At 43.1% G+C, this 144,179-nt stretch overlaps 2 protein-coding genes and 2 long non-coding RNA genes across 18 annotated transcripts in view; 2 read left to right on the top strand and 2 right to left on the bottom strand.

The window, feature by feature from the left end:
• The window catches only part of DLC1 (DLC1 Rho GTPase activating protein), a 514,092-nt gene extending 513,472 nt beyond the window's left edge, over window positions 1-620 (top strand). For all 13 annotated transcript variants that reach the window (XM_078445401.2, XM_060653097.3, XM_060653095.3 and 10 more), the window contains one exon: window positions 1-620. This exon is cut by the window's left edge and continues 1,994 nt beyond it. The gene's annotated coding sequence lies outside the window, so the exon portion shown is untranslated.
• Window positions 621-11,229: 10,609 nt separating this feature from the next.
• On the bottom strand, window positions 11,230-12,236 carry LOC132693183 (uncharacterized). Its single transcript, XR_009616635.3, has 2 exons — window positions 11,783-12,236; window positions 11,230-11,497 (listed from the first exon to the last, which is right to left on the bottom strand). It is a non-coding gene; the product is annotated as an uncharacterized LOC132693183 (long non-coding RNA).
• A 4,012-nt stretch (window positions 12,237-16,248) lies between these two features.
• LOC144616101 (uncharacterized) lies at window positions 16,249-31,543 on the top strand. The gene is made up of 4 exons (XR_013555016.2): window positions 16,249-16,583; window positions 18,932-19,024; window positions 24,857-24,922; window positions 28,482-31,543. It is a non-coding gene; the product is annotated as an uncharacterized LOC144616101 (long non-coding RNA).
• An 18,607-nt stretch (window positions 31,544-50,150) lies between these two features.
• On the bottom strand, window positions 50,151-123,100 carry TRMT9B (tRNA methyltransferase 9B (putative)). 3 transcript variants are annotated; one of them, XM_060653107.3, is made up of 5 exons: window positions 122,445-123,100; window positions 81,323-81,522; window positions 69,510-69,718; window positions 63,542-63,715; window positions 50,153-57,212 (listed from the first exon to the last, which is right to left on the bottom strand). In XM_060653107.3, the coding sequence occupies exons 3-5, from the start codon at window positions 69,661-69,663 to the stop codon at window positions 56,182-56,184; spliced, it is 1,359 nt and encodes a 452-aa protein (XP_060509090.3). In that variant the 5' UTR covers window positions 69,664-69,718; window positions 81,323-81,522; window positions 122,445-123,100; the 3' UTR covers window positions 50,153-56,181. The 3 variants fall into 3 exon arrangements, with proteins under 3 accessions (XP_081651759.1, XP_060509090.3, XP_060509093.3); XM_060653110.3 differs by having other exon boundaries at window positions 69,510-69,664; XM_081795633.1 differs by lacking the exons at window positions 69,510-69,718; window positions 81,323-81,522; window positions 122,445-123,100 and having other exon boundaries at window positions 50,151-57,212; window positions 63,606-63,714.
• Between the last annotated feature and the right edge of the window lie 21,079 nt (window positions 123,101-144,179).

The raw sequence follows: 144,179 nt of genomic DNA, 5'->3' as shown, positions 1-144,179 counted from the left end.
GTGCACTATTAAATGTTTAAAGTAAGGGAAAGGTCTGGCCTGCTTTCCTTTGTATCGCATCTCACGCCTACCCTTAGAACCACAGATTGCAAAGCATATCATCCTGGCATCAGCCAAAATGAAAATCAGATTTGCTGAAGGAAAAATGGGACTGCAAATAATTTCAAGGCCAAACTGCAACTGAGCCACTCACTAACAAACAGGAAACCCTAGTGAAGGTTCAGGAAGCATGGAGATGCTGTCCTAACAAAGGTCGTTAGGAAACGATGCTGAGAAAGTTATAAGAATAAGGAACCAGGAAGAGTAAGATGCTCATATAAGCAAAGCCAAGGTCACCGTTTAATTCCACAAAAGGTCTCTTTCCCACTGTTCAGCTTTCCTGTGGAAAGGATTCCTTAACATATTTGACAACAGGAGAATTCAGAGGATGTGAATGTTCCAAGAACTCTGTGTAAGTCACCTAAAGTGATATTGCCACAACTTACTAATTGTGACTCATCACCTAGATTGTAAGCTCTTTGAGGGCAGGGCTCTCCTCCACATCTTTATAACCCCCTACAGCGGCTTTCAGCGTTTTGTACTTGTAGGCACCTAATAAATTTATTATTTGCTAAATGGAACTGGTTGAATTAGCTTCTGTCACTTGAAAAGGAAGAGAATCTAGGATGCCGTCTAAGCCCTCGCTTTGGTTCATCACTGCCCATTTTGAGATTGTACAGAGTGGACATTGTCACACCTAATGGGATCTTAAAGTATAAACTGGTGAAGACGTGCGGAGACCCTATATAGGGGCTGTGGACGCTGATGGTAAATTGAAGAGTTCTTTGCGATGCAATTTTAATCAATCTTGTTTTTTGGAAACTGATATCCCTTTTAGAAGAGGTTTTATTTTGACAAACACTCACTCTGGGCATAGTAAAGGGAAAAAACCAAACCTCGTAATTTTTAAAAAGACACAAAGGCTTTTTTTTTTTTTTTAATGTGTGCCCCTGCCTCCAGACCTGGTTTCCTCAGAACTAAATAAAATAAAGATCAAAACATATTAAGCCTGAAATACCTACTACTTTGTTTGACAGGCTGCAGAAGGTTACCAGGATGGAGGAGACATCCTTACAGACCCCATTACAGATTGAGTCAATTATTCAGCCCCTACTGTTTACCTCACACTGTGCTCAGTCCTGAAGATACAGCGGTGAGCACCTCACCCTGCCCTCCCAGAACTGAAATCTCACAGACACTAACAGAAATGATACACCATGTCCTGACGGAGGACAGGTTCCTGTGTACCCAGGGAGGCAGCTTAAGATCTTAATTGAACAAAACTCAAGATAACTATATGCAAAGCATCTTGCTTACCAATTTGTAGATAGAATAACTTGGAAAATTCTAACAAATAGTTCTTTAAGAGATTTCTTTTTAAGAGCTGATTGAGACAAGTGAGATTTTTTGGAAAGTAAAATCTAAAGAAAAATAAAGGAAAATGATCCAGATCAGTACTTTTTTTTTTTTTTAACATTTGTTCATTTTTGAGAGGCAGAGACAGAGCACAAGCGGGGGAGGGATAGAGAGAGAGGGAAACATAGAATCTGAAGCAGGCTCCAGGCTCAGAGCTGTCAGCACAGAGCCCGACGTGGGGCTCGAACTCACAAACCGTGAGATCATGACCTGAACCGAAGTCGGACACTTAACCGACTGAGCCACCCAGATGCCCCCAAATCAGTACTTTCTAACATCACTAGTTAGGGTGTGTGTATGTGTGTGTGTGTGTGTACAGGCAAGGACAAAGGCTATAATGGTGTGTAGAATTTTGTAGCACCATTCATGGGTCTTTATTCTACTTCTGTGCACTTTACACACTTAATTTAAGCTTCACACATACCCCATGAAGCATAAGTATTATTCTAAAATAAGGATATACCTTAGGTAGTGACAAATTAAGGTCCCCAGAGCCAGAACAAGGAGCCAAGACTCCAGCCCAGGTCCACTACCCGTCCATCTCCCCTTTGTTGACCTTACCTAATTAGGAGATAAATGTCTCATCGTAACAGCCAATCCATATGGCCCCAGCATCAAAATTGAGAAGAACTCTAGGAAAAATGGAGGTTCATAGCAAAATAATCACACTAATCCACATCTCGAATTCAATTGTCCCTATTCCTGAGATGCTTAAGGTGAAATTACATAGGTAAAAATAAATATGAGGCAAAGTTTTGTTTCAAGTTAAGGCTTGAAAGACCTTACAGTTGTGTTGGCAAATTGAATATATGGTTTGAAATGTACAGAGACTCCACTTAGGCCTCCCTGTGAAACAGGAGAGATTCTCCCCCACCTGCCAGCACAGAATAGGCTTGTGCTCTGACTGCAACCTGCCCAACCCCTCTGATCTTGCATTGCTTCAGGGTTACAAAGGGAACATCTCCCTACAGGCTTCTTAACTTGCATCCCAGGACCAGAACCCCGGTCCTGTGACTTTCTGCAATACCTCATTATGCCGGGATTCCCACCACACAAGCATGTCACAAAATACAACTGAGATCTTTGTGAAGGTGCTTTGAAAAGCAAGGGCTATTGAAAGGTAAAGGAGCTTTCATGAAAGCAAAGTGGGATTTGGCCCAAATGCTTTACCTCACCCGCCTGTTGAAGCATACATTAATGATTATAAAGCAGAAATCCTAAACAATGAGATCATGGCATGCATGCCATCTTGGTGTTCCATCAGGGTGAAATTTGCCCAAGGAATTTAAATTCCATTTGCCTAAGGAATGCAAATTACAAAAGACCTCAAAGAGCCTGTGGCAGGGGGGGAACTCAGGAGGGTCTGTGCAGTTGCAATGAAGTTGGGCCCATTCTCCAGGGGATGATCAGTCCTTTGCAGGCAGGGAGTTTGCTAAATCATGTTGGCAGCGGCAGCCCAAAGTAATTACCCTTGCTGTGTATACACAGTTCCCATTAGGGCCGCGGTTTGGCTGTCTGGGCCCAAGGCTGTGTTGACACCTATCGCATAAACACCTCCTTGCAGAGATTTTTCATCTCATTGCACTTAAAAAAAAAAAAATTAGTTCAGGGCTAGAAACATGGCCCCTCATGGGGAATTTTCATCTCTCTCTCTCTCTCTCTCTCCTATCAAGATGCAAAGCATTTTGGAAAGCAAAAGCCTCGCTCTCCTTGTGACTCTGAGAATGGCTCTCATCAACCATGGTGAAAGACTTGATGCTCTAAAAATGGTCTAATTCCCAAGGAAATTGTTTCAAAAAGCTTTGTAGGTTACAGGTACTTTTCAAGTACAAGTGTGTTTGGCTCAAGTCTGAATGGACTTGTTAAGCTACCGCATATTAAGCATTATAATGTGTGAGGTACTGGGATGTGTGTATTGCATACAGTAAATGTCACATGTAAATTTCATAGCAGTCCTTTGAAGGAGGCCTCATTAGACTCATTTTATAAATGAAAAAGCTCAAAGAGGTCGGGAGGCTTAAAGAAATAAAGTAGCTATCTAATATTTGCAAAGGGACTCAAATATTTGGGACTCTAATATTTGCAAAGGGGCTCAAGACATTCTAGAGCAGCCTGTACAATAGAACATTCTGCCGTGATGGAAATATTCCCTCTCTGTGCTACTAAAGTAGGTACTAGCACATGTGGCTGTTGAACACTGGAAATGTGGCTAATGCAACCAAGATGCTGAACGCTTGCTTTCATTTCTTTTTTGTTAGCTTTGGGGCTCCAGGGTGGCTCAGTCAGTTAAGCATCCCATTGTGGCTCGGGTCATGATCTCACGGTCAATGAGCTCGAGCCCCGTGTTGGGCTCAGTGCTGACAGCTCAGAGCCTGGAGCCTGCTTCAAATTCTAGGTCTCCTTCTCCCTCTCTGCCCCTCCCCTACTCATGCTCTGTCTCTCTCAAAAATAAACATTTAAAAGTTTTTTAATTTTTTACTAGTTTAAATTTAAATAGCCACATGTAGCTAGTGGCTACTGTATTGGTGCAAGTTCTATTTCAAAAATCAAAGAATATTTCCAAGGAATCCAATTCCCATCTCTCTTCCACCTATCACAAAATTCTTAAAGGAGAAAGGAAGGAAGGAAGGAAGGAAGGAAGGAAGGGAAGAGGAAGAAAGAAGAGAAATAAAGAGAAAGAGAAAAGAAAGGAAAGAAAGAAAGGAGAGGAGGAGAGGAAAGGGGATGGGGGGGTGGGGAGAAGAGTGGAAGAGAGGAAAGGAAAGAAAGAAGAAAATATGGTAAATTTTTGTTAAAATCTCCCTGGCCACATTTCAGCTCAGGTAACTCCACATTCCACCAGCCATGAGACTATGTCTCCTCTAACCTATGACCAGCTTCTTGTGTTTCTCAAGCTTGAACTGGATGACCTCTTTCCTTTGCTGCTAGAGCCTGTGTACTTTTCCAAACCAGAGATAAAGATGTAGCTGATCCGAAAGAATGTTTAATAATTCCGAATATTCTGTTCTGTTGGCCGCAAGCAAAGGAAGCCTCACAGATGTTGCTGCTCTGGACAGAAACAGTTGTCCTTGCGTGGTCTGAGCCTGTCCCCACCCTTTTCCTCGTCACTGGTGCCCAAGCTTCCTTTCATGTTGGTGACGCCACTTGGCCTCAGCTGTCCGCACCCAGGGTATCCTCCAATGTAGGGACTCCTGATCTAGGTTTGATAACATTGGGACGTCTGAATGCTGAAGTCGGCGGTAGCAATTCCAAGGCAAGAATATATCTTCCACAAGCATTCCTAGCTTGCTGCCTCGAAGGGATATTTCTTTACCTGCTTTATCCTTTTTCAAAGTTGTCAAAGCTCTGTCATATTAAACAGTATAATTTACTAAAGTAACCTATTTCTTTTCTTATTTTCAGTACTAATGCATATTACTTACAACAGCTCATCAAAGCTAGAAAGAAGCCTCTTAGGAAGAAGTGTGAAAGAACTTTCATGATACATGATCTGAGAGTGCTCTCAGCGAAAAGCAGTTTACGAAGGTTTTTAAAGCCAAAGACCATCCAAGGCTGCCCACTCCTCCCGTGGAAGCTTAGTGAAGGTTCCTCGCCCTGCTCAAGCAAGCACTTAGCACGGAAGATAATTAATCAAAGAAATGGGGGATTTAATGTCACGCTCCAGAGATGTTAGTTGTCCTGACTTCTAGGGCTGGCTGATAGGATGTATGTTTTCCAATAACAAAGATAAGCCAAGCTCTATTTTTGAAGTTCACACAGTCTGTAAAGATGATTAAAGCAAAAAGAAATTTGAACCCTCGGGACCATGCACAAGGTTGCAATATCTCAAAGAGATAGAGGATATTTTATCCCAAGACCCAGAAGGCTGAAAATGGAATGTATTCTCGTGTAACTTTGTGGAAAGAAAAGAAGATGCCAAATTTCCAGAAGCAAAGCGACCTGCCTGGGAAGGCAGGATCAAGGTGTAGCTGTTGGCTTGTTGGTTTGTTTTTAACCAACCTAGTGCCACCAACACTCTCATGTCAGACTGATCTCGGCCTCCAGTGCCACCAGTGGTCATCTCCAGTGGGGCCTTCTACCCTGAGTCATCCAACAGGACTATTCATGACTTCAGCAGGTGGTTCAGCCTGACATCAAAGGGGCCAGCGGCCATTTAAACTTCACGATTGCGTTTTCCGTGATTTTTGCCTCTTCATGACCCAGCAGACCTAACAGAATAAGAAGACTCACTCTGTTTATTTGCTTTCATCCACGTTCTAATTTTCTCTGGTCCTAACTCCGTTGAATCCCAAGAAGAGTACAAATGGAGATACATCAAGGAATATAAGGGACAGTGCCTCCAAATAAGACAAAACCCTCATTTAAGCCACAAAAGAAGAAAGAAGCAGTATGAGAAGGAAGTAAACAAAAGAAGGACTAATGCAGGGTGTCCAGTTACTAAAATACACTCACTAAAATCCTGAAGTCAGGGGTCACCCCTCCTGCATATGCGTCTGGTTTTGGAGACGCCCAAAGAGCCAGACTCTTCTGTTGCCTGATGAAATGCCATTTCTTACTTCACTTGTCACCCTAACTTCTTGGCCTCTTCCTTTTCTTGTCCTCTTGACATGTGGATCTGCTCCCCTCTGGCCATATCTCTTCCTTGGCTCTCCTGTGACTTTTCTCTCTCAATCCCTACAAACCAGCCTTACGCCCAGGGCCCTTTCCTGGCCTCTAAAGTTGGCTGTTCCCTCTTTCCTCATTCCTTTCCTTCTTCGTTTCTGTCACCTCTCACACCTGCATGTGCCTCCCCTCCCCACCCCACATCCCTGAAAAAAAAAAAAAACACTTTAAAAACAAAAGAATTTTTAGTTTTCTTAGGATTCCTTTAATTTACAAAGCAGAAAGGTCACTTTGTGTTTCTCTTGCTTCTATTAACATATAGATATTCAGCCTATCTCTGCTAGACAGGCTTCAGGATCTTTATCATTTGCCTGCTTTGGGCAAGGAGAGCTATCTAAAGTTGTTATAGAGGGAATAGAAAAGGAGGTCGTAAGGCATTGGGGACAGAGCTAATAGTCACTCAGTAAGCTGGGCAGGTAAAGGAGACAGCCGCCGTAGGGTGGTGGTCAGAGAAAGTAGATTTGGGGAAATTTTTCCTTTTTTATTTTTTTATAATTTTTTGTTTGTTTTTTTTTATTTTTGAGAGAGACTAGAGACAGGGAGAGTGGGGGAAGGGCAGAGAGGGAGGAGAGAGAGAGAATCCCAAGCTTGGACTTGGAATGTGGGGCTCGAACTCACAAACCGTGAGATCAGGACTTGAGCCGAAACCAAGAGTGGGTCACTTAACCAACTGAGTCCCCCAGGCGCCCCGGGGGGAAAATGTTCTTAAGTTCAGGGGCAGGTACACATGGGTGGAAGTAACTAAGGGGGCATGAATTTACAGGTTTGAAGACAAAGGAAGTGCACCAATGGAGAGGGGAGGGATACACAGGGCTTCAAAGTCCCTCTGCAGGAGGGAAACCATGGGCTCACAGGAGGAAAGGTGGCTTTGAAAGACACGCCTTCCTCTGGGACGGCAAGGAAGGACAGGCCAATGAAGTATCCTGGTGAGTCAGAGCCTAGGGGGCGCCGTGGAGTTAGAGAATGTTGAACTGGACGGGACTTCTGAGGTGGCCGAACCCAAAGTCTAATATCCCTGAAGCAAAAGCAGAGCTAGGGAGGCTGCGACCACCCACAGGTTTTCAGCCACAGCAACAAATGGGCCAGGGCCCACATCCGGGGAAGAGTCACCCCCGAGGAGGTAAGTTTTTTTCTCCCCAGTAAAACAGCAGATGCCCGATTTTCAGTGTCAGCCCTTTCTCTGTGTTTACCTCCAGCGAGGTGCCCTGGTGTGACCCTCACTCACACCTCTGACTCTCCTGGGACCGGGCCCTCTCACTACCGGCCAAGCTGTCGTTTCTACTCTCCCATCGTTACTCCTGAAAGCCGTGAAGAGCCCTGGGGTTGCGTGATTACCGGTTCCTTTCAGTGGCAGGTCTGCGCGACTCTGGTTTTTCCACGTCCGATCCTATTTAATCCTTGCTGTAAACCTTTGAGGTTGGGAGGCACTATTATCCCATTTTGCAGACGAGGAAAACAAAGCGCAGCTGGTTCGGTGGTCCGGGTTCCCCCAGAGAAATCACATAAAGCATTTGGAACAGAACCTGCTTGTGGCACACGGTAAGCCCTCAGGGTCCGTTAGCTGCTGTTCTGTCCATTATCATTCTGGAGCTCTTGTTATGTCGTGGGTACCAGCACAGACTCTGGACAGATTCTCAGAGGTCAAACCACAACTTAGACTGACTGTGTGATCTCGGGGAAAGGGTTACTTAGGCTCAGTTTTCATGTCTGCAAAGTGAAGACAATCATAATAAAGACATTAGAACCGTGCCCAACGTATCAGAGGCACCATGTAAATATTACTTCTGAATGTCTGTTTCCTATTATTTCCCAGTTTAAACACAAGCTGAAATAGACGATACCTATTCGTAAGATTAATATTAAGACTGATGCTTAAATGATTGCTTAATATTAATTAAGATTGATACTGTCCAAGCTTGGGTGGCGAGGCCCCCTGGTGAAGGCCTGACAGCTTCATATCCCTATGATGTCTCTAGATTCCCGCACCAGTGGCCTAGATTTTTACGTGGTTAATCAGTCACAAACATGTGTTGAGAACAGAGGAAAGGCACAGAAGAGTGCCGCCTCTCTTGACTTGGAGGTTCGTGTCATTTTTTTCAAGGAGACAGACAAGTAATTCCAGTAAAATGTGCTCCAGTGGATTCTCCACCCAGAGGCCCGGAGCAGGAGACGACACGTGAGCTGGGTGCTGAAGGATGACAGCGGGGAAGGGGAAGGCATTCTGGGCCGGCAGCCTGGAGGAGTGTGGCTCCTGGATGGAGAACGAGCTTGCATACCATTCTAAGGAATTTGTAGGTCACCCTACTGGCAACAGGACGCTTTGGAAAGCCTTGAAGGAGAGGGGCAATACAACTGGATCTCACTATTTAAAAGAGAAGTCTGCAGGTGCCGTGTAGGGTAGGTTCAGCCGGAAGGCATCGGGAGAACAGCAAAGGAGTCCCTTGCAGTAATACCCACAGGAGACCGTGAGCGACAGGGCCAAGAGGGTGGCTTGGGGGTGAAGCAGGAGGAGCCGTTGAACGCGGTTAATCAGGAGGCAGCATGGGCAGGATTTGGTGACGGTCTTTTTAGAATGAGAGGGCGATTGGCCACGAGGCCCGCACTCCAAAGCCCAGCCCCGCAGCCAGGACCGAAGGTGATGCGTGCGGCCTTCTGAGCTAAGCGGTTCAGGCAGGAGCAGAAACAGATCTGAGAAGCGGATGGGAAAGTCTGGAGACGTAAATTGTGGGTGGATTGCGGATTCTGCAGGTGACCTAAGTGCAGCTGTCCCCGTGGGTGATGGAAATCTGGGAGGAGAGTTCCAGAGAGAAGCCTGGGCTAAGGCTTGCATTTGGAAGAGTATAAAGGAGGCAGCTGAAACCGTGGGTGATGGGAGGTGGCCTGGCTTCAGGAAGAACAGAGCGGCCCCGCCCGTGCCCTGGAGTGCTGACCACGTGCCTACAGGTCACCTCATAAAAGATTCCAGGGCCAGGTAAGGAGATGGGCTCCTTGATAATTATCAGGAACCCACGGATTTGTTTTATTTTTTTTCCTAGCTTGATGTTTTAGGTCCTCGAATACCCTAGCTTATTGAAGACAATGACTTCTGTTCATGAATCCCTTCCATGATGAGCTGGAAGCTTCACGGTGAAGCAGAATGGGAAAAAGAGTGACTTACGTCAACCAAAAAACTTAATGAAATAAGTGAGCACATTTGCAAAAAAAAAAAAAAGTCAGAAATTGCCCTAGACTCTCTGATATTCCAACACAGTCTCTGATTCACAAGGCTAGTGTTTACCAGAATAAAGAACTGGTTACTACTTTAATATCTTTAAAAAACAAAAAACAAGGGGCACCTGGGTGGCTCCATCGGGAAAGCATCTGACTCTTGATTTCGGCTCAAGTCGTGATCTCGGTTCGTGGTATCGAGCCCCACATCCAGCCCCGTGCTGACAGTACAGAGCCTGCTTGGGATTCTCCCTCTCCGTGCCCACCCCCACCCCCACCCCCACCCCCGCCACCTCTCCCCCACTCACGCTGTCTCTCAAAATAAATAAAGTTTAAAAAACAAAATGATGCAAATCACATCTTAGCACAATAAATCTGTACAAATTGGTTAAAACACTTTGCTGATTTATAGGGAATTTCATCCTCCCCAGATGGTGTTCCTTGCTATCCTGTGATAATCAGAAGCTTCAATTGGAGGTAATATGATAACATGTGGTTTTGATAAATTATAATTAGAAAAACTAATTAGTTAGTTTGGCTTCATGCACTTTCATTGCCAGACATCAGGTTTCAAAATGTGAAGTCCCTGACGATTACAAAATAAACAAAACAAAACAGTGCCGGTATGCTGGCTGACGAAGAGGTTGGAAACCCACGGCCAATCTTCCTCCCCTACTCACGTCCAGGTTATTCAGTTGGCCGCTGATCAGCCAAGCCACAGGCGGTCCTCCAGGTGACTCAAAGGTCCTGCCTGCTCACATGTCCAAACACTTCTGCGAAACAGCTGAGTGGAAACTTTTAACCCTGCCTAGCTCACTCTAATCCACTCATCAAGAGACTCTAAGAAGGCCCCCAGGGCTGGGTGAAGTGTCTTTCCTCCGGGCTCTGTTTTGCCACACGATTTTGTCATCGTCTGGATTTGTGCTTTGTTTTGATTTGTTTGGGTTTTGGCCTTGCACTGCCCCTACCAGACAGTCACCTCTTCAGGGGCAAACATTACTTCCTTCTCTGTCCGCAACACCTGACCCAGTACCTGTCATATGCCCAGAGCTCCAAAAAAGTGTGAAACAGATCAGAGACAATCGGCTTTACAGCAAGACTTGCCTTCGAAGACAGAGGATGAAGGATATGTAGTTTCTACCAGGAAAAGCTCAGGTTCAGTTCCAGGCTCAGACAAGTGGAGGGGAAGGAGGGCTCCCTCCTGGTCTGCACGTGCTGGAGGAGGAACTTTTTGCTCCAGACCATGCCTACAGCTTCCAGCAAACATTGCCAAACACCTACTATAAGCAAGGGTCCAGGGGACACAATCAACAGTAGATGTGGCTCTTTGCTGACTCGGAGCCTCCACCTAACTGGGGAGACCGAAATCTAACAATTTATAAGAGAGTATCTGGAGGGCTCTGTGAACAGCCCCTTAATGAGAGATGCAGAGGAAACTGGACTGTGGGTATGTATCTTTCTTGTCCCCGTTACCAGTCTGGACTCTGCAACACAATCAATCTAAATAAGCATCTATCCTCAGAGTGAGGGCTAATGGAGCCTGGAAGAAATCTCAGTTAGGGTAAGGATGGACCAACACATTGACATTGGATGCTGGGTCTTTTTTTGATTTCTTTCCAGAAAATGGCAAGAGTGAGACTCAACGCCAGATGCTCACAAGGTATGTTTCTCCTCCTTTGTATTAAGCTCTCAGTGAGCTAGGGCTTTACCACAGCTGTTTGTAATTGCATTCTATCTCTCGGCTTCAAATGACACTGATGATTTTCCTTGGGATTCTGTTTTACATGCATCCTGGCAGGGGTGATTGTACCTTAGCTAACTTTTCGACTCATTTACCTACTCACCTACCCTTTAAAAAAAAAAACAAAAACAAAGAGCACCTCTCCTTTAAAAAATAAGAAGCAATCAAATCTGAAGATATTTATTTCAGTCAGCACTAACAGCCCACAAATAGAAATCGAAGCTTTAAGAAGCAAAATCTTTGAACTGTCTGGCATCAGTCTGTAATGGACAGGAAACGTATGATATGTAATTGAATCACCACCCTCTGTTTTCAATCCTACGTTTCTCATCCCAGATAAAGGGCCTCTTCTCACACTCCCTTATCCTTGCCTCAAGCCTCACCTCTGGGATTCACTGCTAGGAGCAACGGAGTTCGTTTGGTTGCAGCAATCTGGGAAGAAAAATAAAAAGACATAAGTGAGGTTGAAGGGCTGAGGTTTCATGTTCAGCCTCCGAGCTGAGACTCGTAACTTTTTAACGCTTCCGGAGAGAGCTGCATCCTGGTTCAAAGACGCGATTTCGGAAGGAGACTCTCCACCCCAGTACAAGGAGAGTCTGGATTCCACCAGGCCGGGAGAAGACCTCTGCGCTTGACAAATCCCTTCAAATTAATCCTCGACATGAAAGGGCTTATGGTCTACTCGTCTGATCATATTTTTAGCATTATCTTTAGCACCTGCTTGGTCTCAGGTGTGCGGAGCGGCTTAGAAACCTGTAGAGACTTCTTGCAGAGGGTAGGGGTTGGACAGGGAGAGGGAGGAGTGAATTTCGATGCATGGATGCCCAGTTCAAGGACTCGCTGTGTGATCCCGCTCTAGTGAACTCCCCTCCGTAAAATCTAATGCTCAGGTCGATGGTGAGGTCTTTGGGCAGCTAGGATGAACTCTGACCCCCGTGAGGACTGGCCAGCCCACACTGCGAGGCTTGGGAATGACATCGGTTTGTGTCCAGGCTGAGCTGACTCAAGTGCTGTGGTGTGTGTGCTCCTGGGGTGCAGGTGACTTCTGCTGTCTCCCAGCACACAGCCTGTTACTTCATATTCCACACGGGGATCCACTATGACATCACTGAGCACGGGTAGCTGGGAGTAATAGCACGTGACTGATGGAAAATTTCAATGGGATCAGAATTCTGGGACTCCAGTCCTTAATCTGTCTGAGCCTCTGTTTCCATGTCAAGAAACAGGAAGAAGAAATATGTCACCTAGACTAAGGGTCAGGGTAAGCATAAAGGGACTTCACGTATACTGGTCTCCATGAGGGTCTTAGGAGAAACATGCTTTTTTTTTTTTTTTTTTTTTTTTTTGGCCATGCAGATGTAAGCATTGCTGGAATTTTTTCATGGGGTGGTGGCCTTTGAAAATCTTCCAGGATGAAATCACCTCTAGCCCTCCCTGTAGAATAAAGCTGTGGCTTGTTCAAGGCTAGGGTGGACCCCGAAGTGTTTCCTGAGAAAAGTTCCTGGCTTTGCCTGCTGGCCCTTCACACTCCACAGCCGTCTAAAATTTCTAGTCTATACGGACTGCACTTCAGTTAACAACAAACTATGGTCTCTCTCAGCGCTGACCTGATGCCTTCCAACCCTTAGCCAGAGGCTGGACGAGAATGTCCCCCGTGAAGGGCGATTTCAAAATTACTCAGTGTATCACGCTTCTTGGTACTTTAGGTGTTTTCTTTGGGTACAGCCAGACATGGGAAAAGTAAATACTCAGACATTTAACGTTTAGGTTCCAAAGAAAATACAGAGTTGCATTTTCATGGGGGTAGGAAGCCGTTAAGCATTTGGTTTGGATCTGCTTGGGTTTGTGGAGCTGGGCCCCTGCCCCTCCTGGTCTCACTCTGAGAAACCTCACATCAGGAAACCGGTCTAGTCCTGAGGACTAGCAGAAAGCCCCTGTCCTCGGAGTTTGCTCTCAGAACTGACTTTTATCTCCCCCAACCGGAGTTTTTTGAGCTGGGAACCTCAGAATCGAACTTGAAACTCACGGTAACAATCCCTGGCCCCTAGGGACTGCCTGCTTGTATCGAATCACTTCTCAGACCCCCCCTCACCTACCCACCTGCTCTTCTCACTCCAGCTGACTTGCTTGGGTTGTGAGCTGTCTCAGATCTTTTCTGCGACCAGAACGCCATACAAGCAAACAAAGTGTTTCACATAATCTGTTGCAGAAGCTGATTATCCAAGTACATAAACAGTCAAGTATATTATAAATTGGCCAGGCTTTGTGTCAAGTCCTCTCTCCTCTCCCCACCCTTTACTGCTTCCGTCCGCAACACATTGACCAAGGAAGGGGGTTACTAACTAAACTTGACCCTCAGTACAGACCCATGCAAATGAGAGGTACTGGAAAATGGTTTGTTGAATGAAAACCAGAAGATCTGAGGCAAGAAGAAAGTGAAGCTTTTGCTCTATGGTTTGGAAATTCTTTCCACCTTCAATTACGTGAACTCCCAGTTTCCTGACGTCGTGAATGATTTCATTTTGCTCTTCCTATGAGTGCTCTCTAGTTTGGATACCACTATGGTGTCCCTTTGTTGTCCTGTTTCACTCTCTTTGGGGGAAAGGCTGAGAAAACACTGTAGAGCAGGGGCTGGCAAACTTTTTCATGAAAGGCCATCCAGTAAAATTGTGTATTTTATAGTCCACACGGTTCTCTGCTGCAAGAAGAGTGGATCTTCGTTATAATTGGATTCCATAGTTAGGAATTTGCCCCCTCACTAAGTTTATTTACTTATTTTGAGAGAGAGAGAGAGAGAGCAGGCACTTTAGGGTGGGGCAGAGAGAGAGAGAGAAGGGGAGAGAGAATCCCAAGCAGGCTCTGCACTATCAGCTCAGAGCCCAGTGAGGGGCTTGAACTCACGAACCGTGAGATCATGATCTGAACCGAAATCAAGAGTCGGTTGCTTAACCGGCTGAGCTACCCGGGCGCCCCACTGAAATTTATTTATAATCCCCAAAGCAATACTGGTGGTGCCTTTGTGTTATTCAGGGACATGTGCAGAGCAGTGAAAAACGTGACTCACCAGACACCTACGTTCCCAGCTGTGACAGTGAACAAGGCAACCTTCTGTCTTCTCATTTCGGCTTTCATACTGCACACAAATGTCCTTTCGGTGGTCTATTTAGTGTCATGGTTTTTGTGTGTGTTTTGTGAGTGATTGCCATGTTTAAAATGGCACCCAAGCATAGTGAAGGGCTGTCAATGCTCTATGGGCAAGAAGGCTGTGATGGGCCTTAAAAGGGGAAAACTGTGTAGGCCAGCCAAGTTTTGTCCCAGCACAAGCTGGCCACGTGTGCAATGTCCAGGAATAAATAATACAGGAAAATGAAATTTCTTTTAACATAAATACACACAAAATAAGGTTATATATTCATCTGTTGACAAAAATGTTGTGACCAAGGCTTGCAGACCCCTCACCCTGTATTTCCCTCAGGAGCAATGGTTCAGTGTTTGCTAATTCAGTATTCCTGGTAACTTTATAGAACATGATTATGGTGAATAACGATAAACGATTTTATTCAACACAGAGTTGGTAACGTGAAAGCAGCCATACACGCTATGAGCATGGATAGGTTCTAACAAAAGTTTATTTGTGGCTATGGAAACTTGAATTTCATAAATTTTTATGTCACAAAATATTCCTTAAAAAAAGATTTTCCGCCAACCACTAAAAAATATGGAAACCAGTCTTAACTTGCTGGCCTTTTATGGGCTAGGTTTGGCCCACGGGCCACCTTTTGCCAATTCTTATTGTGTGACTTTGTTTTCAATGAATCCCGCTTTTTCTTTTTTTAATGATTTATTTGTTTTATTGTAGAGAGAGAGAGTGAGAGGGGGAGAGGAGCAGATTGAGAGAGAGAGAGAGAGAAAGGAAGAGAGAGAAAATCCAAAGCAGGCACCACTTTCGGCACGGATCCCAACTCAGGGCTTAATCCCACAACCCTGGGATCAAGGCCTGCACTGAAATCAAGGATCAGATGCTCAACTGACTGAGAAACCAGGCGCCCCAATCCCACTGCTTTGGAGCCGGGTCACTGTAGATTAGAGAGACCCACACTCTCATTCCCCTGGAAGTCCCTGCCATCCGAGGACTCACTCTGATGGGGCCTGAGAACATGCGTGTTCTTTGAAATAGGAGACAGTACTGAAGCTGGAGTTCAGATAGTTGGGTTTGAAAGTCAGTTCTGCGATTTCCCGGCGGTTCCACTTGAGGCAACTTTTCTGAGCTTTCTAAGGCAGAGAGAGTCATCTCCTCACACCGCAGTACAGGTTAAAATGCACAGTCAGTAGAGGATCTGCAGATGGGACTCATATGCACCCTCACTACTCCCACCCCAGACCAGTTATACAGCTGGACTGCTACCCTTGGGGTTCTTTGGACGCTATCCAAGCCTCACCAAGGAAGCAAGCAGCTGCAGAGAAATCTTATTCCTTTCTACCCTCCTCGCCAGTTTCAGGGGTCAGGGAGATCATAAAATGAGCACGAAGATATTTCCCTAAAAAACTATAGGCCCCCATTTCTGTGACCTCCCTACATTCTATTTAAAGCACAAGGGAGGTCCCCCTAGACTGCCCCCTGCCCCTTGTTTAGGCTAATGTCAGTCAGATAATTTTCAGGCATAAGCAAAAACCTGCTGGTGAGAAACCTCTCAAATGTCACTGCTTACAAAAGAGGGAAGAAAACAGAAAACTCTGTTTATTTTCCTGACCTAAAAGATAACATCGCTTTGCCCTTTACCTTTGTTTAAGGTCAGATCTGGAGCATTCTTTGAAAGTGGCTCCAGAAGAAGGAGTTTCATATATGTAAATTCTTTAGCAATTTACCTTTTTAGTAATAATGATTATTACTATAAAAAAAACAACGTTAATTTCCTCATCGGCAAAAATGGAAGTAATGATTTGTATCCCACCCTACCATTTATAGTGACTGGTAAACTATACAGGGACGATGTGACAGTCACTGCATCTAAGTCAGCACTGATTCTAAAGTGGCATTTTAGTGGATTTCATAAGCAATGGGTGGCAAACTTAAGTCACCACTGTTATCCCAAGGAACTCGCGGCGCTTTGCAGACAGGGGCACAGAAAAGCGACATTCAGGACAACACAGCCTCAGACCTGAGTGCTGTAAGGGCCCCGGGATGGCGCCAGCCCCTAGCGTAAGAACGAGGAAGCAGGGCTCGGAGCGCGGCGGTGACCTTGCGCGCCCCGGGTGGAGAAAGGAGACGGAATTCCGCACCTGGCTGCGAGCGCGTCTGCTCCCGGAGCTTCCCCGACCGGGGCGCGTGGAGGGCGTGGGAGGCCGGAGGGGAGGCCCCGCCCCGCCTCGCCTAGGAGACCCCGCCCCCCGGGACGCCCGGCGGCCAAGCGCGCGGGCAGGGGCGCCGGCGGGGCGGCGAGGGGCGCGGCGAGCGCGCAGTCACGTAGCAGCCCGAGGATCCGTTCGCTCTGCGCCACGTAGCGCGCGACTCCCGAAGGTGAGCGCTTTAAGATGTAAGCGTGTTACGGAAAAGGAAGGATCCTCCTCTCCTCCCTTGAATTGCACCGTTCTAGAAACTGACAGAAAACGGGAAGCTGGCACCTTTGAACACGTTAGACTTTTTTGAAAACCAGTGTCACGGCATGAGAGACAGCAGGGGGCTCAGAGAGCACGACTTTCTCTTGGTTGGCACAGAAGGAACCAGATTCGGGCAAACCCGACAGGCTGGGATGCCTCTCTTCACTTTACCTGCCCCCCTCCCTGGGCCTCGCTTCCCACGACCCACCCGCCCCTCTGCGCCCTGGTTCGGTGCCCGTGCCTCGAACAGCCCTGCTGTTCCACTATTTTCATCTGGTGGTTGAAGACTTTAAACAATAGTTTAAAGTCCGAGTCCGAGTCCGGGGAGCTAACCCCGCCTCTGCCTCTGGGTGAGGATGTATGTTTGGTGAGTTGCTTCATCCCCTGGGAAGCAGAGATTGAAACAGGAGCTAATGACAGGTGTGCCACCGGGAAGCGTGACTCGTCAGGAAGGGCCGCACTGCGGGAGTGCCGTCCTTTGCGGGGCCTTGGTAAGGTTTGAGCCCTCGCCGAAGCCCAAGGTCCCTTTCTAGTCCACGTTGCTACTGAAGCTGATCCAGAAAACCTGCACGTTTTTGCAGGTGGCGCTCAGGGCCTTGCCCGCCCTCCTGTGTGGTGAGAGGACGTGATCCCCTCTCCTTGAGCCTGGCGCGTCTCTGAGGCCACGGCTTCCATCGCCAACACGGCTGGTTTTCAGAATTCTGGCCGTGGCATACAGCCTCCGAAGGAAGGACGAATCAGAAGCACAATGTGTTTGAAAAGGGAGTGGGGGGCGCCTGGGTGGCTCAGTCGGTTAAGCGTCCGACTTCAGCTCAGGTCACGATCTCACGGTCTGTGAGTTCGAGCCCCACGTCAGGCTCTGGGCTGACGGCTTGGAGCCTGGAGCCTGCTTCCGATTCTGTGTCTCCCTCTCTCTCTGCCCCTCTGTCTCTCTCTGTCCCAAAAATAAATAAACGTTAAAAAAAATTAAAAAAAAAAAAAGAAAGAAAAGGGAGTGGGAAGGTGGAGGCTAGAACCCACCTCACCATCCTGCCTGCCCTCTGCCATCAACCAGTCTGGCAGGTGGGAAGCCCTTGGGCTCTTCAGGGGACAGTTCAAAAATCACCCTCTTGCAGGTTAAAGTTGCGGATCTTTCAGGGCGTTTTGGTGGCTGAGTCCATTAAGCGTGGGACTCTTGGTTTCAGCTCAGGTCGTGATCTCAGGGTCTGTGAGTTGAAGCCCCTCACTGTCAGTGCAGAGCCTGCTTGGGATTCTCTCCCCGCCCCCCCCCCCCCCTCAAAATAAACTGAATTTTTTTAAAGGCTCTTTAGCGTGCTCTCCCTAAAACCTTTTGCCATCCGGCCTCACCATTGCCCACCTCCACTCCCATCCCAGGGTCCAGACACACCTGGATGTGAAATCCCTTTCACTTGTCCACTTCCCCCGCTCCTGGAGTCTCTACTCAAATGTGGCTCGTCTTTCCTGCCTTCCGGGGCACTTTCCCTGGCACTTTGTGCACACCTCACTGTAGTCCACGGTGACAATTCTAGTACCCGTTTCTCAGGCCTTGCTTGACTTCTTTGCTGCCTTTGAGAGAGAGAGAGAGGCCACCCCCTCTTTTTTGAAACTCTTCCTTTAACTTTTAGAACTCCATGACACTCTTTCCTAGACTTCTGTAGTTTTCATCCTCTGCTCACCCTTTGAGGGTTTGCTCTCAGCCAAGGCTTTCCCATCAGCCTGTTGTTTTGTTTTATTTATTTTAATTTATTTTAATTTAATTTAATTTAATTTATTTTAGAGACAGAGCACAAGCAGGGCAGGGTGGGGCGGGGAGAGAGAGAGAATCTTAAGAAGGCTCCATGTTCAGTGAGGAACCCGGTGTAAGGCTCTATCACATGACCGTGGGATCGTGACCTGAGCCAAAATCAAGAGTCGGATGCTCAACCAGCTGTCGAGACTGCTGTTTTTCTTAAGAGACACATTCTTCCTATGTGACCTCATCCAAATATTCCCCTAATATGTGAACAGTATTGGTTCTGTTGGCAAAAACGAAGGAGTATCTGGCCCAGGAATTCCTCTCTGTTTCCGGCTACTTCCGTTTCCCCACATGTTACCTTCTCTGAGGTCACTCCAAATATCTCCCATATTTAAAAATTTTCAGCTATGCATTCACCCATGCTTAGATATAGTGTGTTAAATTAACTATTGTTGAGAAACAGATCACCCCAAAACTTTTTAGTGGCTTACAAAAACAGTCATCGCTTATTATGTCTCTTGGTTCTGGCTTAGGCTCCCTCATGAGACCTCAGTGAAGGTGTTGGCCGGAGCTATCTCCCCCTGGGTTGAAGGATCCACGTCTCAGGTGCCTTATTCATGTGGTTGGTAAGTTAGCACTGACTCTTGGGGGGAGGCCTCAGTTCCTCTTCATGTGTGTTGTTTGAATATCCTCATAGCCTAGGAACCAGCTTCCTCCAGGACAAGTAATCCAAGAGGGCAAAGTAAAAGCTGCAGTGCTTTCTGTAATCTAGCCTCGGAGTTCAGACAGCGTTATCTCTACCATTCTCTCTTGGTGACTCAGAACAGCCCCAATCCTGTGGGAGAGATTGGCTACACAAGGGTGTGAATACCAAGAGGTAGGGATCGTTGGGGGCCATCTTGGATTGGACTTCCCCATTTAGTTACCCACTTTCTTAAGTGTAACTTAACTCTGACTCCTGTCAAAACTCAGCTCACTGACATATGGCCACTTCCTTTAAGAAGGCTTCCCCGTTGGTGAATTTCCTCTTCTCCCATTAGACCTGAGGCATAGCTCCAGTCCCTTCTGCACTAAGCTGCACTGAAATGTTGATTTACTTGCTTCTCTCTTCCCTAGTCTTTGGGTTTCCTGAGGGATAAGAGAGTATCTAAGATAATTCGAAATCAGTGTCCAGAACAATGGTGCATAGCAGAATCTTAGTATAATTTATATAAAGAATAAAGGAATAGGTAAAGAATAAAGAATAGGTAAAGAATATGTAAAGAATAAAGGAACAGGCAAAGAATAAAGAATAAGAAATAGGTAAATAACATTTCCTTTCTCCAACTAGAAGCATTTTGCATAGCACTTAATTTTTATCACACCTCACTTCAGTTCTTTGCTGATTGGTTTTCATATTTCAGCTTTTGTATTACATTTCCCACCTGCTTCACCCCTGATAAGCTCTGTTCTCCTTTGATCTTATTCTTATTCTTGTCTTAATCTTATTCTTAGGAAATAATTATACATTTGGCAGAGATGTAGCTATAGTGACGTCCATTGCAACTTGCTTATGATGTTTAGCTCTATAGAAAACCGAATGTCCAAAAACAGAGATTTGACTAAGTGATATAAAAACAAAAACAGACCGTGGTGTAGCAACTAAAATAGTAATAAAAAAATGTTTATTGATATGAAAAGACGTTCACTTGGTATTCTTAAATGAAGTAAAACAAAATTATAAACATTTTAATGTGGAATTTTTAATTGCAGTAAAATACCTGTAACATAAAAGGTATCATTTTAGCCAGTTTTTAAGCGTCTAGTTCAGTAGCATTGAATACATTCACCTTGTTGTACCGCCAATGTCCAGAATTCCTCATCTTGCAAAAGTGAAAGTCCATACCAACGCACCCGGGTGGCTCACTCGGTTAAGCATCCGACTCTTGATTTCAATTCAGATCTTGATCTTGCAGATCATGGGATTGAGCCTCGCATCTAGCTCTGCACTGACAGCCAGGAGCCTGCTTGGGATTCTCTCTCTTCCTCTCTCTCTGCCCCTCCCCCACTCTCTCTCTCTCTCTCACCAAATAAATAAATAAATAATAAATAATTTTTAAAAACTCTGTACCAGTAAGCAACATTCCTTCCTCCCCATTTTCTTTCCTTTCCTCAGCGCCTGGCCACAACCATTCTATTTTCTATCTTGATGGATGTGACTGCCCTGGTACTTTTTATAAGTGAAATCACACAGTATTTGTATTTTTGTGCCTGCTTGTTTCACTCAGCACAATACCCTCAAGGTTCGTCCGTGTTACAGCATGTGTCAGAATTCCACTCCTTTTCAAGGCTGAACAATATTTCATCGTATGTATATGTCACGTTTCGTTTATCCACTCCTCTGTCGGTAGAATGGGCTGCTTTTAACCTTTTGGCTGTTGTGAAGAATATTGTGATGACCATAGGAGTACCAGTATCTGTTCAAGGCCCTGCGTTCAGTTCTTTTAGATATATACCCAGAAATAGAATTGCCAGGTAATATAGTAATTCTGTTTGTAATTTTTTGAGAAACTGCAATACTGTTTTCTGTAGAGGCTGCGCCATTTTCCATCCCCACCAACAGTGCACAAGAATTCCAATTTCTACACATCCTGCTGACGCTTATTGTTTTCTATACGTGTGTATCTTTTTTTTTTTTTTCCCATAGTAGCCATTCTGGTGGGTGGGGTGGTATCTCAGGGTGGTTTTGATTTACATTTTCCCTAATGATCAGTGATGTTGAACATAGTAGGAGATCTTTATATACTCTGGATGTTAACCTTCTATACATACATGATTTGCAAATGTTTTCTCCCATTCTGTGGTTGCCATTTCACTCTGTTGGTTGTGTGGAAAACATTTTTTAAAGAGAAATGTCTAGGCAGCCATACGTGCACTCAGGAAAAAACTGAAAAACATTCTAGAAACTTAGGGGTATGGATTATGCAATTAAAAGTGATTTTAATTTTCTTATATTATTAACAATTCTTTGGCATAAACATATTACTTTCACAGAAAATTTTTAAGTAAATAACATCTCAATTCTAATAAAACATAGGTCATAGGTCTGTCCTTTGAAAGTCTAATCAAAAAGGTCTGAAATCAAGAGAACATTCAGATTGTCAGCATCCTCCTAAAGGGGTACTGATTCAAGGAGTGACAGGTTGTTTTACTTTCCTGAGTTTCACTTTCCTCTTGCTTAAAATGCAAGATTTTCCTGGTATTGGAATTCTTTGTTCCGAAGAATTGCTATACACACCATATGCATAACTGATTGTCCTTAGGTAACTTTTCCCAGTACACTTTCTGCTTCAAAAGGCATTTGTTCCTATTTCTATCAGATCAGTCACCCCACAGAATGCCTGGTCCCATGTCTAGGTTGGGATGTTCTCAGAATCCAGGGCTCACCCCTCTTTGCAACAGCCACAAGCACGGTGCTTGGCATAGTTGCTGAGCGACGTTGCCAAAGCCAGAGGCGCATTTCTGTTATCAGCTTCCAGGAGCATTTGACGCAGGAGGATGACTGCCTCTTTCTGTTGCGCTCATCTCCTGTTGGCCCTTCTGTGACACCACACTATCTTGGTTCTCCTCCTTGGTTTCTGGCTACTTTTTTCCAGTCTCCTTTGCAAAGTCCTCTTTATTCTCCAGCTAAACTCTAATGTTTTTTTTTTTAAATTGATTAATTTAGAGAGAGAGAGAGAGAGAGGGCAAGTATAGCAGGGGAGGGGCACAGAGAGAGGGGGACAGAGGATCCGAAGCCAGCTCTGCACTGAGAGGCTGACAGCAGACTGATTTGGGGCTCGAACTCACGAACCGCAAGATCATGGCCTGAGCTACGGTTGGATGCTCAACCGACTGAGCCACCCGGGTGCCCCAGCTAAGCTCTAATAGCAGGGTTCTTCACTGCTCCTCATTTGCTCTCCTTCCACGATGCTCTCCTTCCATCTATGGCCAAAACTTTAATTCCTGCCTATTTACCCACTCTTTCTAACCAGCTCACGCGTCTCTGTAGAGCTCCAACTTGTGTATCCAGCTGCCTTGTGGTGTGTGTATTCTGTTTGTCCTTCCAGACCCACTCTGTACTCTTGGTGACCCTCCTCTCTGCCCTAGCAGTTTGACTTTTGTGAACGACATCAGAAGGCTCTCTGACTTCCAGCTGGGCTTAGCCAATAGAAGTTTCCAGCAGAAGATTGAAAGGTAGGAGGGTGAGGTCAATAAGTCGATTAGCACAGCTCCCTCTTTGTGGTTCACCTCAGACCGGCTGTGTCTCTCCCCTGAAGGCTGCAGACACTTTCAGCAGGTCCTCTCCATCCACCTCTAGTGCCCCAGCCTCCTCTCCCAACCAGTCACCACCCCTTTCCCTTGCTTCTTCAGGCCCAGGCATGGGAACGCCTCCCCTCTGTCACTAGCTTCAGGGCACCGCACCGCCTCTTTGCTTTTCCTAAACTCTGCCCACACCTTTGTAAAGAGCCTTTTGATGAAGCTCTCTTCCCCTGGCCCTGGTTTCCTGCCAGGACCCTGACACACACACGCCTACCCCACATCTCCCCTTGGAATTCTCGCGGTCGTCACAAACAGGACCTGTCCACAACGTAGCTTTTGATTTTCCTCCCCATCTCTCCTCCCCACCGTCTGCCTTCTCTGTGAACGTCAGCACCAGCAGGCCAGGCGCGCGGGGCAGATGCCATGGGGGTGGCACGCGGTCCCCGCAGCTCCTCAGCCGCGCTGTTGTCCATCTTAACTGTCACTACTTCTGTGAAATCAGCTCCCCACGGCCGGCTGCTCCTGACTCTTCAGTTCTCAGCCTGGACGTTATCTTCTGAAAAAAATCTTCCTCGGCACAACCGGTTAAGGGTCTCCCATCCCCTTATTGTCTCTCTCTGTGCCGGTTTGTTTGCTTCTTGGGAAATAATATCACTTCCTAATATCCCTCAGGGAGTGATTATGTATTTCATTTGAGAGCTATAGCTCTTTGATAGACAAGGATGAGCCTGAGATATAAAAGGTAATGACTATGGCTCTTAAGGTCACCCGATTTGAGGCTGGTGTTTTTTGAGCTTGATCTAACACAGCACAATACATTTTTTAAGTTCCAGACCTATGTCCCTGTTAACCTCTTTACAGTTCAGTATCCCCTCAGAGCCTCATGGAATACAAACCACTGGCTTTATGCATCTATTCTACATTGGCAGAAATAAACTACATGACGTCCAGGGTTTCATCAGAGCCCAGTTCTACTGGCTCCAAGTCCAAGGACTTATCCTTGACTGTGCATTTGTTTCAAATAAACTCCACATATAAAAACAACTGTCAAGAGATGTAATCTAGATGCCTAAAATGCCAGATTCATGAGTTAGTGACTTGGCTCAGTCAGTGAGCTGCAAATTCAGAAAACAAAACAAACAAACAAAAATCTAAATGAAAGAACGCATTTCTAAAGCAAATTGCCTTCCTCATGTCAAAATCCTCATACACATGGAGTCAGACAGAAAACAGAAATAGGTCTATGTGTTATGTGAACTAAACTAAAGTATTTGCTTTTTTTCCTCCTGGTGGAACATTGCCTGAACGAAACGCCCATCCTATTTGATATATGGATTCAAAGCTGAGGCACCACGATGGTGTTTAGGGTCTCCAGTGTATTGGTTTTATCTGCTTGAAGCCTTGGGGTTGAATCGAGCAAAAGGAATCATGACCCTGGATGCTGCCTCTGGGCAGGGGTTCAGGAAAATAGAGATGGAGAAAGGATAAAATGAGAGGATAACTGGTCCATTCCATGATTATTATTATTATTATTATTATTGAGAGAGAGCAAGCAAGGGAGGGGCAGAGAGAGAAGGGGAGAGAGAAGGGGAGAGAGAACCCCAAGCAGGCTCCATGCTCAGCACAAAGCCCAACATGGGGCTCAATCCCAGCACCCTGAGATCATGCCCTGAGCCAAAGTCAAGAGTTGGACTTCAACCAACTGAGCCACCCAGGCACTCCTATTCCTTGAACATTACTGAGTGTTATGGACAAGGCACTGCTTTAGGGTTGTGTGTTGACTGTGGTTTGACTCTCATTCCTCCTCATGGACTCTCTTCCAGTGTCCAGTGACACTGGACATTATTTCCTTCCTCGGCTGGTTAAAAGAAAAAAACAACAAAGAGACCAGGAGTCAAGGATGGAACTCGGGCCTATTTTTCTAGAAGCCCCGTAGCCCCCAGTAACTTCAGAAGCATTTCCTTCACCCGTGGGTTCTAAATTCTTAAGCAGCCTATTCACTGTTAGAGGAGGAGCCCTTTTCTTCTGGAGAACTGGTGATTTGGACCCCCTAAGCAGCTTGAGTCCTGCCCCTGGGTGTGGTGAGGCCTGAGAAAAACAGGACACCAAGAAGACAGCTCATGGGATTATAGAACTTTGTTCCGTAGCCCCCACCACCTGCGGTTTGCTTTTCACAGTTCCAGTTACGTGCCATCAACCATGAGCCAGAAGCAGTGACCCTCCTGCTGACATGTCGTCAGAAGGTCAGTAGTAGCCCGACATTAGTTACAGCGCCTACGTCATTCACCGCGCTTCCTCTCATCACATAGGTATTTTATCATCTCACATCATCACAAAAAGAAGGGTGAGTGCTGGACAATAGGCTATTCTGAGACAGACACCAGATTCACATAACTTTCATTACAGTGTATTATTATAATTGTTCTATTTTATCGTCTATTAGTTATCATTGTTAATCCTTATTGCACAGAATTTCTAAATTAAATTTTATCATAGGTATGTATGTATAGTATATGTAGGGTTTGGTTCTATCTGTGGTTTCCAGCACCCACTAGGGGGTCTTAGTATCACCTGAGGATAAGGGGGGAACCACCGTATAGGATTTATTCTATTGCTGCCAATACTGGGGGCAGCCACAATGGTGAGGGAAGGTGTTATCATCTCATTTAAAGCTGTTCAATTTGTGTGAAGGGACCAGAGGTCACACCTTGTCTACATTCTCAAGACTTACATTTGTAACCTTGGCCTAGCAGAATTGGAGGAAGGAAGTCCAACCCCTATATCATTCAGCTGAAGAAGTAGTGGCTCAGGAGCAGGTTTTGTCTGGGACTGCATATCAAAGCAGATCATTTCGTTGAGCACTTACTATGTGCAGATGGTTAATTTTATGAGTCATCTTTGCTAAAATTGTGGGGTCCAGTTTGGCCAAATATCAGTCTGTATTTGCCCAGAAAGGTATCTTTTTAGATATGGTTAACATTTAAATTAGCAGACTCTGAGTAAAGCAGATATGTGCCACAATGTGGGTGGGCCTCATCGATGGGTTGAGTTGAAGGCCTTAAGAGGCAAGAGTGAGGTCCCCCCGACAGGGAGGGAATTATGCTTCCAGCCTGCAGCATCAGGTCTTGTTGGCCTTTCCAGCCTGCCAGCCTGCCCTACAGGTTCTGAACTGGCCACCACCCCCAAATTGCGTGAGCAGATCCCTAAAAATAAGTCCCTTTCTCTAGATACATCTTGGTTCCATTTGTCTGCAGAACCCTGACTAAATACATACGAAATGGGAAAGGTGGGGGAGGGCCAGGTGATGAACACCTGGCTTCCAGGCACCTGGGCTCTGCTTCGGGGGCCACCTGACCAGACAAGAAACCAGAGTGGGTGTTCAGTTCATGGCCATGTAATCCATGACATTTTGGGGGAACAAGCACTTGTCTTCTTCACACATTCAGCTTCTAGAGTGAATATTTTATTTTATTTTATTTTTGAAAAATGTTTTACTTTTGAGAGAGAAAGAGACAGCATGAGTGGGGGAGGGGCAGAGAGAGAGGGACACAGAGAATCCGAAACAGGCTCCAGGCTGTCCGCAAAGAGCCCAATGCGGGGCTCGAACTCACAAACCGCAAGATCACGACCTGAGCCAAAGTACGGGACGCTTAGCCAACTGAGCCACTCAGGTGTCCCTGGAGTAGCAATCTTAAAGCACCGTAAGCCAAAACCAAAATTAAATCCACCAAGATGCCTGTGAAGGCACAGTGTTCCTCTTACGGAGGAAATGGCCTCACCAAACTCGGGCCGTGTATTGCTGAAGCCATCCGTCTGCTCTCAGCGCGGTGGCAGGGCCCTGTGTTTCTCAAGTACACACGCCGTGTTCCTGCCACATGCTCGAACTCTACATTCTGGGAATTAAGCTGAGGACAATTTCCTCTTCCCTGACAGCAACCGCCAGAGCCTGCTTGCTTTCGTACACGGTATAAACGCAAAGTGGGTGTTTGCAGGAAAGCTGTCTGAATTCTTTGCCCTTTGGCTGTGCAGAGCCAAACAAAAATAAGCAAAATGTGAAATCTCAGCTTTTAACGAACGTTATCAATGCTTACTACCTTCCTTGGGGGCCTTAGGTAGGAGGTGACAAAGCGGGATACATTTTCATCTAAAAATAAATGAGCTGACATTCCACAATGGAAATTACATTAGTTACGACTTACTTCGGCTCCCTTTATTTCTGCTCTCCGTGAGCTTAGTTATACCGAAGAGTAGAACTTGGAGGAAGATATTTGAACGGTTAAGATTTGGAGCACAAAGACAGCTTGCACTGTGCCCCGGAGTTTCTTTCTGGTAGCAGTCTTCTCCCATGCCTGGTGCTGCTACCGGGTCAGCCAGTGGTGACGGAGTCTGTGGTTCAACAGGTTCCCAGAGGATAAAAGGAGACGCTCAAAGCAAGGGGTCGATCGGACTTCGTGAGACAGAAGGAACATTTCAACAAGCTAAGAGGTGGCTCAGAGGCTTGCAGAAACCAAAGATCTGGAAGTAAGGGGAGAAGCTGGGTATAAAGCTGAGAATCTGGGATGGGCAGGGATCAAGTGGCCAGTTACAATGCGCCCCGGTCTTCCTGCCTCACCCTGCAGTGTATAAATTTACCGTAAAGCACGAGGCTGTCGGGAAAACCGGACAGCTCTTCCTCCGCTTTCCTGTCTTCTCTAGGATTTCCTGCTAGTTGGGCCGCCACCCACCCCGACAGCTACCACGTACCCCCATCCTAGTGCGGTCAATAGGCACGCAAGGCAAATTACTCATGCGTCACTTAGAGTGCGTGCCGGTGGCCTAGAACTGGGGTGGGCAGCTGTGAAAGCCTACTGGCTCCCTGTGACTGACTCCCCCTTTCCTTATTAAAATGTGTTGTTCCCCCTCCAGGGTTCCCCAGGGCCCCAAGGGAAGGCTCACTGTGATTCGTGTGACTTTAAAATGGGAAAAATGGTCCTATGGTGGAAATGCAGGACCCACTCGGTAAAGTTCATATGGGGGTCTATTTTCAGGAGTTCAAAGGCAGAACAACAATGATGAAGACGTGGTCGTCAGGACATGGCAGCCAGGAAACCTATGTATCTCATTCTTTTTTTTTTTTTAATTTCTTTTTAATGTTTATTGTTTTGAGAGACAGAATGAGACTGGGTGAAGGGCAGAGAGCGAGGGAGACACGTAATCTGAAGCAGGCTCCAGGCTCTGAGCTGTCAGCACAGAGACCAACTGGGGTTCGAACTCACGAACTGCGAGATCATGACCTGAGCTGAAGTTGGACGCTTACTGACTGAGCCATTCAGGTGCCCCTGTATCTCATTCTTAAGACACTGGTGAGAAGACGCTGCAGAGTTGCTAAATGTGGCATATATATTTGGCTTTAAATACCTCAGAGCCAACCCCAAAGGGACCGTGTCATAAGTTATGTGGTTGCGGGAGGGTGGGCGCCATGGAAGTACTGTTGCTCTCAGAATAGAGATTAGAGAAACCCTCGTGGTCCCACTACACGCATGCCCACCCCACCCCCGCCCCCAGCTGCCTCTGAGGAGTAGAGGGAACCACCTTTTCTAACACCCTTACAATCCAAGTGTCAACAGTCTGTAAAGGCAGGGGTTATGGGGGTATGGTGACAGACAATAGTCCCTGCCCTCCAGAATTTTACGCTTTACTAAGAAGGGGGAATCTGCTCTGATTTAATGGGTAGAGGAGATTGAATGGATGGCCTTGGATGGGCACTTTGAGGGGAGAGACATTTGTCACATTGTAAGTCGACTTTACACTGTATTTACACAGTACTCTGCACCGAGACCTGTGACCTGTCCGGTATGTCCCTTCTGAAAACCATGAAGTGGTTGGAAAAAAGGACACACAGAAGAGGTAAATTATACCTGTTTTGGGGTTACAGTAATTCATACTTACAGGAAAAGGTGAAACTCAGGAAACAAAATCGCGGCTCTCCTGTGCAGCATGGGGGAAGGGGCACTGACCCAGAGGAGCGGGCTCATGGGGAAGAGAAGGGAAAGGTGGAGCTCCAGGAGAGAAGAGACGCCTCCCCTGGACTAATGAGAGGAGCTTCAGCAGAAGAAAACACCGGAAACGTGCCCTGGAGAGGCAGAGGACACATTCCTTCAGTAGGAACAGTGGGGACACCTTTCTAGGGGAAAGGGGAGAGGAAAACAGGGCAAGAACTGATTCTTGCCATCTGGTAGAACTGATTCTACAGAACTCTTTCAAGTGAGTGGCATAGAATTTCCTCCATCGCAAGGTGCTTTTTGCAACAGGACCTACAAGCCCTTCTTTTGAGTTTTGTGAGATTTCTTTGTTTTTATTTTCATTCGTTTGGTTTTGCCCCCAGATAGCTGGCTTAGGTGAATACGGATACGAAAATTGTTAGTGTGCTCTAGTCGTGGATTTAGAATACCCTGAATCAGAAGTGACGGCCGTGGGTGCCTGGGTGACTCGGTTAAGCATCCACTCTTGATTTCCGTTCAGGTCATGATCTCATGGTTCATGGGTTCAAGCCCTGCCTCAGGCTCTGTGCTGACAGTACGGAGTCTTTTGGGATTCTTTCTCTCTCCCTCTTTCTCTGTTCCTCCCCACCTTGTGCTTGCTCTCTCTCAAAATAAATAAATAAACAACCACAACAAAAAGAGGTGAGAGCCAGCCTCTGGATGTCGATGTCGGCTGGGTATCACAACCAGGACAACCAAAATTTCATGTTACAGATAAATCCAGTTCCCTCCTTGGCCCCTTCTCCCACCAGCCTCTAGAAGGAACAAGCAGCAACCAGTAACCTCAGCAATCCTGTACCAGTCGCTGCCTTGCTGTTTCCCCCAGAAGGCTGGTGAGGTACCGTCCTCCCCAGAAAGGATAACATGGCACTCCTTTCAAACACAAAGAACCATGCCTTCTTCCCTCTTCCCTGTCCGAGCTTTCCAGGGGAATTCCAGTTTTACCCCAGCGAGTCTACTGGAAACTTCACCCATCCTCATTTCTTCTCATGATTACCGTTATTCACACCAGAGCACACACTTGACACCCCTCATTTTGGAGCCATCTCACTACAAGCTCGCCTTTGGTCACGTCAGTCTATTTTTAATCATTATAGGGCTTATGTCTCATGCATTCATTTATTTACAAGTTTATTGTCTATCTTAGAATATAAGGGCCATGAGAGCAATGACTTACTTGTCCTGTTGACTACTGTATTTTTCATGTTTAGAATAGTGTTTGACATGTAATAGATATGCCAAATCATTTATTATTGTTAAAAATAGAGGGTAGAATCAATTACAAAGCAAGAACTTGGGGAACAAAAATATTCTAGTATTAATATGAAAATAGTTTTTACCTCACAGACTCAGAGATACCCCCAATCTATTAAGTGCTGCAATAGAATTTGGAGTAGCCAGAGGTCACTGGGGTTGGAGAGCTGAGGAGAGAGGAACACTAAGGGGTGTCTCTGAGACCCTTTCAGAGAGTCTGTAAGGTAAAAACTATTTTCATATTAATATTAAGATGTTGGCTTTTTCACTGTGGTGACCCTTCTGATGATGCAAAAGCAGTAGAGGGCAAAATGGCCGCCTTCTTGGCACATGGCACCAACTGTCACCACATACACGCAGGAAAACAGATTCCAGTTTCATTTAAGAATGTCCTGGAAGGTTAGTATCCAAAATCTGTAAAGAACTTACCAGACTCAACACCCGAAAGACGAATAATCCACTTAAGAAATGGGCAGAAGACATGAATAGACACTTTTCCAAAGACATCCAGATGGCTAACAGACATATGAAAAGATGCTCAACGTGCTCATCATCAGGGAAATACAAATCAAAACCATGATGAGACTCCACCTCACACCTGTCAGAATGGCTAAAATTGACAACACAAGAAACAACAAATGTTGGTGAGGATGCGGAGAAAGTGAAGCCCTCTTGCTCTGTTCGTGGGAAGGCAAAGTGGTGCAGCCACTCTGGAGAACAGGATGGAGGTTTTTCAAAAGACTAAAAATAGAACTACCCTACAATCCAGCAATTTCACTGCTAGGTATTCACCCAAAGGATACAAAACTACAGATTCAAAGGGGTACCTGCACCCCAATGTTTACAGCAGCATTATCAATGATAGCCAAACTACAGAAAGAGCCCAAATGTCTCGACTGATGAATGGGTAAAGAAGGTGTGGTATACACACACACACACACACACACACACACACACACACACACACAATGGTATATTACTCAGCCGTCAAAATGAACGAAATCTTGCCGTTTGCAATGACGTGGATGGAGCTAGAATGTATTATGCTAAGCGAAATAAGTCAATCAGAGAAAGACAAATACTGTATGATTTCACACATATGTGGAATTTAAGAAACAAAACAGATGAACATAGGGGAAGGGGAGGGGGGAGAAGAGAGGGGAACAAACCACAGGAGACTCTTAATGATAGAGAAAAAACTGAGTATTGCTGGAGGGAGGTTGGGGGGGATGGGCTAGATGGGTGATGGGCATTAAGGAGGGCACTTGTTGGGATGAGCAGTGGGTGTTATAAAGAACTGATGAATCACTGAATTCTACTCCTGAAACCAATATTGCACTGTAGGTTAACTAACTAAAATTTAAATGAAAAAAGAAAAAAAAAAGAATGTCCTTAAGGGGCTCCTCCTGGCTCATTTGGTGGAGCATGTGACTCTTCATCTCATGGTTGTAGGTCTAGCCCCCTATTGGGTGTAGAGATTACTTGAAAATAAAATCTTTTTTTAAAAAAAGAATGTCCTTGGGGTGCCTGGATGACTCAGTCCGTTGAGTGTCCGACTTCGGTTCAGGTCATGATCTCATAGTCTGTGAGTTCCAGCCCCGCGTCGGGCTCTGTGCTGACAGCTCGAAGCCTGGAGCCTGTTTCGGATTCTGTGTCTCCCTTCCTGCCCCTCCCTCATTCGCGCGCGCGCGCTCTCTCTCTCTGTCAAAAATAAATAAACATTAAAAAAAGTTTTAAAAGAACGTCCTTGATAAATCAGTAAAAATTGTTAATTTTGTTAAATCTTGACCTCTGAGTACATGTGCATTTAATATTCTCTGTGATAAAATGGAAAATACACATAAGGCATTTCTGCTGAATAATGAAGGGTGTTGGTTTTCTTGAGGAAAAATGCTTGGCAATTGAATAGTGAGCCAAACTAGCCTTTCATTCCCCATGGAACATCATTATTCTTTGACACTCTAAAGAATGGAAGACAAACTATAGTTATTTAGACTTGGATATCTGACAGGTATTTTCTCAAAATGAACAAAGTGAGCTTGTCCCCTCCAGTAAAACAACTGACAATGTCAGTTGCCAATGATAAAATTTTAACTTTCAAGAAAGAATTACAGAAAGCCCATGTCCATCACAGTGAGCTTGACAGCTTCCTTATAGAAATTATTCTGATGAGATTGGTGGCAGTATATTAATAATGTGATTTTTTTGCATGTGTAATAAACTATGTTGAAATTGGGAAGATCTACGTAACTCAGTGAGTCAGTATTTTCCAAATGTTACAAAAGCATGCGTGCGTAAAAGAACCACTGAAAGTGCAAAATAGATGAATGGACTTCATGGAAGAGCATTTAAAAAGTTCATTGAAAACGTTCCAGATTCCACATTAAAATTAACTTAAAGAAGTTAGCCCTTAGTGAGTTTGGGTGTACTACCAAAGAATGTGCGCACCTATCTTTAAAAACTGTTAAAATACTCCTCCCTCATACAGAGGCTGAGGTTTCTTCATAGGCTTCTACCAAAACAAGACATTACAAGAGACAATGTAGAAGCAGAGTAGATAGGAGAATCCAGCTGTTTTCTCTTAAGCCAGACATTAAGGAGATTTGTAAAATGTAAATGACATCACTCTCATTAAATATTTTCTGTTTTGGAAAATAGTTATTTGTCGTAATTTACATTAATATGTAATACCTCATTATTGTCACTCTTAAATATTTTTAAAATTTCTCGGTGTTACTTTATAACATGGTAAATACTGATAGCCCACCTTTTATTTTTTTTATTTTTAAAAAATTTTTTTTTAATGTTTATTTATTTTTGAGACAGAGAGAGACAGAGCATGAACGGGGGAGGGTCACAGAGAGAAGGAGACACAGAATCTGAAACAGGCTCCAGGCTCTGAGCTGTCAGCACAGAGCCCGACGCGGGGCTCCAACCCGACGCGGGGCTCCAACCCACGAACCGTGAGATCATGACCTGAGCCGAAGTCGGACGCTAAGGACTGAGCCACCCAGGCGCCCCCACCTTTTATTTTTTTTAAGAAAAATTCAGAATCCTCAATTTGTAAAGGGGTCAGTAGGCTTTGAGACCAAAATATTCAGAGAGCCACTGGCCTGGTTAAAACTTGAGAGAATTCAGCAGTGGCTCCAAAGAAAATGAGACGTTTTTCTTCTCTGCTGAAGGCCAGGTTCACAGTGTAAGTGACGAAGGGAATTTGAAAATTAAACTGAAGGAAAGAGGCTGATATTTACGGAGGCTCCTCTGTGCCATAGGACATCTTCTCTCATGCCCTCCTCAGAACTGTCCTGTGAGGTAACACTGATTCGGTCCCGTGTTGACAGAAGGAGGCTCAGAAGGGTTGGTTAGGGTACAGCTACTATAAGTGGGGGGCGGAGCCACAGACCTGCCAGCACTTCCCATCACACCAATATATCCGACAATCACCGGAGATGTTTAGGTCCAAAATACCTTCGGCTAAAATATCAGCACAACGGAGGTAAAACATGGCTTTGATGCACCTGAATTATCCCAGTGACCGTCTTGGTGTGCCACCTCCCCGGGGTTGGCGAAGACAATGGCATCACAGAATAGTCACCAGATTTCCTGCAAAACGCTGTAAACCAGATGGGCCTCTCTTGAAACTTCTTGGAGTCGTTCTTCTTCCCAAGGAAAAAGGTTGGGAGTATGTTTTTTGTTGTTTTGGGGGATTTTTTTTTTTTTTTTTTTTTTTTTTGCCTTCGGTTTTTGTTCTGGCATTCTTTTGTGAGCCTGGAACTGATTACTAAATAGGGTCAAACAGCTTGAGTTGGGGCTTCCTGTGTGAATGTGAACAGTGCTGATTTCCAGCTTTTCGTTTGATATGTTATCTGTGTTGGCCGCGGCCGCCGCTGAAGTTTCAGATGGCTTCCTTCAATTTCCTGTATTGTGAGGACGGTGGATGTGTGCACATGTGCATGCAGGGAGGTGGCGGGAGGGCGCTTCTGCGTGGATTTCCTTGGATTTTGTGCAAGGTTTTCAGTGAGCCGTTAAGAGGGCCACGCTAGTTTTAGTGGCAAGAGTACTGGTTCGCACAAACGCAGGTCTGGTGCCTGTCTGCCATTCATGATCTGTGTGGTTTCCAGCAAGTTCTTTATTTCTCAGGCCCAGTCCTGCTTCCTTACAAGGCTCCTTCCAGCCTTGAAATTTTGTTAACTCTGAGCTCCACTCCAAGCCACACTGCCTGACTCTCCACACTTTGTTGGTGTGGAAGCATTTGTTTTTCTTCTTTCTGAGAGACGTTCCACGTGTTGTCATCTTTCATTTCCCCGTCTTATCCCTGCATTATAGCCTCTTATATTTAAGTTCTTCTAGAAATGGCCCTCCATCACCAGCTCTCATTATTCAGCTCCCATGGTCTCTGAAATAGTATTACAATGGTTGGCCTTTTCTTAGAAGATCCAGAATGTGTTTTCTTCCTGTTTCTGTTACTGGGGATGTCCACGCTCTAGCGTGGAGATTGCATTCTGTCAGGATCTTCCCTCGGCCTGAAATACAGGCCAGAGATGCTGGGCTGGCAGCCGCTTCTCCAGCTCTGCTCTATTTTTATCAAATCCAATTAGATTTAAGTATGCGGGATAATGGCACATTTAATTCATCTGCTTTCATGTCTGGGTATGAACATTTAAAATGGAACCAGGACGTTAAACTCCTCTCTTCCACCAGCTTCCGCCTCCCGCGCACGCCGTGGCTTCCCCGGAGTGGGTGTAGCGCCATCTAGTGGTGCGATGGGCTAAGGCTTTGCTGCCCGGTGCCTGCAATGCTTGAAGAAAACCTGTTGAGTGAAAGGCACGCAAGCAGGGATTGAAACAAAATACTGGGAACGCTTGCAGCAGATCACTTAGGACGCCGAAAGTTCAGATTTGCTATTCACCATGCAAATGTACATCAAGTTACAAGAATCCCTGGAACAGTGCAAAGCGGGGATTTGGGGGTGTGTTCACTTCAGATAGGAGTCCTGTTCGGTTTTTAACTTCTTAGGGAGGTTTTTGTGCTCTTCGTGTGGGATCCAAATATTGAGTGTTGGTAATTTATGCTCCTGTGAAAAACATGGGCGAATTGCTTCATTTTTTCTCGGCCTCCGTTTCTCTTTTTGTCATCCGTAAAAGAGAATTTCTAAGAACCTTTACAATCCTTTAAAAAATGTCAACCAGCTACAAATACTACGGTTCCGTGACTTACTCTAGTGACTGCACATGCTTAAGATCCATGACTTTTTCCATCTTCCAAGCGTGTGATGTTAACAGGAAGTGTGGAAATAATACCAATAGCTGGCATTTAGTGAGTACTGCTACATCTCTGGCATTGTTTTCAGCACTTGACACACATTCGCTTTTTTATTTGACCATTCCAAAATTCTGGCTGGCAAAATTCTGCAAGATAAATATGATTCTGCTTGCTTTACCGATAAGGCATCTAAGGCTACCACACCCTGCTCTCCATGTTCACAGACTAGTGAAGAAGATGAAAGAGAAGTGAAAAATATGGTACTCTCATTGTAATCCCTCACACCAGTACTCGTGGCATAGAGCACAGTGCAATTTGCTGTGTTCCGACAGTCCCAAATGTACTCAGGCCATGTAAGAGGAGCTATTTCTCTGTCTTTCACATACTCATGAAGCTGCTGTCATAAGACGATTGTTAGAGAAGTAGTTACGATGTATATTCCAAGGATTCAGGAGAAACTCACATTTGTTAAGCTCTAATATGGTGCCCAGACCTCTTCCCTGTGGGGCAAGCAGTGAGGAGAGGTGGAGAATCCGGTCCTCTAAGGATGGCAGGTGGCAGAGGCCCATCAGGACCGATGCAGGGATGCCACCGCGGCGGGGGCGGGGGCAGACATGATGCAATAATAGCATTCTGTTGCTTTCATTGATGCACTTGAGTATTCCCTTTGAAAGCTCAAGAGCCTTTCCCAACGTGTATTGCATAGGGTGCTAATACACTTGATGTGGAAAACAGAGCTTCCGGGTCAAATACGACGGCAACCACTGGCCTAAATAAAGTTGAATGGGTTTTAGGCTCTCGAGGAGGACTTCTTGAAGCGTTTTTGTATGTCCGTGTGTACTTTTTATGTAATTTATACGTTAAATGTATTTTAATATGTACAATCAAATAACCTCCAATGGCTAGGGATTTAAGGCAGATAATAATTCTTGTCTCTATACCAGGAACCCTGTTGCCTAACTGCTGTTAATTTCTGTGTGTGTAAATTTCTGTGTGTGCTACGTGGTAATAGCATCATTTTGCAACCTGGGCTGCAGTCCCACAGAGCAACCGGAAGCCCAGCAGCTGCTGCCCCCTGGAGGTGGGGTTGCGCTGCCCACCTTGCAAGCTCCTCCCAGCATCCTGCCCTTAGGTGTTTCCTCTCAATGGTTTTGATTGATGATCAACTCCACCCTGGTCTGCTATCCCGATGGACTTTACTATGTTATAGAAATAGTCATGAAATATTAGGACATAAATTGTATGTTTAAGAAGTCTGTTAGGGGCCCCTGGGTGGCTCATTTGGTTGAGCATCAAACTCTTGATTTCAGCTCAGGTCATGATCCCAGGGTCATGGGATCCAGCCCCACATTGGGTTCTGCACTGGGCACGGAGCCCGCTTAAGATTTCTTCTCTTTCCCTCTACCTCTTTCCCCTGTTCACACGCTCTCTCTCCCTCAAAAAATATTAATTAATTAATTAAAAATAAAAGTCTGTCAAGGGGGTGCCTGGCTGGCTCGGTCGGTTGGAGCATGCAACTCTTTATCTCAGGGTTGTGGGTTCAAGCCCCACATTGGGTGTGCAGATTGCTAGAAGAAGAAGAAGAAGAAGAAGAAGAAGAAGAAGAAGAAGAAGAAGAAGAAGAGGAGGAAGAGGAAGAAAGAAGAAGAAGAAGAAGAAGAAGAAGAAGAAGAAGAAGAAGAAGAAGAAGAAGAAAGAAGAAGAAGACGACGACGTCGTCTGGGGACGCCTGGGTAGCTCAGTTGGTTAAGTATCTGACTCTTGATTTCAGCTCAGGTCATGATCTCACGGTTTGTGAGTTTGAGCCCCATGTCGGGCTCTGCACTGGCAGGGTGAAGCTTGCTTGGGAATTCTCTCTCCCTCTATCTCTGCCCCTCCCCCACTAGTGCACACACACTCTCTCTCCCAAAATAAATAAATAAACTTTAAAAAATTAAAAAAAAAAGAAGTCTGTTAGGAATAACTAGGGTGCTGAACACTTTTTTGGAAATCCTATATCCTGACTCATGAAATCTTACCATTTTAATAATATCTTTTCTGTGTGCTGGGCACTTTACATATGCTAATTTGACTAACCTTTCTAGCAGCCCTATAACAGAAGGTATATGCAACATGTATGATTTATAGAAGAGGAATTGAACTGAAGATTGGTTAAGCACCTTTTGTCCCCAGACCACAACTTCCAGAATCTCTTAGCACCTCCTTGCTGTCTCCTTGCATTGGTCTCTGACACCCTGCAGGACCTCTGCTTCTGGGAACTTCAGCTGATCATGACACAGCATTGTTGAGCATTTACTGGCCCACGACTTCCCTCTTTCCACCAGCTCTCCCCTCCTGCCCCCTGCTCACTGCTCTGAGCGTGACGCATGAACAAGCTTCTGTGTCAGACTTTGTAAGATGTTTCTGTATCAAGATAACAAGTGGAAGAAACAAAAAGCAGACTTTTATGTACACTCTGACTTCAATGTGGGAAAAGTGCATAGAAAAGAAGTCTCGAAGGAAAGATGGTGATTAAGTTAGAGCTGCAGGGTAATGGAGGACCTTTTCCTTTTGTGTTAGTTTTCTGAAATATGGTTATATGCATTATTAAATGAGAGAATGACCCTTTTCATACATTTATAAGCATCTCCTCAAAAACTGAAAGACATCTATCAGCGCAGATGGTTACCATAGAATATCATGAAATGTGAAATAATCTTTACAGTAGTTACTATTTATGAATTGATTAATAATTGCTATTTACCTTACAAATACAAGGTTGAATTCCCATAAAAACTTATCAACGAATGGGGCACTTGAGTGGCTCAGTCGGTTGAGCATCTGACTCTTGATTTTGGTTCAGATCATGATCCCAGGGGCATGGGAGTCAGCCCCAGGTTAGGCTCTGTGCTGAGTGTGGAGCCTGTTTAAGATTCTCTCACTCTCTCTCTCTCTCTCTCTCTCTCTCTCTTTCTCCCTCTCCCTCTGCCCCTCTCACCTGTTCACGCATGCATTCTCTCTCTCTAAAAACAAAAAAACAAAAAAACTCATCAAAGAAGCTATCATTGTGGTTTTTTAAAGTTTATTTCTTTATTTGGGGTGGGTAGGGGCAGAGAGAGAGGGAGAGAGACTCCCAAGCAGGCCCCACACTCAGCGCAGAGCCCGACATGGGGCTCAAACTCATGAACTGTGAGATCGTGACCTGAGCCAAAATCAAGAGGAGGATGCTTAACTGACTCAGCCACCCAGGTGCCCCTAGTATTGTGCTTTTTATGAGGTTGAGGAAACTGAGGTATAAAGAAATCCAGTGATTTTTCCAAGCCCACATTGCTGAAAGTAGAATTTACAATTGCCAGGCTCACAAAACTTCAGAGTGCCCTCTCAGATAGACATATGCCTGCAATGTCCGGACTTCTGTGGGCTGTTTTCACACACAAACTCTCTTGGTCATTTTGTCAATATATCATCATCATTCATCTGGTTGAAATGGTTGTTACCTAAGATTCCTATTTTCACGGTACCCAGAAATTTTGCTACTGTGTAAAGATCGTATGAAGAGTGGCAAAAACAGACCAGGGTCTTCAGCTTCTGACACTGAGCCTAAGTCCAGCCTCTGACATTACTTCATTAGCAGGTGGGTTGGCCTGTCTCCAAGATGGCCCCCAGTGAGACCTGCCTCCTGGATTCATGCTCTTGTGTAGTCCCCTCCCATGTCCATTCAGAGTTGTCCTGTGAGACCAAATGAACACAGCAGAGGCGATGGGCTGTCACTTCTGAGACTGGGTCATAAAAAACATCATGGCTTCCATCTTTCTCGCTCACTCGTGGATCACTTACTGTGGGAGAAGCTAAGTTCTGTGACAATAGGGCATTCAAACAGTCAATGGAGAGGTCTACATGGTGAGAAGCTGAGGCCTCCAGCCAACAACTACGTCACTCAGTGATCTTAGGAGCAGTTCCTCCAGCCTCCTCGAGCCTCCAGATGACTCAGACCCAGCTGATACCTTGACTGAAACCTCATGAAAGAAACTGACTCAGAACCACCCAGCAAAACGATTTCTGAATTGCTGACCCACCAAAACTGAGATGATAAATTTTCATTGCTTTAAACCAATAAGTTTTGGAATAACTTTCTACATAGTGATGAATAACTAATAGATATTTTCAGGTGTTGGGAGAGATGAGAGTGTTTTGCATATGGGAGAAATATGATGGTTCAAATTATGTCCACAAATATTCAATATTCCTTCAAAAAGGTGGAGCCTCATTCCCGTGTACTTGAGTGTGGGCTGGACTTAGTGACTCACTTCTAATAAATAGACTAAGGCAGAAGTGACAGTGTGTGACTTTAAAGGCCAGATCTTTTTTTTTTTTTTTAATTAAAAATTTTTTTAATGTTTATTTCTTTTTGACAGAGAGAGAGAGACAGAGCTTGAGCGGGGGAGGGGCAGAGAGAGAGGGAAACACAGAATCTGAAGCAGCCTCCAGGCTCTGAGCTGTCAGCACAGAGCCCCACGCGGGGCTCGAACTCACGGACCGCGAGGTTGTGACCTGAGCTGAAGTCGGACGCTCAACCGACTGAGCCACCCAGGTGCCCCATAAAGGCCAGATCTTAAAAGTCACTGTGCTCTTCCTCTTGGATGGCCTACTCTGGAGAAAGTCGTGAGCAGTTTTATAGAGAGGCCCACATGACACCGAGACCTGCCGACAACAATTTGCGTGAACCTTAAAGGAAGTGGCCCCTCCAGCCCCAGTCAGACCTTCAGATGACAGCATCCCCAGCCAGCATCCTGACTGCAACCTCTTGAGAGACCCAGAACCACTCAACTAAGTCACTGTCAGAAACTAATGCTCAGAAACTGAGTAAGAAAATAAATGTTGCCTTAAGTTACCAAGTTTGTGGGTAATTTGTTCACAATAGATAATCAATATATCACTGATAAAAAAAATTACCTGATAATATTTTCATATTTAGATTAGAAAGTTTTGGATAAATCTAACCAAATTTTCTTCATTCTCAGGTCATAGAAACTTGAAATGCTCTGCAATTATTCTTGCTCCTGTCCTTCCAATATATACTCAAAAATTCCTTTTGTCCCTATTATCTAATTTTTACAGATTTTCTATGTCTTTGGTAGCTCTCACAGAATTAGAGACAGAAAGAGAGACCCGATAATCATTGGAGAGATGGAAGCAATATTACACAAAGTTAGCCCAGCTGGTATGCATATATACTATATTTCATTACATACATATGCAGTTGAGGTCAAGTACAAGTAATCAATCTCTAAGCATGTACAGAAGATACAAAATAGTCTTTAACTTTAGGTTCACGTTAAATATTGCATCCTTGAAATTCACCCTGGCTGTCTGGATTTGAAAGTGCCTCCTGTAACATATTCAATTCCATTGTGCTCAGCTTCTCCAGGGAGAAGGGCATGGGGGAGGGCCGAGTAGGAGCCCAGGAAGCCTGGGCAGGGGACTGTTTCTTTTCCTGATGGTGGAAGACCTCCCCTCTCTGCCCTGTTCTCTCTTCCAACCCCTGGCCCTTCCTTCCCTTCTCTCTTTTTCCCACCCTTCTTGCCTCTGACTCAGATATTCAGCCCATTAGTTCTATTCCTTGATGCTTTGTGTGCGAGTCTATGGTGTGTGTGTGTGTGTGTGTGTGTGTGTGTGTGTGTGTGTGCACGTGCACGCACGTGCCCAGGAAGGAGGCAGGCATGGTAGTGGCAAGGGTGATATCTGCTGCCCAAATAAATAATTGCAATCTTCTGTGATGAGTGTGTTGCCTGTCGACTATCTAAAAGGCCACCAGAAAAACTTGCTGATTCAACAAAGCCAAGTTGGTTAGATCTCCTGCAAGGAGACATCACCCTGATTGCCTTAGTCATGTCTCAAAAAAGGAAATGAGAGAAAGGTGTTCCTATGGCTCCAGGGCGTGGGCTGGGTGACTTTAAGGTGAGTCTTGCAAGGTGGAATCGATTGGGATTGGGCAGAGTCCTGCCTTCATAGCTTTCTCTGGATGGGTGGGCACAGAGAAGTAAGGGGTTTGAGGCCACTCTTCCTGCACAAGCCGTGAGTTTTGTAAGTAAACTGTTCAGTTGGTTCACAGCCTTTTCTTCTGGGAACTTGTATTTTGCGAAGCAAGCAGCGAGGTGGTTTTTGTTTGATCCTAATACTGTGTAATGCAGGTGCAAGGAATTATTGGTTTCAGCTCTTGGGTGCTACAAAAGTGGTAGCGTGAGGGAGGGAGGGATTCCTTCCTTCCGTGAGAGGGCTGGGCGCAAAGAGGGCGAGGTTGGGAAAGTCTCGGTGGAAGAGGCGCTCCCTGAGCTAAGGATCTAGGGATCCAAGCGTGAGTGTGGATTCCCCAGGGGTGCAAGGAAAGAATCTAGAGTGTTTCGCAAACTTTAACGTTTGTACAAGTCAGCTGGGATCTTGCTGAAACGTGCATTCTGCTTCTGTGGCTCTGGGTTCCCAGGTGAGGCTGACGCTGTCCATCTGCGGACACACTTTGAGGAGTTCGGTCCTAGACCCACAGAAGGACGTACAGAACCCTGAGGGCATGAAATGCTGAGGTGCCTTCAGGGAACACCAGCGCTGGGGCATTGGCGTGGGTGTGGGGAGAGTGTGGTGAGGGCTGAGGTGGGAGAGAGCACCCCACAGGGGGCTTTGTGTGCTGGAAAAGGAGTCGGGGGCTTTATAAGCCAGGCTTCCCAACCCCCCTGCACACTAGCCGGGCCCGTGTTAGTGGTTCTGGGTGGGTCTTGTTCACTAGCGTGTTCATTGTTCACTAGTGTGTTCAAAAAGCTGCACAGATGTTTCTCACCTGCAACCAGTCTGGGAAACACTTGTGTAAGCAAAGGAGCACCCTGGGAAGGTCTTTTTTTTTTTGTTTTTGAAAGAGAGAGAGAGAGACAGAGCTTGAGCAGGGGAGGGGCAGAGAGAGGGGGAGACACAGAATCTGAATCAGGCTCCAGGCTCAGAGCTGTCAGCACAGAGCCCGACGCAGGGCTCGAACCCACGAACTTTGAGATCATGACCTGAGCCTGAGTCAGAGGCTTAACCAACTGAGCCACCCGGGTGCCCCGGGAAGGTCCTTGCATCTAAGGACCGGTTTGCATCTAAGGTGACTGATAGCTGTGTGGAGCTGCAGCCGGTGAAACAGCCCAGGAGACCTGAGTTCAACCACAGGGGGGCTTTGGGGATCCCCACGGACTGTTGAGTCCACGTGGACTGAGAGGCTGTGCCTGGGGAAGCGAGATTGCCTGGTTTGGTGAGGTGAGGGGCCAGTTCTGGAAATTTGCCACTGTGGGCTTGACATGTCTCCCAGGAAGTTGGTCTACAGCCCAGTCCCAGTCTCCAGGCTTGTAGGAACACACAGGACGCAGAGGAACTACGGTGGGCACGGCGTGGGGGCGGGGGTGAGGGGAGCATGATGAAAATCGGTGGAGACAGTTTCCAGGTTTACCTAAGCCTGGCCCTGACCTGGCCCTGACCATCTGGCAGTTAGTTCCTCGTTGGATGTGTTAGCAGAAAAATGCCTTTGTACAAATTAGAAATTTGGAACTTGACCTGTTGGTGGTATAAGTGCCTGCTTCCTATCTGTTTCTTTCAACCTTAAGTTTTTTTCCTAACCAATAGAGGACTATGTGTTTCATTTTACAGTTAGAAAGAGAAAGGACAAATGTAATTTCATTACTTGACAGTCTTGTGGTCCTGTTTGTCCCTCAAAACAATTTCTGTGTCACACATTTGGTCAACGTATTACATTTTGCCCTGTGTAAGTGGCCTTCTTTGATAGCTGTTTCCTTTCCTGACACTTTGAAACTCAGACTCCGTTTATGTCTTATTTGATTTTCCAGGACTGTTATCGTTAACCTGATTTTACAGCTGAAGAAACTGTACAGATGAGAAAATGGATGCTCAGGAGGGGTCAAGCAACTTGATCAAGTCAGTCAGCCTTTTTTTTTTTTAATGTTTATTTTTGAGAGAGAGAGAGATGGAGCGTGAGTGGGGGAGGGGCAGAGAGAGAGAGAGAGAGACGGAATCTGAAGCAGGCTCCAGGCTCCGAGCTGTCAGCACTGAGCCCGACACAGGCCTCGAACGCACAAACCATGAGATCGTGACCTGAGCCGAAGTCAGATGCTTGACTGACTGAGCCACCCAGGCCAGTCAGTCTTAACAGCAGCAAGAGAGCCCCCAGGAGAGGGGAGTAACACCAAAGAAAGGAAGCCATTTGCTTCCATTATCTCTTCCTGGTCCAGGCTCACCATGCTGTCTATAGGGGTTCACTTGGTCCCTAAGGACTTTCTCTCCAGGCAGAACGCCATGGGGAACCACACTCACCTTTGGAGAAAGAGGTCCCTTCAAAACCTAAAATCCAAGGTGGTCAGTTCTTGGTTTTTCAACTCCAAAAACTCCTGTCTAGGTAAAAGGCCAAGTTTTTTTTCTCATCCCCACGCTAGACTCCCCAGTCTGGGAGGAAAGGCATAGGTCATTAAAGGCTGCAGAGATCCCCCTGGGCCTCATGCCCCCCCCCCCGCCCAGTCACCTCAAGGCTGACCACATTGTCCCTGTGCGGGAGACACTGGATACTGCGAATCCAAGAACCAACAGTAACCCATCACGTATTTATTGAGTGTTTGCCTTATGCCCAGCACTGTTCTTGGTGTGAGAGACAGAGCAGTGGAGAAAAATGACAGACAAAATGCCTGTTCTCTTGGAGCTCTACATCCTGGGGATAAGGGGAGCCGATAACCTATACAAGTAAAATGTCATATTTAAAGATGATAAGGGCCATGGAGAAAAATGAAACATGCAAGGGGAACAGAGTATGTGGGGGGTGGGGGTTTGTGGGTGAGGAATGCGGTGTGCAATTTCCGATAGGTTCATCAAAGGAGACCACTTTGATAACATGACATCTGAGCCAAGGCTGGGAGAAAGTGAGGGAACATTGTTTATACTTCAGGGAAGAGCACTTGCAGTAGAAGGAACAGTAAGTGCACAGTATCTGAGGTACCTGAATCCTGAAATGTTGGACGAGCAGGAGAGAAGTAGTAAATCTAGAGCTGAGGGAACAAGGGAAGCTAAGTAAGGGAGAAGATGAGAAGGTAATGGGGCCAGTGCTGTAGGTCCTGGAGGGCCATTATCAATTTTATTTTTTAATTTTATTTATTTTGAGAGAGAGAGAGAGAGGGAGGGAGAAAATGAGTGGGGGAGGGGCAGAGAGAGAGGGAGAGAGAGAATCCCAAACAGTCTCCGAACTGTCAGTGTGGAGCCTGATGTGGGGCTCAAGCTCACAAACCTTGAGGTCATGATGGGCCAAAATCAAGAGCCAGACGCTTAACCGACTGAGCCACCCAGGTGCCCCCAATTTTCTTCTATGGCTCTCAGAACAAAGCCACCATGCTGTCCACCATTCTGAGACTACTTGACCACCATTTGGCTCTTCCCATGTGGACAGCCACATTTAATGGCCCAGGCCAGGCATATGCCATGGTGGATGTGGAGTTTGGGGGGGGCGCTGGGTGGGGAGGTAGACACCTCGCTGCGTCGTGGGGCATAGGCTGTGAGAAAAGCCCTGGAGCCCTCCCACTGAGTGAGTCCCACCCATTCAGTCCTGTTTTCTTCTCCTGAGGTTGGTCATCTTTGCCAAATTCCACATGTAACAGTTTTGAGTTGTCTGAACCCTGCGCATCTGAACAGTTGATAGTCTGAAGTATTCCAGGGTAGCTTCAGCAGCTGAAGAGCCATCATGAGTTCAGTCCTTTAATTCTTCTAAACATATTTAGTATTCCCCGAAGAATTCTGCTTTCTCTTTTCCAACACAAATAAATATTATCTACTTTCAGGCAAGTACAATTCTCTTCTGTTGTCCCTAAACTGCTTCTAAGTCTGGGATAGTATGTGTTGGAAGATGTAACAGTTTGCTTTGACAGCCTTTTGTTTCCGCACAGGTCGATTTGTTGGGGTCCACTCTCCGGTTCACAGCGTGTTAGTTAGCAGGTGTTTGTTTGAAACACCCGCTAGTGTCCACTGGGCGGCCTCAGCGGGTTCTGCTGACGGCACAGTTCGGCAGCCGGCTTCCTTCTCCAGAAGAGGACGCCCGAGAACCACACTCTGCGGAGGCCTCCGAAGCCGTCCTCCGCCGGCCTGGCGGGGTCTGTTTAACCAGGAGGAAACCTAGGAGCCATTTTTTCCTTACTTTCAAGCAGCTGTCTAATCAGATTCTAGTTCATTCTGCCTTAGGTCTGCATATCTTCTTCTCATTTCTAAACCTGCTGTCCCAGCTCCTCGCTGTGTCTCCGCTCCCTGCTACAGCTATCAGGCCCCCCTCCCCACCCACACCTCCGCCGGTTTCCAGAGTAATCTTTCCGGAGCGCCTGCTCACAAATCTGGAAAGGCTCTGTAGCATTATAGGTTAAAGTTTAAAACCCTTTTTAAGGGCATTCAGGCCCTTAAAGGGTCTGCAACCTGCTTCTCCAGGCTTCTCTGCCCTTTACCTCCTCTCACAAAAGCCACCTTCCCATGTAGGGAGTATACCAAGGGGGTTTGCACTGACAATCCGAGCTGAGAGCCTTTGGCCCCCAGCTCTGTGACTGACAGGAGCCAGACCTCTTTAGGCCCTCGTTTGGACATCTGTAAAGGGGCTTGGTAATTCCTTCCCCTCACGCTGTTGTTAGGCACTGTAGGCTTCTGCCCTGAGAGGGGCAGACCACATCCTGGCCCTTGTGATATGTGTACTCTGGTAGACAAAGGAAATGCTAAGGAAATAAGTAGGTATGATGACTTAAAAAGAAAGACTACACAAGGCTCTGAGACCATAACTTCTATCTGGTCTGGGTTAGGGCAGGGGCACCAAAGGCCCACTTGAGCAATATACATTTCAGCTGAGGTGGAACCATGATTAAATCGGACCAAATGGAGAGTGGAAGAATATTCCAGAAAGAGAGAACTGTGCACATTGGTCCTGCTTATTTTTAATTTCACAGGACCAGGAACTGTATCTTATTCTCATAAGATCTCTAACAGTATCTAGAATTCCCCTTGCCCAGAGAAATTGTTCAGAAGTTGTTTAACACAAACTACAGAGAAATGAAGAGATTTTGAATCACTATCTTTATTTTTTTAATTAATTAATTAATTAAGAGAGAATCTTAAGCAGACTCCAGGCCCAGAGTGGAGCCTGACACAGGGCTTGATCTGAGCTAAAATCAAGAGTCAAACACTTAACTGGCTGAGTCACCCAGGTGGCCCTAAATCACCATTTTTTAAATGATGGAAAAACAAGAGCTTTCTGTTCCCACGTTTTTAGTACCTTTCTTGGGTGAACAAAGTAGTGAAAAAAGACAAGTTATCCATATATCACCCGGTTTTGAGGACTGAGGCCTCCCAAGATGGCTTGGGTGAGTTTCTTTGGGATGGCTGTGTATCACCATCCCCCCCCCCCCCACCCCACAGGAGCCAGAGCTCTGCAGGTGTGGGAATGTGCAAGTCACTTCAGCTCCCCACCCCTCCCCCCGTAATAAAACAGAGGAGTGTGGGATTCGATTAGGACGCCCTAACAATCAGCTTCACACGGAGTCTTCTTATTTCGTCGAAATTTGGGGATCCAACTGCATTTCTTTTGATGAGAATCTTTCAGTTGCCTCTGATGCTGATGACCACCTGCAGCTCACCACCCTCCCTGCGCCCAGGATGGGCACACCGGTCTCACATAACTACGTAGCAGGCCTACGGAAGAGGCCTGGGCATAGGAATCTTTGCCAAGGTTCCCAAACGTGGGGCTAGTGCTCTGGGTTGTGGTACACAGGGGGCCATCCCCTATCATGTCGGGGTAGTGTCGGGGGCCCAGCTCACTGCCCCATCTGGCTCCCTGGGAGTGGGGCCGCTCCAGCCTCCTCTCAATACAGCATCCCCATTGATAAACCCTTGGGGGCTCCGCCCTCTCAAAGGCATGGATGGGCTTGACTTCACGGTCTTGTTCTCCTCCGGCGAGAGCGAACTCTGAACACAGAAGGGATTTCTCTCTGAACCTCAAAATGTCACGCCCTTCATTGTACACTTAACCAAATCCGCTGGCCCCTTTCTTTTCAAGGGAAAGAAAAAGGTAGTAACTGATGGCTAAATATTGGTCACGGGTGATTTCATTTTAGCCCTTGATCAGTTAACACTGAGGACCAAGCACACATCATCGATTTCACCTGTACTCAGACACAGCCATCCCCTTATCCGAGGTTTGGCTTTCCGCAGCTTCATTACCACGGTCAACCTCGGGCCGGAGCGGGCGCTCCTGCTTCCTACCCTCGTGCTGTGTCACAAAACTTACGTCAGGAACCTCACTTCATCTCACCGTGTTGGCAGCTTTTCATCTCCTGTCGCCACGGGAAGGGTGAGTGCTGGATTTTGATAAATTTTGGGAAGACCACTTTCACATAACTTTGATAAAAGTATATCGCTGGAGTTCTATTTACTATTAGCTATTGTTAATCTTTTACTGTGTTTAATGTATGAATTAAACTTTATCCTAGGTGCATATGTGTAGGAGAAAGCATAGTATACGGAGGGTTCGGTACTATCCGTGGTTTCAGGCATCCACTGAGCGTCTCAGAAAATATTCCTTGCAGATAAGGGGGGAACGTAGTTACAATCTCTCGAGTAAATGAACACCTATTCTTCACACCTGGGAGTCTTAGAGGACGATGAGAGCAGGGACTTAGACCCACAGGATCTAAAAGGAGAGCTTCTCTTGGTGGAAGACAAAGTGAAGTTGAGACATGGCCCTCCACAGCCAGCTGATCCCAGGAACTGAATTCCGTCAGCCAGAGCCAGACCCAGATCCTTCCTCCCCAGAAGGCAGGCCGGGGGTCAGTGGTGGGTGGGAGAGCTCCTTTATACCCGTTTGCAGCAGGCCCTTTAAAATGGCAAATGCGAGGGGCGCCTGGGTGGCTCAGTGGGTTGGGCGTCTGACTTCGGCTCAGGTCATGTTCTTGTAGTTTGTGGTTCGTGGTTTGAGCTCCGCGTCGGGCTCTGTGCTGACAGCTCGGAGCCTGGGTCCTGCTTCTGATTCTGTGTCTCCCTCTCTCCCCTTCCCCCGCTCAGTCTCACTCGCTCTCTCTCAAAAAACATTAAAAAAAAATGTTTTTAATGGCAAATGCAGGGGGCTCCTGAGTGACTCAGTTGGTTAGGCATCCAGCTCTTGATTTCAGCTCAGGTCAAGAAATCGTGGTCGTGAGATTGAGCCCAACGTTGGGCTCTGTGCTGAGTGTGGATCCTGCTTGGCATTCTCTTGCTCCTTCTGCCCTCCCCCACTCGTTCTCCCTTCCTCCCTCTTTCTTTCTCTCTCTCCCTCTGTCCTTCCCCCACTCGTTCTCTCTCACTCTTTCTCTCTCTGTCTCAAAAAATAATGCAAATGCAAGTTTGTTCCTAGAGGTTGGGGCTGGGGCTGACATGGAGAACAAAGATACCAGCCAGAAAAGTGACTGGAGTTGGAAAGGTCTTGGTCAACTCCCCGGGACCCCACCCCCCCTTTTTTTTAATTGGAAAAACATAAGGGAAAAAGTTGTGGGTGATTCAAGACCATTTGGGGGCACCTGGGTGGCTCAGTTGGTTAAGCATCCAACTTCGGCTCAGGTCATGATCTCACGGTTCATGGGTTCAAGTTCCATGTCGAGCTGTATGCTGACAGCTCAGGGACTGGCACCTGCTTTGGATTCTTTGTCTCCCTCTTTCTCTGCCCCTCCCCTGCTTGTGCTCTGTCTCTCTCAAAAATAAACATTAAGAAAATAAAAGGTTTTTAATTGCTAAAGGTAAATATGGTATGTAATGCTGTAAAATCCCCTATGTGGAAAGGGCTATAGGATGGTGAGCAAGAAAATCAACACAGAGCAGGGAGTTCAGGCAGTGCTTCTGAAAGATCTATGGGGATGCAGAGGACCACAAGGAATGCAAACAGTGTGGCGTGGTGGGGGACATGCAGGTCTGGGTCCTGGCTTGGGCAAATCCCTCCTTGGAGTCGGTGGCAACTAAGGTCCCTGGTGGTTCAAACATCTGGCAATTTTCCACTGGCTGAGGCTGCTCAGGGGTGCGGCTTCATAGGGACTGTTCTCCGTGCCCTGTCCCTGGGGACTGAGTAGGGAGTGATGTGTACAGTAAAAGCCAGGTAGTAAACTTTATTTCCTTCAGATCTAACCATGGAAAAAACTAAAATCTGACAAATCTGTTAAGGAGATAGCTCTTCATCTGAATTTATGCTTAAATATTTTTTGAAAATGGAAGATGAGAACAAAGATGGACAAAGTGATGGTTTGTAAGGACAATAACTAGCAATTTTTTTGAGGGGCAGGGGGAAGAGCAAGAGAGGGAGACACAGAATCTGGAGCAGGCTCCAGGCTCTGAGCTGTCAGCACAGAGCCCGACACAGGGCTCGAACTCATGAACCTGTGAGATCATGACCTGAGCTGAAGTCGGACGCTTAACCGACTGAGCCACCCAGGCACCCCATTAGCAATGTTTTAAAACGGAGATATTTCTGCCAAAGAGTACAAGACACATGCCCGAGGTTTCACGGATTCTTGCCAAAAGTTTGGCACAGAGTGTATTTTGTTCTCAGGACTTTATAGGTTTGCCTCTGAGCAGCCACCATGAGGGCCAAACTGATGCTCAGGGAAATGTAGCTTCTTCCATCCTGTCCCAGAGAATGGGAGGAATGGGAGGTGGTCAGGCTTGCGCCCCCGCCCAGCCAGGGCACCATATGCTGCTAGAACGCACCCCCGCCAAGCTGCGTTAGGGCCACAGCAGTGGCGGGCACAGAGCCCTGTTACTTCACAACTGACTCCGAGAAGGAGCTGACAGCCTGCAGGTGGCGTGGGGCAGTGAAGGTGCCGGCCTTCCGAGAAGGTAAAAAATCAAGTTATTTCGATATTGATACCATGTTTCCACACACGCTTTGGGATAGTCTAACACATTTTTATTCATCTTAAAAGATGGTTTTTTAGTCAATGATATTCTTTTACTGACCCTTTCAAGACCATCTCTTATTAAATGGTTCATGTCGCTTCCTTTGGACAATAATAGAATTCAAATAGGAATCTGCCCGATTCTTTTGAAGTATAAGGAGAGGTGGCTAGCTGAGTTGACGGGGGACAAGGCCTGTCCAGTCACACTCAGAGTGGAGATAAAAGGCAAAATTTTGGTCATCTAGTAACAGTTTTTAAAAGTACCCTTACACATAATTTAAACTGCCTAATATATGTCATAGGCATACAAATTACACCGTTTTAAATAATGATTTCAAAAAAAATTCTAAACATCATTGGTTAATGCAAATAAAAGATCTTCAGATTATTACAACAGTCAAGATATTTTACATCAGTTTGTGCTTGTAAAACTATTGCTAGCTGCTTCTGGGAAAACCTAAATTTTAACTGTAGGAAAAAAAGTTTTTGCACTTTTGATACAAATAGACATGCCAACATCAGAAGAAGCACAGCCATATTTAACAATTATTTTTCAATTTCCCTGAAACCAAAAAAGTCCATTAATGAAATGCATTTCTATGGTAATTGATAATTTAATGTTTCAACAAGTACGAGGACTACTTTTTCTTGGTCACTATTGACAACTAACACTAAATATGTATACACATACATTTACAGAACACATACTTAGAAGAACATCTAAAGAAAATGGGTCAGTTTTCACATGTGTAGTTTTCTCAGACCTCCACTAGAGTGACGCTAGTGAGCCTTCAGAATGGAGTGAGTCCTTCCCTAATGGAGTCCCTCTACCTATGTTACTAGAAAATCTGATGGAAGTGGTATGGTTAGCTCATTACAGAAATGCTGGTCATTCAACCAAATTCCTTGCAGGGTGAGTGTAAATATAAATGTCACTTCTTCAGTGACCCTGGAGACAGGTTAACCGTGGTAACCCACCGTCTTTTCTATGTGGGGGTAGTCTCCAGAGAAAAGCAGTTTCGCGTGGAGAAAATAGATTGTTTCATACGGATTAACTACGAATTAATTGGGTTGAGGTAAGCTTTATTTTTCCCAGCTGCAGTGGAAGAAGAGACAAAATATGTATTTATTTGCCAAATGAGGGATCCAGTTTGACAATCGGTTCTCACAAGTGACCCATCAGATTGGGCATATGGATGGCATGTTAGCCCTAATCCCACCCAGATAGGCCATCAAGGTGCCTAGTCACCTGAGGAAGACTTGCATCCAGAGGGGGACAGAATATGAAAGGATTGACGTTCCTACTAATGCATCCCATATTGGGGGACCCAATTTTTGGGGAATCAAAAATAGGACAAATCAGTATTTTCTCTTCGATCAGCTCTCTTAGGTTTCTGTGTGTGTGTGTGTGTGTGTGTGTGTGTGTGTGTGTGTGTGTGTTTCCATGCCATGCCTGAGTGCTTTCTATCTGCATTGTAATTTCCATTCTTGGTTGGTGAGAGGTCTTTTCAAATGTCCCTGCTCCAGTTCTGTGGACAATTGATAGGGAGTGTGTACAGTGAAAAACCGGTAATCATAGTTTTGAGTCAAGGCTGGGAAAAGAGGAGGGGAACATTCTGGTTTGGGGTCTGCGGAAGCCGCTGTAACGCCTTTCTGCTCCCATGGTTTTTCCATCTGCTGGATGGGTGTGTGATAACACTTACCTCATATGCCCTTTGAATCGGTGGAGTGAGGCCCATGCCACGCATTTTTCTTTGGAGAAGGATTACAATGATGGCATGTGAAATCCAAGTTTATATCTAGGGGATGTGTTAATTACTTGTCGTCATATAATTTCTAATAAAGAGGTTGTTTAAAGCAGCAGATTGCAGAACAGAAAAAAGTGGGTGCGACCGCAGGAGATCAGGCTGAAAAATAGTTGGCAGTTTACAAAGAGCCTGGATACTATCCGAAGGAGTCTGCATTTTTTTTCTGTCGGACACATTATTTTCTTAAATATGCTTCTCAGAATGCTTGTGTTGGAGGATATTCATGTGCCAAGGGCAAGCTCCGTTAGGTCCACGATTACTTTAGGGTAGGCCTTACATATGCTGATACGCGTGGTGATTCTTTAAGAGGGGGTTTCATATATTAGTTCAACTAAACAGTACAACGTGGTCGTAGGTATACAACAGACACAAAACTGTTCCAGCCTGGCACTTTCAGGTCACTTAATTTTAATGCCCTGCGTATACTCAACACACCTACCTGACCTGCACTGCCTTATATCCCGTGTATCTGGCACAGAGCAGGGTGCAGTCAACAAATAAAAGGAGCCTCCCTGAATAGCCTCCCTTTTCTGACCTATAAATGGAAAAACAGTAATGCAGTGATTGAAGGGTGGGAAGAGTTGAAGAGACGTGATCACAGAGCATTTTGTGACCAAAGACTTTTTTTTTTAATTAAAATCAAATTGAAACAGACTCACAAATGAAAAAAATAAGTGTAAAGGTGGGGGAACTATGTAAGGGATTGCTGTCGAATTATTGTGTAACTGTGAAATCATTGCTTAACTCTGCTGAAGTTCATTTGTAAAGAGGTTAATCACATTTACCTTGAAAGGCTCTTACAATCTGCCTTGACCATGACTGGGCATATATGGTGTTGTGCTTGCGAGCTCAGGCTGGGAGCCAGCCTACCTGCTTTTGAATCTCAACCCTGCCGCTTACTAGATGTATGATACTAACTACGCATGTGATACTAGGCAATTAATTTCTTTATGCTTCAGTTTTCCTTATCTGCAAGATGGAAACCATAAGTATATTTATCTCAGAGGGCTGTGGTGAGGATTACAAATAAAATAATTGTTAGATTTTAGGAAAAGTTAGCTGCTCTTATAGTTGTCATTTCATATTTTCTACACGATAGCAGAGAAAAGCTCAGGCCTGCCCTGATTTGTATTTCCTAGGATGCGTCTGCTTGGCCAGTAGTTAGACCTCCATGCCTCCATCCCTTCCAAACTAAGTGCTCACAGCTCCCGACCAAGTTCAACAACTCAATTAGTCCCTCTGTCCTCCTCCAAACCCATTTATTTTTATTTTGAAAAAAAAAAATCAGTGCTTATTTTTTTGTGTGGCCATTAATAGGCAATGACATTAATGTTCCTGGATGATTTGCATGTGAATTGTTTTCTCTCTGGATTACCTCCAAGTTTTGCCCATTCAATTGATGGTCAGTTAAAATACAGAGGAATTCTTGACTGACATCTAGAATTTGGAAGAAACAGAAGGGAAAACTAGACATAAGAATCATACACCATCCTGCACAGAACAGTGTGATAAGTAAGGAAGACCAGACCAATAAGATAATCTGAGATAGTCGTCGCATGGTTTGGTAGTTACATGACACTCTAGTGACAATTTAAAAAATAATTTACATAGGTCACACGCATGATTCCCACTATAATGATATTTTGATTGCATTCTTTCCCTCATGTTAATGCAGTTTACCCCAAATCATTTGCCTGTTTGCATGTAATCCTTAAATAGGTCAGCGAGGCATCAGTAAGCCAGCAGAGGTGTTGAAGGAAGAACCTTCCGGTAATCTCCCAGACATTTCCGGTTACTTCAGATAGTGGGACTCTGTAGGGCCGTCAGTGAACAGGAAAGAAACTGATACAGTATTAATAATGGCATCCAAGTTTTCATATTACTTCAGGTAGAGCAGCAAAATTTATAATTAAGCAAGTTAAGGCAGACTGAACACTCATAAGTAAACTGTGTATGCTTACACTTGCTTATGACTTGTATTTCCTTTGGAGGACAATCCTTAATGAAGAGCAAGATTTTTAAATGATTATGATATTTACATTAGCTTGGCTCTTCAACAACATATATGTATATATCTCCAAATGCAGAAGTTAGAGTTAAGAGTGCTTTTCACATGAATATACCAAAGAGAGGTTATCAGCCACAGAGTTCAGTATTTGCATACAAGATAATGTCTGGATGCATAGAATTCTTGTGCTCAGCAGATGAAGAACGAAAGATTGCTATTATTAAGTGGCTTCTTATTTACAGTCCTGTCAAAATTATGTGAAACTCTTTCTCAAGAACCATTCTAGAGAATCCTCTTACGTAAAGAAGGGTGTATGCGTAGGTGGTCGCTCACACAGGTTAGCGCAAAGCTTTTTTGGTGCACTCTGATAAACCGGGTTCTGTATAAGTGGCACACTACCACCAGAAAGAGAGGACTTCAAGCAGATTTCTAGCAGAAGCCTGGGATTAAAGATGCATGTGACAACAAGCTTCAGGGAGAGGAAAAATCCACTCATAATAAAAAGGCCATCAAGCCTTCGTTGTAAGAACTTCTCCAACTCTGAGAAGATTTTCTTTCTACCAAGAAAACCGCTTATACTCATGTTTAATGTCCTAATTTAATGGAAGACACGAAATTAATTTATATCCCACTTCTAGGTCTATTTTCATTGCCCCTCCAATGCAGACTGTGCACTGAACAATACAAATCCCACGTGTCATTTCTACCAGACAACCTCACCAACCCAAAAGGTGATGATGTGGTCTTATTTTAGAGCCAAAAGAGAGTTCTATACATCAGTCATTTTCAGATAAACATTAAAAATAATCCCTTACGCTTCTTTGAAAGTGGCATCGTATTTCAAGATGGAGCACAATCACTGCAGGAAGAAGAACCCAAGACAGATGAAATGTTATACAAAACAAGAATTGGATTTTTGTCCAGGATTACAGAGGTCCATAAATTAAAAAGGCTTCTGTCAAATGTTGACTCCTGATTATATCTGTCTCCTGATCCCCCATGGACTTAAACAGACCCAAGGTTAAATCTGAACAGGCGTAGTGACCATACAACATCTAATCTGTTTGTCTACAGAGTGTCAGAAACGCAGCCTTTCATTCGTAGGACTTAATTCTGCCTAAATCCCTAATATGGCTAATAAAATGTGGCTTGCAGTAAGATAAATGCCCAGATTTTTAAAAATCCAACAACAGATCCTCTGTCAAGGACAAAAACTTGCCCCTTAACCATCTATTTATATTGAGAGCCAAAATAAAACCGCTTCAACCAGATTCTCATTTCCTAAGTATTCCTTCAGTTCATAAGAAAAGCATCATTCTAGATGAAAGCTCCTTAGTCAATCTTGGTCTTATCCTAAGTAGACATTCCTGCTTCGAATAAGGTCAGAAAGATACCACTGGGGTACTTGCAACAACTTCTGATACCTACACATAGCACTCCCTACCTGCTGACGGTGCCTTTAAAAACCTTCTGAGCAACACTGAAAGCCTTGTCATTTACTTATTTGGAAGCAAGTTTGCTTACCATTTAGAAAAGTCCTCGTAACAACTTGTCTCTCTCTACCATCTCTGGCTTTTCTGAAGTATGAGGAAGGCCTTGGCAACAAAATAATTTATCACCTCATTCAATTTACATGCATGCCACGGAAAAGGTTTACCTGTTATCTTGCAGACAGGTCTAAAGTATAACCAGAGAAGCAGAAATTACCCCCCTTCATTATAAAAATGCTGTTCTAAAAAGGTATACTTAAAAAGAGAATCTTGTACAGAATTGTCAAATCACTATGTTGTACACCTGAAACTAGTATGTCGTAAGTTGACTCGACTTCAATAGTAATTAAAAAAAAAAAAAAAAAAAGACAACAACCAGAATTGTCTGTTAGAATCTGCGTGTAATACTGAAAAATGATACACGTGTATCTTTATCATAACTTCGCCTTTCAGGGAAAAGAAAATCCTCACCATATTGAAGTTCATTTTATACTGCTGCTTCTTTTATATTAATAATTTATGAATACCCTTTGTCAAATGCTTTACATGCCAGGCTCTGTGTTCATCCAAATATTTAAAAGATGATCAAGTCATCATCTCTACAAAGCAAAGTAAAAATGCATTAAAAATAATAAAGTTGGATGCAAATTCAGGTAACCATACCAAACCCTGTGAAAAGACCATGGTCCATCTTTTGGAGGAACTGTCCAACATGATCTGGTCAATCGCAGTTGTCCTTTTTCTCGGCAATGATACACCAGTTGCCATGATCGTTCCCGGAGCTCAGAACATGCAGCTCTGACACGTTCTCCTTCAGCAGGCCGTAGAGCTCGCCCTCTCGAAACACATGGTAATAGCGCATCAAGGCTCTGGAATCCAAAATGTCGGGCTGTTGTTCTTCGACAGACATTGTGGCATCTGGGTTGGAATCTGTGGAGTCGACTGCAGAAATCCTTCTCAGTATTTTACTAGAAGGGTCGCCTTCTTCTACATCACCTGCATTCACACGATTCGCATTGGTGTTGGTGCTTTCCAGAAAATTCCCATCTCCATTTCTCCTAACGTCTCTTTGCTGGCCTCCACGCAGATGTTTCTTTGTGGCTGGTGCTCTCAGCCACTCCAACTGTTTTTGCGAAGTCTCCACAAACACATCTTCATCTGAAGTTTGCTCTCTTGTTGACAATGGCTCTTGGCGATCTAAGTCTAAACTGGAGTGTCTGGAAGGCTGGATCGATATAGTGCTATTGGCCCAAGCCTCTGTAGTTTTCAGGGGCCTCACTCTCTCAACTTGCTTCCTCAGAGTTGATTCATCCAAAGACCTAGAGAAAAACCAGGAACGAAAAGACTTTCCGAATGTGTTATAGAATCCATTTTCTTCCTCTCCTTCCTCAGAGACATTTGCACAACAGGCTCTGGCCATCATTGGTTCATAGTCCATGCTGTGGGACCGTTTGGAATGACCTTGCTCTTTAAAACAAACAGAGCAGCTACAGACAGAACAAGGAGGATGGTAGGGATGGCTTCTTTCCGGATGTCCACACTGCTGTTTTCTCCCAGGCTGGCTGGAGTCTGAGAAGAGCTGGGAGCATAAGGCCCTGTTCCACGGGACAAGCACATCTTGCTTCTCAAAGTGCCGGTTCTTTTGTTCCATGGCCCAAACATAAATCATCAGCTGGCCTCCAGGAACTAAGACCCTGGCCATTTCTTTTATTGCTCTGATTCTTCTCTGTTTTGTAGAAAAATGATGGATGACTGAAAAAGAAGAAACGAGACTTCAGTGTGTATACACATACAGAAACTCTCAAATTTATACGCTACTTTTTACATATAATGCAATTTCATACAATGCAATTTCAACACACAATAAAACCTCTTTATTTCCTACAGGGCAGGGCACATGGTGGGTATAGCAAAGCCTTGTTTAAGGGGAGATAGAATTCTTATCTTTGGCTCCTATACTTACTACACAATCTTAGGTAATTATGTAACGTATATGGATTTCAAGTTTGTTCATCTATAATAAGACACTTAAATAATGTGGGGGCGCCTCTGTGGCTCAGTTGGTTAAGCATCCAACTTCAGCTCAGGTCATGATCTCATGGTTCGCGGGTTCAAGCCCGGCGTCCGACTCTGTGCTGACAGCTCAGAGCCCAGACAGAGCCTACTTCAGATTCTGTGTCTCCCTCTCTCTCTCTCTGCCCCTCCCCTGCTTGTGCTCTGCTCTTTGTCTCTCTCTCTCAAAAATAAATAAACATTAAAAAAATTTGTCTAAATACATAGATAAATTGTAAGTTCCAAATCCTTCCAGTTCCTGAATCCTATGAATTTGTTAAGTAGAAGGATGACCAATGTGAATTAAGGAAATTTTCATGGGAGCACTGTTAGGTAAGTGTTCCCAGTGGAAGACTATGAGATAATTCTTTAACAAATAATTGGTACTTCTTATGCACCAAAAGATTAACACCACTAATCAATGTTAATAAAATTAATACAGCAAATAGAAGTGGAGAAAAATGCTAAAGATTGTCTTCTTACTTAGATAATGCAAAGATAAGCCAGCCTAGCAAAAGTCCAAATGATTGCTTATTATTTTTTTAAATATTAATATAAAGTGGCTGTGGATGTGTTTTTAAAAATCAACATATAGAGGTCATTGTTTTTCTTCCAATCCCTGCAAAGTTAAAGTGGAATTCAAGTAAGACTGTCTTTATCCAATCTAATGATTAAAATATTAGGCGTGTTTTCATCAAACAGTGTGTGGAAAGTGCCAGTCTATGAGTTCTGAGAGGAGTCCAATCCCAGTACTATGTCAAGAGAAAAAATCAGATTGTTTTTCCACATGGAGGGGTAAGGCCTACCCCGTGTCTCAGGAAGGAAGTTAGTCCCAAGGGAGGTCTGGACACTACGCTCAGGTATGAGTAGTAAGACGAGAGATAGAGGATAGGAGGGTTCCTGAAACCCTCACCATGGTCCAGCGGGCAGCGGTGGCGTTAGGCAAATACATCTCTAGTTTACCTGCCACAGAGAGATGGTAAATATCTGAAATGAGATTCTTATATAGAGAAAGCTGTCAAAGGAAGATCAGTCAACAGGCACACGCGGTCTTGTTACCAATCAGGTTTTCGTCCCCACAGTCTCACACAGCACACATGCCCTGGCGTCCATTGTCCTGCCATGCAGAGGCGTGAGAAGCCAGACGTACGATGACGCGAAAATGGGTTGGACGAACAGGACGCCAGCATATTTTATCCTAGATCTGACAGCAACTCACCTTGTGATCTTTGACCAATCACTTGACTTCGCTAGGCCTCAGACTGTTCCTCACTCCAATTCCCAAAGAGCCGCCACTTTTTTTTACTGTTTGTTTATTATTGACAGAGAGAGAGAGAGAACACGAGTAGGGCAGGGGCAGAGAGAGAGCCACAGAATCCAAAGCAGGCTGTAGGTTCTGAGTTGTCAGCACAGAGCCCAACGCAGGGCTTGAACTCAGGAACCGTGAAATCATGACTTGAGTCCAAGTTGGACGCCTGTCTGACTGAGCCACCCAGACGCCCCACCAGAGAGCCCTTTTTAATGGTTAATTTGAAAGCTTACATTTCTAGAGGCAGAGTCTTGGTCACTGAGCTAAAAGGAGGCACAGAGGTGAGGACAGAGGTAGGATGATCCTAATGTTCATATCTATGACTATTCATGGCCGTGAATATCTCCCATGACTTGCACCTAATCCACTCCAGAATGTCTATGGGTGTATTTTCTACATATGGTCATCCCTTGTTATCTGCAAATTCCATATTTGCAAATTTTGCTACTTGACAAAATGTATTTGTAGCCCCCAAAACAGCACTCTCAGTGTTTTCCTGGTCATTTCTTGACATGCGTGTGGTGGCACAGAGCTCCCAATGTGCGTGTTTCCATCTAAGGCTGAACAAGGTGACCTCTACTTGCCTGTTTTGGCTTTCTCCCTGTCAACAAGTGTCCTTTGGTGGCCTGTTTAGTGCCATGGTCTTTGCATTTAGTGCTTTTTGTTGGTGATTTCGCTGTTTAAAATGATCCCTGAGCATAGTGCTTAAATGCTGTGTGGGGTTCCTGAGTGTGAGAAGGCTAGGGTACGTCTTGTTAGATGAGCTTCGTTCGGGCTGTTGCCAGGAGTTCAAAATTGAATAAATTGTCTTTAAACGGAAATACATGTAAAATAAGGTTGTGTACAAATCAGTTGACAAAAAATGCAGCGACGAGAGGCTCACAGGAACTTAGTCCTTTATTTCCCCTGGGAGCAATGGCTCCGTATTCGCTAATTAACTGTTTGAGGAGACTTCATAGAATATAATTACTGTGAATAATGACAGTTGACTGCGTTCCTTTTGGGGGCCAAAAAAGAAAAAAAAATTAAAATAGGACCACTTTAATATAGTAATCTCTTTTTAGCAGATTCCTATGTCTTCAACATTTTAGAATTCTGGGCTTCAAAAGAAGTCTTTTTTTAAAGGAATAAAGTTTTTATACATAATAGTTCCTTAAACATCTGTTATGTTATGATTAACTTTAATAGCATAATATCACCCAGGAAATACCTGAATCTTTTATATTGTTTTATATTTATATTTAACATGTAATACTAAGTAACTTTTAGGCCAATTTTTTTTTGAAAAACTTTACAAATGAAGATTTCTTCATTATATAAAAAATGTATTATATATGCATCTATATATTCTATGTAAAAAGATTATAAATGTAACTGAAATGGGATGTGAAGATGCATTTTTATGAATTATAAATGTCAGGAAACTATATTGAGTTTTTTTTATTTTAATTTTTTTTAAATTTACATCCAAATTAGCATATAGTGCAACAGTGATTTCAGGAGCAGATTCCTTAGTGCCCCTACCCATTGAGCCCATCCCCCCTCCCACAACCCCTCCAGTAACCCTCAGTTTGTTCTCTGTATTTAAGAGTCTCTTATGTTTTGTCCCCCTCCCTGTTTTTATATTATTTTTGCTTCCCTTCCCTTATGTTCATCTGTTTTGTCTCTTAAAGTCCTCATATGATTGAAGTCACATGACATTTGTCTTTCTCTGACAAATTTCACTTAGCATAATCCCTCCAGTTCCATCCACGTAGTTGCAAATGGCAAGATTTCATTCTTTTTGATTGCTGAGTAATACTCCATTGTGTGTGTGTGTGTGTGTGTGTGTGTGTGTATACACAGACACACACACACACACATATACACACACACATACACCACATCTTCTTTATCCATTCATCCATTGACGGACATTTGGGCTCTTTCCATACTTTGGTTATTGTTGATAGTGCTGGTATAAACATGGGGGTGCATGTGTCCCTTTGAAACAGTACACCTTTATCCCTTGGATAAATACCTAGTAGTGCAATTGCGGGGTGGTAGGGTGGTTCTATTTTTAGTTTTTTGAGGAACCTCCCTACTGTTTTCCAGAATGGCTGCACCAGCTTGCATTCCCAGAGACTATATTAAGTTTTTAAAGGCTAAAAAAAAGAATCCCCTTTTGTTTAAAAAGCATAATCACAACTTAAAGGCAAAAATAGTATTCAATAGGGGCACCTGGGTGGCTCAGTCGGTTAAGTGTCTGACTCTTGATCTCGGCTCAGGTCATGATCTCACAGTTCGTGAGTTCAGGCTTTGTGCTGTGTGCTGACAGCACAGAGACTGTTTAGGATTCTGTCTCTCCCTCTCTGTGCCCCTTCCCTGCTTGCTCTCTCTCTTCCTCTCTCTCTCTCTCTCTCAAAATAAATAAATAAATAAATAAACAAACAAACAAACAAACTTAAAAAAATACTGGTCAATTTATGTATACTATAGCCACATGTTCCTGCTAAGACCCCAGAAAAATAGGTAGGTTGAATTCAAGTACTGGATTCTAGAATTCGATGGGAAGTTACAGAAGATCATCTTTAAAGTCTTGTTAATTCTTGATATTTTATGATATGCTGTCATTTAACTTTTCCAATGTGCAGGTCTCCTTTAACTGAAAGCGTAAAGCAGAGTTTTGCAACCTCAACACTACTGACATTGTGGGCTAGATAATTCTTTGTTGCAGGGGGCCAGCCACTAGATGACAGGAGGTTGTACACACATCCAGTTGAGCCAGCCAAAAATGTCTCCAGACATTGACAAGTGTCCCCCAAGGGTGAAAGGGGCACCATAACCCCATGCCGAGAATGACTGGCATAAAATAAGTAGTCGATTGGCACTGTTGTAATATATTGCTAAATTTTCATAGAATTGTCAAGCTATTCTCAAACTAAGTGGAAAGAGTGTTTCTTTCTCCAAGCTGTCAGAAAAACATGTGGAATGTATAATTAGATACGGTGCTGACCTCTCAAATTATTATTAGGAGTCATGGAAAAAGCATGTCTCTTTATATGTATATTTCTTCATGCTGAGATTAGCAAAAGTGCCAGCATAAAAATTCTAAATAGGGAAGTAAATATGTACGGACATAAGACAGACTATCAAAATTGTTCATAATATAGTTCTAAATGTGAAACCTCACTGAAAACGACCACGTCACATTAATACAGTTACAGTTCCGAAAAATACATGGTGTGTTTCCACCTAAGGAAGCATTTTTCTTCAGAAGACGGCAACCAGGTATGTTGCATTTCTTCCGCGGACAAAGCAGGAGACTTAAGCTGGAAGCAGAGAAGCACCTAACCACGTACACATGGAGCATTTGCCAGAAGTCGGACATCCGGGCGCTATCCCCGTGCCCGCCACAGTGGCTCATGGCACAGCCTTGAAACTCATGTAAACGAACATTTAGCCTCTGAAACTAATGTAAAGGAACACAACGAAGAACACACTTCTCTGACCTCTCCCCGATTTCTCATTCTTTAGGTGGAATGTCCAACCCAAAAGCTTTCTTTCCACTAAAGATTCAAAACACTTTAATGAGTTTCTTGGTGTAACAAGACTCCCTCCTCATAATGTTTATGCCCAAAATGGACTTGACCGTTTCAACTGCAACTAAGTAGGGCTGGCCTACCGCAGGTTTCCACGGCAACCACCTCCTGCCAGTCCTGACTAGTTTCAAGGCTGTGGCCTCCAGTCCTGCATCCCCTCACTGTGCAAAGATATAGTCCCCATCTGTTGTTGAATAGATTAAGTCCTCATTTCCTTCAGGAGAGAGCAGTCTCCTCGTGAATTTTTATCTCCCAGTTTTTATCTAGTCAGCTTTATATAGGATCACCTTGCTTTGTGTGTTATCTATAGTCAAATAGATTAATTTTAAGTGTATTGGAGCAAATCCTTTGCTTTGCAAAAGATTTTCCTCTTTGCAAAAGAACTTGGTGCAAGGTTCCCTAGCACGTTTCAATGGGACTAAAAGTCTAAGTTTCAGGATTACATGTATTGAGTAAAATGAGCCATATCTGTGTATATTTCAGGCACAGGTCTTTGTTGTTTCTTTTCATTTGTGGACTGTGTGTTTTTATGGGGCACACTTGTTGGGAAAATATCAGGAACATATTCCCTGGAGTATGAACAATCTCTGGCAGTAAGAGAGCCAAGTGATGTAAAACTAATGTAGTCCGGGACCGGGTGGGGCCATCTTCCCCGGTGCCCTCATGCACCAGTGAGTAGCAGATTGGATGACACATCCTGCCAGGTGACATTCAGTGCATGAGTTTTACAGTGTTCTGCTAATAAAGGACACAGTCATGACCTGAAGTAGGTAATAAGACTTCTAAAGTTCTACTTCGCATTGGGAGAGCCTGGCTCCATTTCAGTATAACAGTATGAGATATTTCGATGACTAAAATTCCTCTAATACTTTCTCACTCATAAGTAAAAGAAATTGGAATGAGTCATCAGAACACAGTACCAGTTTGAAGGTTTAACTAGTGAAAACAATCCTATGTAGCACCTTATGTACATTTGGGATTAGTCAAATGATCCAGTTGAAATATTTTTAAAAATTAGATGAAATGAATCACACTGACGTTTCTACAAAGAATGAATGTTGAGTTGTGAGAATGGCCTCCACCATTCATGTAATGTTATTGTCCTGGTGAAGAGGGAATGTGTGACCAGGCTGCCTTACCTCCTATGGAGATGATGGCATCGAAGCCCTGGTCCCTAAAGGGGAGATGAAGGTTGTCACATACCATGACTTCACATCCTCTACTCCGGGCAATCTCTACCAATGGCCCGCAGTAGTCACAGCCCAGGGTATACACCTGGCTGTTCACTTTAAGATACTTTCCAGTCCCACAACCTGTAAGAAAAAAACCTGTGTTACATACTGTCCTCCCGGAAAGTGGAACATGGTCAGTTTGTCTTCCGACAAGGAATAGAAACAACTTTGTATTAACTAACCGAGACAGACTACAACATGGTTTGAAGATTCACAAAAGCCAAAGAAAGATCTTCAGAGGGCACTTACATATGTTCATCCATAACAGAAGATGGAAAAGGATAGGGAAAAAGAAATAACATTTATTGAACATTTAATGAGGTAACGTCCATAGGGATTGGCCCACTAGCACAACCAAAAACTGTTAGCTGGCTCATGACAGTGGCTGAGTTTCCTAGTACCCTAGGAATGGTGCCCAGGCCTTTACAAAACTACCTTCACATACATATTTCATTATGCAGAAGTCCATACATGATGGCATTTATTCTCATGTTATCTCTCCAGACATTCTTAACATTTACTGGCTGCATAAAACAAACTACTGCCAACCGTTTTCATTGGATATAAACAAAACAATCTATACCATAACACACGTTTTTCAAAAATTTGGAATTTGAATTTGAATGAAAAGGTTATTTCGAGAAATTTTTATCCAATCTATTGTCAGTTCTTGGTTTTAAATGATCTCTGTTGACTCAGCATACAAGCTTTAGAGCTATTTTTTTCTTCTTAAACAGACCACTTATGACATTCATTTGGCAGAGACCCAAGTAATTCAATATTTACACAACCCAAAGATCTAGATCAATCAGATCTGATACTACAATGAAGAGGGAAGTAACAGGAGTGAGTAACCATCTTGAAACAAGACCTTCTGGGGTCTGATACCTAGTATTAGATTGTAACACGGACATAGCAGTGAATTCCTTTTTCAGAAATATTTAAAGATATCATGGGAGCTGATATCCCTGAAAAAATATCTACCACTCTTCAAGCATGATTAGTTTGCTGCTTCCAAAATGGCAGGCCATTCAAAATTATGTGAGACACCAAAAGTATAATTAAAGTTCATCGATGATGCCATCTGAGACGGTGGCAAGTACGTGAATAAAAACAAGACTTCCAATGTCTCATTTTAATGTGATTGGGGTCTTAGAAATATTTTAGATGTCATAGCCACTGTTCCTAAGAATACTTATGAGGAAAAGTAACCAATATTTGAGGGGAGTTATGAGGAAAATAGGATTCACAAAGTACTTTAAAATTGCAATCCTGAATATTTCAAAGATGATGGTCCTGGTTGAAGGAAAATAATCTGGCAAATGTGTTTGCTTTTTTATTTTTAATTGGCTCAGAGGATACATTTAGAAAAATGAAAGAGAAAATTACCTTCGACTGATAAGAACAGGTTCATGACAAACTGGTGGTTATCAGATGGGATGGGTGAAACAGGTGAAGGGGATTAAGAGTAACACTTATCGTCAGGAACGCTGAGTAACGTATAGAACTGTTGAATCGCTGTGTTGTTTTTGTTTTGGGGGTTATTTTGAGGTTATTTTTATTGAATCACGACATTGTACACATGAAACTAATATAACATTGTACACTAATTCAGGAATTAAAAAGTAAAAACAGAAAGAACAGGTTCATGGACCATTAGAACTAGAGGGAGGTGTTCAGAGGGCGTCTGGCAATACTGAGGCAACCCAGTCCTTGTCAAATCTCAGCATCACCATCTAGGGCCCATGGCACCCTCAATTTATCCCATTTTCATTTCTGATGGCATTCATTTTGAAGCATAGTGGTGGATCTCGCAGACATGATGCAATTATTTATTTTCCAACTGCCTACACTGAGATGATAGAGAGGGGAAGATTTTATCCTAATGAGGAAATCAGAACTCCTGCCAAGCCTAGTGACCCCATTATCTTAAATGTGCAAGAAGTATATCAAACATTTTTGATACGGCAGCAAGCTCCAGTACACAAGTCATGCTGCTTTACAGAATCTCATTAAATGATAACCTTTCACAGTATTGAAGAGAGCTAACAAAGTGCGTGCTTATATTCGTCTCTATTTTCTATTCTGTACCACACTCAAAGAAGAAAACATAATTGCCTCAATTCAACGAAATGTTTTGGTGCATGGTGGGCGAGTGTTTGCTAGAAATAACTAATTTGAATGTTTCCTCTCGAGTTTGCAGGAACAACTACATTTTTTTAAATTAAGAGTTTTTGCTAAGACCTTTATCTGAAACAGAATTCTCTTTTCCCATAGGAAAGACAAGAGTAAAGCCTACTTATTTCCCGTTTTATATACATTTCTTGAAAGCAGAGATGAAGGGATACGTTTTATTCTGTAGGCATGGTGCTTGCCATGGAGCAAGAGTTCTAAATTTTTATTGACTCCGTGAAGGAATGGTAAATAGGGAATGACTTAGTAAATTAAATCTTACTACAGAGACTGGGAATAAATACATAGAGTTAAGAGGCAAAGGGAATCTTAATTATTGAAAAGGAAATTTTTGTTATGTACACAAAAATACCATTTTTAATACTATTAGGACAGATGGTTGTCTCTGATGTCAGGTAAAAAGGTAACCTTGCTGAAAAAGAATCTGGCTCTGGTCTTCTTCCTGTTTTCCAAACTAATCTAAACAAAGATCTCAAACCCCAGAACACCCTCCATGAACCATCTAATGTCCTTAAGCGACTAGCCCATTTGAGGTAGCCATATTGTCATGATTGAAGAGATCATAGTATTTCCTGAGAGTACTTTGGATTTCTGCTGTCTTTGAATCTTCGAAGTTCTTTTCACTTAGGCTGTAATTTCTGCTCACTTGATTCCTGTTACTGGCCCAGACGACTTAGTTTCCATCAGGAACTCTTGGTGATGGAATGATGGGGAATGGGGTGATGTGGTGAATAAAATCTAAGTCGACTAAAAGTTGCACCACTTAAATAGTGAAAACAGCCTAGAAAATTGTAGGCAACTGGAACCTGATTATGGCCAGATGTTGATTATTTATGCAAAGTTTTACTAGTAATTAACTATGGATTGCTAATCTAGTAACCAGTCAAGTTAACCAATATAACAAACCATTGATTTTAGCCAAGTGGAAAACCTGGGAAAGAAAAAAAAAATGTCTTTTTGGAGATAGTCGTGTTAGCTTACTTTCTTCTCTTCTACTCTCCTTGGGCTTTTGTCTTTCTTTTTCACTTACTTCTTAACTTCACTCTTATTTTAAAACCTATCCCCTTGTGTAATCAAAACAGTACCATTGATTTATTGAATAGTAAAAATGTAAAAGCACAAAATTTGAAAGATACAAATGGGTAAACAAATATTTACTGGATATTATTATGAATTTTCACAGGGGCACCCAAGGAATATTATTTGTACCATAATTTGTAGTAGCAAAATATGGCAAACACCATATATCTGTCAGTACGGTGCTATTTATCAGAGAATGGTGTGCAGCTTTAATACTGGGCAGCTCTGTAACTACAAACATGGAATGATCTCCACCAGATATTAAAGGAAACACAAGTTAGGTGTCTAACAGTTTGTAGAACATACCACCATTTGCATAATCAAAGAAGGAAACCCACCCATATATACACCTGTATGCACAAATATGCTTATACTTAAGTGAACTCTCTCGAGATTATACAAGAAGCCAACTGCTTCTGGCATGGGTTACTTGGTGCCACAGGACTGGGACGGGATGCTCTTTTCACTGTACGCCCCTTTGTACCTTTGTTACGGAGCCATGTAAGTGGATTACCTATCAAAAAAATTTTCAGCAATTGGGATTCCTCCTTTTTTTCATCGTTTGTTCATATTTCCTCACTATTTCTTTTGAATTGTTCACCATATTCTTTTGTACTGACTTTGAAGAATGCTCTGTAGGTGAAGCAAATGATCCAGTATTTTTATTAGATAAGTTACAGATATTTTTACTCAGTTGTCTGTTTTTTTTTTAACTTATATATTTGTCTAGATATTTGCCTTGTAGAACTTTTAAATTTTTATATGGTCAAAGATATCGATGTAGTCCATTTTTATTACTCACAGGTTCTGTATTTGCATGTTCACGTGCTGGATAAAATTTATTTGTTACCCCCAAATCAATACTCAAGCACCTACACGGTGGTTACCAATAAGCCGGCGTATAGAACAAAAATTTTGGAAAAATTTGAGTTGTCTAAGGGGCCCATTACCCATGTCTTATTTTGGTTCTCACCCTACCAACAAGGGTCCTTTATGTGGTCTATTTAGTGGCACTTTTTTTTTTTTTTTTTTTTGCATTTTTGTGCTTTGCGCAATGATTTCATTGTTTAAAATGGCCTCTGAGCATAGGGCTCAAGTGGTGTGTAGGGTTCCTAAGCCCAAGAAGGCTATCACGAGCCTTATGGACAAGATATACATGTTAAGTAAACTTTGTTCAGGCTTGAGTTATAGTGTGTTGGCCTTGAGTTCAATGTTAATGAATCTATACTATATAGTAAATAATGTGTCTTCAAATAGATATACACATGAAACAAGGTTAGGTATTGATCAGTTGACAAAAATGTGACCAGAGGCTCACAGGAACCCTAATCCTACATTTCTTTTAGGGACCATAATTCAGTATGCACGAATTCAGTGTTCATGGCAGTTTTATAAACTTGACATAGGGACTGTGAATAATAACAACTGTATTTTCTTTTATGATTTCTGACTTGGTGTTACAGAGGGGCTTTGTCCTAGGTGGATATTAAAAAAAAAAAATCTAATTGTCAGTCATCTAGTCCTTTAATGATTTCATTTTCTTATACCCAAATCTTTGGAATTTTTGGTGTAAGATATGAGAATGTAGCGTGTGATGATACTGTTATCCCAAAGTCACTTATTAAATGGTTCCTTTTGTCCTATTTTAATATTCTGGCATTTTGCTAACATTGTGGTTGGTAAGAGTTCCAAACTCGAGGTATCTTCTGAAACCACATTTAATTAAAAAAAAAAATGACATGCTAGATTTTTTAGAGACTCTCCATTTCTACGTGATATGCACCCCTTCCCCAAATTCCACACTGCTTATACCATCCTTAACATGCTAAAAGTCCTGGGCACTGGGACTAATACTAATATCTCTTGCTAATATTTAGAATAAATATTTACAGTAAATGGCAAATCAGATGGAATTTACAACTACAGAAATTTATGACTTCTGGGCACAGTCTGCATGCAGTTGCTGGAAACAGTTTTAGATGGACATGCCTCAAATAGAAACCCTACCGTGTCTTAAACTTAGTCTTAGATCTACTGGGTTGTGGTTTACCACTGATTCAGAAAGACACTGAGCCAAAGTCTTCCAGGCAAATCAGTGATTATGAAGGTATGACCTAATTAAAGATATGCTCCAATAATGAAAGACCTACAGAATAGTTAAGGGAAAGGATCTATGAGATTAATAAGAGGTTATAGGACTTCTTTTGTAGTCCCACAATTCTGGCTCTTCTGTAGAAGGCATGAGAGCCGCTCAAGGTGAGCCACCAAAACGTTATTTACAAATGTGAGTCGCTCTACATTTCAAACGGTCAGTTTCACCCGCAGTCATTTGTCATGATTTATTCATTCAATGTCAGGTCGATTTCGAGGGAGGATGTATGCAGAGGTTCTTGAAAAGGTCACCATTGTATAAATGTAGCTTTCAGGAAGTTTCCTAACTTTCTGACTTGATGAATTTCTGCTATAAAGTGAATACTCTAGGTCCTGGCAGGCCAAGGACACAATTTTCGACTTCTGGGTAGAACAAAAATGTAAAATGAATCTGAAAAGGAAAGGCACAATAGAATATATTTCAGACTATGTGGCACAACCCCGGGGTTACCTATGTCAGCGATGAGGCTGCCCGGCTTCTGCTCCTGGAGGAACTGGCGGACGCGAGGCCAGGCTTTGCTCTGCAGGTCATTGAAGTAAGGTGCGGTGCCCTCATACACATCATGTACGTGCTGCTTTTCCAGCTGGGCAGCTTCATGATCCATCCTGGGAATGGGGCCGCCCCCAAGAAATGCCGGTCAGAGTACACAGCAGAAGGAGCTGAAGGAGGATGCAGATTTTCTAAGATTAGGAACCTACAACTGCCAAGGTCATACTGTCCTTATACTTTTTTTTTTAACTGAAAATAACAAAATCTGCACTGTTACCCCACCATAATTGTCCAAAGACTAGCAAATGCATAGTTTTTACCTGCATATCTTCAGAAAATAATGGTTTGGAAATGAGCCAGTCAGTGTGAGTTCCTGTACAAGATCAATTCTTAATTCTGGAAGCATATACAAAAGGTTCACCAAATGGTTCACCCTGGATAAAATCATTCTATTTAATGCTACAGAAGTTTTAAAATTTTATAACAGGTAGCTCATCACTCCAATCCAATCACAAAGCCCTATTGATTCGACCTTTTTAACGTCTTTGGATGCTAACCATTTCTCAATCTCCCTACTGATCCAGCTTTAGAAAAGGTGCTCGCCTCTTGTCTGAATTACTTTCATAGCCGTAAACAGATTTTGGGGGGACAGATTTTGGTTGCCCCTCAATCCCTTTCCTTCACTTATGGAAGGAACTATCCACAACTGTTTTCCTAAAACAGAAATCTAATAATGTTGTATTCCACCTTAGATTTCTTCAAAGGCATTTTATAGCTTGTCCAGTCAAGTTCAGGTGTCTTAGTAGGGCATACAAGGCTCTTTCTGATCTGGCCTCAACTTATCTCTTGAAGCTATTTCTCTAGCATCAGATGAGGCTGTATTGCTCAGTGCCCCATGGTTTCTCAGACGCGACACACTCTCTCTCATCCAGGGGCCTGAACGGATGCTTATGCTTTGCCTGGCTAACTCCCATTCATTCTTGACACGAGCATCACCTCTTGCAGAAAGCCTTCTCTGACCTCTCATGCAGGATCAGGAAATCAGAAAGGAGTGAGAAAATGAAAGAGCAGTCTTAGAGGCCCCTGCTGGGTTAGGTTTAATCTTTGAATTATTCTCTTGTGGCATGTGAGTGAAGAGTATCCCAGGGAAGTGGCCAGGGGCTCAGCTTGTAGCTTTTTACCAATCAATATGAAAGTATTTTCAATCATTTAAGAACCCATTTGGCCCCACTGGTGCGTATCAGCTAGTTTGCTCCTGCCCCCTTTACTCCCGTGCATCCCGTGCACGCTGCCACCGACACAGAGGGCTATAATCATTGATTGGATACTTGCCTCTAGCACTGGCTGGAAGATGCTAGAGTTCAAGGGCTCGCCTTATTTAATGCCGAATCTGCCAGAGTTTGCACACGGCAGATGCTCAATAACGAACAAACACAAGCAGAACTGACTAATCCTGAGTCCAGAGGGTGGCACTGGGTTTGGTAGAAAAGGGAGTGACCCTGGGGAGTGTGGGAAGAGATACACTCACAAACTTGAAGATGAAAGAGTGACAAGAGAGGGGTACAGTCTCTAGACAGCAGACAGCCTGTGTGTCCCGCTCCCCACCCTCCCTCCCCCTCACCAGTCCCACCCTGGAAAGTAGAAAGCGCTTGAGCAAGATGGTATCTGATTAGTTATTGCAAAGTACCTCCCTTCTTACCCTCTTTGGATTTAAGAAATCTCTTGTGGAGAGGGGTGCCTGGGCGGCTCAGTCGGTTAAGCATCCGACTCTTGATTTCAGCTCAGGTCATTGATCTCACAGTTCGTGAGTTTGAGCCCTGCATAGGGCTCTGCACCGAGATAGCAGAGACTGCTTGGGATTCTCTCTCTGCCCCTCCCTACTTGTCTCTCTCTCTTTCTCAAAATAAACATTAAAAAAAAAGAAAGAAAGAAATATCTTGTGGAGAGATACTTTGAGACAACATAAATATCCTGTTTCTCATACTCTCATCCACTAGTTGTAGCATCCTATCCATTGGTGATGCTTGCCCCAAACAGTTATTACTATAATTATCACCAAATGATGATATTTCAATTCCATCATCCATTCTATGGCAAGGAAGAGCTTTTCAGGATTGACTCCTAAGAAAGCAAATGAGCAGTAGACTATCCTTAATTACTACGGGCTGCCCACAGCCCCTGCAGAAAATCTGGCAAACTCCTAACAGAGTACAAATCTCATTTGTGAGGTCTGACAAAACTTCCACCCAAACTGAAACAGCTTATATTGCACCCTCAACTGGAATTTACAAAGTAAACATATGGCCGGCTATAACTGCCTACACACCAGAAAAACCCAAACACTGAGCGCTTTTCTTTTTAATCAACATCTCAGTAGACTTACGTCTGCTTAAATTTTTTTTTCCCCTCAAGGAATCAGATCCGGCAATACAATTTGGGGGAACCCTAAAACAAATAAATTTTACTTTCTTTTACTTGCACATGGTAATTGGCAATCAACATAAACATAATTATCTTCAATCTGGCTCTACCTGCAAGATCAGAATTTGTAGTATCTGAACAGTACCCCTTGGAGACCTTTCACTAAGTCCTCTTCCAAACTGCCTGGCCTCTACCGTAAACAAGGAGCTCTTTTAAAGTGTGTGAACAATGTAAGTCCACTTTGTTTTTATTGTATTTTACAGTTAAGAGTATATACTGCAGAATGATTAGCTGTGAAACTGATTTGTGGAGCTGGGACTATCCAAGGTGACATTTTTAACACTGGATTTAAATTTCCTGCAATATTTTCCATATGAATTTTATGCATATAAGCAAATTCCTTGTGGATTAGATCATGTGATTAAACTAGTGAGGTTGGTACTATAAAATACGAGTGGGGTTCAGGGTGAAGCTAGGGAGATAGGGTTAGGTTTAGCCAGGCTTTTTAACCTGTGGGCTGTCAAATTCTAGGCCCTTGTAGCTAGCTGATGCCTTGTTGGTGAGTCATGAGAGAAGGGAAAATAATTTGAAAGGTAAGGAGAAGTCAGATGTAGTAATGCACTGAAAATTCAAAGCACTAATTTGGATTTTATTTTAAGTGCAATGGAAAGTAGAAAATAGTTTTAAGTTGGTAGATGGGTTGGGGGAGGTAGGTAACATGTTTGGATTTACAATTTTTAAAATTTTTTTTAATTTTTAATTTTTTTTTTTCTAGAGAGTGCACACATGTAAGGGAGGGGCAGAGGGAGGGAGGGAGGGAGGGAGAGAAAGAAAGAAAGAATCTTAAGCAGGCTCCATGCCCAGTACAGAGACTGACTCTGGGCTTCCTCCAATGACGGTGAGATCATGACCTTAGCCAAAATCAAGAGTCCAAGGCTTAACCAACTGAGCCACCCCGGCACCCCTGGTTTTATAATTTTAAAAGATCCCTCTAGGCATATCTTTTAGAGTAGCTATTATTTTATTTGTCACAACCTCCTTTCTTCTGATAATTGGTATCTTGTCCTCCCTGGATGAGCAGGGGACCCAGGCCTGGCCAATCACAGTATCTCTATCCCGGGACACAATCATTGGTTCAAGGCGATGCAAGGTGAGCCAATCAGAGTCCTTCCTTGAGATAGCTCCGTGTGGAGCTAAAGAACAAGTGGCCCCACCTCTGGCATCACAGAGCTGTAAAGATGTGAAGGTCGGGCTGCCAGTGGCTAACTTTCCCCACATAGCAAAGATCTGTCTTTAGGTAGAAGAGAATGAAGTGAGGCAAAGTGAATAGACGAGAGACCAATGCGGTGGGAAAAAGAATCATGGCAAGCATAAAATCCTGGTTCTGTTCCTGGAAACTTTGGTTCCTGCAGTCCTGGGGGCTACTCCTCCTACCCAACTCAAGGTCCGTCTGTTCCCCTTTGTGCTTACTCTTGTTGAGTTTCTGACCTGGCCAGCACAAGAGTCCTCTCTCGTTCAGCATTACTTCTACCAAGAGCTTTCTTTTTCTGTTCTACTTCTAGTTTGTAGTCCTTAGAAAATGGAAGAGAGGAGAGAAAGTGATAGGAAACTAACAAAAGAGGTCAGTGCCTTGATGTATTTCCCATGGAGAGAGGTACAAAGAGAAGGACATCAGCAATTCTTCTAGCCACCGGGTCATCATTAAGAAGTCACAAATGTTTAGATGTCCTGTTCTGGGCATGTGATCAGGATAGCACTTCCCCACTCAACTTCCTTCAGGCAAACCCATGTGTCTTGTTTTGACCATTAAATATCAGAAAAGATGTGGATTACACCTGGGGAGAAGCTTTATGAGCTGGCCTATAGCTCCAGTACCCTTTGCGTGTCTCTGCAAAATCATGGAAATAGCATGATGTAGGACACCCCCCCCCCCGCCCCCACCCCGAGCAATTTCTCTTGATGGACAGACAGGATGTATGTTTTAAGCCAAAAAAGGGGGGAATAAACAGCTCATCATAAATGCCGAATAGGTAATGATAAAACAGACTATCAATCCTATGTTATTAAAAGGGACCTTGTGACTATGTGAGTCTATCCTACTTTTTTCTTCATACACGTTAACATTTTCCTCTTTACTATAGATATAACAAAATTGGGAGAAAACAGGATATAGTACTATATCCCACTTTTTAAAACTTAATTTAATATGGTGAGCCAAGAAGTGACTTTTGCCTGTGGTTTTCTCCAAACTTCTCAAATAAATGTAATTTCCTTCATCCCTAAATCGATGTGTTTCATAGTCTACCAAGTATTACAATGACTTAAGTAACTCTACCAGATTCTGAACTACTAAAGAAACAACATTAAATATACATCTTTGCCTAGCACTAGATTTAAGTATAACAGGTCTAACCACATTTAATGAGTAAATGGAAAATGAAACTCCAGCCAAATAAACTATATATTTTTTTAATTTTTTTAATTTTATTTTTAACAGTTTAGGTACAACTGACATATGACTAACTGCACATATTTAACGTGTGCAATTTGGTAAGTTTTAGATGGACATACCTTGGGCACCATGAGACAATTATGATAATGAATATAGCCATCACCCACACAGTTTCCTTGCGCCCCTCTGTAAGCCATCCCTCCCACCTTTTAGTTTTTCTTAATGCCATGTTTCTGGGTAAAGAAACAGGGATGTATGGGTGCACACCGAGACATATGTCCAATACCCACAATTCCAAACGCAACCTTGAGATTTGATGTGAGCACCAAAAGATGAAATACTTCTAGCGATTGTTGTCAAACTATATACCTACCACACAAATGTATAAACAGTAAAAATATTCAGAGGAGTTGAAAAGGCTTCACGAGAAAAGATTTTCCTAGCCTCTCATCAAGGAGATGAGACATTGCACTTGACCTACAGAGAACACAGGGAACTCTGAGAGACCTTGTCTCATCCCCAGGAGTGGCTCCTTGTCCCTAGGGAGGATTCACTATAGCTGCGTATCATCAGAACAGTGTCTATAGTAACCATTCCTGGAAAGTCAGCTCAGAGACTGAGCTAATAGCCTCTAAACTCATGGCCCAATCACCAGAAGGGATTTGTCTTTTGTTTGTGATGGGAACTTCTGTTACATTTTTATCCTGAGTTTCCTTCTGCACCGTTATTTTCTCTGCAGTGTTCCATGTTTTGGCTCAATGGAAAACACACTTGGTTTTTTTTTTTTTCTTATTTAATTCCATCTCAAAATACCTACTGACTATATTTCTGAATTAAAGCCTCTTGCTATGAGGTAAAACAATATGGCTTTTAGAAGAAGAGAACATCTATAGAATCTTGAGGTAGGTTAAGATTTCTTGAACAGGTCCTTGAAAGCACTAACCATAAAAGGGAAAATAAATAAGTTAGACTGTATTAAAACTAATACATTAGTAGGAGAGTGAAAATTCAACCCACAGGATGTGAGAAGATAGTCACAGTACGTACATCTGACGAAGGACTTGTATCCAGAATACAAAGAATTCTTCCACATCACTAATCAAGAGACCGATAAATCAATATAAACATGGGCAACCCTCCCCCCCACCCCCAGAACTTCACAGTGGGCAGGAGATGGGCAGGAAACACATGAAAAGGTTCTCATCTTCATTCATAACAGGCAGTTGCAGAATAAAACCACAGTGTGACACTTACATGAGAGAATGGCTAATATGAAGAAAAATGAGAATATGAAGTGTTGGTGAGAACATGGGGCTGCCAGAATTAGAATATGCTTCTAGTTAAAGTGTAAACTGTGTCAGCCTGTTTGGAAGATTATTTGGCAAGTGACAACCAAAGCCAAACCTATGCATATCCTGTGGCTCAGAGATTCTACTCTTTATGTATGTGTATACATATCCAAAAGAAATGCACACACATGTTCACCAAGAGACAGAATTTCCACATAGCACTCTTCAAAACAGCGCAAACATGGAAACTATCTGTATGCCTAATATCAGTAGAATGATCAAATAAATTGTAATGGATTCATGAAATGAAATATTGTAGAGCAACAAGAATGAAAAGTCTGTGACTATATGCAATGAGATGGATCAGTCTCATAAATGTAATGTTAAAAGAGAAAGACACAAAGAGTATCAAGTGTAGGACTCCATTTATGGAAAGTACAAAACCAGGTAAAACAAATCTTTGCCATTAGAAGTGGATAATGGTTACCAGGAGGTGTAGTAATTGCAAAGGAGCATGGGAGAACCGTCCTGGGGTGCGGATAATATTCTATTTCTTGATCTGGGTTCTGGTTACACAAGTGTGCTTATTTTGTGTACACTTACATGTACTTTTCTCTATATTTCAATTTAAGAAAACCCTTTCACTTTCAGACAGTTGTCTTACTATGTACTTTAAAGCATTTTAAAACTCAAAGCTGAGCAGAGTATTCTTTCTCAGCTGTGTCCTGCCACTCCCAGGATGAATGAATGCCACTCAGTTAGTGCCTTCTTGGGGACACCTAGAAACTGGAGATCACTAGGTTCAAAGATGAGTGGGGATTTGATTTCAAGGCAGTATCCCCATGAAATTAGATTATGTAATAGTATGTACAAAAAACTGCGGAGAGCGTTTTTAGCTCAGAAGAAATTTAACTGAGGATTTCTTTTCTCTTTTTTCTTGGAATAAAATTATAAAACTTTATTGAAGAACATAAAAAAGACCTAACAAAACAGATAAACCCAGTGCTTGCGATGTGAACCCAAGCACTATGACCTCAACAACCCACACAATAATTCTGATTCACAAACACCTTGCTGGCAACCCTTATGGAGACGGTATAGGGAAATTAACTGAGGATTTCTTAATAATTTAAGATGATGTCTGATGTCAGATTATCCAGTAACCAGTGAAAAAAAAGTATATTTGCTCTTAGAAAGGATGTGATATTACGGCAGCAGGTCAGTGACCCCATTGGTCCACTCAAGAAAAGAAACTCATTTTACCAACATTAGATTCGTGTGTTTACTAGATACTGAATAGCTTTCTCTAAACATTCGATGTGAAATTAAGGATGAATTATGTTAGCTACAGCCTCCAAGTCACAACTAATTGATATATGAGGATTAGGGATCTCAATAAATGGATGGGAACAGTAATTATGTAAAGAATCCAGGAAGGATGCTGCCTTATCCTCAGCTTATAACAGTGTGTGGGTCCTATTCTTACTTACCATCATTCTCTAATTACCTCGTTCTGTTGTGACTGTTAGTCATTAGCACACTTCTCAGCTACTTCAGTACTTTGTTAGAAATGTTTGGACAAACTGAAACTCCCTGATTTATTACTCCTATGTCGATCAGCTGGAATGTTTAGCCAGTTGTTTATGTGGCTGTCTGTGAGTACACTTATTGGAAAAACCTGCTGAGCTTATTGGAGAATAAAATCTTTCTGAATGATTTCATAATATTTATAAGCCTTGGAACCAAGGAAACAGCAATCTGGAGCCCGATACTTGGACAGTTAATCTCCTGAACAACGCATACGTAACAGAAGAAACAGGGTTCTCCCCCAAAACAAAGAAAGGAGCCAGAAATATGTGCCAATACAGTTTTTCTTTTTAAAGGAGAAACACGGAATGACAAGGAAAAGGAGAAAGGCACTAGGGGAAGAGAAAAAGAGAAGAAAAAGGAAGACAAATATATATCAAATGATGACTGTGTGCTTCCTATATGTTAATACAAAAGAATCAAGACATGGAAAGGAGGAAAAGTAGACAAAGATCTAAGAGTCCAATTTTATAGGGATAAAAATAAGAAAGAAGAGGGGTGCCTGGGTGGCTCAGTCGGTTAAGCATCTGACTTTGGCTCAGGTCAAGATCTCTCAGTTGGTGAGTTCAGGCCCCGCATGGGGCTTTGTGCTGACAGCTCAGAGCCTGGAGCCTGCTTCAGATTCTGTGTCTCCTTCTCTCTGCCCCTTTCCTGCTCATGTTCTGTCTCGCTCTGTCTCTCAGAAAATGAATAAACGTTAAAAAAAAAAAAATAAAAACAAAAATAGGAAAGAAGAGATAGAATATGGAATTTTATGTTTTTATTAATTTTATATCTATTTCAATTAGGGCTCAGAACAAAGTTAATACATTCTAATATTTATTGTTCATAGAATGTATTACCATTAATCATAGAAGTTAGACTCTGACAACTTGTAACTGAGATTTGCTTGGACCCTTTTTTTAAAAAATTAACGTTCAAAATAATGCCAAAGAAGCTTAAAAACCCTTGCTCTAGAAGTCTGGAATTGTATTACGTTGGCATTTAATAGATTATGTTCATTTCCAGTGTAACTGGAAATTGTTAAAAAGGAAATCGTGAGCCCTGCTTGTATGTAAAGTAACACTTCCCCAAATGAGTGCACTAGAAGTGGGGATCGCCACCCTAGAACTCAGTTAAAGTGCACTTACAAGAAGCATCAATTCAAAGATCACCCAAAGCTGGGCACGGCACTATGTTTCTTAAGGTCCTGTTTCTAATACCGCTAGGGCATAAAAATCAAATCACTTCAGGCCACTTGATGTGTTTGAAGAATGGACTGCTACCAAAGGACAAAAAAGGAGAGTGGGAGGGAGAAAGGACACTAATGTGTGGACCCTAAAGCATGAAGGGATTGCTGGAGGTGATTTTCTGGTTAATACTTGTTTATTTGTCTGTCTGTTTTTTAATAGTAAAACTTCAGTTTGGAAGAGCTGAGTCTGCCAAAGGTAGTTGTGGAAAAATAATATTGGGAATCTGAGATTCTGCAAAAGAGTTGATTTCTCCCCAAGCCTGAAGCCATGAACTTATGACCATTATTTGAAATCCCAGAACTTTTAGAAGGTTAAATACTTTTTTTTTTAATGTTTCATTTTTGAGAGACAGAGTAGTAGCAGGGGAGGGGCAGAGAGAGAGGGAGACACAGAATCTGAAGCAGGCTCCAGGCTCTGAGCTGTCAGCACAGAGCGCCACACAGGGCTCGAACCCACAAACCGCGAGATCGTGACCTGAGCCGAAGTCAGACGCTCAACTGACTGAGCCACCCAGGCGCCCCTAGAGGTTAAATACTTTTAAAAACTTCTGCTTATCCTTTCTTCCTTTGAGAAACTGCCCCTCTCTCAGATTCCAAGTGATGCTGGGGTCCGCTGGTCACATACACCAGGGGTGGACATGTGATGCGATCTAGGACAGTCCTTCTCTCTCCCCTGGGAAACTGATAAGAGGTAGTCGGAGCCCAATCACTTAGGGCACAAGCCTAAAGGAAAGATCCTCGGGGTTTCTTCCAAGGGCTGCCTTTCCTGAGGTTTGGTTTGCAGCTCTTTCTTCTATCAGCTACTCAGTACACTCCCAACAAATCCGTCCTTCGTGCCTGAGGGAGAGTTTGTTTTGACGTTTGCTGCCAATGGACTTCGTTACGGACTTGAACGTGTCTTTGCGACCACAACATGCACCTCGGGGTGCCACAGTGGAGGAGATGCACCGTGGTCACCGGTGTTCCGACAGGACTTGCCACAAACAGATGCAGAGACCCTTGTCGGAACCCTGGGGCACTGGGGACACTGGGATGGCAGCGTCCTGTGGGAACCATGCTAGCCTAAGGGAAGATCACGGGTGTAGTAGTCCCGCCATCTTTTCCGTCTCCTGCCTTTCTGTTTTGTTCTGCCACAACCTAGTATATGAGTTGCTGTTACAACTTTCCGGTCTCTCTGTCCCCCTTGCCTTCCACCCCCCTCATCTCAGGCATCCATAACACTGGGAGTTGCACCCCTCGTCCTCATTAACTTGCTGGAGACACTGTGTGCTCTTGTAGTAAGAGGTGGCTGCAGGGACCACCCAGCATATGTGTTACTCCTGGCTTCATGGCTGCAGCTTGTCGTTTTCCCTCCATGAACCCAAGAAAAGCAGTTTAGAATCTCTGTTTCCTGCCAATGCTGGATAATTTTCTAATCATGGCCATTTAATAATATCCCCTCCCTGTTGAAAACCTTTCAGGGGCCTCTGCTCTCTGTAGGAAAAATCTTGCACTCCTTAGTCTGGCATTCAAAGCCCTCCATGACCAGGTGCCAGTCTGTGTTCCCAGGTCTTATATCTTGGTGCTACCGTATCTCAAATTCTCGGATTCTACCCAAAGACCTCTACTCGCCCTTCCCTGAGTGGGTCTTAAAAGAGCTCCTCGTTCAGGTCTTTGCTAAAGCCAACAGACTGTTCTCTGTCATCTGAAATGCTCTATCACCTTCCCCTTCCAAAATCTTACCTGGCCTTCAATGTCTAGCAAGCTTTTTCCGCCTCCATAAAGACTTCATGGAGAGCCATAGGTATAAACCAGCTCCCCCACTCTTTCTGTGTTCTGCATATTTATTATCTCTGTCACTCTTAGGACATTTCTCCTGATACCATCTTGAACCCTCAGCTTTGTATATGTGCCCAACTAGATTCGAAGCTCTTGGAGGGCAGGAACTAGAACATGACCTCTTGTGTATATCACAGAGTGCTTGGGATAATGCTCAACACAGAGCAGACACTCAATATTAACCATAGAATCAATGTATCATTAAGCTCTTTCCTTCGCTCCTTCTGCAAGACAACAATACTTTACTCCAGACAAACAGGTGCTCGAGTCTTTGATCGGAAATCATAAATGCCCTGCAGGGGGCAACAGGCACTGGGAGGAAACAGGGCTAAGACGGAGCTTTCCCAGTTGTGTTTTGTATTTCAGGATTTCCTGTCCTGGTAGACCCTTGTTTTACAGACCTACCGTAGGCATGCAGAAGTCACATTTTTGTAACTAAAAGCAAGCATAAGCATTTAAATTGTTCACCTATTTCTAAATCCCACAGAAGACGCAATATTAAAAAAGAGAACACAAGACTGCTTTAACTTTCAAAGACCTACTCAAACTGCAATTCTAACACAACAACACAAGTTGGGTCAGGACAGTTCAAAGACTTGATTATAAAAAAATACTTGAGTTTTTGTGGTTTGTTTTTTTTAACCTTTTAATCCACAATCCTTAAAACTTAACATCTACATATTACCTCCAAGTACAGCTTGCAAACTTTTCTATGATAAAAATGATCATTTAATAACGCTCTTTACGAGAAAAGCATTTTCCTCTCTAAAAAGATACTAAATATATTCTTGCAATTTTAACTTACCCTGTACAACTATTTTCAAACTGGTTTTTATTGCCTAGTGCAAAAATAAACTCCAGCTTCCTTTATATCACATCATCATAAATTTAAAAGTAGAGACACGGGGCCTAATTAGGTTTGCATACAGCCCTACACCCTCATGTTATTTGAATTGCAATAACAAAAGCTACTAACCTGAGTCATCTTGTGATGACAGGAAACTTACTTCTTGTCTTTGTGAATCATGGTAGTTTCTACCCTCAGAGAGTGACGATTTTTGCTCATGACTTTCTCGGTGTGTGATGTAAAGGAAAAGTAGTAGGAGGGAAATCAAACAGTGAGGTCCTTCACGCGATGAAGCAATTCTGCATGAGTCGTTCAAGTGAACACAAGCCCTATTAGGAAAAACACAAATACTGAATGTCATTTTACGTAACAAAAATATTGAACCAGCCACAGCCCAGGGTGACCTCTTGACCTCCACATAAACTACCCAGGGAAGATGGGATTAGAAAGAACTGTTCATACATGGAGTATGCCAGAACTGTAAGAGCAGTTTCTGAATTAATTCCTAAGCTCTCTATAAAATATACAGTACTGTCTCCCCAAATTACATTGAATGATTTCATCTGGTTCCTAGAAAAATTACCAGCCTGGAGAGTCAACTCTGAATCCCATGGCTTAATGAAATGGATACTATTTCAGATAGTATTACTAAACTGCATTAAATCATTCCAGTACTGTTTGCTCAGTATTTGTTCAGAATACTAGCTACTTCCGCATCACTTTAAGAATTACTCCTATTCTTCGTTGTTCCCATTTATTTTTCTTTTTTCATAGTACATAGTACAGTGGGTCTGTCATGAAACCCATCAGAAGACTTAGTTACTTAAAAAAAAAAAAAAAAGGACCTTGTATGCCAAAAAGCATTTTGCAATGTATAAGTCTTAGGGTATAAAATAAGGTCTGGAGAGATGCCTGGTGTGGCAGAAAAGCCAATTCTGTAATACCTCGGGCCGGATTCCTTATCTGTAAATGAAGCAAATGGACCTTAATGTAGCTCACAGTTCTCCACCATTTTCCCTAGTCTTCGTATTCTTTGTGTGAATACCTCACTACCACACGCTTTACCTCTTATATACAGTGATTCTCAGGATGGTGGGGGGTGGAGCATGCATGTGGCTTCCCCCAACCTCCCCCTGCTCTCCACTCCACCCCAATCTTGGTCCAGATCTAATTATCACTGATCGGGATGTGCTCTGGAAAGCTTCTGGGTCTTCAGAATATGCCTATACATTTAAGCCACAGTCATCTCTCAGTCATATCAGGTATATGCTCTGTGCCACCGAGAACCACAAAGCCTGACTTTTAGGAAGAACATTTAAGAAGGGTCTTGAAAGAGCTATTAATCAAAGGATCTCATCTTTCCTCATGCGGTTTTAAAGCCTACCTTTATCCTAAAGGAAATGACGTTTGTTACCGAGCCCTCATGCCAGTCCCCAAAATAAGTGCTCTCTGCTAGGATTCACCCTTCCATGTCCTGACCTAAACACTCCATTGTCATCGGCCAACTTGGCTGGCTATGCCTTTCCTTCAGGCATTAGTGCCTAAATGAATTAACCCTCTCAGATACACCACTGAAGATGGGTCAGTAAAAGTAGCTAACGAAAGGAATTGTAGACAGTGCAGAAGGCATCTGTTAACTACTTGGGTGGGAGCAGGGGTGGGGAAGATTTCTCTATGCCCAAATCATCCTTCCAACACCTATACATATAACTGACTTTCCTCACGTTTACTAAATTATGATCCAAATCTGCTTCTGTTAAAAATGTGTGAATCATTTTATCTTCTCCAAGAAGTTGCTGGGCAAAGACAAAAGAGGGTAGTATATTCCGTTTAAAATGTTGAACTCAGATGAGTCCTTTAACTATATTAGCCATCTATCTCTAGAGTAGTTAGTATTAAAAAATGTATATCTTCTCCTTTTTTCCTGAATAAATAGGAAACTATCTTCTAGGGCAAAGGTTTGTAACTCAAACCTTCTGAAATTTTGCAGTTAGCCATGTGTGCTCTTCCCTGGGGAAATGGGTCAGCACCTCAAAATTATGGCTTAAGGGCCAAGTCAGTTTTGAGATACATAAAAATTCATTCTTTTACACATTCACTCAGCAAATATTAGTTAAGTTTCTTGTACATATAAGGCACTAGGGATAGAGATAAAACAATCTGTCCATTCAGGAACCCAAAATTTAATATGAGAAACAACACAAAGAAATAGAAAACGAAACTGTGGTAGAAACTTGACTTTAGGAATGGATATATCCTGAGAGCTTCTGAATCCCCAAACGTATGCTGTACCTTATTTAATCCTAATAGTCTTATGATATATATAATTAACCCCACTACAAATTACTAAACATCATAGCCCTTTAGGTCACTTAAAATTCTTCAAAACCACAAACGCCTTGGTCCCATATCTGGTGTAATGAATATTATGATCCAGGTACTATAGGAGCACATAGGACAGGTAACTCGTCCAGCCTGGAGCAGGGGCAGACAGTGAGGGTTCCCTTGAAAGACTGGCATCAGAGCAGGAGTTCAGAAGAGAGAGGGTAAGTCAGATAAAGGGGGAGTGGGTGATTCTAGGCATACAAAACAGCATATGCAAAAAAGAAACAAGACCTATTACACACTCTTTGATGAACTTCAAGTAAATTAATAATAGCAAGACACGTACACACACGCATTCATAATTTACTATCATCCAGGCTGTTTTAAGCATATAACCTACGTTAACTTTTAGAATCTACCCAATAAGGAAGATGGCGGCGTAGGAGGACGCTGGGCTCACCGTGTCCTGCTGGTCACTTAGATTCTACCTACACCTGCCTAAATAACCCAGAAAACCGCCAGAAGACTAGCAGAACGGAGTCTCCGGAGCCAGGCGCAGATGAGAGGCCCACGGAAGAGGGTAGGAAGAGCAGAAAGGCGGTGCGCGCTCCACGGACTGGCGGGAGGGAGCTGGGGCAGAGGGGCGGCCTGCCGGCCAAGCAGAGTCCCCGAGTCCAGCTGACAAAAGCGGAGGGGCCGGACGGAGTGTGTTTGGACAGCAAGCGGGACTTAACATCTGGAAGGTTGTAAGTTAACAGCTCTGCTCGGAGAGAGGGAAGGCTGGAAGACGACGGGAGGGAGAGTTGTTGAGCCCCGGACAACAGAGCTCGGCTTGGCGGGGAACAAAGGCGCTCGCCAGCGCCATCTCCCTCACCCATCCCCCAGCCCAAATCCCAAAGGGAACCAGTTCCTGCCAGGGAACTTGCTTGCTCTGTGCAAACACCCAACGCTGTGCTTCTGTGGAGCCACCCCTCCGGCGGCGGGTCTGACTCCCTCCCGCCGCCACAGGGCCCCTCCTGAAGTGGATCACCTAAGGAGAAGTGAGCTAAGCCTGCTCCCCCCCTCCCCCCACCGTGCACCTTGCCGATCCACCCCAGCTAATACGCCAGACCCTAGCACCACAAGCCTGGCAGTGTGCAAGTAGCCCAGACGGGCCACGCCACCCCACAGTGAATCCTGCCCCTAGGAGAGGGGAAGAGAAGGCACACACCAGTCTGACTGTGGCCCCAGCAGTGGGCAGGGGGCAGACATCAGGTCTGACTGCGGCCCCGCCCACCAACGCAAGTTATTCAAGACAGCACAGGGGAAGTGCCCCACAGTCCCGCACCACTCCAGGGACTATCCAAAATGACCAAAGGGAAGAATTCCCCTCAAAAGAATCTCCAGGAAATAACAACAGCTAATGAACTGATCAAAAAGGATTTAAACAATACAACAGAAAGTGAATTTAGAATAATAGTCATAAAATCAATCGCTGGGCTTGAAAACAGTATAGAGGACAGCACAGAATCTATTGCTACAGAGATCAAGGGACTAAGGAATAGTCAGGAGGAGCTAAAAAATGCTATAAACGAGCTGCAAAATAAAATGGAAACGACCACAGCTCAGATTGAAGAGGCAGAGGAGAGAATAGGTGAACTAGAAGATAAAATTATGGAAAAAGAGGAAGCTGAGAAAAAGATTAAAAAATCCAGGAGTATGAGGGGAAAATTAGAGAACTAAGAGATGCACTAAAGAGAAGTAACCTACGCATAATTGGTATTCCAGAGGAGGAAGAGAGAGGGAAAGGTGCTGAAGGTGTACTTGAAGAAATCGTAGCTGAGAACTTCCCTGAACTGGAGAAGGAAAAAGGCATTGAAATCCAAGAGGCACAGAGAACTCCCTTCAGACGTAACTTGAATCGATCTTCTGCACGACATATCATAGTGAAACTGGCAAAATACAAGGACAAAGAGAAAATTCTGAAAGCAGCGAGGGATAAATGTGCCCTAACATATAAAGGGAGACCTATAAGACTCGTGACTGATCTCTCTTCTGAAACTTGGCAGGCCAGAAAGGAATGGCAGGAGATCTTCCATGTGATGAACAGAAAAAATATGCAGCCGAGAATACTTTATCCAGCAAGTCTGTCATTTAGAATAGAAAGAGAGATAAAGGTCTTCCCAAACAAACAAAAACTGAAGGAATTTGTCACCACTAAACCAGCCCTACAAGAGATCCTAAGGGGGATCCTGTGAGACAAAGTACCAGAGACATCGCTACAAGCATAAAACATACATCACAATGAGGCTAAACCCATATCTTTCAATAATACTGAATGTAAATGGACTAAATGCGCCAACCAAAAGACATAGGGTATCAGAATGGATCAGAACAAGACCCATCTATTTGCTGTCTACAAGAGACTCATTTTAGACCTAAGGACACCTTCATATTGAGAGTGAGGGGATGGAGAACTATTTATCATGCTACTGGAAGCCAAAAGAAAGCTGGAGTAGCCATACTTATATCAGAGAAACTAGACTTTACATTAAAGGCTGTAACAAGAGATGAAGAAGGGCATTATATACTAATTACAGGTCTATCCATCAGGAAGAGCTAACAATTATAAATGTCTATGCGCCAAATACGGGAGCCCCCAAATATATAAAACAATTACTCATAAACATAAGCAATCTTATTGATAAGAATGTGGTGATTGCAGGAGACTTTAACACTCCACTTACAGAAATGGATAGATCATCTAGACACACGGTCAGTAAAGAAACAAGGGCCCTGAATGATACATTGGATCAGATGGACTTGACAGATATATTTAGAATTCTGCAAACCAAAGCAACAGATTATACTTTCTTCTCGAGTGCACATGGAACATTCTCTAAGATAGATCACATACTGGGTCACAAAACAGCCCTTCATAAGTATAAAAGAATTGAAATCATACCATGCATACTTTCAGACCACAATGCTATGAAGCTTGAAATCAACCACAGGAAAAAGTCTGGAAAACCTCCAAAAGCATGGAGGTTAAAGAACACCCTACTAAAGAATGAGTGGGTCAACCAGGCAATTAGAGAAGAAATTAAAAAATATATGGAAACAAACGAAAATGAAAATACAGCAATCCAAACGCTTTGGGATGCAGCGAAGGCAGTCCTGAGAGGAAAATACATTGCAATCCAGGCCTATCTCAAGAAACAAGAAAAATCCCAAATACAAAATCTAACAGCACACCTAAAGGAAATAGAACAGCAAAGAGAGCCTAAACCCAGCAGAAGAAGAGAAATAATAAAGATCAGAGCAGAAATAAACAATATAGAATCTAAAAAAACTGTAGAGCAGATCAACAAAACCAAGAGTTGGTTTTTTTAAAAAATAAACAAAATTGACAAACCTCTAGCCAGGCTTCTCAAAAAGAAAAGGGAGATGACCCAAATAGATAAAATCATGAATGAAAATGGAATGATTACAACCAATCCCTCAGAGATACAAACAATTATCAGGGAATACTATTAAAAATTATATGCCAACAAACTGGACAACCTGGAAGAAATGGACAAATTCCTAAACACACACACACTTCCAAAACTCAATCAGGAGAAAATAGAAAGCTTGAACAGACCCATAACCAGTGAAGAAATTGAATCAGTTATCAAAAATCTCCCAACAAATAAGAGTCCAGGACCAGATGGCTTGCCAGGGGAGTTCTACCAGATGTTTAAAGCAGAGATAATACCTATCCTTCTCAAGCTATTCCAAGAAATAGAAAGGGAAGGAAAACTTCCAGACTCATTCTATGAAGCCAGTATTTGATTCCTAAACCAGACAGAGACCCAGTAAAAAAGAACTACAGGCCAATATCCCTGATGAATATGGATGCAAAAATTCTCAACAAGATACTAGCAAATCGAATTCAACAGCATATAAAAAGAATTATTCACCATGATCAAGTGGGATTCATTCCTGGGATGCAGGGCTGGTTCAACATTCGTAAATCAGTCAACGTGATACATCACATTAATAAAAGAAAAGAGAAGAACCATATGATCCTGTCAATCGATGCAGAAAAGGCATTTGACAAAATTCAGCACCCTTTCTTAATATAAACCCTTCAGAAAGTCGAGATAGAAGGAACATACTTAAACATCATAAAAGCCATTTATGAAAAGCCCACAGCTAACATCATCCTCAATGGGGAAAAACTGAGAGCTTTCCCCCTGAGGTCATGAACACGACAGGGATGTCCACTCTCACCGCTGTTGTTTAACATAGTGTTGGAAGTGCTAGCATCAGCAATCAGACAACAAAAGGAAATCAAAGGCATCAAATTTGGCAAAGATGAAGTCAAGCTTTCACTTTTTGCAGATGACATGATACTATACATGGAAAATCCGATAGACTCCACCAAAAGTCTGCTAGAACTGATACATGAATTCAGCAAAGTTGCAGGATACAAAATCAATGTACAGAAATCAGTTGCATTCTTATACACTAATAATGAAGCAACAGAAAGACAAAGGAACTGATCCCATTCACAATTGCGCCAAGAAGCATAAAATACCTAGGGATAAATCTAACCAAAGATGTAAGAGATCTGTATGCTGAAAACTATAGAAAGCTTATGAAGGAAATTGAAGAAGATATATAAAGAAATGGAAAAACATTCTGTGCTCATGGATTGGAAGAATAAATATTGTCAAAATGTCAATACTACCCAAAGCTATCTACACATTCAATGCAATCCCAATCAAAATTGCACCAGCATTCTTCTCAAAACTAGAACAAGCAATTCTAAAATTCATATGGAACCACAAAAGGCCCCGAATAGCCAAAGTAATTTTGAAGAAGAAGACCAAAGCAGGAGGCATCACAATCCCAGACCTTAGCCTCTACTACAAAGCTGTCATCATCAAGACAGCATGGTATTGGCACAAAAACAGACACATAGACCAATGGAATAGAATAGAAACCCCAGAACTAGACCCACAAATGTATGGCCAACTAATCTTTAACAAAGCAGGAAAGAACATCCAATGGAAAAAAGACAGTCTCTTTAACAAATGGTGCTGGGAGAACTGGACAGCAACATGTAGAAGATTGAAACTAGACCACTTTCTCACACCATTCACAAAAATAAACTCAAAATGGATAAAGGACCTGAATGTGAGACAGGAAACCATCAAAACCCTAGAGGAGAAAGCAGGAAAAGACCACTCTGACCTCAGCCGTAGCAATCTCTTACTTGACTCATCCCCAAAGGCAAGGGAATTAAAAGCAAAAATGAACTACTGGGACCTTATGAAGATAAAAAGCTTCTGCACAGCAAAGGAAACAACCAACAAAACTAAAAGGCAACCAACGGAATGGGAAAAGATATTTGCAAATGACACATCGGACAAAGGGCTAGTATCCAAAATCTATAGAGCTCACCAAACTCCACACCCGAAAAACAAATAATCCAGTGAAGAAATGGGCAGAAAACATGAATAGACACTTCTCTAAGGAAGACATCCAGATGGCCAACAGGCGCATGGAAAGATGCTCAACGTTGCTCCTCATCAGGGAAATACAAATCAAAACCACACTCAGATATCACCTCACGCCAGTCAGAGTGGCCAAAATGAACAAATCAGGAGACTACAGATGATGGAGAGGATGTGGAGAAACGGGAACCCTCTTGCACTGTTGGTGGGAATGCAAATTGGTGCAGCCACTCTGGAAAACAGTGTGGAGGTTCCTCAGAAAATTAAAAATAGACCTACCCTATGACCCAGCAATAGCACTGCTAGGAATTTACCCAAGGGATAAAGGAGTACTGATGCATAGGGGCACTTGTACCCCAATGTTTATAGCAGCACTCTCAACAATAGCCAAATTATGGAAAGAGCCTAGATGTCCATCAACTGATGAATGGATAAAGAAATTGTGGTTTATATACACAATGGAGTACTACATGGCAATGAGAAAGAATGAAATACGGCCCTTTGTAGCAACATGGATGGAACTGGAGAGTGTGATGCTAAGTGAAATAAGCCATACAGAGAAAGACAGATACCATATGTTTTCACTCTTATGTGGATCCTGAGAAACTTAACAGAAACCCATGGGGGAGGGGAAGGAAAAAAAAAAAAGAGGTTAGAGTGGGAGAGAGCCAAAGCCTAAGAGACTCTTAAAAACTGAGAACAAACTGAGGGTTGATGGGGTGGGAGGGAGGGGAGGGTGGGTGATGGGTATTGAGGAGGGCACCTTTTGGGATGATCACTGGGTGTTGTATGGAAACCAATTTGACAATAAATTTCATATATTGAAAAAATAAATAAAAATAAATAAATAAAAATAAAAAAATTGTGAAGGGGCATCTGGGTGCCTTAGTTAAAAAAAAAAAAAAAGAATCTACCCAATAACTATATGAAACAGGAACTAGTATGTCCCCCATTTTACAGTAAGAAAACCAAGGCACAGAGAATATTAGTGACTTTCCAAAGTTACGGTGCCAGTAAGTGGCAGAGCCGGGATCTCAACCTAGAAAGTTAGATTCCAGAGTTCACAGTCTTAATTCTCCATCTTGGGGAAAGGAGAAAGGACAGGAGGGGCTGGAAGAGTAGGTAGCAGTCAGATCTCATAGGTCTTAGTTTAGCATTCTAGGGAGTCTGGATTTTGTCCTGAACATAATGAGGAACCATTTAAGTATTTCAACAAGAGAAACGACAAAATTTGATTGGAATTTGGAAGTCTCCTTCGGAAATCTCAAGTAATGATCAGAAAGGTACTCAGTGGACTTGAGAAAAGAGTGGAAGACATTGGTGAGACCCTTCACACAGAGATTAAGAATAACACAGCAGAGAACGGGTTCAATAAACAAAACAAGAAACAGGCTTGATGGAATGAATGGCAGGCTGGAAGAAGAAGAGGAACAAATTAATGATCTGGAAGACAGGGTAATGGAAAGTAATCAAGCTGAACAAAAGAAAAAAGAATTATGCAAAACGAGAATAGACTTAGGGAATTCAGTGACTCCATCAAATGTAATAACATTCCTATTATAGGGATCCCAGAAGAAAAAGAGAAAGAGGGAGACAATGTATTTGAAAACATCATAGGTGAAAACTTCCCTCATCTGGGGAAGGAAACAGACATCCAGATCCAAAGGCACAGAGAACCCCCCCACCAAAAATCAAGAAAAGCAGATACACACTAAGACACATTGTAATTAAAAAGGTAAAATGTAGTGATAAAGAAAAAAAAATAAAAGCAACAATACAAAATAAGACATTTACAAGGGAAAACTAGCAGTTTTTTTCAGCAGAAACCTGGCAGGCCAGAAGGAAGTGGCATGATATAGTCAAAGTGCGGAATAGTAAAAACCTGCAGCCAAGTATCTATCTAAAAAGGCTATCACTCAGAATAGAAGGAGAGATAAAGAGTTTCCCAGACAAACAAGAACTAAAGGAGTTCATGACTACTAAAGCAACCTTATCAGAAATATTAAAGGGGACTCTCAGTGGAAAGGGAAGACCAAAACTGACATATCAAAGGAAGAAAAGCAAAAGCAATGAAAATGTATATTTTTGTAAAAAATCAGTCAAGGAACCAGCAAAAGATGTAAAATATGAAACCATATACCTAAAACCTGGAGAGGAGACGAGTAAAGAATGGATTCAAACAACCATCAACTTGATGCAGACTGCTACATGCCAAAGAGGTTATATAGAAATTTAATGGTAACCACAAATCAAAAATCAGCAACAGCTATGCAAAGAATAAAGACAAATCTATCACTAAAGAAAACCAGCAAACCATGAAAAAAGGGGAAGAAAGGATCAGAGAAAAACTTCAGAAATAACGACAAAACAAGTAATAAAATAATGACCTTGAATGGAAATGGACTAAATGCTCCAATCCAAAGACACAGGGCGAAAGAATGGATAAAAAATGAGACCTATCTATATGCCTCCTACAGACAACTCATTTTAGACCTAAAGACACCTGCAGATTGAAAGTGAGGGGGTGGAGAAACGTTTATCATACAAATGGATGTCCAAAGAAAACCAGAGTAGCAATACCTATATCAGACAAAATCGATTTTAAAACAAAGACTGAAACAAGAGACAAAGGACACTATACAATAATAAAGGGGACAATCCAACAAGAAGATATAACAATTGTAAATATTCATCCAACATGGGACCATCCAGATATATAAAGCAGCTAATAACACACAAGGAAGTAATCAATGGTAATGCAATAATAGTAGGGGACTTTAACACCCCCATTTATATTAATGGATCATCAAAACAGAAAATCAATAAAGAAACAGTGACTTTGAATGATACATTGGAACAGATGAATGTAATAGATATATTCAGAACATTCCATTCTAAAACAGCAGAATACACATTCATTTCGAGGGCACACGAAACATTCTCCAGAATAGTTTACATGGCAGGCCACAAAACAGTCTCAACAAATCCAAGAAGACTGAAGTAAAACCATGTATATTTTACAGCCACAACACTATGAAACTAGAAATCAACCACAAGAGAGTCTGGAAAGTACCCAAATACATGGAGGCTAAATAATATGCTACTAAACAATGAATTTGAATACACTGATTACCAACAAGGAGATTGAATCAGTAATCAAAAAACTTCAAATGAACAAAAGTCCAGGACCAAACAGTTTCACAGGCCAACTCTACCAAACATTTAAAGAAAAGTTAATACCTATTCTTCTTAAACTATTCCAAAAAGAGAAGAGAAAGGAAAACTTCCAGATTCATTCTATGAGGCCAGCATTACCCTAATACCAAAGCCAGATAAAGACACCAGGAAAAAAGAGATTTACAGGCCAATATCTTTGATGAACATAGACACAAAAGTCCTCAGCAAAATACTGGCAAACCATATCCAACAATACATTTTAAAAAGGCATTCACGACCAAGTGGGATTTATTCCTGGTATGCAAGGGCATTTCAATATTTGCAAATCAATCAACATGAGACATCACATCAATAAGAGAAAAGATAAAAAGCCATATGATCATTTCAATAGATGCGGAAAAAAAAAACATTTCAAAAAGTACAGCATCCATTCATGATAAAAGCACTCAACAAAGTAGTTTTAGAGGGAACATATCTCAATATAAGCAACCAAACCTTACACTTAAAGCATCTGGGAAAAGAACAACAAGCAACCCAAAACCAGCAGAAGGAAGGAAATAATAAAGATTAGGGCAGAAATAAATAATATAGAACATAAAAACAAAACAAAAAAACACAGAGTAGAATAGATAAATGAAACCAGGAGCTGGTTCGTTGAAGAGATAAACTAAATTCATAAACCTCTAGCCAGACTCATCAAAAAACAGAGAAAAGATTCAAAGAAGTAAAATTACAAATGAAATAGAAATAACAACCAACACCACAAAAATACAATTGTAAGAGGACATAATAAAGGCCGCATATGAAAAACCCACAGCAAACATCATCCTCAAAGGGAAAAACTGATAACTTTCCCCCTAGGTCAGGAACAAGACAAGGATGTCCATTCTCCCCACTGTTATTCAACATAGTACAGGAGAGAGTCCTAGCCACAGCAATCAGACAAGAAAAAGAAATAAAAGGCATCCAAATTGGTAAAGAAGTCAAACCTCCAGTATTTGCAGATGACATGACACTCTATATAGAAAACCCTAAAGACTACACCGAAAAACCTACCAAAGTTGATAAGTGAATTCAGTGAAGTCTCACGATACAAAATCAATGTGCAGAAATCTGTCGAATTTCTATACATTAATAATGAAGCAGCAGAAAGAAATTAAGAAAACAGTCCCACTTACATTGCATCAAAAGCAATAAAATACCTAGGAACAAACAGGTGAAAGACCTGTACTCTGAAAACTATAAAACACTGATGAAAGAAATTGAAGACAACACAAAGAGATGGAAAGACATTCCATGCTCGTGGATTGGAAGAACAAATATTGTTAAAATGTCTTTCTACAGATTTAATGCATTCTCTATCAAAATACCAATAGCATTTTGCACAGAGCTAAAACAAACAATCTTAAAATTTGTGTCGAACCACAAAAGACCCTGAACGGCCAGAGTAATTTTGAAAAAGAAAAGCACAGATGGAGGTATCACAACTCCAGACTTCAAGCTCTATTACAAAGCTGTAGCAATCAAAACTGTATAGCACTGGCACAAAATAGACAAATAGTGAAGAGAATATCCAGAAATAAACCCACAGTTCTATGGCCAATTAGTCTTCAACAAAGGTGGAAAGAACATCCAATGGAAAAAGTCTCTTCAACAAATGGTGGTGGGAAAACTGGACAGCTACATGCAAACTAATATAACTGGAGCACTTTCTTACACCATACACAAAATTAAAGTTAAAATGATTAAGGACTGAAATGTGAGACCTGAGACCATAAAACTCTGGGAAGAGAGCACGGGCAGTAATTTCTCTGACATCAGCCATAGCAAGATTTTTCTAGATATATCCCCTGAGGCAAGGGAAACAAAAGTAAAAATAAACTATTGGGACTTTGTCAAAATCAAACAGCTTCTGCTCAGCAAAGGAAATGATCAACAAAACTAAAAGGCAGCCTACTGATGGGAGAAGATATTTGCAAATGACATATTGGATAAAGGGTTAGTATCCAAAATATATAAAGAACTTATGCATTCCCACACCCTAACCCTACTGACCCTAGCCCTAACCCCACCTCCAAAAACAATCCAATTTAAAAATGGGCTGAAGACCTGAACAGACACTTCTCCAAAGAAGACATACACATCACCAACAGACACATGAAAAGATGCTGAATGCCCACTCATCATCAGGAAAATGCAAATCAAAACTATAATGAGCTACCACTTCATACCTGTCAGAATGGCTAAAATTAACAAAACAAGAAACAACATGTGTAGAGGAAAGGCTAGCCATGGGCTGCTGTTAGAGCTCCACCATAATTAAATTTAATTCAAGAAATACTGACTGAGCCCCGACTAGGCAACAGTTGCTTTGGTAGCTATGAGAAGAGCAGAAGATGGGTGGTCCCTCCTCTCAAGGAACTATAGGCTAACACGAGAGTAACACAGAACAGCTGAATGATAACAGTACGAGGCAGGCACATGCTTTACTGATAGAAAAATATAGACAGCAAGCGGTGTTAGCTTTCATGATTTGTACTGACACTTTGAGTATTATCCCCTCTCTATAATAAGGCAACTGAAACAGGATGCTGTTTTCATGAATATTCCCTACCCTACGCAGAACCCCTTAATGATACACCAGAGAGATTACAGTAGAAATGGTAGGAAAGGGAACAACAGGCATTTCTAATTAAAATCTCATGAGCAGAATAAAGTCAGGGCTTCCAAATAACACAATGTGTAGCATTAGGAGAATATGACCCTCTCTGTAAGCCCAACAGGGTCCAAAGGTTACCCCAGAGTAAATGTATGTTGAAAGAATGTGGACATGAGGGAAGTATATCTAAGAAGGGGAAAGAGGGCAAATATTCCCAAAGAATACTTTGTTTTCCTTGAAAATTTTCAAAGATTACATGTCTAAGTTGACTTCATTTAGGAGCAAGATACTATCTCCAGCATCTCAGTGAAGGAAGGGAAGGTGATATCTGGATGAGGAGCATGAGTATGCGAGGGAGAGAGGTGGTCACAGGAGGAGAATACAAAGTAGGAAATAAGAACTCACAGCACAATATTGATGATGAGATCCATTGTCAAAGATTGCTCGTCTACAGGCAATGAACGACTAGGCCAGATTCATTGAACTCCATTACAGTTCATTTTGATTTTGTAGATTAGAGACTGCCAGAAAATCAAGTGTGAGCTTCAAGAAAAAAGGAAAACACAGCACCCTGCTTATGCCAGGCATTTGCTGCTGCTGGTGGTTTGACAAAACCAGCTCTAGTCTGTGTTCAGATAAAGGTAATATAGGATCTCCAGAATGGCAGCTTGCAAGAGGATTGTTCCAGGGTTACGGAAGGCAACATCAGCGGAGAAGTGGAACATGACCCATCTTCCTTCCTCTAAGGAAAGAAGGTTTCAGCAGGTCAGGTGATGAGAAATCCCACACTCCTCTTGCTGTCAAATGACTGTGCAAGAAGGAGTTTGACATGAGGACCACAGTATCAATATAAAAGAAGACAACATCCAAGGACTTTCTAAGAACAGAATTAAGGGGATAAATGTGAGGACAATTATATAGTCTTAAATATGTTTATCATATAATTGATTCAAAAGAGGTATGCATGAGGTTGTTCTGAAAAGAAATCTGATTATTTGAGGTTCAGGAAGAGAGTTACATGCATAGGAAGTATAGTAAGATCTGTAATGTCAAACATCTTATCCTGTAGATTGAACCTGCATCTCTCCTCTCATGTGCCTCCCACCTTCTTCTCCATTGCCTCAGCTTGGAGTTCCCACTCTTGTGGATTTCACAGACAACCCCCCCCCCCTCAAAAAAAAACCCACAAAAACTCAGAAGGGCATCTGGAGAACAAGAGGGACCAGTTGGTTCTTTTCTCGAAGACTAGGACACATACACACACACACACACACACACACACACACACACACACATTTTTAAAGGCTATTATTTACTGTCACCATAATTGCACAGAAGAATGGATAATTTACCCCCCCCCCCAAAGCTGGGAAGCCATAATTTCGAACTAAAGAAGTCCTTTAAAATTGAATAAACTTTAGTTTTGTGAGAAACTGGCTGAACGTCCTTTAATTTTTTCATTCTGCTACTACAGATTGATCGCAAACCAACACTGGAATAAAGAACTGAGTTTTGGGGATCAGATTAACACAACGGTTTCCAAACCCACCAGACCCTCAGCCTTCACAGCTCTGTGCTCTGAAATTCAACCTCAACAGCACGATCATGGTCATGTCTCACTCCTCTTCAGACTGGAAGAGAGAGTCCAAATACCTCAGCATGTCCCAAAGCCTTCTGCGATCTGACCCCAGCCCACTACCCTGCTTTTCCCCCCATGATGTTCCACTCAAAGTAGCCAGTCAGCAAACTGTTACCATGAGACAGACTTTGTACCAGAACGTAGATCAATGATTGTTTCTTTCATTGAGAAACTTGCTACGATAAAGGTTAAGGGAATCGGTTCAGTGACTTAGCTTATTTGTAGTCAAGGACAAACTCCTTATCCAGTGCCACTGCTCTACCTTTAGGACCTAAGAGTCTCTGAATGCTTTAGACCTTTGATGTCTTCATGCTTTTTGTGCATCTGTTCCCTCTGCCTGGATAAACCTTGCTCCCATAGACTTCCTGAAAGACATGATTAACTTTGAAGGGTCAGCTTGTGCCATATTCTCTACAAAGCCTTTCCTGTTCCCCAGCTGGATTGACCTCCCCATGCTCCCTTGTACCTCCCCTTATTACATAGATACACATCAGTACTGGCCCCATGGTGGCCATTGTTTGGTCCATTCTGGGTGCCTCACATGGTGTTAATGAAACAAATACATGGTATTTCACACAAGAATTTTCTGGACCAAAAAATTTACCTTACAATGAAAGAAGTAAAGTAATAAATGATGCCCCATCACTGATCTTACCCAATCACCTAGAAATCCTTGGCTATTCTAATGGGAGGATGGCCTAAGAAAGACTCATTTAAGGTACAAGTGGAAAACAACATCTTCTGACCTTGAGATGTGGCTTTGTATATATTATTCTGAACTATGTGATATGTGGCACTCTTTTTCCTCTGGGTCTTCGGTCCAGGAAACGTGAGGTAGGAGTGGAGTGAAAATGTAGAGCAATGCCAGTAATAATTCAATCTAATCAATTTTTAAATTTTTTCTCTCCGTTATGCCTCTGGGTTTGCGGGTTTAGAGGTTTTCACACACAAGGGATTACCGTGGCAGGGGAGCCTCGTGTGGCAGAACTCTGCATCTGTGGCAGTAGGTCCCGGTCACTGGTCACGCTGACAATTGGACCTCACGGTCTTGAGTTCTGGAGCTGCGCTAAGGTGTACTTACTTTCCAAGTCTGGTTCTCTTTCTAGGACGTTCATATGCTTTCAGTAAATTCCTAATCAGTGCCAGAGCCAGTTTCTATTGCTTACAGTTAGGAACCATGGGTCACATGGAACTGGAAAAACCTGGCACTCACTAGTTTATGTGTTTGTTTCCTCCAACTTGACTTTCAGCTCTGTATGACCATACCTGACGTATCTCTTCATCCATAATATCTCTTAACACATAATACTGTATCCGGCAGATCTGGTGGTGGCAGAAAATTGCCAACTAAAGGAATGAATGAGCTCCCAAAACAGCTAGAAGCATCAGTTAAAAAGTGTTTTGTTTGATTCACAACTTTTTTCTTCTAAATTTTTTTTAACATTTATTTATTATTGAAAGACAGAGAGAGACAGAGCGTGAGCAGCGGAGGGGCAGAGAGAGAGGGAGACACAGAATCTGAAACAGGCTCCAGGCTCTGAGCTGTCAGCACAGAGCCCGACACGGGGCTCGAACGCACAAACTGCGAGATCATGACCTGAGCCGAAGTCGGACGCTTAACAGACTGAGCCACCCAGGAGCCCCTGATTCACAACTTTTAAAAAGAAAGAGGCAAATAGTAAGTTATAAATTAAAAAAAAATCTTGTTATTATTTTTAGTTGTGATGAAATCATGTAAAATTTATCATCTTCACCATTTACAAGTGTACATTTCAGTAGTGTTAGTACATTCACATTGTTCTGCAACAGATCTCCAAAACATTTCATCTTACAAAACTGAAAGTCTCTACCCATTAAATAACTACCCTTTTCCCCTACCCCCAATCCCTAGCAACCACCATTCCTTCTAAGAATTTGACTACTTTAGATACCTAATATAAGTAGGCTCATACAGTATCTGTCTTGTTTTTTTTTTTTTTTTTAATGTTTACTTATTTTTGAAGGAGACAGAGACAGAGCATGAGTGTGAGAGGGGCAAAGAGAGAGGGAGACACAGAATGCAAAGCAGGCTCCAGGCTCTGAGCTGTCAGCACAGAGCCCGATGCGGGGCTCAAACTCACGAGCTGTGAGATCATGACCTGGGCTGAAGTCAGACGTTTAACCAACTGAGCCACCCAGGCGCCCCTGTCTGGTAACTGGTTTGTTTCACTTGGCATGATGATCTCAAGGTTCATCCATGGATTTCCTTCCTTTTTAAGGCTGAATAATATTTCAATGCATGTACATGCCACAATGTTTATCCACTCATCCCTTAATGGACATTTGAGTGACTTCCACCTTTTGGCTATTGTGAATAATTCTGCTAGAACATGGGTGTACAAAAGCTCCTCAAGATTCTGCTTTCCATCCTTTTGGATAAATACCCAGAAATGGGTTGCTGGGTCACAGGGTAGTTCTATTTTTGATTTTTTGAGGATCCTCCATACTATTTTCCATTGTGTCTACACCATTTTACATTCCTACTGATGGTGTGCATGGGTTCTACATCCTCCCAACAAGTTATTTTCTGTTCTTTTTTTAAAAAAAAAAATAGTATCTAATTGGTGCAGAGTGATACCTCATTTTTATTTGTGTCTCTCTTAATAATTCGTGATGTTGACCATCTTTCACATGCACGTTGACCATTTTTATATCCTCTCTGGAGAAATGTCTTTTCAAATCTCTTGCCCATTTTCAAAGTCAGGCAATTGAGGTTTTTTTTTTTTTTCTTTCTTCCTTGTTGAGTTGTAGGAGTTCTTTATATATTCTGGCTATACACCTCTTAGATATGTGCTTTCCAATAATATCTCCCATCCTACCGGTTGCCCTGTCACTCTGTTGATTGTGTCTTTGGACGCAGAAAGGATTGTGTCTTAAATCTGACGTAGTCCCAAATGAGTTCTAAATTTTAGACTGGGGAATACATATATTCGACAGTGATATGTTCAACAAAATACTTGCTATCCCTATGAAGTAACTTGTTTGGGTGTGCATGTGTAACATTCCGATTTCCATGGGCTCACGGAAGTACAGCTGCTAACCTACTTGCATTTGTTCTAATAAACTCCTTCTTCCTGGAAGAGAGATAAGGGATGAGCTGTCCATACTTGCCTATAAAGCAAACCCATCAGCTGTATGCTGACAGCTCAACGCTTTCTTCCTGCAGGTCTCTCCCCTCGCTTCCCAACCATCAATTTTCCCTGTGCTATTGTATCTTTCCCATCGGTATAAAAATATGCTTCAATATCTCTTAACTTAAAAAAAAAAAAACCCTTCCAGGCATGACCACAGAGCATTGCCCAGTTTAAGCCCTAATTTCGCTGCTTCCTTTTATAGCAAAGTTCTTCAAAAACACTGTGTCTGTCTGTTGGCTTCCCTCTTATTGCACAATTTTCTGCCATCGTGCTGATCATAAAACAACTGTCAATCCTAGACCACGATACTAGAACCAGCAAGTGGAGTGGTCAGGGGGGCTACTTTCAGGGAAAAAAAAAAGCTTTGCTGCTGTTGTCCCCCTTTTATGCAAGAAAGAGGTTAAATGCTTTTGTTTTACCAATAATGCAGTGGCATCGAAGTGCCATTCACTTTCCACTGACCCCAAGTCATTGCTTTGACTACAGAGCAGACAGCACTGAGGACGGCAACACTCTGCTTTGTTACGGCCACAGCCTTCGCCGCCACCTGAAACATTTACTTACAGAACTGTCGGGTGGGACAAGGGGGATTTGCTGGTGACTTGATGTCCCTGGAGACCCATTCTGTGGCACTCATACTTCCGCTGCTCTCGTTCTCCAAGCCTCTTTGTTCTCAAACAGCCTTACTTCTGAAACGAAGACTCCTCGTCCAGTAGAAGATCACGGTCCACATTTCATTCCAATCTGAAGCTTCTCATGGCTGGCTCGGACCTGCTGTCGTCATGAGGCCAGTGGCAGGAAAGATGGAGCGTGGTGGCCTCTGTTTTGGAGCTCCTCTGTTACTCCCAGGTCCAGCTGGCTTCACACCTTTAGTGCTGTGGTGGCATCTCCTGGCAAGAAGATGTCAGGGAGCCAGAAAAGTCCCTTTCTGACAGGGACTGGTGTAAGCTGGTGTCTGTGATCTCCTGGCATGGTGGGAACTAACGGCTGCTTCTCTATTTCCTGGAGCATTTGATGGCCTCCATGGAACACTTCCTTGGTTCTTTGCAGACCCTCGTTGCTGCAGACCTCAGACCTGCAGTTTCCCGACACAAGTGCACCGTCCCACTGGCAGCTTACGAGGGCCCCTCGGCAGCTGGTCACCTGCTCTACGCCTCCTGCATTTTCACCTGCTGTCTTGTTGCCCCTCTGGATGAGATCGTGTGCAGCCGGTGGGCCAATGCCATCTGTCTTGTGTGGCCCACATCTGGTCCAAGGAAAACACCTTTTTAAAAAAATTTTTGAACTGTTTGTTGAATTAAAATGTTTAATGTTTATTTTTGAGAGAGAGAGAAAGAGAAAGAGAGAGAGCGCGCACAACCAGGGGAGGAGCAGAGACAGAGAGGGAGACACAGAATCTGAAGCAGGCTCCAGGCTCTGAGCTGTCAGCACAGAGCCCGATGCCGGGCTCCAACTCACAAACCAAGAGATCATGACCAGAGCTGAAGTCCCACCCTTTAGCGACTGAGCCACTGAGGCACCCCTAAGGCAAACACCTGTGATCCACCCTCAGGGAGAGCGCTGGTACTTCCCAAACAGTCCCCCTTGGCCTGCTGCCACAGGCTGCTTCTACCAACCTTTCTATTGCTCAGGCTTACGCTCGACCCCAGACGCCGTGGCCCCGCCAAGAGATCTGTGTCCCGACTGCTCAGGGGCCTTTGCAGGACCTCTTGAGGTGTCAGCACTAGCTGGCCAGGGCCCCCTTCTCGGAAGTCTTGGCCCCGACTCCGGGCCCCTCTGAGTTCCCACCCAGGTCTGGCCCCAGGTCCAGGGCCCTCCTCCAAGCTGCCGGGTTCCGAAAAGCCCATTCCCTTCTCTTTGTTCCCCCAACACTCGGTGGCAACTGCAGGTCCTCTTGCTGTCCTACCTCATTTGTCCCCACTGTGCATGTAAAGCTCTCTAATCTCTCTTTAATCAGCTCCCTGTATCAAATTCCCTCTGTTCACGTAAGTAGTGCGGCCTCCATTTTTCCAACCTGACACCAGTACTTCTCTATTCTGGCATTAGTGAAAACAAGAACATTCCATTTCCACACCCTGCTGGAGTTGTTGCTTGCCTGCCTCCCCCAACTAGTTGGTAAACACCATGGAATCCGGTGTTTTTGGTTCACTGATGGATACACACAGCACTCTGCACAATGGCCAGGCGTATGGCAGGTGCCCAATCATCTTGGTTGGATAAATGAACAGGAAGTATTTCATTTAAACATAAAACACAAAATAAATCTGATCATGAAAATAGGCTTATAATATATAAATTTTATAACTACCTGCCAATAGATTCAGGGGAAAATAAAGAGTTGACTTTTATAAAATTCTCCGCAATATCCATTTCCTCCTTCTTTCCCACCCCATTTTCTTGTTTAGTAATTTTGTAAGTGGGGGTTTCTCCAATTTTTTTTCTTGTACATTAGGGCATATAATCCATGAGATAGTCATTCGGTGTGATATTGTGATTTATAATAAGAAACGTGGCTCAGTGGGTTAAGCGTCCGACTTCGGCTCAGGTCATGATCTCACGGCTCCTGAGTTCGAGCTTCCATCAGGCTCTGTGCTGACAACTCAGAGCCTAGTGCCTGCCTCAGATTCTGTGTCCCTCTCTTGCTCTGCCCTTCCCCCCTCCTGCTCGCTCTCTCTCTCTCTCTCTCTCTCTCTCAGTATTTTAAAAAAATTAAAAAAAAAAACATATACTTGGTCTTTGACTACTGTTCCTGACACATAGCTCCTAAAACCATTGTAATTTCCTATATAAGAGCCCTGGGGACATCTTTTGTTGTAATATTTAGTTTTTTTCCCTAGATATTCCTGCAGTGGCTCCAGAGCTTAAAGGTGAAATTGGGTATCTTTTGTTATTGATAAATACCAAACCCCTTTCAACCACACCTGAGTTTATGTTAACGAGGTAACCTTTGCAAAGCCCCTAAGGAAGGGCTGCTTGCCAGGGGAGGAGAGGGTTGGAACTACAGGCCCAACCCCCAGACCTCCAGAGAAGAGAGAGGGAACGGAGGTTAAGTTCAAACATCAGTGGCCATCCATGTCACTGCAAAGGGCAAGACTGCATTCTTTTTGAGGGCTTAGTAATTTGCATTGTACATACGCCACATCTTCTTTATCCATTCATCAGTCACTGGACACTTGGGCTCTTTCCATAATTTGGGTTATTGTTGATAGTGCTACTGGAAACATTGAGGTGCATGTGCCCCTTCAAATCAGTATTTTTGTATCCTTTGGATAAATATCTAGCAGGGTGACTCCTGGGCCACTGTGTGTTCTATCTTTAACTCTCCTAGGAACCTCCACGCTCTTTTACAGAGTGGATGCACCAGTTTGCATTCCCACCAGCAGCATAAGAGGGCTCCCCTTTCTTTGCACCCTTGGCACCATCTGTTGTTTCCTGACTTGTTAATTGTAGCCATTCTGACAGGTGTGAGGTGGTATCTCATTGTTGTTTTGATGTGTATTTCCCTGATGAGTGATGTTGAGTATCTTTTCATGTGTTTGTTGGCCATTTGTACGTCTGCTTTGGAAAAGTGTCTGTGTCTTCTGTCCATTTCTTTTTTTTTTTCAATAATTTTTTTAATGTTTATCTATTTTTAGGAGAGAGAGAGAGAGACAGTGTGAGCAGGGGAAGGACAGAGAGGGAGACACAGAATCCAAAGCAGGCTCCAGGCTCCTACCTGTCAGCACAAAGTGGGGCTCGAACCCACAAACTGTGAGATCATGACCTGAGCTAAAGTCAGACACTTAACTGACTAAGCCACCCAGATGTCCGTCTTCTGCCCATTTCTTAACTGGATTATTTATTTTTGGGTGTTGTGTTTGGTAAGTGCTTTACAGATTTTGGATACTAGCCCTTTATCCGATATGTCATTTCCAAATATCTTCTCCCATTCTGTAGGTTGCCTTTTAGTTTTGTTGTTTTCTTTCCTGTGTAGAAGCTTTTCATCTGATGAAATCCCAATAGTTCATTTTTGCTTTTGTTTCCCTTGCCTCCAGAGACGTGTCTAGAAAGAAGTTGCTATGGCCGAGGTCAAAGAGGTTGCTGCCTGTGTTCTCCTCTATGCTTTTGTTGGTTTCCTGTCTGGAGTGTATTTATGCTAAGTGACATAAGTCAGCCAGAGAAAGACAAATATCATAATGATTTCACTCATATATGGAATTTAAGAAACAAAACAGATGAACATAGGGGAAGGGAAGGAAAAATAAGATAACAAAGAGGGAGGCAAACCGTGAGACTCTTAACTATAGAGAATAAACTGAGGGCTGCTGGAGGGGCACTGGGTGGGGGGATGGGCTAGGTGCATGATGGGCATTAAGGAGGGCACTTGTTGGGATGAGTACTGGGTGTTGTATGTAAGTGATGAATCACTAAATTCTACTCCGGAAACTAATACTACACTATAAGTTAACTAACTTGAATTTAAATAAAACCTTAGAAAGAAAAAAAATACCAATGGCCAATGATTTCATCAATCGTGCCTTCAAAAAAACCTGAAGGATACAGTTCAGAGAGCTTCCATGTTGGTTGACAAGTGTCAGGAGGGCATGTGTCAGGAGGGCACGCACCTCAATCTCTGAGGGGACAGAAGTTTGGTGCCTTAATGAGGTCTGGGCCATGCCCTCAGTCTCTCTTCTATCTGGCTCTTCCTGAGTTATATCTTTTAAAATAAACCAGTAATCTAGTAGATAAAGTGTCTTCCTGAGTTCTATGAGCTACTCCAGCAAGAAGGGGTTGTGGGAACACCTCACATATAGCCTGTCAGAAGCACAGGTGACAAGCTGGACCTGTAATTGGCACCTGACGTGGGGGACAGGGGATCTTGTGGGACTGAACCCTTAACGTGTGGGATCTGAGGCTACCTCCAGGTAGATGTTTTTGCAACTGAGCTAAATTGTAGGGCCCCCAGCTGCTGTCACAGAATCACATCTGGCGAGGAGAAGTGAAATGGTGAAGTCATTGTACTCAGAGTAGAGAAGACTCCCAGGAGCGTGTTTTTCCTTTACATTCATTCAGTCAATAAAATATGCAGCTCGAAAACTGGAACATCAATACATTAAACCTCACAAATAAAACTTCAGAAGTAGAACTCAGGGCATTTTGGTGTGATGGAAAATACTGTACTGCGAGAATACCCAAGGCCCAGGTCTGTCACTTCAGCGCGACCTTGGGCAAGTCGCTTAGCTTCTCCAGGAATGTGTTACTTTGTCTTAGGTATAAAGTGCCCTTCCTCGTCTAAGACTGACTGCCATATAGAAACGTACTTTAACATCCCCAAAGTGCAACATAACTTTCAAGCACTGACATTCTATGCCAGACTCGAATTTCTTCTTATGTCCCCAGACCTCAGAGTAGAGAACAGGTAGAGATTTGGGTAGTGAACTAGGAGCTAGAGTAGCTCTCTAGGACAAATCAATCAGAAATTTCTAAAGGATTAATGTTTGCCTGTGAGAGGAAAATTCCACAGAGCAAGCCAGTGGCTTTCTAGATTAAAGGAACCGAAATCAGGAAGGTCTGTCCACTCTGTTCCTCTTCCCAGCCTCATCTTCTGCAGGCCTTTATAGTCTTTTAGTGTGTATGTCTTTTGTGTTTGGGGTGACATCTCATTTAAAATAGAAATTCATTAGGGGTGCCTGAGTGGCTCAGTGGGTTAAGCGTCTGACTCTTGGTTTTGGCTCAGGTCATGATCTCACGGTTTGTGGGTTCGTACCCTACATCGAGCCCCGCGTCAGGCTCTGTGCTGGCAGTGGGGAGCCTGCTTGGGATTCTCTCTCTCTCCGCCCCTCCCCTCCTCACTGTCTCTCTCTCCCCCTTTCTCTCAAAATAAATAAACTTAAAAAAATAAAATAGAAACTCATCTTTATTATTGTCTTTTTTGAGAAGCTGTATTACACGCAAGGTCCTTCAGCCTATACAATGACTTGTAACAATGCTTCAAAACAAATTTAAAATTTGTTAGCAGTACACTCATATTGACAATCACTCTATGGAATTAAGACAGTGTTCTGAAAATGTATTTAATACTCTTCTGGCATTCTGAGTGGATTCGTGATTCTAATACTTTAAGAGTGACAGCTTCCCACTTAATTAACAAGAAAAGCGGAAAACTCAGGAGGCCTTGTCTTCCCCAGAATTTACCAACGGTAAAGGGCAGCTTTCTGTAGAAAGGAATACACTTAGGTGTAGTGCATTAGTGAAGAAAAGTTCAATATAATCGAAATCGGTCAAATGTTAACATTTTAATGTCAGTTCTATCACAAGAAAAACCTCTAGGGCGAGCACATCGTCACTGTCCTTGTCCCTATACCTTCACTGTGGTCTGATGAGCTTCAGGCTGTGTGCACATGGTAGGGGAAAGCAGGAGTCGAGCACAAGACTTTGATGCCTTAGGGTCCTGAGGCAAAGATGGAGCTGTGACAGTGCCTGGTCCCATTATGGAATCCATTTGTTCCTGAGCCTTTGGGTGGTTTTTTACATATGCTTTTGCCCAACATACCAGTATTAAATTTAACTCATCAAAGATTTCCGGGCACCACACATATCTCTTTAGATGACCATTTCAGGGAGAAAACAAATACAGGAAATGATTTACTCAGAACCTTAGAGTGAAGCAGTTTTTTTTTTTTTTTTAACATGAAACCCATAGAACATTCCTGCTTCTTGATCCGATTTTTCATGTACCTTAAGTTTATTTTCATGCTATCTAGAATTTTATTATGGACACCTCCCATACCTCAGGAGTATTAACCACTGGTGTCTGTACGGATGAGGAATGCTACGTGATCCTAAAATGCGTTTTGTTGTATGAGGATTATATTCACATAATGCAAAAATCGAAAGAGACACTGTAAAAGGTAAACAAGGTAATGAACATGTTGTGAACTCAATTTCTCGCTCCCGTGATCTGGAGAAAGGAGGCCTTGAGTCCTCCAGCAGGCACCTTCCCACTGTGCCCAACTCCTGAACAAACAGGCTAAACCCATCTCGGAGAGGATGATTCATCCCCCTGAAGCCAGAGTGGTGGAAGGGATTAGCATGCGCCATCCATCTCCTGTGTTAGGCTGAGAAGTCCTGTGCTAAATACGGACTGAACTCCAATGTAGACCAATTAAAAGAAAAGGTTGTTTTTAATGTTTATTTACTTTTGAGAGAAAGAGAAAGACAGAGGCATGAGTGGGGGAGGGACAGAGAGAGGGAGACACAGAATCCGAAGCAGGCTCCAGGCTCCGGGTTATCAACACAGAGCCCCATGCGGGTCTCGAACTCACAGACCACGAGATCATGACCTGAGCTGAAGTCGGAGGCTTAACCGACTGAGCCACCCAGGCACCCCCAATGTAGATCAATTTTAATAAAAACCTATATCACATAATTTAACATTAGAAATAGCTGAGGTTCAGGTGCCCGGGTGGCTCAGGCGGTTGAACATCCGACTCTTGATTTCAGCTCCTGTCATGATTCCAGGGTCACAGGATCGCTGAGCTTGGAACCTGCTCTCTCCCTCTGCCCCTCTCTCCCTGTAAAATTTTAAAAAATGAAAACTAGCGGAGGTTGACAAAGATATTATTTATTTTAATCGCCTTTATGTAAGGCGATTTCGCCTTACATAACCTTACTAACATATACCACCTATTTTTATTGTCTTTCTAAATATCCTATAAATAACATATTTTTTTAATTGGTCACATAGAGGCTGAGTATGAGAACTTTGCTCTCTGGGGTTTAGGAGAGTGTCTGCATCTACATTAAATAGGATTAGGTTTTGTACTTCTTGACCGTTTCTGGATAAGCCAATTTGGTGACATCTGTACTGACCGCTCTTCTGCCTTCTTGGTTGTGAGTCGTGACCTGGATGCTGGCAGAGGCTGGCAGCACGGGTGACCTCCTGCTGAGTCCCCGGGGCCTGGCCCTCTGAGCCTGGCCTTCTGATCGGCAGGCTTTTGCTTTGTAACCAGAGCTCCCTGACACTCTCCTTGCTGTGCCTTTGCTTCAAGGATAGTTTTGTTTCTTTTACACTGAGCTCCTAATAGCTCTGATCCTGGAGTTCCCTGTATTGTCGGCAGCGACCCACCCCTGCTTCATGCATATGAAAAGTGATGTGGTGGTAGGGTTTGAATGTTTACACCAGGCACAGAGGCTCTCCGTTCTAAGTGCCGCAATTATGAAAGATGCACAGAAATAGGAGACATGCCAGCTGAAAGAATGGTCTAATTTGCAGGCAGCTTGCATTGTGTTTTGTAAGAATATGTTTGACATTTTAAGCTTTGCTGTGGCAGTAAATTGTACCTCTCCTAGCAGCAGGAGTTATTAAGTCTGTGCCCAGAATAAACCAGACTGTTCTGGAAAGTTTCATTTTTTTCCAATTTTCATCCCCCATTTTATAACCGTGTTTGTCTCTTCGGAGATAAGCCTATAAGGATACAGTCTATTATTTCTCATTTAGAATTAGAAATACCATTTTTTTAACCTTCGCAGGGTTTTATCATAATCTCCTTAAAAAGTCAATATGAGTTCTGATTCTAAATTTTAAAAAATTAAGAGTAAATACGACAAAAGATTTAACCTGAAACTCCTGTGGTGGATGGAGTTATCTCCATCTTAGTGCTGGCTATATAGCATGGCCTAAATGTTTGTGTCTCTCCCAAAATTCATATGTCGAAGCTCTAAGTCCCAATGTGGCTGTGTTTGAAGCTGGGGCTTATACATAAGGAGGTAACTAAGATTAAATGAAGTCATAAGGGTGGGGCCCTAATCCAATAGGATTAATGTCCTTACATCTTTATAAGAAAACAGAGCAGAGGGGTACCTGGCTGGCTCAGTCAGTAGAGCATATGACTCTCAGTCTTGGGGTCAAGAGTTCAAGCCCTATGTTGGGTGTGGAGCCTACTTAAAAAAAAAAAATCCAAGAAAATACACTGAAGAACTCTTCTTTGATGTGCACATAGAGGAAAGGTCATGTGAGGACAAGCAAGAAGGTGGCCATCCACAAGCCAGGAAGAGGGCTCTTACCAGAAACCAGACTGGCTGGGACCTCAATCTGGGACTTCCAGTCTCCAGAACTGTGAGAAATAGGTATCTATTGTTGAGGCCACCCAGTCTGTGGTGTTCTCTTATGGTAGCCCATCCTAAAACACCTTCTATTTTGTCATAGGCACAATTATTTTGCCAAGAAAGCTGATGAGACACCATCAGCTGTAACACGCACCCCCAGTTCCCATGACGTTGAAACCCGAAAGGTTAAAAAAAGGTGAATTAACAATATTTTACAAAGGTAGTTTTTAAAAAGCACAAACGGTGAAGGTGACAGTAATGAGTGGAGGTTTTTAGTTCTGTTTTTGTTTTTAGAGAGTGTGCTGTGCACAAGCAGGAGGAGCGGGGGAGGGGCAGAAGGCGAGGGGGAATCCCAAGCAGGCCTCATGCTCGGTGCAGAGCCCCATGCAGGGCTTGATCTCAAGACCCGGGGATCCTGACCTGAGCTGAAATCGGGAGTCGGACGCTTAACCGACTGAGCCACTCAGACGCCCGACTGGAGTTTTTTAATGTAGCTTTTCCTCAGAAAAAGGCCAATAGTCTGCTTCAGTCACCTGATCTTTGTTTTATGGCCTCCTAAATTGTTAGAAAAGGAGATGGTGCAGAGCTCATGCACAAGAAAGTGAGGGCCCCAAATGGGCAAGTAGATCTAAAACCAAAGCTTAAAGTTTTATTGTTTACATTGGGAACCTAACTCAGTTTCCCCGGAAAAACCTCAGCTATTGACAAAACATCGCCTTATCAGGCTAATTCTGCTCCTACCTTGCTGAGAAAATGCACATTTCTTCAGTTTCCCTCCTTGCCACCCCAAGTCTTGTCCATCCCGCGCCCCCCAGAATTACCAGCTGCCTCTCAAAGGCCAGCATCTCTCTGTTGAGCTCCTCTTTCCTGGCCGTCAGCCAACCCTCTGTCTCTCTGCAGCCTCTCCCCCAGTGGCCTCCTGTCCTCGCCCACACAGCCACCGTCTCCTCTCCTGAACCAGGAACAGAAAACCACACACCAAGACAAGCCACGCCCAGCCCTGCATCCGCCCGCCAGCGTTAGACGCCCCTTCTCCTCCTTTCCAAGAGGGGTCCGCGAGCCTTGCCTACTTCCTTGGCCTTCCTTCGCCTGTCAACCCGCCGCGGCCTCCCTGCCCTGGAACACCACTCCATCTCAACAGTCTCTCGGGTTTTCCTGCCACAGGCTTCCATCACCAGGTTTTACAGCAGCATCACAGGTCTCAGAACAGCTGTGGTTGAACTGCACAGGATGATCATTCCGCTGGCACCCCCGGGACTGACCGTTAGCACACAGACCAGAATGTACTCTTTCTGAAGCCGCTGGTCATCCAGCAGGCAGGAATCCTGGCACAGCTAATGTGCTGCCCCAGTGAAGGGCCCCGACCCTGAGCAAGACCTGGGAGGAGGGCGGGCAGGGTATAAAAGCCAACAGGGAATAGCATCGTGCTGAGGTGGGGTCGAGGAAAACGTCAGCTGTGTGTGGAAAGAGGTTTAGGCTCTATGTCATCGTAGGTGAAAACTAATGCCATTAGGGTCACTTATAAATACTTGAGAGCCAACTGTTTAAGGAAAAAAAAAAAAAACCTATGTGAGTTTTTTAAGGACGCTTAACTGACTGAGCCACCCAGGCGCCCTTGTGTTTCTCAAGGACGAAGGACTAGAATCCGCATGTACTGATTCTCCAAGCCCAGCGGCCCAGCTTACCACACTGTAGTCTAGTTTAAATAACAGATCCAGGAAAACAGGCTTTGTCCGGAGTAGTTGGTGCACAAAGTATTCAATAATCTGCATAAATGCTTTAGTGATTACTGTTTACCTATGATCAAAATTTCCACGTCAAAATAGAACAGAGTTTTCCTCCACTGCTTTATTGTTCAAGTATTCTTCGATGTCCTGTTTTAGTGGATGAATCATAATACACAGAGAACTGGGAATCATTGAGAACACCAAACTGTGTGCTTGAAAGTTTACAAGCTCACCGCTGAGTCAAGAGGGCATACCCTGCCTGCAGCACAGAGAGCCAGTATTACGTTGATCTGCCTTCAGCTCTCCCAGTGGTGCGATTTCTAGTGGCTTCTGCTTTTCAAAGATTCACTATCACTGTAAGGTGATATGCGCCCCATAAAACCATCAGTTTTACGCAAGGATATATCATCTTCGTAAGAACAAAAAGCTTTCGTATGCACGCACTGCCAGTACATTTCAAGAGGCCCAAATCTGCATGAGTGGAACAAATTATCAGACAAAAGGTCACAGATTACTTTGGCTAAAAAAAATATCTTTAAAAATATCCAGCTCGACCTTCTGCTCGCTGGTTTCTATATGCTGCATACATCTGGGTGTGCGTGGGTATCTATATAGCTTTTTTAAGGTGTATGGTCTAGCCCACTTTGCCATAGTTATGTAGGAACTATAGCATGCCTCACTACAAAAGCAAGAAGAGCTCGGTCTGCATTTCTGCCAACTTGATGCAAGGCCTTAAGAGCTTCCTGTGGAAGAGAGCCAGTATGGAGAATCCAGTCAAGGTCTGCAGTGGGGAAAATTAATGGCAGACAGTTGGAGGGACTAGGTGATTGGCTGTGCAGCTTCAGGACCAGCATTTTCTCTGGTTTCAGGTCCATCGATGGATTCTGTGAGCGCGGACCCAAGTCTTTTTTAAATTAAAAAAAAATTTTTAATATTTATTTATTTTTGAGAGAGAAAAAGAGAGCAGAGGAGGGGCGGGGGGTGGGGGGGTGGTGGTGGAGAGAATCCCGAGCAGGCTCCATGCTGTCAGCACAGAGCCCAATGCAGGGCTTGAAACCACAAACTGTGAGATCACGACTTGAGCCGAAATCAAGAGTCGGATGCTTAACCAGCTGAGCCAGCCAGGCGCCGCACCCCCCACCCCGCCTCCACCGACCCAAGTCTTTAACCACTATGGAAAGGAAGTAGTTTGTTCAGAAGTCTCATTGCGTGCATCCTCCTCACCTGCTGAGAGCCTGGGTGAACAGTTCGCACTTCAGGTTCAGTGTAGCTGATTAGCTGTTTCAGCTGGGAACAAATGACAGAACTCTCATTTGTTCATTTCAATGACTTGGAGCTATGTTCCCTACACTTGACATGCCATCACCTGGACCCCTGCTGAAAGCATCTTCTAGCAGCAGGCAAAGCGTGCATTACTTTTTTAAGACGTAGTTTATGCAATTCCTAATTTAACATCTTGCATTGCTGGGAAGCATCAGTTAAAACTGAGGAACCAATATTGATACATTATTATTAACAAATGCCCATAGTTTATATCAGGGTTCACTCTTTGTATTGTACTGTTCTGTGGGTTTTGCTGAATACAAAATGTCACGTGTCCATAATTATAGTACCACTCAGAATAGTTTCACTGTCCTAAAAATCCCCTGTGCTCCATTATTGATCTCCTCTCCCCCCTCAAAAAATCCCTGGCAATCACTGGCCTTTTTATTGTCTCAGTCCAGAATCACAAACTATTCTTTCCAGAATGTCATACAGTTGCAATTATATCGTATCTAGCCTTTTCAGACTGATTTCTTTTACTTAGCAATATTTATTTAAGGTTCCACCATGTCTTTCCATGGCTTAAAAGATACTTTTATCTTTGGATATCATTCTATCATATGGATATACCACTGTTGATCTATTCACCTGCTGAAGGATGTGTTGGTTATTTGCAGTTTAAAAGTGTTTATATTGTAAACGTCCGTGTGCAGGTTTTCGTGTGGACTTGCCTGTTAATATTTCAGTCCCCACTGATACAGCTGCGGTCTGGTGAGAACAGACTTGTGGGCACTGTTCATTCTGGAAAGCTGTAAGATATTCACTTTGGGTCCATTTTTCTCAAAGCTCCTTAATACCTATTGGGCTCTCAGCTACCATTTCTGAGAGATTGGCAGATTAACCTCTGCAGATGTATTTTCTGAAGCTTGGTTATTACTAATGACCAAAAGTTTATCAAGTTCCTTCAAGGTGTTACAAATGAATTCGTTTTTTTATTGACTCCAGAGAGGGCTGACATATGCCACAGAGACTTAGGGAGAGGTGGCAATCCCTTATTCGTTCCAGACATGTCAACATTACTTTCCAGGACTATAAATCCCTAGTGGAAATAAAGGTGCTTAAATTTTCAGGTAAAAAGTTATACTTTGGGGGCGCCTGGGTGGCTCAGTCAGTTAAGTGTCTGACTTCGGCTCAGGTCATGATTTCACGGTTCGTGGGTTCGAGCCCCGTGTCGGGCTCTGTGCTGACAGATCAGAGCCTGGAGCCTGTTTCAGATTCTGTGTCTCCCTCTCTCTCTGCCCCTCCTCTGTTCACACACCGTCTCTGTCTCTCTCAAAAATAAACAAACATTAAAGAATTTTTTTTAAAGTTATAAAAAGGGATTATCTAAGCTGAGATCAGATGTACCAATGTTCTTGACATTGACTTTCTGATATCTACTTCTACAGCCAAAAGAACATTTTTCTCAGTATCTGGAAGGCCCACAGTCCTGTAGCCTGTCTCCTTTCATCTCAGCTTCCAAATCAACAGATGGCTGTTGGTTGGTTCTGCTGCCTGTTTCCAGGAAGTTCATTCCCCTGTGTTACAAAGATGTTCTTGGTCACATGGAGCCTTCTGTTGTTCAGTCTCCTGCTGCTGATTTCCTGGTTCTTTGTGCTGCTGAAGGCCATTGACTTGACTCAGATTCTGATGTTCTAGATGCCAGCCCTTTTCACTTGCAAAATCCATGATCAATGCATATGGTAGTGAAGACAGAAAAACTAGCTTTCTTCCTTGTGTGGAGATGGAATTTGAGCCTGTGCATGCTTTTTTTTCAGCAGGCAGTTTCTTTAGATTATCTGCAGCCGCTGATTTTTCTGCTGAGTTCTATAGAGGCATAGCGGGACTCCAGTCTGACAGAAGGATGAACAGAGAGAGCCTGTCAAGGAAAAGAATGCTCTTTTTCCCTCCATTTTTAATTTCCTCATTTACAACTCAATACTGGGAATGGAAAAGAAGGGAAAGCAAGGGCTCACAGAGATCTTTGCACAGGCTCAGGAGAGCATTATTCACAATCGCCAAACTCAAGTGTTCGCCTACGAATGAATGGATCGACAAAATGTGGAAATACGTACCCTTGGAAAAATATTCCTCATTAAAATGAAAGGAAACCCTCATACATGCTACAACACGGATAAGACCTGAGGACGTTACGCTAAGTGAAATAAGCTCACTACACGAGGACAGGTAGTTTATTACTCCACTAATGTCAGGTACCTGGAGTAGCCAAATTCACAGACAGGAAGTAGAATGGTGGTTGCCAGGAGCGAAGGGGAGAGGTGAGCGGGGACTTACTGCTTAATAGGTACAGTTTCAGCGCTGCACAATGATCACGATGATAAAAATTCTAGAGACGAATGATGATACTTGCACAACAATATGAATATACTTAATGCCACTGAACTGTACATTTCAAAATGGTTTAAATGGAAAGTATTATGTTATGTATATATTTACCACAATCTTTAAGAAATCAATATTGCAATTAATGCAATAATATTATACAACAAGCGTCTTAATCTTGGGTGACCATGAATCCTGGTTTGCTGGCCTAAGTCCCCATTTCTGCTTCTTTGCCCAGGGCAATCGTTAATAGTACCCCTTTTACCCTTAACAGTGTCCCAGATTGAACAAGAAGTCATATAGTCCCCCTAGATCTGTTTCATAATCGCATAAATCATCGCATGGCCATTCTCATTTGCAAATATCTGAACATTCAGAATGCACCTGCATTTTCTCAAATTACTCTATAAATTCAATGGCCTACAGAATGTTAGGGGTTCTGATCTTTGTTTTTTTTTTAACTTAAAACAACACCCATTTATTAGCTGACAGTTCTGTAGATCAGAAGTTTGGAACAACAGGCCTGAGTTTTCTGCTCAGGATATGACAAAGCAGAAATCAAGATATCGGCCAGGGTGAGCTGTCATCCAGAGGTTCTGGGGGAAAATCTACTTCCAAGCCCATTTTTGGAATGGAATTCAAATTCTTGTGGTCGTAGGACAGAAGTCCCTGATAGGACTGAGGTCCCCCTTTCCTTGCTGCCACCCTTAACATTTTTTAAAGATTATAGATTACTTTCTTTTTTTACTTATTTTTAATTTTTATTTCTAATAGATTTTGCCCCCCCTCTTTTTTTTTTTTTTTTTTTTGCAAGAGAGAGAGAGAGAGGGCACAAGTGAGCAAGGGGCAGAAAGAGAGAGAGAGAATCCCAGGAGGGGCAGAGGGAGAGAAAGAGGGAAAGAGAAAGAGAGAGAAGCCGTGCTCACGAGAAGCAGGGCTTGAGCTCACCCAGTGTGGAACTCGAACTCAGGAACTGCGAGATCATGACCTGCGCGGAAGTCAGATGCTTAATGACTGAGCCTCCCAGGCGCTATGTAGATTACTCTCTGAACCCTGACTAAAGTACCAAAAGCAGTCCTCTTCCTTCACAAAGTCATAATTTCTTTAAACCAAAACCCTCTAACTTTTGACAAGCTCCTTTCAATTTCTGCAGGTTCAAGGGAGCAGACAAAAGGCCCAGTCCGAGACAGTTGCCTCTTTTGGCTGCCGTTCTGTTGTTTTGCTGTTGTTAAAGATAGCAGCAGACAGTCTTTGAAGTCAGAGATATGTCTGTTTCAATTAACTCTGCTTTTCACCTTACGATCAGAAAATACCCCACTTTTTCTTTGAGAAAGCCACCGTTCTCCATCCTCACCATAAGAGCACCATTTTACCTGCCAAAACCCTTTCTGACTGTCTCCCCCAGAGCGAGTGTCAGTCTCTCAAAGGAAGAGTTGCACATCTTTAGCACCCAGCACCAATCATGGTACAAAGGACGTTCTTAATAGATACATCTTGAGACAGTGAGTAAACAGATCACTCAATGATGTTCAAATACTCGTCTTGCTTGATCGTCCTCAAATTCTGCCTTAAAAAATACACCAAAACACCATGCCTTCTCTACCCACCTCCTGCTTCAATTTGGCCCATTGATGATCCAACCAGAGAGTGAGTTCAGGTTTGGATGTTCTACTTTATAATACACTTAGAAAATCAAAAGATCATTTTGATTTTTTTTAATTTATTTTTGAGAGAGAGAGAGCGTGAGCACACGTGAGCAATCAGGGGAGGGGCAGAGAGGAGACAGAATCCAAAGCAGGTTCCAGGCTCTGAGCTGTCAGCACAGAGCCTGATTCAAGGTTCGAACTCAACAACCGCGAGATCATGACCTGAGCTGAAGTCAGAGGTTCAACCAACTGAGCCACCCAGGTGGCCAGATCATTTTGACTTTTAAAAAAAATTTTTTTTAATGTTTATTTATTTTTGAGACAATGCAAGGGACAGAGTGCAAGCGGCAGAGGGGTAGACAGAGGGAAACACAGAATCGGAAGCAGGCTCCAGGCTCTGAGCTGTCAGCACAGAGCCCGACACGGGGCTCAAACTCACCAACCGTGAGATCATGACCTGAGCCAAAGTCAGACACTTAACCAACTGAGCCACTCAGGTGCCCCTGATTTTCAGTCCATAAAAGGAGTTGTGTCCTACAACTTAACCTGCCACTACGCTCCATATAGCTGAAGACAAGAACTCATCCCCCTTATAACCCAGGGGGAGGGAAATCCAGATTTTTCTCTTGAATGTTTGCTCAAATAGGAAGGAAAGAGAAAAACTGTGGGAAGCAGGAAGTGGAGATCATAATGTGTTACTGTAACATAGATTAATACTACTTACTTTCCCTTATAATTAATCAAGCAATAGTGTAATATTAGATACAAACACTTCCCTCCTGAGAATACACTGTGTGTGGGGCTTAGGTGGGGGCTCAGGAGGGAGGACAGTGGATTTGTCTTGAAGCTGCATTTACAGAGCAAAAGCCCTGTGTTTATTTTCATAGGTTTAGTTTTGGTGGCTTGGGTGGGATGGCTAAACTCAGTGTCACCACTGGACTTGAAAGAATGTATTCACATTAGAGTGTGGTTTACCCCAGGCAGCATTTGTAATTCTGCATTTAAATGCTTTCACCACCTACCAGATATCTGAATGGAGTGTTGCCTTTTGAGACATAAAAATCAATTAAAAATAGATATGATAGACTGACAAACTCACTAAGTTACCCTATTTGTTTTTGCTACTCTGCTTTCATTTTCCAACTCCAAATATCAGAGGCAGATATAAAATGACTGCATTCAGTAATCAAGATTAAGTCTTAGATACGCCAATGGAATTTCTGACTGCCGATAAACGATCATTTATGGCTTAGTAATAGTAGAGAGTCCATCATATTTACTTTAATGGTTTGCAAAAACAGAATCTGACAAGTAGCAGGGTATGAAATACGTTATTACAGTCAATACTCTTATTTAATTTCCAATTAACAGGTCATTTCTATCTTTATGATCCTTAAAAAAAAAAGCACATTAAAGTTATAGAGGAAAGAAAGATTTAGTAGAAACATAGAGACACAGATAACTCATCTAATGAAAGAGCCAGCCTGCCAGGAGCTATAAGTTCTGTTATCACGCCCTGAATTCTTCCTTTGTATTGCTATGCATTAAACATAGCCTATCTGTGACTTTGGTGGGGAGGACTTTTTTAGAAATCAATTCTCCTGGTATTTGACTTTGATTACTAAACCAGAACAAAGGAATATTATTTCGTATTCAGATAGAACCACATGCAGAGGCAGGCACTTGGTAATTTTTAGTTATTTATTTGCTTGATGCTTTTTCCAGCAATTTCAACTATAATGACTATCATATCCATCTGTTTGAAATGGAAATTGGTTAGCAACCAGATCCTTTTTGGATTCTTACAATATATCATCTACCTGCTTTGAATGAAATATGCTAGCTCAGGCTCTGATGAAATATGTTTTAGATATGTAAGACGTGATGGGGTGTCACTTAGCTTTCATTCCAGTCTCCTTCAAGTATGCCTTCCTCAATTGTGGAGGCTGGAAAGGTGTAAACTACATTTCCCAGAGTTCCTTGCAGCTAGGGTTCTGGGCACAGATCAGGTTCTGCCCATGGGATGAGCTGGATGAGAAGGGAGGGAGAGGGTATATAAAAAAAAAAAAAAATATGTTTGCTAGCTTGTTTTTGTCATTAGTAGCTGTGTTCAGTCACTGGCTTCCTGTGTGGAATTGCACTTTGTAAGCAGCTAATCTGATCACTTGTGCCTTGGACTGTCAATAGCTCCAGTGGTGGCTCTGATTCCCAACCTTCATCCCTTGGCAATGACAGCAGCAGCCCTGGGGAGGGGGGGGGGGGCAGTTCCGCTGTGCTGTCTGGGTGTCACCCTTAGAGCTCAGCCTGGATCCTCTTCTCCCCTTTCAGCTGCAACCTCTTCTTCCAACCTTGTCAACACCTAACTCCCGTACAAAAACCGTTTTGCTTACAGTAACTAGGATAGTTTCTATTATCTGCAGCCTCCCTCAACAGGGAAGAAGGGAGAGATGAGGGAATTCAGTGCACAAGACATTAGTTCTGATGCCTGGGAAGAACTGCCAAAGGGAAAAAGTTTGTGCCCATCTGACACATACGGTTATACATTAAGAACAGGGAGGAGATCAAGGGCCATACCATCCAGATCTACCCAAGTGAGGGCCAACACTGCAGGGCCTGAGGTTAAAGCCAAAGCATAGTTATGAGGGCTGAGAAATAATTCTGGGGACCCCTGGAGAGAGAAGAAAAAAACATTAAGGAAAAAAAAAATGACAGGGGAAAGAGGAAGGAAAAAGAAGGGAAATGAGAACAGGGAATAGCAGGGAATAAAAGCACGCCTATGGCGAAGAGAAGCCTATGCCAGATTGTTCCCTGACCTTGCCTGGATGGTGCTGGAGAGCGGTCCGCCAAGGATGCATGCTGCTTCCTGCCCCTGCTCTGCAGGCCTAGCTCACAGCTTCTCAGAGCTGGGCTCAGGCTTCTCACATACACACTCAGGAGGCCTTTCCCTGGGTGAAAGACACGTGACTCTGTCCCTATAGCTCTTGAATAGACATATAAATTCAAACTGGGTAAATATGTATAACCCATAAATTTTTGTGTATATATGCATAGAGAGAGAGAATAGCTGGAAATACACAAAATGGAAATACACAAATAAATTTGTATATAGGACACAGATGTGTGTGTAGGATAGATGGAAATCTACAAGATGTGTATATTAAACAAAAATCTGTTAGATTTTTCAAGAGAAAATTAATCCCAGTGGTTTTCAAGTCAGGCAATTAGTAATGCAAAGAGCTGACAAACTAGTCAATCATGGTACATATCGGCTTAGGTTCTGATCAGCTTCAAAAAAATGATTGTAAATATCTTTTGTATAATGCATTAGAGTAGTCTGAGAGCCTAAGATGCTTGCTTACACAAAACAAGAGTTCTGAGACCATAATCCTTAGCCTAAAAGACGAGAAAATGTGTGTCAGAGCCCAGGCCTGCTGTTCCAGCCTCATTCACAACATTGTCCCTTCCTCATAGATACCTGGCTCTCCTTGGCCCACCCCTACAGTATACATGCGCATGCACAGTCTTCGCAGGCGCTGTTCCTTGCGTATTAAATGCTCTTCCTTCCTCAAGGACCTTCCTTCACAACCCCACCACCACCGCCTTAAGCAAGCACTCCTGACAGCCCTCCCTTCACAAGTCAAATTCCCTGTTTCTGCCCTTGACATTTTTCCTGCCTAGCACGAGCACCGGTGTAATTACAGGTTTACGTATGTATGCCAGCAGACAGGTGTTCCCTGAAAAGTTAGGTCTGTTTTTCTTGCTATGGTATTCTGAAGGCTCAGCATAGTGCCTTAGGTGCCTAGACAGTGCTGAACAAGTGAAAAGCTAAACGAATGCTATGGCTGTTTCGCCCCCAAAGTCCAAATGCTCCATTGTAAACTATGTAACTGTCCATGCGAAAACTAGAAACTATTATCATTTTACGAGGCCCATACTTCTTTCTTTTTTTTAACGTTTATTTATTTTTGAGACAGAGAGAGACAGAGCATGAGCGGGGGAGGGTCAGAGAGAGGGAGACACAGAATCTAAAACAGGCTCCAGGCTCTGAGCGGTCAGCACCGAGCCTGACGCGGGACTCAAACTCACGGACTGCGAGATCATGACCTGAGCTGAAGTCGGCTGCTTAACCGACTGAGCCACCCAGGCGCCCCAGGAGGGCCATACTTCTAATGGCATTAACAGAAACTAGCCAATTTAATGTTTAAATTCTATTTTAGAATTCCAACTGGTCATCTCTCCCTCCCCGTACTGTCTCATCATCATTTCTAAACACCACCGCAGGTAATGTCTTTAACCCTAGATAAGCCAAAGGCCTGCGTAAGGTAGAAGATATGCAGGCTTGACAGGGTGAGCCTCTAGCTCCCAAAAGACTAACTACTAGGAGCTTAGCATATACTAGTGTATACTGTGAGAGCATACAGAATACACCAGGACAGGAGAATGACCCGTTCGCCTGCACGTTCGGTTCTCCTGTCTGTTACGCAGCAATCCCTCCATAGCCCCCCGGAGATGACATTTAGGGCAACACATTTCTCCTCCTAATACGACTGCTCACAGCGTGCTAACCGCACACTCGATATTACAGATTACTCCATGCGCTTCTCCCCACCACCTCGGGAAGGCTCATTATCGCCATTTCACAGGTGAGGAAATGGCCCCGAGATGGGATTCATTCCAGGTATTCCAGTGCACGCTCTGAATTCCTTCTCTTGAGTGGTTAGAAGTTTGCCTGATTGGGAAGTGAGTAGCCAGAGAGAAAGCCGTCGACTCCTCTTGGATACCTCTTAGGTAGGGGTTCTACGCGACGTACTCTCTTACGACATCAAGAGAAGAAAATCACAAAAGCTGAAGGACATTCAATTGGCCGTGAGGCACCACCACACTTGCAGACCTTCCAGGGACCAAGCTATACCACAATCAGGCTCCATTTTTATTTCCTTCGGTGTGGTCTTAAATAAATCCCTGGCATCTTAACACTTCCATACCCGTCTTCTCAGAGCACCTTCTCACTTTCCCTACAGGTAGAAACATAAGATTGCACAGACAAGTGCTGACAGCCTCATACCAACAATGCATTATACCCAGGGCTAAATGACAATGAGAGCTTGACTCAATTCCTATCTAAAATACGAATCAGAACATCACCATGCAGTAAAGAAAGATTTAGTTGCATTTTTTTCTCCTGTATATCGCCAAGCTTGACTGGTCCTTTGTAAAGGATAGAGTGATAGAACCTTCATCATGTGTTTCAAATTTTGGATACTAGTTTTCTAAAGGTGCATATGAATTATTTATAGTGACATGCATATAAGTAGTCACATATCTACCCGCCAGAAATACCTTCTTTAGAGTCCTCTTAATCTCCAGCAAGATTTGGCTTTAGAAAATACACATAAACAGAGACTTAAGATTTATTTGGGAAGCACCTCTGCCCCTCCATTTTAAAACAGAATTAACCATGCAGACATAGTATTTTCAGTTTCACATCCTGCTGGTAAGTAAAATTTTTGTTAAAACCTTGACTACCTTGGTGATTTAGCTACAGCAACACACACACACACACACACACACACACACACACACACACGGACAAATAATTTCCAGAGAACGTCATACAATAATTAAACCTTTCTAGAAATGGGCTTTCTTTTGAATGACAAGAAGAGCCTATAGGGAGCTCCAGTTTCAAATCTGACCAAATGCATTCACAGAGCAGTTGTCTCTGGAGTGGTCTCCTTAGTGGGGAAACACTTTCCAACTTGTCAAGGTCTCCTTTAAAAGAAGTTATGTGCAATCCGTGGCCATCAGGGAGTTGCTTTCATTCTCTGCAAACAACCCTCTCCTCTGAGGTCCTCCCAAGATCCCTCACCAACACTGGAGAGTCCTTTACACTGCATGTTCAGTCAGGCATCAAGGACAGAAAAATCCACAATCTAAATTTCAAACGGAATTAACCATTCATTAGACAGTAACGTCAAGGATTCCATAGTTAATGAGCCACACGAATAGTATTACATTCAACAGCTGAAAGGAGGAGTTAAATGTCAATCATTTGCCTGTAATATTGCTAATAACCTTAACCTCAAAAGGATATAGATCTCTTCTAGCTCTCTGCCCACAGGAAACGTTCAATGTACATTTAAATCCATGCATACCAACTGATATAAAGCTTTGCACGTAGATATTTACAGCCTTACCCTCTTTCTACATAAAGCGTTTCTATCCTCATGATATTTACCACAAAGAACCCAGGTAATACCACGAGATACACCTAGAGCAATATTACACAAATCCTAGCATCCCGTTTTGAAATTCCTTCTTAAACTGTGTTTTTTGTTGTCAGCTTTGACTACGTCCATAAGTTCTTTCACATCACCTAAAAAATATTCTGACCAACTTTCTGGGTTTAAGTTATTAGCTCACTGTCTCCTGCTAGTTAAAAATCAATTCCCAAGTGGTAGCTTCTAAAGGGAGAGATACACGTGTACTCCGTGAAAACAGAAATCTATAAGACACTAAACATGTCCCCTGCAGCTCTGAGTTCTGACTTATCCTATGTTAACATCTGAAGCACATCCCGCAATCCCCTGCCGCATGGCAGGCTCGCCTGTTTTGATCACGTCTAAGTTTTCAAGGTAAACAGGTCACTCTCGGCGGCCGGAACGACAGAGGAAGAGAGCACGAACTCACCTAGGCGGTCAGACCCCGGACACGGGGGGCCCGAGCGCGCGAAGCGACCTGTCGCGCCCCCGACTCCCCGCGTGCTGGGGGAGGGCGGGCGCAGGGCGGGCAGAACTAGGGTGGGAAAGAGGCTCGCCGCCGCTCCCCTCTGCGGACCATTGTCAGCGCCACGGTCGCCGGCGCTTTCTGCACGGTATGGGGGCGGGAGACTCTACCGAAGCGAATAGTTGCAACGCTCTCCCGGAGCCGGGGAGAAAAAGCTGCTTTTGCATCAGAGCCGGGGGCCGTACCAGGTGTAACTTCCACCCCTTGACCTATTTTAGAGTGTGAGAGCGAAAGCGGTAGGGAGAAATAGACGGAGCGCGCGCGGGGGGGAGGGAGGCTCCGGGACGCGCGTGCCCGAGTGGGAGCGCGCGCCCGCCCTGCCGGGGCTTCCAAAGAGAAGTTACGGCGAGGGCCCCGAGGCCTCCCGGGCCGCGGCTCGGCGGCGGAGCTCGGGGCTGGCCCCCCCCCGCGAGCTCCTCCCGCCGCCGCCCGGGTCCAGGCTTCGCGCGCCCTCCTCCGCGCGCGCGCCCTGCGCGGGAAGCTCCGTTCCCGGGGCTCGGGGGCCTTCGGGCGGGCTCCGCGACAGTAGCTGGGCGACCGCCCGCGGCCCGGGCGCGCGGTTCCCCGCCCCCGTCACCGTCCCCGCCTCCCCGACCCGCCCTCACCTCTCCGGAGGCGGCGCTTGGGCTCCGGCGGCGCCTCCAGGCCGGGAGGACTGACGGCCTCGGAGGGGCGGCGGAGCGGAGCCGGGGGAGTGTCGCCTCCCAACCCAGTGCCCTGGGGACGCCCCGCCCGAACGTTCCCGGGAAGTGAGGCTCTGCCGCTCCCGCCCGGCCCGGGGATGGGGGTGACCTTCCTGCCTCCTTCCCAGTCTCTGCGCATCAGCCTTTCCCGGCGTGGCCGGTCCTACGTGGGAGAGGACGCCAAGGGGAGTACACCTGGCCGGCCCGGAGCACAGCAACGCGGTACCTGGGGGTGACAACAACGTGACGCTTTAGCGCGTCTTTTCTCCTTTGATTTTTGCAACCACCTACTTCAACGGAGATGTGCCTGTTGGGTTTCTGGGATAACCGAAGTCCGAGGTGCCAATGCTTAGAGTCTCCAGATCTTGTCATTGAAACGGGATGCTTAACCTGTTCAAAGAGTTTTGCAAAACTAACCCCATCAAAATAGCATCTATCAGAAGGAGGGATGGAATTTAGGTTAGAAGTTTGTGTCTAAAACTGGACACGTCTGCCCCATGCACACCCTCTTGCTTCTGTAACAATAGGATTTATCTACTTTCTCCCAAGTCCTTGGTGTGATCATCTTCAACCCCTATTAGTAAACAACTCACTAGTCGTCAGAAGCCTGTGCATTACAAAAAAAAAAAAAAAAAAAAAAAAATTCTCGGGGTGGGGGGGCGCTACTCTAGGGCTCCCATAGACACTGGTGTATTTAAGGTACTACTAAGAGGGTGGGTGGAGATCAGCATACATAGTTTGTGATTCTGAAATAATTTGCCAGTGCAGCACTATGTTGGGGTAGGGGAGGGAACCTTTACTTGGGTATTACCATGCTCAGGAGAATCAAATCGACATTTCCTTTTTCTGTAGAAGTTTCCCTTTTGCATTTAAAAGGGGGAAAAATCATGAGCCTGATTTCACATGTTTTTCTTGAGCTGGATCCCAGCCCACTGAAGTGCCACTGGTGATTTTTATTTCTATTCCATGGAGATGCAACCGCAGTATGTCCTTGAGTGCAAGATACATATATTCGACACTGTGATGTCCCGTGCCATCTTCTAGCGGTGCACTAGGGGACAAGGCACACCTAAATGAGTATAGTGACTTAAACATAGCAGGTACCTAGTAAATACCTGTCCAGTGAATGGGGTCTCAACAGTGTGTGATAAATACAAAAGTAGGCTGTTTCCAATTCTGCGGGAAAGCATGAGGGATATCAATTAAAAGTGACGCGGTCAGGGAAGGCGCCCTGGAGGTGGTGACAGGTGCAGGATTTTGCTATGGAGAATCGGCTAAGGGATGAAAGTAAGAAAGTCTGTTTACTATGTTTCTGAGATCTGGCAGGACAAGAGGTTCTTAACATTTTGTAGGTATTAGGCTCATCTAAGAATCTGAGAGAAGTTTTGGAACGCTCCTATATAAAAAACAAATGTAAAAATGTTTGCCTATATTTTTCTGGGATTTCACAGACTGGCTAGGGCAAATCTACAGAATCCCTAGAGTTCTGTGGACTTGACTTACCATTTCCTCATTCGGCGGCAGGGAGAAAAATAAGGAGATTATTCTACTTGAGGCCATCATAAGAGGCATTTCCGTGGCCACCACCAGAATTTGGGCAATGACCAAGGGAATAGAAAGGAAATTGTGCCATAGAGGAATCTCTCAGCAAAAAGATAAAATAAAATATGTCTGTCAAGCATGGCTGATGCAGGGCGGGTACATGGAGGGGAATGACAGGCAGGGTATTGATTTATCATCTCCGTACATGTGACGTTTGACATTATTCGTGAACAAAGGTAAGTAATCTTTGCTCTCAAGTAGACATAACCAATTCTATGATATTTCTTTTTATTTGAATTTTTTAAGTTTATTTATTTATGAGAGAGAGAGAGTCAGCATGAGTGGGAGAGGGGCAGAGACAGAGAGAGAGAGAAAGAGAGAGAGAGAGAGAGAGAGAGAGACAGAATCTGAAGCAGGCTCCAGGCTCTGAGTTGTCAGCACAGAGCCTGACACGGGACTCGAGCTCACAAACCATGAGATCGTGACCTGAGCCAAAGTCGGATGCTTCACTGACTGAGCCACCCAGGCACCCCTATGATATTTCTTAATTTGGCTGGTTAAAATAGAAATTTGATATTAAAATTTCTTTTTCTTTCTCTTTCTTTTTTTCTTTTTCTTTCTTTCTTTCTTTCTTTCTTTCTTTCTTTCTTTCTTTCTTTCGAGAGAATCTTAAGTAGCCTCCATGCTGATTGATGCAGGGCTCGATCTCATGACCTGAGCCAAAATCAAGAGTCAGATGCTGAACTGACCAAGCCACCCAAGTTCCCCTATATTAAAAAAAATTTTTTTAAAGAAATAATACAAGTCTGGCAGTGATGCCACACAGAAGATTCCAGTAGTCCCGCTTTACCCACGTTTTCACTTTCTGTGGTCTCAGTTACCTGGCTGTCAATCGCAGTCCAGAAGCAGACGTTCCTTCTGATATATCAGAACATTAGTCGTCAACAGTCACCTAATGCTACGTCACAACACTGCAGTCACTCACCTCACTTCCTCCCCTCTCCAGGGCATTTTATCATCTCATATCTTCATAAGAAGAAGGGTGAATGCAGAACAATAAAATAGCTTGAGAGAGACAGAGACCACTTTCCCATACCTACTATTACAGTATATTTGTGGAATAATTCCATTTTATTATTAGTTATCGTTGTGAGCCTCTTACTGTGCCTACCTTATAAATTGAACTTTATCAGAGATATGTGTGATAAGAAAAAACATAGTATACATAGTGTTCTGTCCTGTCCCCGGTTTCAGGCATCCACTGGAGTCTTGGAAGGTGTCCCTTGTTGACAACTGTTTTATTAAAAAGTAGAGTCTAGGGGTGCCTGGGTGGCTCAGTCGGTTAAGCGTCCGACTTCAGCTCAGGTCATGATCTCGTGGTCCGTGAGTTCGAGCCCCGCGTCGGGCTCTGGGCTGATGGCTCAGAGCCTGGAGCCTGCTTCCAATTCTGTGTCTCCCTCTCTCTCTGCCCCTACCCCGTTCATTTTCTGTCTCTCTCTGTCTCAAAAATAAATAAACATTAAAAAAAAATTTTTAAAAAGTAGAGTCTATATAGAAACAATAGATCTTCTCTTACAGTTAATTATGAAGTAAGTGTTGGTGATGGCCTCAACAGAAGTTAGATCACTGTGGAACATGTAACAAGTGTTCTCCTGTTTCTTTATAAATTTACACTTCATTTTGTATTGCTTAGTTAACTAAATTCCTTTATTATTATATATATTTGTGTATCATATACACTGTATGTAAAATAAATATGTGAATACATCATACATAATACACGTAAATATATAAAATATGTTATATTGAAAACGTAACACGAATATATAACTATATATAATATTGTCTATATTATATATTATTGTGTAACACGTTATGTTACTTTGTATTATTGTTATGTTGCTTAGTCAACTCAGTTCCTTAGTTTGTGAACTCTGGGTCTGGCACGTGCCTCTTGAGCAGATGGGAGTCCACGTTTCTCTGAGTATCTGCTCTGTGCCTTCAGAGAAAGGCAGTGACGGTGGTTCCTCACACAGAGGTACGATATTTGCCATCACGTGACTCACCCAACAAAGGGTTCGTGTCCGCCTAACAGAGCTGTCTGGTTTGTCCTGTGGCCCACGAGGTGGTGGCTGGAAGCATGCTGCCAGATAGAGATATGCAGTACGGAGGCTGAGACCTGATGAGATCCTTTCCTAAGTGGCTTAAAGGCGAGGCTTGGATTCGAATCCGGACAGCGAGTGCTCTAGAGCCTGTGTCTTAACCTGTCTGCTCTCTGCCCCGAGAGAGGCAAAGACCGAGTTAAACTGGGCCACATACACATGGCCAAGTCACAATGTAGGAGTGATGGGTGGCTTGACGGCTGAGAACTCACCCTACTATCCTACCGGGAGCTGCATTTCCTTGTTAACCTTCCAGGACCTTGGGCTTCCTTACTTTGTCATGTAGCTTCGTAAAAAGTCTTATCGACATAGATAACCGGCTTCTCTTCTTTATAACCTGAATGAACACAGCATACTGGTGGTCTGTAACACCCGCCATGACAGGAAACAGAGACATAACTATCCCGTCCATCCGTGGCTCTGTTTTTTTAGTGGTCTCCTTTCCTCCTGATAAAATCAGAAGATTCCTTCTTAGAGATGTTATCCGAAATCAACTGTCTACAAATTGAATCACCTTTTTTACCAGCAATTTTTTTTAGTGAAGTGAATCTTTTCCCACAAAAAATAGCATTTCTTTTCTCTGAACCATCATGAAAATTATATCCAGAATTTAGCAGTTGTTATTTTTAACCATTTATTTAGTGGAAATATGGGGGAAAATACAAATCAATATTTACTAAAACCAAATTATTTCACATCCCTTCTGCTTGAGATTCAATACCAGCTCTCCTTGGCTTTTTAAATACCACACATCCCATAGAATAGGCCAGAGTGCCCCTCACGGCCTGGCCCCAAGCTACCTTTCTGGGCTCAAGGAAAATCATGAGATTTCTCCAGCTTATACAGCCCTAAATTCCAGGCCTCTAATTAAAGTTATGGCATTTATGTAGAAATTCATAGGGGCGCCTGGGTGGCTCAGTCGGTTAAGCGGCCGACTTTGGCTCAGGTCATGATCTCGCAGTCCGTGAGTTCGAGCCCCGCATCGGGCTCTGTGCTGACAGCTCGGAGCCTGGAGCCTGTTTCAGATTCTGTGTCTCCTTCTCTCTGACCCTCCCCCATTCATGCTCTGCCTCTCTCTGTCCCAAAAATAAATTAAAAAACTTAAAAAAAAAATTAAAAAAAAAAGAAATTCATAGAAGCTGTTTTCCTAGAGCTTGTGACCATTTATTCAGTTTGTCCTCCTTGCCTATCATAGTTCTTAGCATTTAGTTAGAGCTCAGTGCATACATTTGAATTAATTAATTTGCATGTATTGCGATAAGCCTCGGATTGTGTTGAATGATACTTAGAAAACTATTTCATTCGTTTCAACTTTGGCTGTCTACTACATAAAACGCCCCTGGTCAGTACTGGCTTTAACCACTTGGGTGCTTATTTGTTATTACCACAATAGAGACAGACTTTAAAAAAAAAAAAACATTGCTGTGTTTTTGTTTCTCCTCCTTTCAAAGTCATTCCGTATTTTTGAGCGATCCTAACTAGTTTAGAAAGATAACATCTTGGTGCATAAGAAAATCGGACCTCTCAACAAATGGAATGGTAAACTGAGGTGAAGTTACCTACAGATTATAGGAAGAAATTGATAGGTGCTCCCAGAATGATCTCTGTAGGAGACCAGAGCTAAAATAGTCTGACAACAGGGATAAGAAAGGCTCAAGCTTTGTCACCTCATTGGTTTCAAAGCCTTCCCCATAATAAACCAGTCAGACTGGCCTGGGGATCAAGGAGCTCACGGCTGTTGATAATATAAATCAGCACATCCTAGGAAGAGCTGTCCTTGGCATCTGGGGCATGCATGGGCTGGGGTCCGGGACGCCATCCACCTAAGTCCTAAACCCTTCTCCCGCCGCCGTGGTGCTCACAGAGGCTAGAACTGCTCTGCCTTTTTCTAAGGAACTGGCATTCTCCAGACCTATGAAGCCTTCAAGGCCTCTTTGGGGTAAACTGAATTTCCCAGCATGAAGGAATCAATGGTTTCTAATCTGATAGGGTTCTATGGGCTTTCTGTCTTCCTGAATTACAGAAAAAATAGCCCTGCCAAAAATGCAATACTTCTCAAGCACCCGTCCTTGGTTCTCTGCTTTTCTCTCTCTGTAATCTTTCCCTGGACAGCTTCATCCAACTTTATAACTGCAAGCAGAATTTCTGCGTAGATGGATAAAAAAAAAATCTGTGTCTCTGAGTTGGTCCTCTCCTAAAATTCTGGATCCACGTTGCTAGCATTTTGCTTGCCCTCTCTGACCTCAGTACATTTGAATCGGAGATCCGATGCCCCGTTGAACTAATCCAGCTACTCTCTGCTTTCTTCTATGAATCCCTAGCACACCTGGCACATTCTTAAACTATTTGCTTCTTATCCCTCCGGGGCCCACCAGCTGCCCGTTGTATCTTTGTAATACTTTTACTTATCTACTCCTCTCCCTGCCTACTGTTTCTACCCATGTTTATGTCCCATTACTTCTCACCTGGATGATTATAATAATTGTGCAATCTGGCCTCCTGACTTCCAAGGCCATCTCTTTCCCCAAACCTTTTAGCTTTTATCTGGAATTCATCAATCTGTCCTGAGAATTTTTTTTTAAATCTAAATCCTATTTTTCTTTCTCTATATCCTATTTGAGACACATATCACTAACTTTTACAAAAACGATTCGTTCATTTCTTTATTCAACACGTATTTACCGAACCGTTATTATGTGGCAGATAGTGTGCTAGGAAAACACTGGTGAGCAAAACGGATAAAATGAAACAGCTCTCCTCGTGGAACCTGTGGTCTAGTGGGATCTCTGCCATTAATCAAATTATTACAGACAGTACAGATAAAATGTGTCGTTCGCAACTGAAACGTGTATCTGGAAGGAAGATTACAGAATGTCATCAAAACTCATGCGTCCCGCCTTTCCCTAAAGGGAACACAGGGCTAGGATTCATCCTGTGCCCTCAAGAGTCTGGCCCCGAGTCACGACTGTGGAGGTGTTTAATAAGTTTTTGTTGAAGGAACGGATACATCTGCTTCTTCCTGATGTGTGAGTGTGTGACGCTTTCTGTATTGCACAGTATTGGATAAAATACACAGCAGGTATGTCCTCAGATGCTGATCTCAGCACACGGCCACTTAAGCTGTTTGCTTTCGCTTCCATAACCACAAATCCATGGGTCATCTAGCTCCAGATGGACCTTCTCCTTGCCTGCATCACAACATGTAGATTCTTGTTATTCTAGCAAGAGCGTTATCAAGAACAGTCTTTACTGTTCTTATTCTCACTAGTAATATGCTGTGCTTACCAGCACAAAGCCCACTGTTCCTTACAGTTCATAATGTTTGCCAAAGATGGAAAACAACGCTGTGTCTTTTGCCCCAAGGGGCAACAGTGTCATCCTTCGCTATCGTTTGTGTCGTTTTCCTGCTTCCTCTCCACCTCTGGGGCAATTTGGGTGTTGCTTCTGTGTGCTTCTTCTCCTAACTTCTGCCCTGTTGCTCTTTCATGAGCTTTTATTTGTCATCTTGTGATTTTTGGAGTCAGCTTTTAGCTGGAACAGTGAGTGACACATGTCTCCTGGTATATTCCCTCCCCCCACCTCTCTCCCCCACCCCCACCATGCTGTTATATAATTCTTTTGCAAGAAGCACTCTCAGACACAGAATCTCAGGTATGATTTTTTGTGTGTCTATGTGTTGTTTGTTTTTGGCTTAGAGTGGGCAGGGAATGGGAGAGAGGAACTTATTAGTCATGGTAGACAAAGAAAGACTGTAAAAAATAAATTCCAATAACAGAGAATGTGCTACATTTAAAAAAAATGGAATATCTATCATGCAGGGAAAATATGGAATTATGATTTTGAAGACAATGCTGTCACCTGGAAATTCAACGTAATGTTAAGTGGAAAGGCATTTTGGTCGCTATTTTGTAAATATTATATTTACATCTTTGTATGGGGAAAATGCCAAAATGTTAATAGTGGTTTCCTCTGGGTGGTGAAACTCTCATTTTTACACTCTCCTATACATTTTTTGAAGAGCAAAGGATTGTATGTAGTTTGGGGGCGAAACATATTCCTATTTGCAGCCACGACGGAGCCTATTTGCAGTCCTCATGGATTTTATTGTCACTGCATCCCTGCCATTACCGATCAAGCATGTGAGAAGCAGGATCGACATGCGGAAAGCTGTCTTGTTCCTTTTCTTTAATATTATTTTCAATTCTCAAGGGCAGTAGTGAGAGAAAGTCCAGTTGTTTTAAATATAGATTTCCCAATTACCACAGCATTCACTTACCAACAAGCTATTCGCAGCTACGTCACAGACACAGCCATATGTGCCCCATATTGTATTGTAGCTAACTTACTTGTCGTGTTCCATCCTGTTTGTGAGGTAAAACGAAACGTCAGCTCTCTGGCTAAGTGTTTTGATTGCATCTACCTATTGGTAACGGTAATCTTGAGTTTCTATGAAAGTCAGTTCTGGGAAAAATGGAGTAGATCTGTGTGTACGTGTGCAAATGTGTGCACTTGTGTGTGTGCGTGTGTGTGTATGTGTAGTTCCTGGAGATTTAATAGTTTGGGGAAAATGAAAGGTGAATTTTTATGCGGTTATTTTTATTTTTCTTTGATGATATTTTTGGAACTTTTAGGGGTACAACTTGTTTTTAAGTTTATTTATTGTGAGACAGAGAGTGAGCAGGAGAGGGAAAGGGAGAAAAGGGGAGAGAGAGAATCCCAAGCAGGCTCCACACCGTCAGCAGGGAGCTTGATGTGAGCTCGAACCCATAAACTGTGAGACCGTGACCTGAGCCAAAACCAAGAGTCAGACGCTCAACTGACTGAGCCACCCAGGTGCCCCTGAGGGTATAGCTTCTGGAAAAAAAAAAAAAAAAGTGTTTAAGATTAGGTACGAATATATGTCACCAGAAGTTAACTTGCTGTAAAATAGTTTCCGAAAACTCTGCAATAAGAAAATTTTGTTAGAAAACCATTTGCAGTTGTCAAAGTACAATTATTATCTTCTGAGAACAAGACAATACTACTCTACCACAATCCTAGTGAAAACCAGAGTTCTTACCTGCAAAGTGAGAGAGTTCAGTTGTAAGATCCCTGAGGGTCCCACACAGTTCTTAAAACAGAAAGCATTTTTGTTTGTTTCTAGAAAATTTTAAGTTAAGAAGGGATTTGGTGTCTTCTTTATCTTATTCATTTATGATCAAGTCAGTTCTAGGAAAAATGGGGAAGGAGATTGGGTAGGAGAAGGCTGAGTAGGAGGTTTCTATTTTCCAAGCTGGATTTCAGAGGTTTGGAAGGGGAGTTAACAGTTGGTCATAGCTTCTATTTAACTTATGTGAAGAATTTGGGAAGGACTTGCGATAGGAAAGAGGAAAGAGACGTATTCTGAGAGGATCCAGAGGGCAAACTTGGGGCCAGCCAAAGTGAGTCATAGGGGAGAACATTTAGACTCAAGAAGAGGAAGGTATTTCTGAAGTTTGAACTGCCGGAAAGCAGGCACCCTTCAAGAGGTACAATTCTTTGTCACTGGACAGGCAGACAAGGAGGCCAGCCCACTTATGGCTGATGTTTGAAGAGGGAATCCATACATCAGATAGCACGCCATGCTTCAAAGATACCTCAGAGTCCTTTCCAGAGCTGAGATTCTTTGATGTGCTGTCGACAAAGGGTGTGGAGACATGGCAGAACACAAAGTCTGTTCAGGTGTGCGGACAAAGAGTGAGGCTGGTGTTTACAACACAGCCTTTGCAAATCTTCTTTCTCTTTCCTTCTCTTTCATCTTCTCTGTTACAGGAAAGACCCTGGCTTTGTGTGGGAACGGCAGTCAAGCCAAGGTATAAAATAACATGGGAAGGGGTTTGCAATGATTGGTTTCAGCCCATTATTAGGAACATGGCTGAGACCAGAGCGGGAGTATGCTTTAGAGACGGTGGGGCACCTGTGCACAGGTCATCAGGGGAAACTGCGTTCTGGGTTAAGCAGAAGGCTGCTCATACCGCTGACCTGGAATTTGTACTTCCTTTTTCTCACTTAACATGAAAGAAGAAAGGAAATAAAATAAGCAAATAAAGATCATCAGTAGGAAGGTGATTAAAAGCATTAAAAAAATCCAACTGAACAATTAAAACAATCACAAAAGGCCAAATAAGGATATTTGGGTTGGGATATTCTGTTTTGTTTTGTCTAAAAGCGAAAATAAATTGCCATCACCCAACAAGAATCAGAAACCAGGCGAAAATGCCTTTCTGAGGGGAAGATTGCAGGTGAAATGGACCAGAGGTTAAGTCACTGCCAAGGGGCAGACAGGTGTGAAAGTCCTCTGCCCATGCATTTTCTATTATTGCAGGAGAAAACTCATTCATCATTTTGGACAGTGGCTCTTTCATCCCCAGGGCAAAAGCTTTTCTGCACTATTCTGGCCGCACATAGACAAATGTAATGTAATATAGGTAGACTTTCCTCATGAGCTCAGTTTTATCTGATCAGAAATCAAATCAGTATAGCCTGAAGAGAACAACGTAAGAGGAATGTCAAACACAATTTCCTGTATCCAAACTGAATACACGTTAAGAGAATTTTCTTTACACAAGAGTTAAATTGACTGAAGAAACAAATGTTCATTCAAAAGAGAAAGCCATCTTATGTGGAATAAAAATGAAATTTTTTTTCAAAATTTCATTTTATACCCGTATTCATAAATTATATGTATAATGTTGGTATATCAAAGCTCCAGCTTTGAAGAAAATCTGAAATAGCTTGGAGTTCTAGAGTTCTATATCTCTGATTGTCATGTTCAACTGTTAGTGAAATTTTATGTTAGAATTATTTAGGGGCACATGGGGGGCTCAGTTGGTGAGTAAGCACCTGACTTCGGCCCAGGTCATGATCTCATGGTTTGTGAGTTCGAGCCCTGCATTGGGCTGTCTGCTGTCGGCACAGAGCCGGCTTTAGATCCTCTGTCCTCCTCTCTCTCTGCTCCTCTCCCTCGTGTGCATGCTCTCTGTCTCTCAAAAATAAATAAACATAAAAAAAATTATTTGGAATTTTTCCAGCATGTATTGATTCAGGACCCCGATGCATGTAAGAGAAAGAAGGGAAACAACAAGGATTGAAATGATATTTTAGCTCTTTACTATTGAGCTATTACTAAGAGAGGAAAACAAAATCTAAAAGCAAACAAAACAAGACAAAATTATTTGCTTCTTAGTGAATTAATTTTTAATGTTGCTGGCCAATTATTCTAACACAAGAGTAAAGCAGAGTTTCCTTAGGGAGGTCTTCTTGTCTTTATGAGAAAATAACATCAAAGAATCACATCATGTTAATAAAGCAATTATGTGTGCATACAAAGTTTAAAAACTGTAAGGGATTTTTGAGACAATAGAGAGTGTGTGAAGGAAACAAATGTTTATTCTAAAAATATCTGATAATTTAGAATTACATGAAAAACAAAACAAAACAAAATCCATAACTGCACCAATTAAAGACATCATTGTTAACGTTTTAGGGCATTTCCTTCCTGTGTGTCCCTGTCTGTCCAATATTTTGAAAATCAAAATTAGGTTGATATTATATCTATTTTTGCTTTATATTGTATCGTTGTGCAACATATCCATGCTGTTCAGTAATCTCCAGAAACACTGATCTTAGCATCATCATCATAGATCCTTTTTAAAAGATGTATCATGAGCCAGCTAGTAGACAAAATACGATGATGCATTAACACAGGTAATCCACAGGAGAGCCCAGGGCAACATTATTATACTTACTGATACTGTCCTTCTTTTGTTTGTTTACAACAAGGAAACTGAGGTAAGGGAGGTTGAGTGACTCACCCAAAGCCAATGAGTGATATGGCTGTGCCTTGAAACGATTTGGTTCTAACTCTAACGCCAATACTGTTAGTGATTATGATACACCACCTCTACGTGAGAAATGTAAATGATCCAAATAAATTGGCAAAACCTTTTTTTAAACCTCGTCAAGCAATCAAATAACATCCTTCAGAGAAGCCTTGCTGAATAAATCACCGTGACAGCTACATCAACCGCATCTTCCCTCGGAGAACAGATAATTACTCTCTGGACAACATCTTCCATTTGCTTTTTCAAAGCTCTGAGTTTTATTTTTGTTTGTGTGTGTGTGTGTGTGTGTGTGTGTGTGTGAGAGAGAGAGAGAGAGAGAGAGAGAGAGAGAGAAGGGGAGAGGGGAGAGAGGGGAGAAGGGGGGAGAGAGAGAGAGAGAGAGAGCGAGAATATCCCTAGCAGGCTCCCAGCTGAGTGTGGAGCCCAACGCAGGGCTCCAACCCACGACTCACAACCCTGGGATCATGACCTGAGCCAAAAGAGTCAGATGCTTAGCCCACTGAGTCATCCAGGTGGCCCACAAAGCTTTGAGTTTTAAAAGGGCAATACATTTGTCTTGTGTTTGGGGAAGACTATAAGACTACCTTAAATTATATATGGAAACCCAGAGAATACAATACAATTTTTTTATAGTAATATTACATGAATTGTAAACTAAAGTGTTCATAAAGTGCTGCTCTGTGTTTTGGTACTTACCATTCCTTACACTGTGTTATTTTTCTTATTATATGTAAGTGCTGATCTCCGCCTGAGTTGTCAACCTCTTCAGTAAATTATATCATTTCTTGCATTTCAGAATCTAACACTTTATCTTGCAAAATATTCAACATTTATTTGCAATACACATGATTGTATTCTGTTCAGTGTTTCAGTTCTTAAATACTAAATATTTAAATGCTACACAGTAGTCCCCTTATATGAATTAGCCTTTATAGATAATCTTGAGATTATCTAGCAGAGATAATGCTAAGTGTTCAGGACAGGTCCATTTACCCCCTTGGCACATGGGGAAACTGCACAGCCCAGCCTCCTTTTCTATTAAGTGGGATGATGTCTGTGTGACTTAATCCCGGCCAAAAGAATGTGGAAAAAGTGATGTATGCCTTTCTAGTGTTAGTCCTTACTCCCTATGTCCTCCTCTAGGTATGATCTCTCTCTCTCTCTCTCTCTCTCTCTCTCTCTCTCAGGTGCACACACATGCAGAATTCATATGGAAAACAACTCCTAGAATCATAGGTCCATGAATCTCCATGTGAATACTAAACCGGACTGTGATGTGAGCTCTTGAAATCTGGGGGTTGTTTGTTACAGCATCTAATATCCCATCGTGTTATCATGTCCCGAGTTTCTGTTATGCACTACGCCAGTATATACTAATGTATTTCTCTTCCCTTTGCTTCTACTCTTTCTTCAACCTGGTGTTCCCTCCTTCCACATCTTTACCTATTAAAATGCTACATATGACTCAGCACCAATATCCCGTTTGAAGTTTTGTTTCATATGAGAGGCAGAATAATCTTGCTAAACTGTCACACAGCTTCGTTGCCTTACTGTAAGTTCTTAGCTGAGTGTTGGTCACCACTATATCCTCAGTGCTTTGTCCAGTGGTTGGCATTTATTATCACCCAATAATACTTGTCAACTAATGGATGGATGGATGGATGGATGGATGGATGGATGCATGGATGGATGGATGGATGGATGGACGGACGGATGGATGGATGGATGGACAGATGAGTGCATTTCATTTCTCCCACAGGTTTGGTAAATTCTTTGTGTGTAGATCATGGTTCATTTATCTTTATACTTCCCGGTCACAGACAGAGAACTTGGCACATGGGAGGCACTCAAAAAGTTTGTGGAATAGCTAAAGTGCCATTGACAATGATAGAGGTACATTTTTTTTTCTTAGAGTACGCATTCATCAGAGTTTTATAGTTCTTCAAATATTTAATAACTTTCACAGATGGGAAATTTATCACTAAATTTGACCCAGATTCCCCCAATCGCAATTTCAAGTCTTCCACGAGTCTTGGTTACTCTACACTCGCAGCACTTTTGAGCAGGAAGAAGTTCACTTCTCATAAGCTACTTCTGTCTGATTGATGCATTTACAGAAGAGATCGTAATGATTCAATTGCTCTAAATCAATACTGCTGCAAGATTTCAGGAAAGACAGGGTTTCTTTAGAGTCTTCTATCATATATTCCTTTTCCTGTGTGGTTTCTATGATTGATCACAGATTCGTGCTCGTATGGAGGTGGAAAATGGAGATGTAATTGTTGGGCGGAAATTAGGAAGGTGGTAGTAGGCGATGCTGACTCCATTACCAAAGGCTCAGCAATGATTCCTACAAACAAAAAAGAAAATATAAAGCATTTTGCAACTATGAAATCAAGAAATAGGTATCTCATGAGTAAGTGAGGTGGAAATCTGTATTTCTTGCCAAATATTATACAAGGGCAGCTAACTGAGCTTTTACATTATAATGGCGCAGCTAATACCCAAGTGTGTTTTGGTAAAACTTCAAATAATAAGTACAGGAACAGAAAGGCCCTTGCCACAGCCTCCTTCTCAGCGTATACACTCTTCTTCCCAGAAGTGACCTTTGGCGAGAGTGTATGTCATCCCGCTAGGCTTCTGTGCCATCACCAACACGCATTCGTCTATGCAGATGTGGTGTGTGGGATGGGGAGCAGCTCTTCCCTAAATGTCCGACTGGATGGATCAGTCTGCCACTTGCTTTACTTGTTCTCCCACTGTGTCTTGAAAACTCCTGGAAATCCGTATGCATAGCTTCACCTGTTCTTTTTAACTGCTGCTGTGACATCCACTGTGAGATTTACCACATTTCATTTAACCACGTCTTTGTTGGTAGAGATTTACATGACTTCTGAATTTGTCATTATGCACAGTCATAATGGCAATCATTGCACTTGACCATCTGTGCGCACGTATGAGTTTTCCTGCAGGGTGAAATGTGAGAAGTGGAATATCTGTATCAAAGGATATTTATAGTACATTTACGATTTTGATGAATGTTCTTCAGGGCCCTTCCGCAAAAACCCCACCTATTTATTGTCCCAACAGTGTATGACGGTACCCCCTTGTCAATGCTGGACACTGAAAATCTTTGTTGGGGCACCTGGGTGGCTCAGTCGGTTAAGCATCCGACCCCGGCTCCGGTCATGATCTCGCGGTTCGCGAGTTCGAGCCCCGCATCCAGCTCTGTGCTGACAGCTTGGAGCCTGCAGCCTGCTTCGGATTCTGTGTCTCCCTCTCTCTCTCTCTCTCTGCTCCTCCCCTGCTCGTGCTCTTTCTGTCTCTCTCTCTCTCAAAAATAAAATAAACATTAAAAACAATTTTAACAAAAAAAAATCTTTGTAATTTTTTCTGCCAACTCTGTAGATTAAAAAAAATACCTCCTTGTTCCTTTATTTTGCATTTCTCTAATTGGTAAGAAGGTTGAACAACTTTTGCCATCTATAGTTCTTTTGTGAGTTACCTATTCTCGGATTTCATACTTGGATTTTTTTTTCTTATTGATTCGCAAGAGACTTTTATGCATTCTAGATAATCCTTTGTTTGCTCTAAATGTTGCAAATATTTTCTCCCAGTCAGTTACAAGTCTTTTTAATCTTGTTTGTGTATTTTTTGTCACACAACTGCTTTACAGTTTTAGGTAGTCAAAACTGTCCATCTTCTGAGCTTCTGGGATTTGTATTTTGCTTGTAAAATCTTTCTCCTTCCCAAGATTATAAAAATCCTTGCCTGTGTTTTCTTACAATGCCTTTGTTGTAGTTACCGTTGTCGCTGCTGTTACGGTGTGAGATAAGGATCGTGGTCGACACAGTGAAATGCCTCACTGAATGACCATCCCACCCTCCTTCCAGAATTCCATATAACTGGGGTTTGGGGATGTGAGTCTGGTTCTACCAACAGGAGGCACTTACAACTGTATTTGAACTGAGTTGTTTAGAGAGAGAGAAAAAAAGTGCATGGGCGTTCTTGTGCAGGCTCGAATCATGGCAGAGGCAGCGACTTCTGGAATCAGCAGCTATGGTGGCTGCCTCTAATTGGGCAGACGGATGCCTGTTTTGGCAGCTTGCGAGATGGCAAAGGGGTGTGGTTCCGAAGCAACAGCTGTGGTACAACTTTCTGGTTTTGCAGCTTCCTCTTGTAGTTCATGCGTCAATTCCTTGGCTGTTTAGTTCTGTGGTGTGGTTTTGGTAGTCATTCCTGGAGATGCAGCCTGCGATCTTTTTCTTTGCTTATGCGCTGTAGCATTTTGTGAACTCCACATCCTCCTTGTTTCAATTCCTTTTATCGTAAGCTAGTTTGAGAAAACTTGATTGCCCAGAACTCAGAGTCTTAACCAAAGCGAGATCTAACTTTCTGCTTTTCTCCCAAATCTGTCCTGACATTTGAGCACACTTTTCTCCTTTTGTTTGAAATGTCTCTGTCTTAATGAGTTTCCATGATAACATTTTAAGGGGTAATTTCTGCAGGTTTCTTTTCTGTTCCATTCATCTTTCTACTCTGTACCAACTATACAGTTAAAATTGCTATAGTGTTATATTAGGTTTTAACAAAATTGGGGTGTCCCTTTTCATTGGTATACTTTTCAAAGGTTTCTTGGTTGTGCATGCACCTTTTCTTTTCCAAATGAACTTCAAAATTAACTGGTTGAGTTGCATAAAATAAATCATTAGCGTTGTGATTTCATTGCCATTAAATTTATATATCAACTTGATAAAATGCTTTAAAACAGTGGTTTTCAAACTTTTTGTTCTCTGGGGTCCCTTTATTCTCTTAAAAATTAAAGGACTTCATGGGGCGCCAGGGTGGCTCAGTCGGTTGAGCCTCCGACTTCGGCTCAGGTCATGATCTCACGGCTTGTGAGTTCAAACCCCCCATCGGGCTCTGTGCTGACAGCTCGGAGCCTGGAGCCTGCTTCAGATTCTGTGCCTCCCTCTCTCTCTGCCCCAACCCACTCACATTCTGTCTCTGTCTCTCTCAAAAATAAACATTAAAAAATTAAAAAACAAAAAAAACTAAAGGACTTCAGAGAGGTTTTGTTCCTCTGGGATTTGTCTATCAATATTTACTGTGTTAGAAATGAAAAAAATTAGAAATATTCATTAATTCATTAAAAATAACCATAAGACACATTATGTTTTAACATAGATTACAGGCTTATTGTGAAAATAACTAGATTTTTTTGATACGACTCCTGGGGGCTCCCCTCTGCTTGATAGATGGAATGCTGCCTGATTCATAAATTGTTTAATAAAGCCAGTTACATCTCCAAATTTACTCAGCTGAATTTTGTTTTTGTAACAATGCATAAGTATATGTTTTGAACAATGACAGTTGAAATAAGGAATTAAAATTCTCCTTAATCCACTTGTGATTATATAAAAATAATGCAGGAAGCAAACCTTGTGCTTTCTCACTAGCCTACAGGAAGGCGTGCTACCACACTGCCTAATCTCCCCCCAGTTGGTGCTGCTGGGCAAGTAAAATGGAGCTTGAGGCAGACAACAACAGATTCCCAGCCTAAAAAAGAGGGAAAAAAGTCCTCTTACATAAAATTTTTAAAAACGAAATAAAACTACATTTTCCAAAACAAACAAAACAAGACAAAAAACAGTGAGAAGAGTGGCATTCTTTTACATTTTTAAAATGTAACGTTATGTTTTTGAAAATCTCTTTACTGCCTGGCTTCATAAAAGAGACTTGGATTCCTGTATCTGCTTCTGCATCCAATCTGTTGCGATATGCTGTTTTGATTGAAGTATATGAAAAAACCACTTGGCCTTCCATGGATATGTAGTTGAGAAAGGAAAGTGTTGAATAACATTTTCAGATAAGTGCGGATATTTTTCCTTTGATACGACACTACAACTTGATATGTAGCAGTTTTATGAGGTTAGGAAAAATGTGGAATCTGAAACATTATCAATGAAATTTTTGTAGTCTAATTCATTAAAATCCATTCATCTGCCTTGGACTCTTAGTACATTTTTACCCATACATTTTGCAACTTGATGTATTGGACATTTGGCAAGTATTATGGAGCTATGGTGACCTTCCAAATATTAACACATTCCATTAAGCAAAATCTTAAAATTCCATTCATTAATATCACCACTGATTTCATCAGAAAAGCCATCAAGTATTGGAAAGCTGACAAGGTCACTATAGTGAATATACGTTCTCCAAAATTCTAGTTTTCATGTAAAAGCTTAAATTTTATCATGAGCAATAAACACTGTCAGTTATTTTGTTTGGAGCAATAGATCTTCATTCCATTTCCAAGAAAGTGCTTGCCGAACACCCAAGTCTGAATAACCACAATTTTCCATAATTTGTTCTTTCAGGTAAAAATGGTTCTCCATGAACAAAGTAGATGAGTTATTTTTTAAAAATCCATCTTTGAGTTAATAGAGCATTTTGGGGTTCAAAATCGAAGATAAGGAATTGTAGATCTGAACTGCATGTACTTCATTACTGATACCCACATGTCTTCGCGCTCACGTTTCGGGGATTATCTTGATGGACTGAACCATCAGTTTATTTGACAAATATATATTGAGCACCCGCCGTGTACCAGGCACTGTTGTTCTTGGTCCCAAGGATAACAAAACAAAGCTGTGAAGCTTACATTTCAATGAGGTGGGCAGATTTAAACAGATAAATATAATCCAAATAGTACAAGAGCTAGGAGAAAAACTGAAGCACAGTGCAGACATAGAAAACAACAGGGGTGTGACAGAGGGGCTAGGGTGAGGTGGGAGACGTGTGGATGGAGGGGGAGGGGCGGTGCTATTCAACAGGGTACTCAGAGGAGGCTGCCTTGGCCTTTGGCCAAGAGATCCGTGTGAAGTAGGGCAATAAGCAAGAGAAGTCTCTAAGAGATATTCTCTGGGCACGGTGAACAGCAGGTGATCTAGAAGCAGGCATGTTCTAGTATGTTCGATAGATGTGAGGCCAGAGTGGCTGCAGGAGAAAGAGCAAGGAAGAGCTTGGAGGGAGAGCCTGCCGCCAGATCGAATCGTATAAGGACTTGGGATCCTATCCAAGCATGATGGCAAACCATTTGTGAGGGTATTGAGCAGGGGAGTGGCAAGGTGAGGTTTGTGTGTAACAAAATTACTCTGGCTTTTGAGTGGTGCAGTAGGGGAGTGTAATGGGTCCTGGGATCTGGTGCTCAATATCTATCCCAGCCTCCTTCTAGAGAACCCCACCCTCCCATCCTGCAGAGACTAGAGTGCTAAAAACCACATCCCCTGTGATAGACGTTCTGCCAATCGGGTGCATTTGCATGAGATTTAGTCAGGTAAAGGCCCTGAGTCATTTGGTTTTCCTATTTTCTGCTGGCAGGCATCATTGCCGGGAGAAGCGGCCTCTCCTGATCATGGCAGCTTTTTGTTTGTGGCAAAGCAGCATGGTTTGGGATGCGTGTGCTTGCCTGTTGAGTGATTGGAGGAGTGGCGGCGGCTCCCTTGGAGGCCTGGTTCTACAGTGGATCACCAAAGTTTTTATTGGGAGCTCAAACTGGCATTTGTTTCTTCGGTCTTCCCACTGATTCTGCCATTAAAGTGGCTTCTAGTAAGTTTCTTTTCTGCTACACTAACCAGATTCCGGTCTCACCCCAGTAGAGGGAGCCAAGGTAGAGACTGGAAAGGGAATTAGGAGGCCACTTGTTCTTGCCAGCGAGATGACGGTGGGATGTCACAAGTGAGGCTGGTGAGAGGTGTTTGAATTCAGAATATATCTTACAAGTGGAGCTCACAGGATTTTGATGGATCGGATGCTCAGTGAGAGAGATTGAGGATTGTTAAGAGTGACTACAAGGCTTCTGGACCTGGGCAACTGAATTAACTGTGGTACCATTTTCTAGGATTCCAGTTTGGAATTCTCTAGGTTTCTCCAAACCTTGGAGGTGGGACAGATTTGAAGGGAAAAAAAATCTAGAGTTAATTCTGGGCAAGTGTGAGATGCCTGTTAGATATTCACATGGATATATAGTATAGACAGGTGAACACAAGAGACCAAAGTTTATGGGAAACTGGAATATATAAATTTGGGAGTCATCAGTATGCAAACACTGTGGATGGGATTCCTATAGAGGGAGTGTGGAGAGGAGAGAAGAGAAGAAAAGCGGAGGGGAGGGGAGTGTGCAGCAAAACTGAGCTCTAGGCAGTCGGAAGAGGAAGGTGATCAACAAAGAGACAGAGCAAAACAGCAGTGAGGCAGGCAGCGTCCGTGCTCTCCAGGAACACGCCTGTAACTGAGCAAAGTCGAGTTTGTTACTTGATGCGGCAAAGGGAAACACACCCTTTAGGGAACCACGGACGTCTCAATAAGAGTGTCAGAATGACGCCGTTGTAAGATCTGGGTTTGTGTCAGGTGATTATGGGGAGCGATGCAGGGCTCTTTGGTTTAGACTAGATGCTGTCAGGAAGGGAGAACAATTCTATGATTGGGTTTCTGAACAAGTCTCTGGAGAAGAAGAGAAGACTAGAGCCAGGGTCAGGCTATAATTGATCCCAAAGCAGCGGTCCCTTGAATTAGCCAGGAGAGAGGGATGTTTGTGACTCTGTAGGTTTGGACAGTGTTCACAGGTAGGACCGTGTTAAGATAGCATCAGGAAGCAGTTGTTTGTTTGTTTGTTGTTGTTTGTGGAGGTTTTTTGTTTGCTTGTGTTTGTTTGTTTTATGCCTAATGATCACACAGTGGCCTCGTATGAGGTTGATGTTCTGTGAAAGTGTCCATATTTGAGAGAAGAACCAAGGCTCAGCTGTGAATGCAGGGCGAGCTCCTAAACAGCACCAATGCCTGACCGTCGTCGGCAACAGTCTGGCTCCTGGTTTCGGAGGGAAACCAGGAGAGTGTGGTGTATCAACAAAGCCAAGAGATCAAGCTGATTCAAGAAGGGAGGACTGACCAACTCCTTAAAACACTGCCGAGAGTTCTGGTTAGGTGGAACTGAGAAGTTCCTGTTGGGCTTGGCAATATTGAGTTTTTTGGAGACTTTGACAAAAATGTGGAAAGTTCATTGGATTAAAACCTAAAAAAAAAAAAAAAAAAAATCTGAGTCCTAGTTTCAGCTATTATTTTTAAACTAGCCATTTGACCTTGGACAAATCAATTCACTTTTCTGAATCTCAGCTCTCTGTTCGTAGGATGAAGAGGTCGACCTTGATGGTCCCCAAATCCCTGGGGAAGACAGTGTGGGATAGAGTCTTGACTGTAGAACAGTGGTTCTCAAACCCGGGCACGAATCAGAATCACTTGGGGAGCTTGTTAAAATACAGGTTGCTGGGGCCCACCCCCAGAGTTGTGATTCAATAAGTCTGAGGTGGGGGCCTGAGAGTTTGCGTT

This window comes from Panthera onca, chromosome B1 (genome assembly GCF_046562875.1).
Source record: "Panthera onca isolate mPanOnc1 chromosome B1, mPanOnc1 haplotype 2, whole genome shotgun sequence".
In the NCBI taxonomy this organism is placed as follows: domain Eukaryota; kingdom Metazoa; phylum Chordata; class Mammalia; order Carnivora; family Felidae; genus Panthera; species Panthera onca.
This window is presented reverse-complemented; position numbering and strand designations above follow the sequence as displayed.

Excerpts from the sequence above, each read along its gene's own strand:
- TRMT9B (XM_060653107.3), bottom strand. The coding sequence starts at position 69,663 with ATGGATCATGAAGCTGCCCAGCTGGAAAAGCAGCACGTACATGATGTG. Across the intron at positions 63,716-69,509 it reads CAGCCTCATCGCTGACATAG|GTTGTGGGACTGGAAAGTAT; the intron begins GTAACCCCGGGG and ends TTTTTCTTACAG. Across the intron at positions 57,213-63,541 it reads TGCCATCATCTCCATAGGAG|TCATCCATCATTTTTCTACA; the intron begins GTAAGGCAGCCT and ends CTTCTTTTTCAG.